General features: G+C 40.8%; 4 protein-coding genes across 4 annotated transcripts in view; 2 read left to right on the forward strand and 2 right to left on the reverse strand.

The window, feature by feature from the left end:
* The first annotated feature begins 4,900 nt into the window (after positions 1-4,900).
* tubgcp6 (tubulin, gamma complex associated protein 6) lies at positions 4,901-31,009 on the forward strand. The gene is made up of 25 exons (XM_023278568.3): positions 4,901-5,165; positions 5,595-6,400; positions 6,764-6,927; positions 8,047-8,260; positions 9,225-9,383; positions 9,774-9,895; positions 10,058-10,121; positions 10,224-10,333; positions 10,469-10,560; positions 12,548-12,687; positions 15,250-15,399; positions 15,751-15,832; positions 16,371-16,459; positions 16,699-16,814; positions 17,723-17,861; positions 17,969-18,067; positions 18,177-20,043; positions 20,953-21,114; positions 24,003-24,171; positions 24,956-25,097; positions 26,299-26,493; positions 27,097-27,229; positions 27,954-28,167; positions 29,599-29,792; positions 30,554-31,009. Exons 2-25 carry the CDS (start codon positions 5,615-5,617, stop codon positions 30,643-30,645), a joined length of 5,694 nt encoding a protein of 1,897 aa, XP_023134336.2. The 5' UTR covers positions 4,901-5,165; positions 5,595-5,614; the 3' UTR covers positions 30,646-31,009.
* A 2,152-nt stretch (positions 31,010-33,161) lies between these two features.
* appl2 (adaptor protein, phosphotyrosine interaction, PH domain and leucine zipper containing 2) lies at positions 33,162-48,689 on the reverse strand. The gene is made up of 21 exons (XM_023278569.3): positions 48,545-48,689; positions 46,446-46,544; positions 45,645-45,704; positions 44,897-44,968; positions 43,876-43,963; positions 43,638-43,679; positions 43,493-43,551; positions 42,897-43,043; positions 42,157-42,239; positions 41,734-41,886; positions 39,335-39,523; positions 39,201-39,243; positions 38,878-38,934; positions 38,072-38,166; positions 37,043-37,192; positions 36,771-36,823; positions 36,381-36,555; positions 35,331-35,367; positions 35,086-35,241; positions 34,933-34,980; positions 33,162-34,431 (listed from the first exon to the last, which is right to left on the reverse strand). The coding sequence occupies exons 1-21, from the start codon at positions 48,599-48,601 to the stop codon at positions 34,300-34,302; spliced, it is 1,995 nt and encodes a 664-aa protein (XP_023134337.1). The 5' UTR covers positions 48,602-48,689; the 3' UTR covers positions 33,162-34,299.
* A 5,967-nt stretch (positions 48,690-54,656) lies between these two features.
* On the forward strand, positions 54,657-67,070 carry LOC111574135 (overexpressed in colon carcinoma 1 protein homolog). The gene is made up of 6 exons (XM_023278566.3): positions 54,657-54,968; positions 59,782-59,806; positions 61,304-61,339; positions 62,224-62,303; positions 63,145-63,175; positions 63,307-67,070. The coding sequence occupies exons 1-5, from the start codon at positions 54,926-54,928 to the stop codon at positions 63,147-63,149; spliced, it is 189 nt and encodes a 62-aa protein (XP_023134334.1). The 5' UTR covers positions 54,657-54,925; the 3' UTR covers positions 63,150-63,175; positions 63,307-67,070.
* A 67,142-nt stretch (positions 67,071-134,212) lies between these two features.
* The window catches only part of nuak1b (NUAK family, SNF1-like kinase, 1b), a 19,965-nt gene continuing 9,998 nt past the window's right edge, over positions 134,213-144,179 (reverse strand). Inside the window, exons 3-7 of the mRNA XM_023277154.3 lie at positions 142,906-143,057; positions 141,676-141,741; positions 141,428-141,547; positions 139,578-139,710; positions 134,213-138,667 (exon numbers count right to left, since the gene is read on the reverse strand). Of these exons, the coding sequence (XP_023132922.2) occupies positions 137,574-138,667; positions 139,578-139,710; positions 141,428-141,547; positions 141,676-141,741; positions 142,906-143,057 (1,565 nt within the window). The 3' untranslated portion in view covers positions 134,213-137,573. The remainder of the gene's footprint in view (positions 138,668-139,577; positions 139,711-141,427; positions 141,548-141,675; positions 141,742-142,905; positions 143,058-144,179) is intronic.

Below are 144,179 nucleotides of genomic sequence, written 5' to 3' on the forward strand. Positions count from 1 at the left end.
AGTTCAGGATCCATCTGAACAGGAACACAGCAATATAATCTTGTTGTTCTGACATCATCAGCCAGATAGTTGGTCTTTTATCCCTATGTTATGTTTACCAAGCGTCTGTCTGTCTCAGGGTCATATTAGGGGACAGAGAGCATACGCAAGCTTGCATCCTCTATCTAGGAGAACCATGAGTCAAGGGTGACCATTTGGGATGACTCAGCATTTAGGCTGTCATAAACTAGAACCACCTCAGTCGTGAGAAAGTGAGTAATTTTTCCTTCACAATAATAAATATCACTGTACAATCTTAACCCGAACATTCATATTACTGAGGTAAATTTACATAAATCATGATATTCTAGAGTCTTAACTGGAATATTTCTAACATTAATCTTTTTGTATTGTGCTGATAAACAACAATAACCCGACTTTCAGATAATATTTGTTGTCTGTGATTGTGAGACTAAATTCCTCCACATTCTGGAACTGAACTGAATTTCCCAAAATGGAAACATGGGCAGAATTTAACACTCATATATCCATGGCAACGCTAAAATTTCTGTTTCTTACCAAAATTCACAACACAAGTAAAGATTTTAATGTAAAACTTCAGGGATGACTGCTAACCATAAGTATTCTGATCAATACTTCATGATCAATATCAGGACAGATGTTACAACTCCAGCTGTTGCATTAGACTGCAGTTATTCACAGAGAAATTAAAACATCACATTCCTCATAAAAACTAGATGGGACTTTTATTAAATAAAGTGTTGGTAAATAAACAGTGTAAAAAGTGCAAAGCAGCTCCATTAAATCAGGAGATGTGAGACTTCCACAGCATGGATCACCATCTGCTGTGTTGATTCATAGCTGAATGTCAGAATGAACTGAGATAGAAAAGCTGCTTTGAGCTGCAACATTACGGTCTGACAATCCAACACCATCACAGTTTTCATCTGGTTTGCTCCAACATGCTGTGAAGTTCAGTTTTTACCTGAATCAATACAGAGATTCTATTTCCAACCAAGACTGGAATACAAATTAGAATGTTATGAGGTTATTAATGCAACTAAATCCTTTCAGATGGAAGGATTTACTTCTAAGTTCTAATTCAAGTTTCAGTTGGAGCACATTGCATTCACAAAGAAAAACAGCGATACCTTCATAGCAACATTTAATAAACCTAAAGCTTCCCTGTTGGCACATTGGTGGAGTTTGTTACTGAGCATCTGAACCTTAAATCCAGTGAGACGACCATCTTCAGTCGAGGCCAGTCAGAGAACTTCAAGACCTTCCATCAGCTGGACCAGATGTGGCATCATCTCCCTCTGAACATCTGGATGACAGGAGAAAAGACAGAAATCAAACACAGATCACAGAAATACAATTTATTCACTTTCATCATTTTATAAAAGTAGCATGAACTTTATTAAAACTTGACAATATCAGTAATGAAAGGAAATGTTTTTATCCTGTGTTGAAGCTAAATTTAAAGTCAATTTTAATGACAGTTTATCCTGAGAGGAGTGAGAATGGAGCTTTTCTTTCCTTTTTAGAATATTCCCTCAAAATATTCAGTTTATTATTGGCTTTAGAAGCATTTTTCTTTACTTATTTATTTTTAGATACCTCAGATTGATACACTTTGCTGGTTTGCAGATAATTTCACGTAGAATGACAATAAAGATCTTCTATTCTAACATATTTCGCTAAAACAAGAACTGCAAACCTTCTCAACCATCTCTCAGGCTGCAAAATTCCAACTGCGACCAAGAATTATCTGATGTAGCTATTATAATAATCTTTACTGAACCAGCCCTTGAATTAATAAAAATCTGTATATGGATATGATTTTCTCTGATGAGACCACTATGGAAGCCGTAGTAACAATTAACTATCCTTTGAAGGGAAAGATTAGGTCTTCTTCAGGTGGATAAAAAAAAATGCTCTCCCTTAAAAAAAGAAAAAAAAATGCATACAATAAAGTAAATCTCTTCTGCACTGCACACATACTACACTTTTGTATAACTCTGGATGTCAGAGTAAAGGCAGACAGATCCACCGATCAGCCACAACATTCTGACCACTGACAGCTGAAGAGAACAACATCCATCATCTTGTTCTAATGTAACGTTCTGCTAGGAAATCTTGATGTTCATGTGGATGTTTGACATGTACCACCACCTAAACACTGCAGGACAAACAACCCCCTAGTCTCCATGGCAACAGCAGTCCTTGATGCCAGCTGCCACCTTCAGCAGCAAACTAAAACTGCTCAGGAGTGGTCCGAGGAACACGGCAGAGCTAAGCTGTTCACCTGGGTTCCACACTCCCCACATCCAGATCTGATTGAGCATCTGTGGGATGGTCCAGGATCAGCCTGGTCTAGGTAGGACCCACCCTGCAACCCACAGGATCCACAGAATCCACAGGACATCCCCAGAGGTTCTGATGAACCACTGGGTCAGAGGAGTTTTAGCAGCATAAAGGGACCAACACAGTATTAGTCAGGTGGTCAGAATGTTATACTGTTTTATTGTCATGCTGATTATATGATCAGTAAATGTTACCATCAGTTATAACGTCCACATTGATCAGGAAAAAAAAACAAACTATCAGTTCATTCAGAAACTGTGGGGTTAAACCTAAAAACACAGACCTCAACAGCAGTTTGTTTTAAAGCAGAACACCAGCTGGTTTTCACTAAAGAAGCTTTCAAAGCAACAATTAAATGACAGTTTTGTTCTAATAAGTTCACAGAGTCAGCCAAAATAATGTACACACATCAGGAAAAGAAAAACTTTTATAAATATTTCATTTGTATCAGTACTTCTATACATATAGATGCCTCTCTCTAAGTTTGATCAAATCACGATAACTCTGTGTCCTGTTGTACGATGTTTTCCCAACAGATGGCGCTACCCTCATGAATGGAGCATCAACAAGTGACGTCTACTACACAACAGAAATGTCTGGAAGCCAGTGGCCACCACTTTGAGCACCTCTTGTAATTGTAGAGGCCAAAGATAACTTTTATTAATCTGGTGATGTCTGAATAAATTTGGTATTGAAATATTTATGCAAGTTTTTCTTTTCCTGATGTGTGTAAACATTATTTTGGCTGACTCTGTATAATGGGTTTCTGACAGGTCACCAGGAAACATCTTTTTATAATAATGACAAACATAACTGCATTCTACAGAAGTGATTTTCCTCATGTGCAGGTAAAGATGTGTGAGGAGCTTAGAGATGACAGGAGCAGGAGTCATCCTCACTAATTCAGCTTCCACCTAGAAACAGAAAGACCACAAACAAACACACTGATATACTCTCAAACATTCAACCTCACAGCCTCAAAATATCTGTTTAGGAAGTGTTGTGTTTCTAAATTCTGCTGAAAGCATTGACAGACATTCTCTTACAAGGTTGTGTAAAAAGCAGCCTGTCCTCTGAGCTACTGAGAAATTTTCCTGAACAAAGTTTCTACGTGTAAATCAGCTCAACAGAAACTAAAGTCTCAGTCAGACATAACAGGTATCGCAAATAATAAAGAACTTTCTTTGTTAACTCAGACTTTCTGTTTCAACCTCACATAAAAAGGGGAGTTTAACTCATCAGGTGACTGAAAATGAACGGCTTGTGCAGTTCCAGATCAAAAAGTAGGATGTTTCAATTCATGTTTTACTACAAATACATGCAATAATAAATAAATACAATGGCTGGTTGTTAGTTTATTCACTATTAATGTCATTTTATATACTGGATTGAACTTGAGTAGTGGAAGAGAGAAGGAATTTAATGAAATTATGGAGATTCAGAGAGGTAATGTTGCGCAATGTTAAGCGCGGTTTAATTCAAACCAGCTCAATGTTAAACTTCAGTGCAGCTCAACGGGTTTCAATTAACCTTAAAGTAAAATAACGTTTTTAAAAGTTAAAATACACAGCAGAGAAATACAGGTTGAGAATGTCATTCTAATAATGACGGACAGCTGCTGCAGCAACTAACACAGGTGTTCAGCGGTAAGTTAGCCACCTGTGTTAATTAGCCCGCTAGCTAACTTAGCCGCTTAGCTAGCTAACGCGTCCGGACCAACTGCTCAAACACGACAAAACAAAACTCTTCACAAGTCGCTGACTTAACGTACAACAAAATAACGCTACAGGTTAGAAGTATTTATCTTCTTACCGTGTTTTACTCCAAAAAATAAGGTCAACAGCAGCCAGAGATGCTGCCAAACGTGCCGACCATAGATATACATAGACTAGATACGCTAGCGCGCTGTCTTCTGTATTATCTATGGTCTGACCAATCGCTGCTCTCTGGCTCCGCCCTCTGAGAATCTTGTTGTCGTTTGGCTCCACACTTGCTGATAACCACTTCCGGTCTCAGAAAATGAAAAAACGGATCTATTTTCGTTTGATCATGAAAAGGAAAAACGCCTTGTATTTCAATTTTAATTTTTGTATTTTAAAACGAAAATCAAATAATCATTCGTTTTTTGTTTTTCAATACCCGTTTCAGAAGGGAAAATCCAATTACCAGATCCGTACACGGACCGTCCAGAGTAGGCATGTACCTATTACCGTGGTATAAGTCTTGTCATTCGATAGTCATTAAGACATACCATTTTTTTAAAATATTCAATTTGAAATTAATACCTATCGTAAATGCATTCACTATGTCATTAAATCATTTAAAACGGGAACAAACCGCACGAAGCTGGTATTTACGTCTTTCCCATGTCACTTGAACGCATCAAGACGCGGGTGACAAATGACAGTTTCCCCATTCTGTGATTGACCACCATTATTGACCAATCAGCATATCGGCTTCAACTACATTAGCCAATCACTGGAGACCGAACAATCATTTGTCCAATCACATCGGAGAGGGCAGATTCTAATTTTGTTGTAGTCCCGCGTCTAATGATGGAAGATGAATGAAACGGTTAGCTTGTTTTTGGCTAGCAAGTAGACATCACTGCACATTAACTGGCACTACTGTGCTGAAACACCGGCCGAGAGAGAGACTGTTGGAGCTGCACAGATGATCCACCTACCGGGTTCGGCATGTTCGCTACATAAGCTGGACAGCAGACTGTAGAATGCTAATAACAAACGTTAGCATGCAGTGGAAGTCGCTTTGGATGGATGCAAGGTTGAAACTCTCAGGTGAATGAACTGATAACACATCATCGTAAGAGAGTAGACAATTTCGAGCAGCATGGTTTTAGCTCGTCGTCAAATTGAGAGTGCTGAATATGTATCCGGTTTGGCATAGCAAACATTAGCTAGCATTGCTAACTGTGTAGCTAGTTACCATTAGCTGTTTGTGGTGCATTTTTTGTCTGGTTTAGCTTCTGTTTATCAAAGCTAGTACGCCATGATAGGTGGAACCTGCTATAGAAATTTTGTTGTAACTGAAAGATTGTGTGGTGTGTATATATTTGTGTGTATTATACCAAGTCTAGCAAACCTTTTGCCATATTCTTTACAATGGTAGCTGTGTAAGCTAGTTTTGACTTTCGTCCTAAATAATTAAATATCCATTCTGAGTTTCTAATTTAAAGAATAAAACATCTTCTTGTTTCACTCATGCAGGCTGAGGCAACAGTGTCGCCATGTACCAGAGCAATAACAACCCCATGAAGTCTAGCTGCAACAGCAGCAGCATCACTGAGCTGCTGAGCGCCCTGTGTGACTGCAGCCTGTCTGGGGTGTCCTGGAAGCGCCGAGCTCTGGGAGGAGTTTCCAGAGAAAGTTTCCGCAGATCTCTCAAGAAGCGTGCCTACGGAGCCCTGCTGTCAAAACTATTTCAAGATGGCACCAAAGGGTCTTCCTCAGGACCGAGTGCCACAGCTAATACACCACCCAGAAACAAAGTCCTGATGATAAGTTTTGACTTGCGGGTGGCTGGCTGCCGAGAGGAGGCCGAGAGACTGGAGGAGCAGCTGGAGATGCTGCCGGAGGGAGCATCCTCTGGTCTGAAGGAAGTAGACGCAATACTCGAGCTCCTGGTGCATCTGGCTGGTTCGGCACCTCCACCCCCAACCTCTTTCAGCAGAGACTACATGAGGCAAGAGAGACCTGTGCTGAGGAGGCCGCGGCCCTGGAGCTACCAGAGTGAGGACTTGCAGAGGCTAGAAGCCCAGGCATGGGGTCTCATGTGTGGGGAGGAATGGGGGACTTTGGAGAGTCTGTATGGAACTCAGAGATTGATGGATGCGCCGCCGGGCACAGGACTGCTAGCTTTAAGGACTAAATTGGAAACGGAAGAAAGATTTGAGAAGGAGACCAGGCTGACACTGTTTGGAGCACTGCAACACACTCGCACCTCAGACATAGACATCAGACTGGACCTGCCTCCTATACCCAGTAATATTGATGTAACTGGGTTGGCTATCAGGGTAAGTGACTATAGCTTATTCTAGTGTCTAAACAGATGCATGCTGTTTAGTTTGAGCTGTTTTGTCACACGGTCAAGGAAGTCTACACCCAGTTTAGAGTTTGATTGAAATAATTTATCTTCACTGAACACCTTTGCACTTGACAGACTGCAAAAAGAAAAACAAAAAAAACGCCTATTACTTCCCGCACTGCCTCTAGGCACCAAGATGCTATCACACTTGAACTTGTTTCATGGCATGATGCTTGTGTTGTATCTACTCTCAGATGTACATCGCTTTGGATACATGCGTCTGCTAAAAGAAAGTGTAGAATTGTATTTATTTCACTGTTTATGTATGCTGTCTTATTGGTGTTCTGTGCAGGTCCCCCACTGTTTAGATCAGTCTGAGGATGAGGGCTTCCAGTCAGCCTCCAACCTAACCCCAGACTCTCAGTCAGAGCCCAGCTCCATCCCAGACATTGATATCTGGGAGGCTCTCCGCACATTTGAACCTGGAAGACGTCGCTGCTGGGAGTCTGTTGGCTGGTAAGTCACTTGTCAGTTTGATCATAGGCATGATAAATAGTTTTTTAATCTGAAAAAACTCTCAGTTACTTGACAGAATTATTTGACCAATGACTAATTCCATTGCAAGTCACATTGACAATAAAGATACTCTATTGTATTCCATTTCATTTAATGTGACAAATTAAAGGAAAAGGCTGAACCCTTGAGCCATACAGCGGGGAGATCTGGTGGCTCTGTTATGCTGTAGGAGGCATTTTGCTGGCATGTTTTGGGTCCACTTGTCCCCTTATTGTGAAGGGTCAACAGACGCCAAAGTACTTCTGAATGATCACCTTTGTCGTATGATGTATCATTCTATCCTGATGGGAGTCGTCTCTATCAGGATGACAAAGCTCACATTCATTTGAAAGGAGGGGTCACTGAATGGGTGGATGAGTGTGAAAATAATGTAAATCATTTGTTACGACCTTCACGGTCACCAAATCTCAACCCAATCGAACACCTATGAGACAGTTTGGACTGGCATGTTAGACAGCGCTCTCTAGCACCATCCATCATCAGATCACCAAATAATAGAATATTTTTTGGAAGAATGGTGTTGCATTTCTTAGGGAGTGTTCCAGAGAGTTGGATATATAATGCAAAGAACCAATTAGGCTGTTCTGGCTCCATGCGGTGGCACGTCATCTATCTAAGATGCTTTATGCTGTTTTTTTTTTTTGCTGTTTTGTTTTTTTAATTGGTCAGCCATTTGTATTTTTAATTAATTGGTAAGTCTAAAAATGTCAGAAAATGCCAAAAAAGTAATCTTCACAACATCTAAGAGTTAAAGGTGCTGTCTTCACCTTCTTTGTTGTCATCAAACCAACCATCCAAAGCCCATTCATGACAACCTAAAACAAAAAATCACTCATTTTAAAGAGTTACAGCAGTGGATGTTTGGCCTTTAAGTTTAATCAATGGCTTCTATGCTATAAATTATCAGAGCTGTGGGAGACAGAATTTTAATTGATAGGCTACTAAATTAAATAAAGGGCCTATGAGGCAAAGCAAAAGATGCTATAAACTGCAGATTCAATGAGGTGTCCTCTTACAGTTTGTTGTGTTTTCAGTTCTGCTCTCTGTTTCTCCCACCAGCCCACCAGGGAAAAGGGAATCTTTCTATCTCACAGAGGGAGGCAGGGAGGCCTTTGACCAGCTCTATCGGCTGTGGGAGGGGGAGATGAGGGTGGTGAGTACAAGTACACCCTCTCCTGCCCTTCCACTGCCCCTGGACTCTCAGAAGCAACTGGTGTCTGACCTCCTCAACATGCTGATTGGAGTGGCCTCCGCTACCTTCCCTCTCAACCAGGTGCAGTTCATTATTCATTTATTAGCCTCTAAAATCCAGTAAAATGCAACTGATTTGCTGTTTTAGTGCTCTGTTTTAGTGCTCTGTCAGACTGAAGTGATAAAAGAGAATAAAAGCACAGTGACAGCATATAATTAGGAAAAACACAGAGAGAGAGAGATTAGAATCAATGGACAATTTGTGCATGAGTGATATAAACAAACCCAGCTGACTTATAAAAGCATATTCCCACAAAACTACAAAAAGAAAAAAGACAAAAGATGACAATGTCAAGTCAGTTGCTTGATATAATGATCAAGGATATTCCTGAGGCTGCAAGCAAAACCACAGGAGAGCTCTTCTGTTGGTTTGCTGCTCCCCATTAAGTTCTTATTCCTCCAGAAGATTATAGTTATTTTTACAACATAAATTGCTTCTTAATTCTCTTGTTTACTCCCTTGGCCCCTTGTCTTTTCTCTCTTCCAGACATTTACCTTTAACATACAGTCTGTTACAGGAGATGGATGCAATATCATAAACAATATAATGCACTATAATGTAATCTAATACAAGAGTTTAGCAGCAAGTGATGTTAAAACTTTGCTCCGCAGATCAGAGAGGTGTTGTGCTTTGAATGCGTCTGTGTTTGGGGTGACGCTAAATTGCAAAATGTTGTTTGTGTCATTTTTGTCCTCCCAGAAGAGCACTGTCTAGAAACACTATATCCAATTCTCATAAAACATCCGTGAGAAAGACCAAACGGCACACTCCTGATTATGTAAGACAGTCTAATATAATAACAGCACCGACACTGCCTTCAGAAATCACCATGGAGGTGACTCTCCGACAGCCTCGACAAAATTCAATATTAGAAGCTTTGCAAAGACAGTCTTTGCTGCAGGGCTATTTTATTGGATTTTATTAGACTGTACAGTTAGTTGTTGTGTTTTGTCTACGGTCTGTAACTATGTGCTTTCCTTCACAGAGCGTTCAGTTTGACGTCAGGCCTGGCGTGTGCGTGTCAGGAGCCTCTCCAGAGAGCGTGTCTCGTCTCTTGGGGGAATTGGCCCAGTATGGCACCTACTACTTGAGACTTAGCTGCTTTTCTCTGCAGAGTGCCGACAAGAAGGGCCTAGTATTCCAGGTGTGCTTGTATAAAAATCATTGATACCTCCACAATGAGATATTTTGCCTCAATTCTCCACTTGTTGTCTGCACTAGTACACTCGTTACTAGTGTTGTGCTAGTCAATTCAAAATGCTTTTAACTCTCCCTCAGTTGGCAATTTGAAACAAGCAAATACACGGTTCCTGCACATGTATGGCAGAACAACCTTTAAATTCAAGTGTAATAGTGAAAGAAAAGAGTTGGAATACATGAGGTTAAATGAAAGAGCATAATTCCTAGCAGGTCTACAATATGTGGCACAACAAAGGCACAAAAAGGTGCAAGTGCATTTATTCATCTATACTCAGGAGAAATTGACCAGTTCAGCAGCTTTACATCAGCTAAAAAAAACTTTTTCTCCTCCAAGGCATTTACCGGTGGACTGAGAAAATATCTGCACTACTACAGGGCTTGTGTTCTGAGCACTCCGCCCACACTCAGCCTGTTGACAATTGGCTTCCTCTTCCGCAAAGTGGGCCGCCAACTCAGGTGAGGTCAAAGCCCTCTTTTTTTATATTGCTGCCTAGTGTTAATTTCACACTTTTGAACCTCAACCTCACCCAGTCGGCAATGCAGCCGTGTTCTGAAAGCATCGACCTTGATGCAAATATCATCAGATCAAAAAATATCTCCGCTTTCGTTTAATCTAAGGTACCTGTCGGAACTTTGCTGTGTAGATGGGCCTTTGGGTGCAGGCCAGGCTACCTTTCCTGTGGTGAGTGCTCTTTTATCTGCAACCGGCAATATGTCATCTATCATGGCGGGTGTTTAGCCTATCAGATGTGGTGTCAGCTCAGTGCCATGCGGTTCTCCTCAGGGTGTTAAACTGCTGTCCTACCTATACAATGAAGCCCAGAATAACTGCAGCAACGAGAACTATCCCGTGCTACTGTCGCTGCTGAAAAGCAGCTGTGAACCTTATACGAGGTCAGTCGCTGTTCTCGTACACAGTTTTGTCCCAAAAACAAACCCAAGGACATAAATTCATTAATATGCAGAACTTGATTGATCTTCCTAAGAGCATCAGCGCCGTGTCTGTGTTTTTCTCTGTTCTTCACTTAGGTTTGTGTCAGACTGGGTGTACAGCGGCGTGTTTCGAGATGTTTATGGAGAATTCATGATCCAAGTCAACGAGGAATACCTCAGCTTCAGAGGTGAGACGACACACACGCGCGCACACACACACACACACACACGCGTTGTCACATAAACACTCGGTTTCAGTCAGCAGGTTCTAAAAATGAAAAGGCTGCCAGGCAGATTGTCTAGCAGAAAAAAATAGATTTCATTACAGCCTTTATTGCCTAGTTGGGTTTGTCCTTGTGTCTATAAAGGATGTCATGAAGTTATTGGATGATAATCAGTGGGAAACAGAATCAGCAACCCCAGCTGTGGGTGGACCAGAGCCATCTTCGCTCAGTAAGCCACAGGGACAAACACAAATAAATAACGGTCCCTTATTCTTTCAGTTGATACACCATGCTGGTCAAAAACAAAATATTTTCTGAAATGTTTGTTTTTCTTTCTTTTTTTTCTCTTGCAATTACCCTTGACAAATCAGAGCTTGCTGAATTAGTCTTTTTTAGTCCAATTAATGGCTTGATTTCTTGAGGAGAACAGAAGAGAGGAGTAGAGACTGGAGGAGATGGGGCTTGGAGGGCAGATTAGATCCGTCTGTACTCTACAGGAACTGCCTGCTGACGTAGTGTGTGTTCGTTATGCGACTTTGCTCATGCGGCTTTTCAATGCCATGTCCTACTTCACATCTTTGTCAGTTTATCCTTATTACCACATCTAGGATTATGTATTATGTCAATAGTTTGACTTGAAAATGCAGTGTTGCTCAATTTCTATTCATTAATGTGAGGGAATAACAATTAGGGCTGCAATGAAAAATTCGTTTTATAGTTGATTAGACTGCTAAATAATCAACTAAAAAACATAAAAGACAGTTTAAAAAAAAGAGGGGAAAAAAGCTCATCATCAATATACTACATAGAGTAAAAAGTGATGTCATTAAATATCATATAATAATAAAATCCCCACAGCACATTTTCACATTAAAGAACCTAAAACCATCAAATATTTGGTATTTTTTGTTGAAAGGTGATCAAAATAATTGCAGCTGACTTTTCTTTTGAGCATCTAATTGTTCCTATATTAATAATAGTGTATTGTATTAACAGTTGCTCCTGGGGAGAAAAAGATAATCAACAACTCTACTGTTGAACTGGTAGATAATTAAATTTGTTTCTTAGTCAAAAAATGCTAAATGTTTAATGTCACCACCTTCAAATATCCAGATTTTTTTGTTTGTTTGTTTTTCTTCATCATCTCTAATAGTAAACTGAATATCTCTGTTTTTTATATTTGACAGATCAGACAAAACTCTGTTTGAAAATCACCTTTAGCTCAGGCAAAATATTTCAGTATTTTCGTATATTTTACACACAGAATGATTAATTTAGTCTTGCATCTGCGAATTTCTGGAAGAAACGAACGATCTTCGTGAAACCCTATTCCCCAAACAATTATGCACACTGCAACTTTGTCATTTTGACAGTGCTCCATAAATATAGTCTTAAATAAATCATTGTAGTCTGTCAAAATATTGTATGTCATGCAACACCCCATTCAAGGTCAGACCACCACCTCGACTTTGTCTGGCTAACAGGTTCATTTGCTCATCGGCTACACCTCATCAACTCCTTCAGCGAACCTCTGCACTTCTCGCTCTGCTTTTTGGAGGACACACAAATGTCATTGTTCTCCTCGAACTCCGCCGGCTAAGGAAGCAATCAGGAGCTAAGCTTTCTTGGCAAGCCACAGGCTTTCTATAAAGAGCTCTGGAAGCTCGGTGCATTCATGTTCTCTTATGCTTTTTGCTTAGGATCACTGAGCTAAGCGCTAACAATTTCCAAGTGTTAATTCAAGCGGCCAGAGTTTTGCCATGCCCCGTAAGTCATACTAATAAGGAAAAATTTTAGGCCCAACACAGGCTGTGTGTTACTCCACTACTACTACTTTTAGGTGTTTCTGTTGTGAGAGTGATGTACTATTATCAGAGACATAATGGACCACTAAAACTACTTGCTCGGTATTATAGGACAACCTGTAATAGGCATCTTTGAATTTCTGCAGACAAACACTTCTGGGTTCAAGGCTACACTCTGATCTCAAAGGATGTGGAGGATTGTGTGCCAGTCTTCCTGAGACACATTGCAAATGACGTGTACGTCTGTGGAAAGACCATCAACCTCCTCAAAATCTGCTGCCCACAGGTTTGTTTTGCACATTTAACACATCCATTTATGTTAATATACGGGGGGGTTATGCTACCGAATGTTATGTAAAAATACCAGTACATACAATTTAAATGGTTTCTTTGTTCAGGGGGAAAATTAATTTTGACTGTTGTTTGGAGTGAATACATTAAACATGTAAAATAATCCTTAAAATGACCCAATCTTTCTAATTTTCTTGCTGTTAACGGTGATTCAGTTTACCGTATTTGCTTGGACATGCACAGAATGATTGGCTCGAACATCCACAAAATCCACTTGCACTCCACATTTATCCACCTGCCACAACACGAATTCTGTTCATGATTTGGAAATCTATACTGCTTGCAAACAGCGGGACAAATAATCAATACTGCGACATATGGGGACACTGTCTCCTCTAAAACATCATCAATGCACTGTCATCACTATTGTGATAGATTCTCTTTTGGTACTCAGACAGTATTTTCACCCAGTGAACTCTCCACTTTGAACTGTCCACTGTGATTCCTGCTTTGTAAAATATGAATATAGCCATTGTAGATGTCTATTTTCTTTTTTGGTGTCGGAGCTATGATGAAAGAGAAGTTGATTATTCATTTAGCTGATTGGCAGAAAAATAGTCTGCAGCCATTTTGGCTGCTCATTATTTGTTAGTCATTTTTCATGCCAACAGTTTGCTTGTTCCAGTTTCTAAAATGTAAGAAAAGTGTGCTTTTCTTTGGTTTGTGTCACTGTAAACTGAATATTTTTTGAGTTTGAACGGTTGGTCAGACAAATAAGACATTTCAAGATGTTACATGTTTATTCAAAATTTTATGGTGGGCCCTGTCTGAGTCCTCTGAAATTTTTTAGACCAAATGAATGATTAAATTAATTGCAAAAATAACTGAGTGTGCTTGATAAATAAATGAATAGCACGTACCTGATGATATTAGGGCTGCAACATTTTTTACTGATTGTTGATTAACTTTGATTACTAATTTTTTCCACCTTAATTAGTCAGTGAATTGTTGGCTTGCTTTTGTTGACAAATAGTGCAAACCCCAAAGATATTCAGTTATTTATCACATACAACAAAGGAAGACAGCAAATTGTAACTTTTGAAAAGAAGAAACCATCATTTTTTTGGTGAAATAAACTGTATTGATTAACTGATTGTCAATTTTTTTGTAGATCTTAATTTTCTTTTAATAGACAAATTGAATATTTGATTCAGATGTAGGTATTCACTAAAGGTGGCCAGTATATCATTACGAGTTACCACCTAACAAGTATGTCAAGCTGAAAGCTTAAGTGTTATCTTAATATGAGAATGGAACCTTCACTTGGATTAAAGCATAGAAATTTGTTAGTAATCTAATTGTATTCAGCTTTTTCACTTCCCTCTGACCTGCCTACTGATTCACAAGAATGTAATGTTTTTTTTGTCCTGACCTGCCTGACCTAAACCACAGGGCCTTTGCTTCTGACTAATTGGCATTCAGTAGCTACACTTTTTCTCTCTTTGCTATTTTCCATTTGTGTTAGGTTCTTTCATTCCTGAGCAAACAGCAGGATGGCTATGAACATGTTAGAAACTATGGATTAAAGAGGCAAAATGGAAGTGATGGTCACTTGTGTGTTTGCCAGTGGCTTTTTGATGTAGCTCATGATCGCACATCTTTTATTAAAAACACATTTTTATCTTCTAAATTAAATACTAAATGCAATGCAATTATAATTTATTTGTCAAAATTAAATATGTGTATGTAAAACTACCAAACTTAATAAAATTGAAAATACTTAATTCAACAATCAATACACATTTGTACACGTACAACAGTACAAGAATGATTTCATGGGGAATTTTAGTTTTTATAGTGTAGCACGATAAAACATAATTGCATGATAAAATCGGACTCGCATAAGAGGCCCACTCAGTGTGATTTAGATAAATGTTTTCCCATAAAAGGTTTCCATATTTTGTAAAGTGTCTTCATGCACAATCAATTTAATGCTATCCAATTACTCATTTCTGCAGTCCGGGGTCTTCTGATTTCCATTTCAGTTTTTCATGTTTTTGACGGTAATTAATACAATTTCTGAAAGCTTAATGGTGAATTATTCCCATGGATCTGTGATACTGTATTTAATACATTTTGTCATAAACTATATACATATGAAAGACCAACAATGATGTTGGAATGTGTCTTCTTCTAAAGAGCTGCAGAGGGATGAGAGTTTAGTTACATATGTGTAATTTCAACGGTGGGATATAAAGCTGATGTGGAAAATTTACCTGAATTGACTGATACCTTGAATTCAAATTAGATGCAACCCCATCTCTGCAGAGGTCATTTTAATAGCTTCTAATTCATATTTATACTGAGATCTTTCTTTCATCTCATCTTAGAAGGAAAAATTTGTTACAGCTGATAGCATATATTTAGTTTTAAAAGAGACTTTGAGGTTAGAAAACAGGATATCACCAAAATCCATCAGATGAGTCGTCTGAATTACCACTTGAAACAATGAGCCTCCTTTTATAGTACTAACTATCTCTTCGCTGTGTGTCCACAGCACTACATCTGCTGGTCGGAGCTGCCGGCACCCCGCATCGCTGTCACCTTCTCCCTCCAGGAGGTGGAGGAGATTGAGAGGGACTGTGCAGTGTACCGGGGACGCATGGAGAGGATTGCTAAGCACAGCGCCATCAGCAGGGAGGAGCAAGTAATGACACACATGCATTCTGTTGTCAAGCAGTAGCAACTTAGATTCCTGTGAGCTTCGGTTAAATTTCAACCAAGCCTTCTTTAAGTGACCTGCCGCAAGATAAATTATTTCACAAGTATTGTTCTTCAAGGTAAAATTTTTATCTAAGTGTATTATGCGATTGATTGTTTTAGCACTGCCCCCTCAAGTGCCGGGAATTTCAGCAGAAAGTCATTAAAATGATGCAGCTGAAGTCTGGGGCTTGTCCTTGATGTAGTGGCCTATGTGCTGGTGGGGGAGGACTGGTGAGCTACATCGCAGGGGGGATAGATCTTTGTTAATGATGATTTCTTGTCTGTCTATTGTTAGGTCCTGCGAACAGAGCAAGCACGCCAGGAGCTGATCAATCAGGTCAGAGAGTCAGCAGTCAAAACCCTGGAGAGCATCCGTGGTTAGTCTTACAATGACACGCACACACACACATGCTGTGAGTACAATTTTATATAGTGCTTTGATGTATGTGCACAGCCTCATCCTGCTCAGTATACCGTTAACAAATGGCTCATCTCTAAGTATAACCTACACTACGCTTGTTGACTCCCGACTACAAGAGCTTCCTCCGGCTCCCTTCGCTCCCCTCAGGAGAGCGGCAGAGATGCACTGGAGCAATCGCAGTGAGGGATGCTTTGAATAGTTTCCAGTACTACGAGCTGTGAAATCTAATCATCACTCGCACAGTTTAGCAAACTCCTCACATCATTTATTTCTTCAGAAGATGTGTGGCAAAGTTGGGAAGGGGGTGGTGGCTGGGCGGGGGAATGTCTGGCCCGACGCTGTATGTGTGTCTTGGTATAGGCGTATTCGAAGGTGTTTGTGCGGGGCAGATGGTGATGTTGCTTTGTGTGTGTGAGGGGGAGACGGAGATGCTATGCACTTTCCTGTGTGTGGAGGAGTAAACGGCTCACCGTTATCTCCCTCGCCTCCTGTAGGGCGCCAGGTGTCGCAACGTCTGGCTGAGGAGGCCAAGAAGAGGGAGCGTTTTGAGGAACTGAAACAGCACCTGGAGCAGGAGCAAGAGGTAGTAAAGCGTGAGAGAGAGGGTAAAAAAAAATAAAAAATAGATGAGTGTGAATAGGAGGCACAGAGTTAAACTGTACTTGTCAGAAAGTAATATATGTGCATGTGGGAGGAAGAAAAGTTAGAAAGAGATAAAATTATGCAAACAAAATTTAGTCATACATTTCAGCTGCACCATATTCAGTCTCATTTTCTGAGTCAAAAGCGATGATGTATGTATGTGTGTGTGTGTGGCACCAGTGGCGAAGCGCGGCCAAGAAAAAGCAGGAGGAAGATGACTTCAGCTTTGCCAGAGAGCTGAGGGACAGAGAAAAAAGACTACAAGCCCTGGAGGAGCAGCTGGAGCAGAGAGCCAGGTCTGACTGCCATTTACAGCCGCTACTGGAGATGTCTTTTTAATGATTGATTAATCTCTGTTAAGATTTTATTTGATGTCGAATATATTAACCGACTACGTGCAAACCTGATGGGAATTCAGTTCATTCCGTCTGACATATTCCAGTGGCTTTCCATACAGTTGGAGTAACGGTGTGATGCCGCAGCATGAGCAAATGTCATCAGAGGCTGTAACGCAAATAGCAAGCTGTTATTTTAGCTTGACGACGTGTTGGAGATCAGAGTGTGCCAACACTGGAAAAAAAAAAAAAAAAAACACCTGGCATCTGCAGCTTTTCATCCAACCAGTTCACACCCTATACTTCTCCTCCCATACCATAACCAACATTCAGGATTACATTACCTGATATGTTTTGGATAGGCTAGGGAAAAAACTCCATTTGACTTTTATCAAGCAAAACATAGGTTTCGTGTTTTACAGGCCTTGCTGATTAATTGATTATAGATTTTTAAAGGGGCTAATAACGGGTTTCGGTAATTGCTCAGTAAAGCACACAGGCATATGCTAACCATTACACTTATCAGTCTCTCCGAGGCACAAGAAGGAGGAACACTGATTGCTGGATGATTTGCACTCAGATTTAAGTATAAATTATTCAATACTCCAATAAGACCTACTATTTATAGTATCGTGTGGAATATCAAGAGTTATCTGCAAAAATTACATCAGCTGTGTGCAAGCTTCATGTTTATGAATGAAGTTCAGTCGTAATATGAAGCAAACTTCAGCAAAGCTATTTGGCATAGAAAAGGACCAACCCATGAGCATGATACTTTCTTCAACACGCATTTCCTGTAGGTTGCTCTGGATAAAACTCTCAGGTAAATTATTTGCTCGTGCATTGTGTTCCTACTTATCAAATGGTAGGAGGGAGCTGATTGCTCAGTACAGCCGTCTGTCAGAAGAAGCAGCTCGCAGAGAGAGGCGGGCCATGTGGAGAGTGCAGCGAATGAGACTCGATGAAGCCCGTGCTCAGTTCTTCATGCACGACAGGCAGAAAACTCAGGTTTGTGTATATGCACAATCACAGAATAAAAAGATAAGTGACTGAAGACAATGCGTTTTTCTTAAAGTGAGGTATTTTAAATGAAAGCTTTTGTGCATTCTTTCTAGGCAATACTGGAGAAATATCCTTTGGGCCTGGAGAGACCTCCAGAGGAAGTATTGCCACCTCTTCCCTCAGTCCAACAGACTGCAGCAAAACCAACACTGGTATAAAAACACACTGCTCCTTGAAAATTAGTCACATTTTTTTTTCTACTTCATGCTTTCTTGAAATATGTCCTTGACACATCCTCAAATTAGTCGCCTCTTTTGACAGGAGTGTCCTACTAAGGAGCTGTCTGAGCAGCAGCCAGCAGAGATTCAAGAAGTTGAAGCTCTATCACCACCACATGATCCGTCTCTTCCAAATGTCGCTCCCCTTACAGCAGACCCTGCCCTCATCTCTGAGCACATCGACATCAATGACTTTCTCCCCAAGTCACCGCAGCCTGACGGTCAGCTGGTGGATTTGGCCCTACAGGAGATCAGCTCTGACCTACCTCAAGCCTGTCCGACAGCACAGCTAGTAGACTATGACTTCAGTGCCCCCTTTAGTCCGCTTGAGGGTATCACTGGCCAACCCTCAGTCCAGCCCAGACCTCGCTGGGGGCCTGCAGTTCAGCCTGACTCGATCCAGAACCACCCCTCTTTCTCTCACATTCCCATAGGAGAGAATATGTCTCAAGTCCAGGAGAGCGTCCCTAAAGTCAACCCCTTTGGCCAAGCCTCTAAATCCAGCTTTGCTCTGGGCCAGTACACCCCAGAGGAGCCCCAAAATACAAGAGCAAACAAACAACCCTCACAGGCTTCAGTGCAGCAAGTAGATGGAAACGGCTCAGCGTCGGACAGTAAAGACAAGGAAGCTGCATCTGCACTAGCACCGGACGCTAAAGGTGCTAGTGCAGAGGTAAATGAAGACGAGAGTAAAACTGCCGAAGCTAGAAAAGATGGTGTGATTGATAATGCTTCCTCCACCACAGCAGCACAAAGTGAGAAGGATCCAGGTGATCAAAAAGCTCTGACAAATATTTCAGACTGTGGTGTGGTGGAACCACTAGAGACAAACACTCAAGACCGCGGCTCAGAAGCTCACAATAAAGCCAGTGAAAATATTTCTTTGCCAGGCGTTTTGAGTTCCATCTCCAGTGGCCATCTGAAGGCTGAAGAGCTGGTTTCAGGTGAATGTGCCAATCAGCCCTCACCCAGCATCCATGGACATTCCTCAGATGCTCACATAAAAGTGGGACAATATGTGTCAGAGGTACCTGCTCCACTTTCCTCTCCAAGCATGCACGGTCATGCCTCAGATTCACACATCAAGATTGGACAACGTGTTTCAGAGGTCGCTGCTCCTCTGCCTTCCTCCAGTGTTCACGGCCATTCTTCTAATGCTCATATTAAAATTGGGGAAAATGTGTCAGAATTTGTCCTTCCTGTTCCTTCCCCAAACATCCACGGCCATGTCTCACATGCCCACATCAGAGTCGGGGAACTTGTTCCAGATGTAGCTGCACCTCTGCCCTCTCCCAGCGTTCATGGTCACAGTTCAGATGCTCATATAAAAGTTGGGGAAAATGTCTCAGACTTTCTTGAACCGCTTCCTGCTCCCAGCATGCACGGCCACACCTCTGACGCGAATATCAAAGTGGGCGAGTTTGTGTCCAACATTCCTGAAGCCAGACCTCGTTGGAGTAAACATGGGCACTCCTCAGACTGCACCCTTCAGCCCGGCTGTGTGGTGTCTGGAGCAGAACCATTATTGTCTCCTTTGCCTGGAAGCTCTTACGGTCACTCCTCAGACTCAACATTAGGTGTTGGATGTGTAGTTTCAGGAGATGAGCCCAAGCGTTCTCCGCTGCCTGGCAGTGCCCATGGTCATTCTTCAGACTCAAATTTAGGCATCGGATGTGTCGTCTCCAAAAGTGAGCCACTTCCATCGCCGCTGCCAGGCAGCACCTACGGCCACTCCTCTGATTCGACGCTGGGGGTGGGCTGTGTGGTGTTGGGGACGGAGCCGCAGCCTTCTACATTACCGGGCAGCGCTTACGGCCACTCATCGGATTCTTCACTCGGTGTTGGGTGTGTGGTGAAGGGCAAAGTCAGTGGAAATCAGCAGAAAACTAAAGACAATGAAGACGGCAAAGGTACTAAATCATCCAAAGTTAAACACATACACATTCTGCGGCTGTGAGCCCACATATGCTGTCTCCAGAAAGACCATGTGAGGTGTTATGATATTTGGTGGATATGTAATGTGAATCTCTAAACTATGTTGCTTACTTTTACATTATTTTTATTGCATCAACTCAAGACACAACAGAACATTACAAACATGGGGTAGATGATCTTGCTGACAAGTAGAAATAAATGACAAAATAAAATAGCTAAATTGAAGAAGATGAGGTAGAAGATCAGAATGCTTTTACTCTTTTTACTTTCCTGTCTTTGATTGGAGATAAATTAATTAATTTTCCTGTCTTGTATAAGATTCGAAGGTTGTGTTTGTATCCAAGGAGACCTGTCTTGTTTGTTTTTGCTAATATAAGCAACGGTAAATGAAAATTGCATTGCAAAAAGCACAGTGCAGTAGATTCAGGGTCCATAATATTAAGGTTAAGTCCCTTATAAAGTTATAACTCCTTCAAAAGAGTTGGATAGATTATTTGTGCATAAGATGAGGAGTTTTAGAATTTATCATTTACACTATATGTTCTGTTTGAATTCTTTCCATTTTTCTTTTGTATCCTCTCTATTTTCGTCTTGTTGCAGTAGAGCTTTGTACATCTCCAATATAATACCCCTTTTACAATGTATTCACTCTAATATTTCCATACACAGCATAGCGTAATCACTGTTTTATTGTACCGCTGGAATTTGTGTCGCCTGACTTTTTCTTTGCATTAAAAAGTCTTAAAAAAAAAAAAAAAAAAAAAAAAAAAAAAACTTGTTTAAAGGCTCAGACAGATAACGACCTCTGCTTTTTGCTCTCAGCCTAAATTAAGATGTCACTGCTCTTTCTTTCTTTGAAGTAATTGCTCTACATCTCTCCACAGGTTCTAAGTCAGCGAGCCTCAGTGAGCAGCTGGCTGAGGGCGTGGGGTCCTGGGCTGCCAGCTTGGGGTTGTCCCCTGGGGAAACGTCTGAGCAGGAATACCTCTTGGCTCTGTCTGCCCAGTACCAGGTGGAGCACTATGAAGACTGCTACAGCCTAATGGGTTAGTTGAAAATATATGACTGGCTCAAAATGAATGATTCCCTTGGGAAAAGTAATGTTCAAGACATGAATATTTTTGTACATTCTATCAGGGGAGTTTGGGCAGTAAGGTCTTGATCCTACATATAATGGTGTCAAACTGGAGTGTAAAATATTATAGATAAAGTCTGGTTTTCAGTTGACAAAAACAGAAATTAACAGTTTCACTTCATAACCAGGGGCCAAGCTGAAATAATTTTATTCTTTATATGGAAATTATTGTCAACATTTTCCACTACAGACAATCATTTGTTCCTCATGTCAGTCAGACCGTTCTTTTTAAAAGAAAAAAACTGTAACTTGCATCCACAGGCACATATATAAGTGGCTAGTGTTAGCATAATGATGATAAAAGAAGCACAAAGCGATCCAAAAATTGCCTAGAGGGACTTTTCACATTTTAACTCCATAGGAGAGGATGTAGAGTTGTGTATAATAACAATAAACTTTAATACAGAAATGTATTGACAAAACAGAACAAACAAGTTTCATGATTTTTTTTTTTTAAAGTCAGTTGGTCAATTGTATCACAAACAACACTGGAAAGACTAAAGCAGGGAGTGTGTGTTTTCATGATGATGATTAATGAAGTCGTCTGACTAGTCAAAGCTGTATTTATAGCTGTATTTTAAAAATTCACATTTGCTAATTGCAGAGCACAAAAAAACAGAAATAAGTATTGTATTTTCATCACAATTCTCCTGCTCATATTTTTTACTGTAATATTTGTGTCATTATTTAACTAAAGAAACAAAAAGGAACAAAAAATATTAATTCTGCTAACATTTGTCTTTTTTTGTGACCAGAAATTAGATGAGACTGCAGCACTTCCAACAAGCTGACCTGCTCTGGTAGAAATTAAAATGGAAGCAGCCTTCATTAGGTGGAGAAAAATCAAATACGCCCTGTTCGTGTTTTAATATGCAGTAAAACATTAGGTCAAATTACAGAGAAATAAAAAATGTTACAGCTTGGATTTGCAGGGCTCACTTTATGTAAATTAAAGCAAACATTTTTTACATGTTCGGGAGGATTGCACTCCCAGAGGCTGTTAAATATTTACTCCATCTGCAAGCAAAGGACTTGCATGAAAATCGGTAATATTTCCTAAAAGTCTGGTTTGTGTGTGGGTGGGGTGCATCGTGGCTTGTTGAAGGAATATCCTGTCTTTTTCACTCTTGTATTTGGAGTTCAGTCGTGCTGCTATTATTCATGCCCGTTTCCAGGGTCTCTCACGGAATCAATCAGAATCTACTCAGCCGCGTAAATCTTCCACACCACTGATCAAAGCCAGGAGCCATAATTATTTAGAGTGACTGTAAATATAGGGGTGGACAAAATAGCTGGAACAACTTGCAGCACACGGTTAATTAATGAAGTCACCCTGAAGTAAAGACTTGAAGCTTTAATGTTTTATTTTGGTTGATTGTGTCAGAGGGGTGTTGATTCAACTCTAACTTTAAGGCTTTTGTCTTATAACTGCAACTTTTTATTTTTTTTGAGGAATTTTTCAACTGATTACTTTATAAAGAGGTTAGAAAATAGTAAAAAAAAAAAAAAAAATCCATCCATCTATTATCTGTACACCGCTTAATCCTCATTAGGGTTACAGGAGGCTGGAGTCTATCCCAGCTGACTTAGGGTGAAGGCAGGGGACATATGACAGGGCTACATATAGAGACAAACAATCACATTCACACCTACAGACAATTTAAAATTACCAATTAACCTCAGCATGTTTTTGGACAGTGGGTGTCAAGTCCACCTCTCTTTCCCTCCAAAGGACACGAAGACAACTCAATTCAAATTTCCAACTCAAACTTTTATTTTCCTTTTAGTTGGTCGGTCATGATATTTCAATAGGTTGTAAACCTTTAAAGACAGAGAAACAACATTCATACCATCAAACACAGAACCAAAAAGTTGACATATTACCCACTTAACCATTTGAATGAATCAATCACTTAAACCTTTTTAAAGCAAATAAAGAATAATCAACATTTTAGTAACGTTTAGTAAAGTTTTAACATTTAACAGAACATATATATTTTCTATATTTTACTTTACTTAAACTCAAAATGAAACATCTTAATTCAAACTCATTTGACATAAAAATGGAGTAAATGCTGCAGGCTTTCATTAACCAATCACACAGTGAGCAGTTAACATAAACTTGGCCATATCAAGAAACATTTCAAACCACCAAGAAAGCAAATAAACATTTCACCAACCATTGGCGTCTTTGGACTGAATCCATGAGTGGACTTGGATCTTCTTTGTTCTTTCCTCGTGTCTCTCTTCTGAAGATTGTTTGTCTGACTGACTGAGCTTCCCCGAGTCCTTCCCAGGTGCTCTAAATCAGTGATCACTGATCAGGTGTCAAGCACCAGGTGTCAGGTACCTCTTTGCTGCTACCAGTGCATTCTGGGAAGTGTAGTATTTAGGTCCCATGTCCTGAGATTCAGCTCAACAGTGGGAAGAAGCCGGAAAACCCGGAGAAAACCCACCCACGCACAACATGCAAACCCCATGCAGAAAGATCCCAGGCCGGGACACAAAACTGGGATATTGTAGCTGCAAGGCGAAAGCGCTAACAACCGAACCACTGGGCAGCCCATAGTAAAAAAATTTTAAAAAGTGGATATTACAGTTTCCCAAAGCCCACCTTCACATAGACAGATGAATAGATGGACAGACGGATAGATGGATACTTTATTAATCCCGAGGGAAATTCACGTCTGGTTTTGTCTGACAGTCTTTTTCTTCCTGACACTCTGTAAAACAGCAACGTTTTTGCACTTATAACAGCGATATTTCCTCACCATCATTCCTGTCATCTCTCTCTCACAGCCTCATCCCCTGAGTGTCAGCTGCTGAAGCAGGTAACACGGGGCCCCTGGGGTCTTCCTATGGACCCCACACTTCGCAGAGCCACCGACACCACAGCTGTCCAACTCAGCGAGATGGTTTCCCTGCCAGTTCTGATAAAACACTCCGTCACTGCCCCGCTCATCACACAGTGAGTGTCTGTCTGTCTGTAAAAAACAGCTCTGTTTGGTGTTAGATTGGAGTAAATAACATCTTTGCACCCAGCACATCACTAGTTACCGTTTTAAAGTATGAGTTCTGAGTTTCTTATTTTACATATGAAGGCAAACACTATGTTTAAGATAAATGCAGGTGTGAATTTTCACTGATCTCGTGCCATTTTTCTGCTACTTCGCACCGCTTCAGCTGCAGTTAAGTGCATATTGTGCACTGCAGGAATAATTAGAATTTTTATTACCTTACATCTCTGTAGGATCATTTTTCTGTTTAAAATTCCATCAGAACTCCAGACAAGCTTGTCAGTTTTCACCTACAATGTTTCTGCATACTGTGCAGTTTAGCCTTTGTGTGTGAAGAAATGGCTTCCTCATCCCTTTTCACACAAAGATGGGGTGCAGTATATTTAGCATCGGAATTCATAGCTCATAATTTTTATTAACACATTTTTACCCCATGCTTGTACGACGCAGCGGAGCTGAACAGGAATTTTTACTTTTTCAAAGAAATTCTTCTCTTTTCAGTCAAAGATAACCTTTCCAAATGACAGTGTTGTATAAATGTGAATTGCCTGAGGATTATTTAAGGTAACGGAGGAAGTTGTCCATAAAGTGGGCAAAAACTAAAACCTGAGCTTTCTCCAGAGCTGATGTCTCTCATCTGTGCGACATACAAAATTTGCAAGTCAGCACTGACTCCGGTGCCAAACGTTTTCTGTCCTCATCTCGGTCATTCTCTCCTCCACCGTCCGCCTCCAGTGTATCTCTGGTGAACAAGGCAGTGGTGGACTACTTCTTTGTGGAGTTAGGGGTGGAGAGACACTTTGAGGCACTGCGGCATTTCCTGTTGATGGAGGACGGCGAGTTCGCGCAGTCCCTCAGCGACCTGCTCTTTGAAAAGGTGACGCTCTTTTGCTTTTTCTGTTGCTGTCATCCCTACGTATATTTAAAATAGGACGATATCTGGCATTTTTGTTCAGTTTGTTGCATTCTAGGAGAGGACGATAAAGGACATCTTGGAACAAGGCCAAATGTCTTGATCTTTTGTTGAGTACAATACATTCTATACTTTTTTCCTTGAGGTGATCAGCACTACAGATTTAAGTGGAAACGTATTAATTCAGTGATGAATAATACCCTATATTTAGATGTTCATTAAAGCTTGAGTACATAGAGTTAGCAATAGTTTAAAAAAATGTTTAAGAGACACTTGTAGGCTTGTTGTGTCATTATCACTAAAGCTCCTTTTGTGAAGGTTCATATTTTCTCTTGCAACATGTAATTTAGCATCCTTGAGACTAAGTATTGCAGTTGTACCCAATCTCAAGTTTCTGTAATCAGCATTTTTAGATTAGTAATGGATTAAATGACCATGCGCTATGCTTGCTGTGTCAAACTAACAGCAGATTATTACCCGACTCCACAGTCGCCCTCACCCCTAAGAAGCATTTCAACACTTTTTTAACTTGTTTTGCTTCATGGCCTGCAACTTTAGTGTTTATTATTAGTCGGAGCAGGCAGTTATTTTCAACAAAAAAGCTCTAAAATGCCACTTCACGCCAGCTGCTCAGCACCAAACGGCACACAGACCCAGCTAGAAACCAGTTGGTGAACATAATGGAGCACTTAGCAGTTAAAGAGCCAGATATTTCCTTGAGGAGTCAGTGGAGAACTGAACAGAACTAAAGGGAGAGATGCTTAACCTTGTAAGCATTTTATATCTAATTTCTCTGCGGGCTTGTTTTTTTTTTTTAGCACATGATGCATCAGTGCCAGACTTCTAGACTACTTATGTCAAGCCCGCGCTTCCTGTCGTCAAGTAACAAGCAACAGCCTTTGCGACGCGTCGACACTGTTCTGCAGAAACGTTCACATACGTCTGTCTCTTGAGGCCATTGAGACAGACGGTTTTATTTATCCAAGCAGGCACTAATTTCACCGATTAGCACACCTTCAACACTAAAGGAAGCTAATCTTATAATCACCTACCTGTCACATTTTCCTGCAATGAAAACCTGCCAACGTATAAGCCTCAGCAGCATATTTATGTGACGAAGTTTGACCTTCTGCATGTTTATTTGATGAATGTGTCCTCCGTCTAGCTGGGCAGTGGCCAAACACCAGGCGAGCTGTTGACCCCTCTGGTGCTGAACTCCATCCTCAGTAAGGCCCTGCAGTACAGCCTACATGGAGACACCCCTTTAGCCGGTAACTTCACCTTCGCCCTTCGCTTCCTCCCTGAGACCTTCCACCCACACGCCCCGGACTCTCTCAACTGTTTGGAGCTGCGCTACAAGGTGAGGCTGAGTGTTTTAACGGAGTGAGTAACCTCGCCTGGGTGTGCTTGTCTCAGCATGAATGGCAGCTTGAATGTGACAGCCTGTCATGTTTTGACAAACTGCTTTAGGTGTGGAAAATGAGCTTATCACGCACTTAAATGGTTCAACCTCACAGACTGATTGGAGTTGTATCTTTTGGGTGACATGCACAGTGACTAATGCCGCACATATTGTCCTCAGCTTTTGTTCTGCTCCCTCCTCTATATCACAACTGTTTCCGTTACTGCCGAGTTTCCATCTTGTACCTTTCCTGATTCTTATCTCTATCTCTTGCTACACATATCTTGCTTCTCCTGCTTTCCCTCAATATTTCTTTTCCCTGTTCTTCTTCCACCTTCATCTCTCACTAAAATTTCCTTCACAATCCTCTCACCTCCTTTGTCAATGTCTCTGTCTTCACACCTTTTTTCCCTCTCCTCTCGCATCCCCATCACTCTCTCTACCTGTTTTTCTCAACTCTCCTTCCACTTCCCCTTCCTTCACACTCGCTCGCTCTGACAAGCTGCTCTTTCTTATTGGTGTTTTTTTTCCCTTTCTTTTTACCTTCATGTCATCTCCCAGGTGGACTGGCCGTTGAATATCATCATCACAGACAGCTGCATGAACAAGTACAACCGTCTGTTTTCGTTCCTGCTGCAGCTCAAACACATGGTGTGGAGCCTCCGCGATGTCTGGTTTCACCTCAAGAGAACAGGTGAGAAGATGGGAGCTGCTGATTCAGCCTCAGCTCGGACTCTGCCTCACCCCCGAGAAGGAAGAGTTAACATTCATCCTGTTGTGCCTCAACTGTTTATAAAATATTCATCTGAGGGGATGTTGGAATTCTTTTATGTTTTATTTATACAAAGCACATCTCAGACCAGTGGGGCGATTGTAAAACAGTGTGCTTCACTGGGTTAGATAGTATTGATCTGCCAAAGCCTGTGTACAGACTACATAAATGGATGGATCCTGATGGGGAAAAAAAAGTATTCACTTACTAGAGGGATGTAAACTTCAGCAGGTGTATTATTTATATCACTGATCACATGGGGCGGATATAGATGATGACTTAATACAGGAATACAGAATGCATTTTTGACAAAAAGCAGAATGGACACAACTATAAGCAAAAACAGAAAAATGCATGAGAACACAATCAACCAAGAACTGTCTGCATAATAATTACAGCTTCAGCTATCAGTTACTGTTGTTGCTGAGCTACATATATAGATTTTTTAAAATTTAAAGCCGAGTAAGAGTTAGAGGTTTCCAGAGCCTAAAGTGAGCTTAAATGTATTTAAGAGGAAGAAAAGATCCCAGAGGGGGTTTTTTTCCCACAGTAAAACAAGCAGCAACCCACACATAAGAGTCAAGTGTTTATTGTCGATCCTTGCAGCACTGAGCATGAATTCTTTCCATCTTTGTGTGTCCCTCAGCACTGGTGAAAGGCGCAGGTCGCTCGGTGCAGTTCCGTCAGCTGCAGTTGTACAGACATGAGATGCAGCATTTTGTCAAAGTGATCCAGGGATACATCGCCAATCAGATACTACAAGTGTCCTGGAGCGAATTCACCGCCAAGCTGGCTGCTGCCAGCGACCTGGATGCCATCCACCGCACACATGCAGACTACCTCAACAGAGCCATCTTCAGGTGAGCGCTGGAAGTGCAGATGTACAATTTAAGGTACAACTGCAGTATTTATTGCCGTATAATACTTGCTCCTGTCTCTATGCATAAATTAGGTGCTATATGATATTTTTCAATAGGACAAGACATGACAATTGGGAACTATAAAAGAAGCCTTTGTTTCCCTGTGAACACAATGCATTTTAATCAAACGTTTTTTAGGGTGTCATACGAACACTGCTCCGTGTATTTAGTGTTTTCAGCTTTCAGCCTGAGGACACATTTTGTCATCATTTAAAAATTTATGTGGCATATTTGAGCCTAATTTTATGTTAGTGTTCAGCACCTCTTGATGCAGTTTGTTAGTCTTAATTAAAATGCATTAAATCAAAACTCTGTGATTGATCTGTGCCTGCAAATAGTAACTCAAACTGTCAAATCAGGGTATTGTGCAGTAACAAAATGTTAAATTAAACTATAGTCTTTAGACCCAGGTGTTTCACATAAAACTGACCTAAAACCTGAGGTGTGTGGCTCACTTTGTCTCATCTTAAGCAAAGTGAAACTGGACATGGACAAATCTGATCCAGTTAAACATTTCCTTTTGTCTCACAGCTCTTCTCAGGTTTGTGTTTTATTTGTTACATTTCAGATAATATAGTCAGGGGTCAGTTTATGATTAGTGATAAAGCTGAAACTATAAGATGATTAAATTAAACTCCAAGCTTTTGGTAACGATTAAGTGTGTAAGTAATTTTTTAAGCCCAAACGCTTAAAGTTCTCTGGTTGGAGTTCACCAGTTGGGAATAATTCTTATTTTTTCTCAGCCTTCATCAATCAATCAGCACCAATGGATTTTCTGACTCTGACACTCAGTCCAAAACTCTATATTCAATTCTCACTTTTTAGAGTCATACAAAGTTGTGCATGTTTTCTTCTGATTAATTGTTTGACTAATTAAGGGCTTCAACCAGTGAGTACAATAAGATGATGACAGTTAACTGCAGCACCACTACATACAGATTTTTGGAAACCCAGATCTTTTGCATACTGAAGGGCTCAAAAGTAAGCGTTGTCTTAAGTATTGTGCAAATTATTATGAATTTTTATGGAGATACCAAAAATCTCATTTTAACCATCACAAATTCGGGCCGCAACAACACAAAAGGCAGCAAAATTAAGCTGAGTCATAAAATTTCTTCAGGCTCTGTACCGGCACAGCAAGTTGAAGTGGCACACTTTGCTCCCATAATTTCATATGAAATTAATTCAACCTCCTCGTAACAAGTTAATTAAAATTCCAACCGGATCAGAGGCTAACTTTTGAACCTGATGAATGATTTAATCTCATTAGGAGAGGTTGTCAGTATCACACTCTTGTGTGTATAATTTCAGCCTGTCTGAAAAGTCACTTAAAAGTTTCTTGTCATGTTTCTTAAACTTTGCATTCCTCAGAGGTCTGCTGACAGAGAAAGCGGCACCGGTCATGAATATCATCCATAGCATCTTCAGCCTGATCCTCAAGTTTCGGGCCCAGCTGATCGCACAGCCCTGGGACAGCCAGCAGGGGGAGGCAGTGCACCCTAGCTTTATTGCCATGCAGCAGTCATACAATACCTTCAAGTATTACTCTCACTTCCTTTTCAAAGGTAAGGCCAAATAATATGGTTTTACATCTCTTTGAATGAAAATTTAGCCTGTTTTTGTGCATTCACTGACACTGATAATGTTTTAAGCAGATCATCACAGTGAAACAGTCCTGAACCCTTTATGTACTCAGCAATTAGATAACAATGATTTAGTTGTTGCTGTTTTTAACAATTATAAAAGCACTGAATGTGGTTTAAAGTACTCACTTGACATTCAGTTAGTAAGTGAAAAACCAATGCTAATAATGAAAGAAACTGGAGTAAAAATGAGGGGGCACGACAAAGTGTCTGATACTGTGGGAAATTCCAAAGCAACCTTTTTTACTGTCATGAGTGAATAGATAAGAACAGGATTCTGAGCTGAGAGCTTCATCATTAACTCAGATGAACCAAACATTACATGAAAATGATCTGATTACACATTAGAGGTAGTGGAAAAATGCTAAAGCACAAGGCTTAAAGTTTAGGTCAAATTAGATTTTGGTCTTAGAGGACATAAAAACAATGACCCAAATTTGCTTTTGAGGACTTTACACATGACGCGTCACAAACAAGACTCATCTAGATCGATAGTGTGTTGTGTAAAAATAGAGCCTTTGTAGTATTGAACAGTGTAGCATTATTTTAGCTTGAGTCAAAAAAAAGAAGTCCTTAGATCTTTTACATAAAAGGTAAAAAAGTGCATTCAGGTATTTCAGTGTTTTCTTTATTGGAATGAGATTAAAGCATTGAAAAAATTCTCTTTTTTTTTCTTCCTTCAGTGGTGACCAAGCTGGTGAACAGAGGTTATCAACCTCATTTAGAGGATTTCCTGCTTCGCATTAACTTCAACAACTACTACAAAGACTCCTGAGCTGTGTGCTGGTGTGTAAATTCTTCTGTCCTTCATTTTGGTGTTCAGAATACTTTTAAACCCCACCTGTACTGTATATGAGGACATGGATGTGACACTGAAAACTGTTTAGGCATTCAACCTGTATCAAGGTGCAGGATTTAAACTACATGTCTGTGTGCTTGGATCATTAGATTTTGCCTCTATTATAAATGTGTATGCTGCCAGTGTGTGCGATAGAGATGAAACTATTGCCTATTGTAATGCATCCCATGTCCAGGTGTGCCTACAGCTGTGTAGCTTTTAAGAGAATCGCAATTAAATGTCAGTGTAATGTAAATACAAAAGCAAAATGCTTTGTTTATAATAAATTCTCTATGCTCTAGTACTGATTTTAAAGCTCTTTTGTGATGTAAAGAAAACACATTTACTTGAGTAAGAAAAATTACTTATATTTATTAAAGATTGCATGTTAACATTGGTTTTAGAAAACTAGGACAAATTAAGTGCAAAGCCTTGTGGGTAGCGAATTCTGGCAACTTCTGCCATTTGCAAAAAGAAACGAGGGAGAAAGAGAAAATGCAGTCCTTGCTATATTATGGAAATGCATTTTCGACACCATGAGTACCCAGATTTTTCCTGACGCTGCATTACTTATAAAGCAAAAATATATCAAGACTATGCAGCACAGCTGTAATGTGTAATGGGCTGCAGCAGTCCACATACAGTAAGAGGATTTAGTTTAACTGTGAACTTGAATCAAATCTTCTCACCAACTGAACCATCAGTCAGACAAAACACAGGCCTGTGTACATTACCCAACTAGGAAAAAAACCTTCTGTAGACCGATGCACTAAGCACATTTGTACGCATTACTGTAGTTTTATTAATGGTGTGATTGAAGTCACTCATCACCTGAGGAGGGAGGATATAGGATGAATAAAATTTTCTATACAGCATCAACAGAAAGTTTGACATTTAGGGAAATGCACGTATTTACTCTCTGGCAGAATGTCAGTGAAGTTAGTTTTACATGTTTATTCTGGTGGCTGCTGGGGGCACAGTCACATCTGGGAAACCTGCCATTTTAATACAGCAGCGTCTGACATGTTGCACGGATTACAGTTGGCGTCGCAGTGCGAGAGTCACTCTCCTGGTGCTCTAGTGAGTTTGAATACGTCTCTGACTTCTTTATGCCTTGCAGACTTGGCACTTCAACAACGTTCTTAGGTCAGCTGACAGATGATCCTCATTATGTATTCATAACTGCATCAATAACTGCCATAAATACCCACACCTCTAGTCTGTCACATATTATGTGAAAATGCTGACAGTTTTCAATTAGCTACTGTAGTTGCTCCAAGCATGCCATCCTTTACGCAGCATTTGTGTCTAGTGTCAATATTTAGCTGCTAATTAGCCCTCTGTAAGAAATGTGTGTGGTGCAACACACTTTAATTTAGGTATGCATAAATTATCTCGTATTTATGAGATAATACTCTGTTGCAAACAACTCAGAACCAAAAATCTCCAACCTAATTTGCGGAAAAAGTATGATGGAAAGGCTTCTGAGGTGAGAGCTCTGCGTGGGAAGCTTGGGCCAATTTCATAAAGTGGATGCTCTGACATCAGTCAGATGGCAGCATCCCTGATAAGTCAACATTACTTAGCCTGTGTGGAACATGTAACGGTACTTGTAAGGCTGTTGCGTGTAATATTCTTACTAAACTGATGTAAAATGTGTGTGACAAACTGTCATTTATTCAATGTATCCAATGAGACTCAACTGACAAACATTCATGTGCTGCTGCCTGCCATAGAAAGCTGAATTTCTTGCTGTCAGCCATGTTGATCGTCTGCATTTGACATCGTTAACGTATGGAACATTTCCAGCTCAGAGTTCACAAGTTCAGCTTGGAAATTTTCAGACTTCTGAGCTGAATCAAGCGCAGCTTTAATCTGTCATTAACCTGTGTTTAACAGTGAGGTGGTGTTTTTATACTTCCTTGTTGGTAGTAAGCTTTAGTTAGCTTTTCTGACTTCCTGTAAGAAAGTAAAGAGGTGCATTTCCCCAAAAATGAGCTATTCCTTTTAATAATCATATGTGGTGTCACAAGCAATCCCACAGCAGTAGGACAGGCAGTCCTCAGTGAAATAGCCGCACTTTGTCCTCATTTTAACGTGTTTCTGCCTCTGACATACTGATGTAGAGTAAGAAAAAGCAAGCTAACAAGCCAACGCACTGGTCAACACAATGTAACGCTCAACGTCAAGTCAGTTTCTTTGACCTCCTCTGTACAAAACATGTCACACTGACACAATACATGGGCTTCCACTGTCCATTGAGATTAGTGTTGCAACTCAAATGGGTAGAAACGGAACAAACCTGCACTGCGATGCAGACGGAAGGAAGAATTTCACAGATCATTTTCCCATTGCTTGGATTAGGATTCATATGTATGAGCGAGGAGCAAAATTGCTTTTCCATGAGTGCATGATACCCCAACTGTGGTCTGCCTTCATGCGTTACTGTGATATTTTAGTTGTTTTTTTTTTTTTTAGTATTACAGCTCAGTGCTCAAGAGTAGAGGCTTTAATCTTCTGCAAAGGGAACAAGAGAGAACGGCATTATTTAACCATGCACCGCAGCAGACCTAGCATATTGACTCTGATTAAACATTGAATAGACACTCGGAGATCATATTTACAAAGGCTTTTAAGAGAAGGAGCGCGAAGTAGGTTTTGGGCGGCTCAATGAGGACCTGACATACAGATAATTTCAAGACTTGTTTTGTACAGTTGATAGAGAATAATGTCAAGCATAACAGTAATTCAGTTTAGAAGGAATGCTAAAGATAGCCAGGATGCCGAGATAGTGGCCGGAGTGCAGAGAGAACACTCAGACTAACTGTGTTCACTGCTTTAAGACACAAATGATCCTCCAGGATAAGAATATTAGTACACTCTCCAGTAACTGCTCTGGAAAAAGAACCCGACATCGTCTTAAACTACGTTTTAAGTCCTTCATTGTGTTAAAATCCTTCAAATTTCTCCATTTGTGCATTCTGTACACATCAGCGGTTATTATTAAAACAGATATAAACCTTGGAAGTGCAATTAACTTTTTTTGTACATGAATAATCAAGAAATAAACACCAAAGTAGTTGCATATGAGCCGTACGTACAAGTCAAACAAAGTAAAGGTTTAAACTCTCCAAACACAAACACTTCAAACTATGTAAACCTAAAATAAATGTAAACCTAAACTGAAGCGAATGATTCACCGCCTTCTGTTAGATGGTTGGGGATATTAGAAAACAATGAAACACAACCAGTACCAATGTAATGTCCCTTTTGATGTGCGTGCCACCTACAGTGGTGTAAAAACAATGACAAAACTCCAAATCCAAAGACCCATGCTACAAGTGTGAGCATGGAAAAGCATATCTAATGAAGTGCCAGCCAACCCACTGTCAACGTCTTATGCTTTTAGCACAGCAAAAGAGATGGAATAGTAGTAACACAGGGGCAGTGGAAGTGAACTACACTGTCTAATATCGGTGTTACAGTACCAGAGTTAGGGCTAGGGGTCTTCATCCAGGGAAACTCTTCCCTCCTGGGCAAAAGTGAGACTGTGGTCCTATTTTTGCGTTTCTTTTTTGGTCATAAATGGACCTAGGCCTCAGACTCCAGATCTTCTTGTCCTGCTCCGTCGGTTGTGTCGCCGGTCTCGGGCTCCAGGAGCAGGAACTTGCCATCGTTGGTCAAAGGCATGTTCTTCATTAGCTGGGCCAGGGCCTCTGGGTCCTTGTAAAAATGAAAAACAGACTGTTGAGTCCCAGCTGAATAAGAATTTGAATTAGTTTGTGTGTAAATTCCTCAAGCTGTAGCAATAAATTCTGATCATACCTGCTTTGTCACCATTATGCAATTAGTGCTAGGGAAGGTAAAGTGTTCCCTCCAGTGGGTGTGTTCCTACTTATCTTGGTTAACATCTCAAAATTAGAACCTTTTCTGTTGTTGTCACTAAAAACTACTGTGATTTAGTGTTGTGAAACCAAAATGTAACAAAATAATGTAACAAAACTTCATATAAAGAAGCAACATTGACATAATATTACAGCAATTGACAGAAAAGGTTTCAGTCATATGGAGAAGAATTACTGCAAGAGATCACTTTGTCACTAAAAAAGTCGGCCATTCATTTCTTTGTGTTACACTTTTTCCTTTTGTTTCTAACTTTAAAAATAATCTTGTAAATCACAACACCTCATGTAAATACTCTTTTCATTGTTTTAATGGCGTTACCTTCTTGGCTTCTGTAATGTCCTTCGCCAAGTTTATGGTGTAACATATCTGTGAAGGAAGACAAAAAGATACAGGTGAACTTTCACGCTGTTCATCTCTTAACATGTTGACCCTCTTTGACAAAATATTAGTTGGTGATGTTGTTGCATCAACCTTTTCGCCTTCTGTGTTGCTTTCAAAGACGAATGCGCTAAACGAAGGCTCTCCCTCCTCGTCTCCGTCACTCCAGTCTCTGCCTTCAACTACAAATCCCATCAGCCTCCCGTTCTCTTGGTGCGCTGCAAACTGACACACTTCTCCAAGCTGGAACTGAGACATAAAGGATGTTGAGGAAAGAAATGTTTTTTAAGTGTGTCAGGAGTCAAACTACAGACACCGTGACCTTTTGCGATACTTACACTTAATCTCGTAACTTGAGTCTGTGGGTCAATCAACCTGTTCAAAAGACAAAATTGAAACTTTTTGTTTCTGGGACAATCACAGACAAAGTGACTTCTCCTTTGTGTTTGAGTGGCTGTGTCTCAACATTTTGTTTGAGGATATCGCTTCCACAAGGTGACATTTCTTGCATATGTGAAAATCAATCATGGGTTACACAGCACCTCGACATCCCACCCCATCACAAAATGAGTTCTTTGCTGCAGATGCTTTGATGAGGCTTCAGAAGGTTCTTGCTTCAAGGTCTTTTCCCTTTGTAGTCACTTCAGATAGTGATCTCCAGCACTGCTCGCCAACTTTTAGAGCAAGGACAAGCCCCAGAACAGTTGTTCTTTTTTTAAGAGTCTTATTCAGCTTAAGACACACACCCACACACACACACACACACATACACACACACACACAGAGTCATGCAAACATGCACTCAGACAACTTGGATGTTACAAGCCAAGCTTTGACAATACCATTTCTTGTGCACAAGGACACAGAATTTAGGTGAAGTCTGTAAATAAAACAGATTCAGCTGTAAGACATGTTTTCATGTGGTGGGGTAAAGGAATTCAGGACGATTGGAAAACACACTCTGGGGACATATGAGACTTACAGACTTACTAACAGTTAGCAGATAGATTGTGAGAATGTTAGTGTTTAAACAATTGGAAGATCGTACAAATATCATATTTGTTGTCGTAACTGTTTTCTCCCAGGCAAAAGGACCAAAAAATACCTGAGAAATTGCAAACAGCATTGCGACATTATCATTTTTTCCCCCTTTTTGTCACAAGACTATCAAATGTAACTTATTTTACACCTGCACTACTGTCAAGAGCCCAGTAAAACAATGTGCCACCATTACTGAACATCAGCATTCATGCTAGAAAACACTAATTGAAGCATTTGTTTCAGTATTTTCTATCTATATTGACAGGAAATGTCTAAATGAGATGTCTTTGTCTGTCCTCTGAATTGACATTTATGTAAAATATCATAAAAAACATGATAAATTCTACCTGATGCTACTGCTGGTCACCATGAGGTGGGACTCTGTGGTCCTAAAGATGTTGTGGATGGCTCGGGCAGCCAGCACCTGCCTCATGGCCTCGTAGATCACCTCCTGATTGTTGCCACAGCGAACCGCCATGGAGCCCAGGAAGCGTACAGCGAAGACCTGCTGCAGGAGGGAATCTGCAGAAACATATAAACATCATCCACACACAAACATGTCAGCGGCATAAAGGCACAAGGACGGTAAACAAACAAACAAAAGAAAAGCACACAATAACATCCATCCAGGAGAGCAAACTCAAGGTCCACAGACACAAAAGAGCTTCGATTGAAGTTGGAAAGTGCTGGAGACAAAATGGACCATTAAGAGGCATTTGGAACAGGAAAACGGTTACCGTCGCTCTCTGTTGAACAGTCATCCTCCGTCTCTCCAAATGGATTTGTGCGTCTGTCAGGATGGGAACACAAACACACCAGCAAAAAAACAATTAAACCCCTGCGATGAGCTGTTAAGAAGCATTCCGCTTCCTGGAAATTATATAATAACCACAATGAGGCCAACGTTTCGGAAATTAGCATCATCAGCCATCAGTACATCGTCTGTCTGTCTCTTGAAAATACATCAACAAGCACCCACACAAACTTCCTGCCTCAGTTGTACCCTCACCTCCCCCCGGCTCTGTTCTGGTCCTGAAACTCCGAGGCAGGCAGCATGATGTCAAACTGAATTGGCGTCCCGGGGGCTATCAGGTCCTCTGGCTCCGGAGCAGCACCACTTTTCTGAGAACCAGTAGTGTGTACACCTCCTGGCTTTGCTCTTCAGGAATTAGAAACACAGAAGAAGGTATGTTTTGAGAAATAAAACAATTAAATCCCCCCAAAAAACACAGCTCAATAGTGGAAAGATTTCCATTTTTTCAAATATGTATGTCTTAAAAACAAAACTTCAAACAGTGATCCTGGCTAGCAGTTAAAAGGCTCATTTTCAACCCCAACGTGAGTGATGAGGACCAGAATCTACAATCCTCAAGAGTGAATTTGGTATCAAAAAAGACAGACTGAAACTGGCAAGTACTTAATGGCTTGGCTGAACGTTAGAGTGTATATTTGGTCTCCAATCACTTACACTGGAATTGTTTTAAGATGGTCTTGAAAAGTAGTAGCACGCTGATTGGAATGTATTTTACCAGTTAGCCAAACATAAGCCAGTGATACAGAAAAGTGAGACTCCTACAGAGACAACTACACTCACGCAAAGCTTCATCTGAGTAAAACATTCATGTCCAACACACATGTATTAACAATAGTGAGTGACAGGCCACTGAGGGTACCTCCAAAGTCAGGAAACGAGCTCTCAGGCTAAATGATAAATTATTTTACATTGCCTGCAGCTAAATCTACACACATTTACAGCTGCTGATGATGATTTAGCTTTAGGGAATATGTTGTTCTTCCTTCCATCCTGACACAAAATGACTTCAGCTGTATTGTTCACAGCACTGCAGTAGCATTTAAACAACTAGTATTTCACAATTAAGACTAAGGGAATGAGGCAAAATAATGCCAAAAACATATCACATACAATATTGGTCAGCAGTGGAAATGACTTAATATGATAAAAGTATTTAATTATAAACTTCAGTAGACTACTAGCATGCTGTGGTGAATGAACTTTAACACCAGGAACAGGCCTGACCTGTCAGGGTTGGGCGAGCCTTCTTGTCTCTTCTCAAAGCTGGTGATGGGGGTGACTGCTTGGATGGCGGTTTGGTTTAGTCGGATGGCCACAGCCTGTTTTTAAGAAATGGAGATAATGCAGCACATCTTTATCAGCAGGTGATTTAGGTCATTCAGAAATGCTCAAGCCTATAAATATTCCATAAATATAACCCACCAAATCTCTACAGTATCTCAACCTCATGTTTGCTCTGTGTACCAAAAGCGGCAGCATCAGTCACTCAAAAACTGCTAAAGGTTTCCTGGTTTTAGTCCATCTCACTATTTCTGGGCCCGTGTGTATATTAAGTGCAGGATTTGGGGGAACTAACAGAATAATGTTCATCAATATATTGTTTATGGCTACCTCTCCCTCTGTTTCTGAGGTATGCCATTAAATACAGGCCAAAAATGTGCTATTGCAGAACATTAAGAAGCCACAGTGAATTTGACTTTTGTTCTTATGGATATAAAATGTCATAAATTGACAATTTTATCCCATTACACATTTGTGTAAAAATGTTGTCGCAATTTTCGCATTCACTCCTGAGTTATGGTCAAAAACAGATTTTTTGAGGTCTTTGAGAATGTGAGAGAATGAGAGCAATTATGTATACAGTTATATCTGCTTCCATCTGAAGAACAAGCAGAACTTTTTCATAAAGTCTGACTAATCCACTCACGGTAATACGTGAGACGGTGTAAATAACTTAGAGTTTTGTCCTTAGATGTCTGGTTTAGTCGATGTCTAGTGTGCATCTGTGTGGGTGTGGAAGAAGCCTTTACCTCTGGGTTGTCAGTCAGGTAGATCTGTCTGGAGATGTTGTTCACAGTGCAAATCCACTGAGAAAGAAACACAGACATCAACTTTAGGACTTCCTCTAGCTCCGGCACGAGCAGCCTGAAATCATTTGACTGATACCAGCTGTGACAGGCCAGTCAGATGTGTCCAAGCACAAAACCAAATATTAAAACCACACAAATGAGTCTTGACAGCTCCTCCATTGTTCTATGGCAGACACTTGCAGCAGCAGATATCTTTGTGATGTAGATGAAAAGCAATAAAGCAGATCAAACACGGCTGTTTTAACTGCCTCTCACACACTTACTTCTTCATACTCCTTTTTGCTCTCAGCTTGTAGAATCATTGACCTGGGGGCATGTATAACAACAGAGGGAATTCAATTAAATACAATGTTTGTGTATTAGTCTCACTGTTAGAAATGGATGAAAGTGCACATACGTTTTTCCTGAGGGGGAAGTTATCTGAAAACAGTAGCGTCTGTCCTCACACTCCACAGCCATGACGGAGCTGTTGTCCAGGTCCAGCACCATGCCCCCCGCAACGGCCCCTCGCGGCTGGCACATTAGGTTCCCTCCCTGGGTGAAGAAGTAAAGTCGGTCCCAGGCTGTGGTCACCAGGCCTGTTTTACTGGAGGAGAAGAGAAAAATTATGTGGATCAAGGCCATAAATATACCATTCAAGCTGTAAGTATTTGGACATTTACACAGTTTTTGTGCTCCAGGCTTCTGTGCTTCAGTATATTCAATTTGAAATGAAACCCTAGTTACTACATTAATATATATACTACTGTTCAAAAGTCTGGGGTCTCCCAGACAATTTCATGTTTTCCATGAAAACTCACACTTACATTCATGTGCTAACATAAATTGCACAAGGGTTTTCTAATCATCAATTAGCCTTTTAACACCATTAGTTAACACAATGTAGCATTAGAACACAGGAGTTATGGTTGCTGGAAATGTTCCTCTGTACCCCTATGGAGATATTCCATTCAGCCGTTTACAGCTAGAATATTCATTTACCACATTAACAATGTCTAGACTGAATTTCTGATTAATATAATGTTACTGACACTGAAAAAAACTGTTTAATGTTCTTCTTTCAAAAATAAGGACAATTCTAAGTGACCCCAAACTTTTGAACATTAGTGTACACACGCATATATATAAAGTCTTGAGGCATCTGCAAAAATCTAAATATGTGAGCATCTGCAAAGCAGACAACAGCTTAGAGCTTAGTACAACTGAGTAAGTACTGCATATGCAAGCAGCACAAGACAAGAGCTGATGTGGTCTTTTGAAACAGGTGCAAAAACTGGTACCACTATAGTAGTAAGTATGGCTGCACTTGCACAAATCTTGAAAGATGAATCAAATACATACAATCATTTCGGAACTAGTTTACTTTCTGCAGGATGATTTACCTCAATGTGTCCACAGAAGAAGATGTTGTGACTGACCAGCTACTAATTATAACTCACATATATTTCACATTTTCACAGATTTGGAAGTTTTCAGCCCCTACCTGCATCACCTCTCGCTGAGCACATTATTAGGAAGCACATTTATGTAAATTCCACAGAGAGAAGAATACTCTCAAACCGTCAATCAGCTTCACGCTTACTCAGTTGACTAATTAATAATGAAATTAATTAAAGCAGTCTTTACTTATCTCTTAAAGCAGCACTTACAAAGGGTAATTAATAAGCCTGAAATTTATCTGGTTTGGTCCACAAAAAAAGAAAGAAATATTACATTCAGCTTGTGTTTACAAAAGTCATTATTTGGCTTATGCAAATGTAACGCAGTGTATTGTTAAAGAACCTGACCAAATAATGCTTGTGTTGTATAAAAACTGATTCACCACATTACTTACTTATTTTTCTTAACTTTTCAACCAAAAATATTTTCTGCCGGATTTGTCGTCTATCGCTTTTCCGTTTTGGTGTTTGAGTTCCAGGCTTGTTTTGGTCGTAAATATGTTTTGACTATAAATGTTCTATGAGCAAACATAAATAAGCTACAATGCAATCTAACTCTGAGTCACTTCCTTTCAAAAGTGAGCTACGTGTGTGTGACTCATTTGAATTGCTCATCTGCCAGCCTTCTTCTCGTACGTTCTGTTCACCAAATATTCACAAATAAAATGTCTTTGATAAATATTGGAGTGTAGGGCTCCCGCTGCCCTGCGTGACTCAGACACTGAATATTGAGAAACCATTTCAAAAAGCAAATGTTCTCTGGCTTCAGCTCCATTTGACAAGCATTTGAGGCTGCTGGCAGTGTGTGTCATTAAACAGAATGGCATTCTGAGGAAACCTTTTCTCTGGTGTCACAGACATTTGTCAAAGACCTTGGATGTATATGAGGGAGAGACAGAGTTTGACAGCTCTGACATTTTACTAAATCACAATGGGAGCTACGCTGCAGTTTTATCCCCTGAAGCCATTAAAGGAGTTTCCCCTCTCATACATCTACTCTACAATAAGCTGACAGTGCACACTGTCAACATGTTACCTGACCCACCTTGTCTGCTGTGACAGACTTATTGTTTACTGTGTTCATGCTTCTTTCGCGCAACTTTGGCAAGAGAAGCAAAATCCTTTTTCTGTTGTATTCGGCTGTTTAGACATTCAAAATCTGTGTCCAAGTTCCACCATGTATTGCATCACATTTTATTTCTGGATAAAATCTGAAATGATTCAAAACCCGTTTCTCGGCTGTTCAGATCATTTTTCACCAAGACACCCTTTAATATACAGTCTGGCAGACACGCTGCATAAGTAGCAGGTAACCTTGGATTTCAGATAGGGCCATAATGGGTGTAATTAGTCTTACTTTCTAATGTTGAGGTAGCCAGCCTTCTGGATGAGCGTGCGATTGACAGGCTCACAGTCCTTATCTGGCATATAGACGGTGTCTTCCACTGACAGAAGCTCCCTCTGGGACACACGCATGCCCTCCGCCTCGGAGTCCAGCTGGGCCTGGATGCTAGACAGAAAAATGTTTTAGCACAGGCAAAATTAACTGAAGCTGACTTTCAGAAAATAAATTGCCCAAAGTAGCTAAATAAAGGAGTTTCAGAAAACTTTAAATAACCAGGCTCTGTTGTGTAAAATCACAAAAAGGCAAAACAAAAATATGGAATATTGTGAAAAAGCAATACATTTAGGATCACCACAGTAGAATTACTTCTTTTTAGGTTTATTACAAAGTTGTGGTTCATCACATGAAAACTAATGTTATTCAGATTCTCTTTACCTTTGTGTCATGTTGGACACAGAGGAGAGAAAACTGTCCATCTTCTTTGACACCAGCTCAATGCCTTTCTTGAAGAAGCTGGTCTGAAAGAAAAGAGGTAACAGTCAGTTGCTTACATGATATTTGATTTCTGTAGCTGGTCACAGCTATTCATATCCTCTCCACTTTATTTTTGTCAAATAATCATTTTATAGGTAAAATGTCAGAAAATAGTGAAACACATTTTGGACTGACAACAGTGATAATATAGTAGCTAGTTTATGTGACCAACAATCCAAAACCCAAATATTTTCTGTTTGCTTTAATATCTAAAAGCAAAAAGTATCACCTCCTAACATTTGAGAACGTGGGACAGGAGACTGTTTAGTATTATTCTTTAAAAATTCTACATAAAACATAATCCAATCATAAAGGTAAATGCTGATTCATTTTCTTTTGAGCAACAATTCAAATTATGAACTTGTAATTGCAACTCTTGACAGATGTTTACAATCTCAGGACTTTAGTCTTGGTGAACATATTACACAATAATAACTGTCCTTTGTGAAATAATAGTAATAATAACAGCTTTATTTCTATACCATTTTTCATACAAGAAAATGTAGCACAAAGTGTTTTACACTCAAAGATAAAAAGCCGCCACCCAAACCCAGTTCCAATGAGGAAATTGCTTCTTATTTTAGAATACTGATATGATGATGAGGTCTCGCCCAGTTTATAGGTTACTCATTGCTTAGTACCTGTGCCTGAGTGTAGCCCAGCATAGGCTCAAGCATAGCTACTCTCTTGCGATACTGCAGGGCGTTGAGGGCGCAGTAATACTGCAGGGAGGCCTGGTGCTGCTTCCTTCTGGTGTATGCCACCTCCTTCACCAAGTCTGCCTTCAGCTGTCCAGACAGGAAAGGGTCACACACGCAAATAAATTATATATATATACAAACATCTCCTGCATCAACTCACCATCCAGGTCTGCAAACACCTCATACATATGCAAACACTTGTTCTCCTCACACACACATACAAATAAGCAGCAAAGCTGAATAATCTTGTACGTCCCAGAAGACATGCCGACATGTTCAATAGACACCAAACAGCAAATGAATCTCATCTATGCTGTCATTCTAATGCACATTGTTGGTATAGCTGTGCTACTGCAGCGAAGCCTGGCAGCACAAGATTATTTAATTTAATATATTTGTATTTCAAATGCTTAAAAAACACTCCCACAGCATTAACAACAATATTACTGCACTGTAAGGCTTTTTACAGCGTGTGATCAATGAGGGAAAAAAAGCTCCATCAGTGCAGCTGAGAAAGCACTTTGCAGTTACTCTACCTTCTCATTCTCCTTCTTCTTTGGCAACCGGCTGTACTTGACCATAGCTGCCTCATGCTCTGCACAGCACAAGAGGCAGGACATTAGTATCAGACAGTTAGTACTGCATGTAATCTTCTCTGAAACTGGTTATCTGTTTACTTACCATCAGTGGCGATGCCAAATATTTCCTTCAGTGTGCTTATTTCTGCAAAATTACACAATGAGCAAATTTTGTTACAATGTCTAGAACAGATCCTGAAACATATACTACTGCTTCTGTATTTCTTTCCATGTTTAAACTCTTTACTTCAGCATTCAAAGTATGTTTACTGACAAGACTCTCTTTAGATATGATGAAAATGATTATGACAACAAAATATATTATCTGTCTGTGTGGCTACCTGTGAGGTCTTTCTCTCGGAACTGGATCAAGGGGAAAACCATGCTGTCAGCCATCTGGTTGGCTAACTCAGAGTGGAGCGAGTTCAGCTGGACCATACAAAACACATTACACATATCAAGCGCTGCACAAGGACTCAGACAGAAGATGAACCCATGCCAAGCATCTTGAGGGATTTCAGTTTATTCTAATATTGACTGTAACGTTTCCTGCCAGCAAGACAGAAAATAACATTTTCAGTGAAATTGCGGCATAACTGCAGACAATGCCTCCCCTACATCATAATAAACCCATGCTGTGGAAGAGCGCATTTCGTGAAGGGAATAATAAAACAAACTCTGATATTGGAAACAGGGCCGCATATCGCACAAACGAGAAAATCCTGCTATTATTCCTTGTCCTTATCGACAAGCCACACACCAGCATCTAACGAGCTGACATCCAGTTGAATCTGAATGATTTAGCAAGTGCCAAAGTTCAGGAGATTAGGTGCAGTAGTAGGACTAATTCTCCCTGTGAAATGAGCTCTCCTCTGTGCACGATGAGGTAAAAGGTCAAGAAAACAATCAGCCTGTGTCCTCTAAGCATGTGTGTGTGTCCTGAGTGCTGACTGGGCAGCGTCATGGACCCCCGTGGCTGAGAGCGACAGGCCCATCTGTTTTGTTTCCATACGTGACGCTGCACAACCCTCCTTCATCTACCTATCCATCCACCTGCTGCTGCTTCCCTACAGTCATCCATCCGGTGCGATACACATCATATCCACCTCACCAATCCCCTCTTAGACAATCAACTCCACTCTTACGGGGATGATAGTCCTCAGGTCTTTTCATTGAGGTCATTTTCTCCAGCGCTCTAGGGGAGCACAGGTGCGCTATCCTTTGTAACGTGATAAAGAACCACTAGAACTACTGACTCTGCGGTACTTTATCATCTCTCTCCTCTGCTGTGCACGCACACACACCATGCGGAAACACGCACTTAAAAGAAAACAACAAATAAACTGAAAGCACAGGCCTTACCTCCCCCACGGTTTTGGCAAAGTTCTGCAGCGTGGTGATTACCTCTTCATCACCTTTTCCAAGGGCAAAATTCTGGACAGGTAAAAAAAAAAGGGATGAAGGCAAGTTTAAGCCATGAAACTGCATAATGTGGCATAGAAGTAGCCTATACGAATGGGTAAGAAGTTAAAACAAGCCCTGTTCTGCCAGGATTTGCAGCATGCCACGTTCATGGAATAACGCCAAATATGCTAATGTTCCCAGACCTCAGAGTTTAAACCCTCATTTAAGGGAGCTCAAAGAAAGTGCAGCAGTTGTAGGTCATTGCAGATTTTTCTTCTATCCAACATTGACGCTGCAATCCAGGATGTGTTCCAACAAAGTCAGCTGATGCACATATCTTTTTTTTTCTGCATGGTTTAGTAGACCTGCAACGTGTAACTAGTCTATTTTTTTACTTCTTGTTGGCTACATAAAATGACACTCCTTGACAGATTAACAACAGAGAAGCACCTCTTCTTTGAGCTTTTTTTTCATGCAAAGCAATCCACATACAAAAATAACACATGCAAACAAAAGTTCAGGTGAAAACATGAACATTAACAGGGGAGTCTCTACAGATCATCCTAGAAAGTACTCAGAGAAATGTTATCTTTTAATGCAATCATACATTAAATTGTAACATAACATTAGCAGAGTTACTCTCTATTTTACCCACACACACTAAGAGAACTCTGGTGGGATTAAGTCACATTAACCGTCCACTTACTTTCTTCTCATACTCCAGAAGTTGCCGTGAGAGTTGCTCTGTGGCCAATCCCATCTCACTCTGTGGTGGAACAGATAGAAGGAAGAAGAAATATTAACAGACTGGATTACAAGGGATTTGTCGCTAGCTTCTACATGTGTTATTCGCTCTTGAGTCCTTGCATATCATAAAGGGATAAAAGGAAGCAAAGGGATAACAGGTGACTCAAGGTGCAAATGAAAATTCTCTTGAAAAAGCACAAGATGACGGGTCAAATAAATACCAAATGTAGCAAGAAACTAAAAAACTTGCCAAGCCATGTTAATATAAATTGTGTGTACTTGCAGCAGAACAGTGAATGCACGATGCTCTGTTAAACATTATCTGCACACTAGGCTTATTGAAGAAATTCACTAAAATGTTTGAGGTGCGATTTGACACCATTTTGGGTGGGAAAAAAAGGATTTTCAGTGTACCAGCTGCACTACTGATGATTTTGTTACACGAAGGTCAAAAATGAACTTCTTTACACAAAAGTTTCCCACCTATTTCTTATAAGAGACCAACTGTCCATGTAAAGTTTCGCATATATTTTCAATTCCAAACAACACACTGCTGCTGTTCAGTGATGCAACTGCTCAACACTGAAACAACTTCAGTCATGCAAATGAAATTAGGACTCCTGTTCAGATACAAAAAAAGTAAAATAAATCCTCCTCCTCAGCTTATTCTGTGTGAGAATATGTTTGTGTGTTTCACAGTGGCACACAGGGAAGAGAGCAGAAAGTGAATGTGCGTGTTTGTTTGTGTTTTGTTTAGTACCTGAGCTCCAAACACCCGCTGCATCGATTGTAGCAGCTGGTTGGTGTAGTCAGTAAGCATCCCCGCATCTTCCTCAAACACGCTGAGCAAAGAGCGAGTCTGTGGGACAAAACATTCACACGCACTCTTTAGATGCACATTTGGAACTACACCTCAAATAATTAGGCTACTAACTGAGTGACAAAACCGAATAATTCTGAGAACGGATCACAATACCTCTTCAAGCAAAAATGTACAAACAGTCTTGGATTCTCAAACGTGAGGATCTACTGCTTTCATTTGTCATATGAATAAGTAACTTGAACATCTGGTTAGTAAAAGCAAGCAATTTCAAGGCAGCATTTTGGGTACTGGAGAAATGTAATGAGTGTTTTTAACAGTCTTCTTACCTTTGCAAAAGTTCAAAGAAAAACAGATAATCTAATATAACCTGCTGATTGATCAACAGTGGAAATCATCATTGGAACTAATCATAAATACTGGTGTTTGAGTGATTACCAATCAGATGTGTGTATTACATTCAGACAATTCAGGGTGAGCCTGAGCAATTAGGACTAAAACATCTGATTACAATTTTTCTAACAGATAGTCAAGCTTCACCTCAATACTAACTTTGAAAAGCATTATCACGAGACCACATGAAAAGTGTGACCATCACACCAGGAAGACTGAGTGAAATTGTAAAACCACTGACACGACAGTTTAAACTCTGGGCCAGACACACAGCATTATTTATATCCTAATTTACAGCTTCGGCAATTTGCTAATTGCATTGTTTCAATATGACAAATTACAATTTAAAACTGATTAACTGTTCAGCCCATATTCAAGTCTGCACGTTGTACTTGTTATGTCAAATGTTCCTTATTCATTTTGTTGAACAACACTTTGGATGGAACTTGTCATCAGAACAAGGACATTGCTGGAAGATGAAAGAGGACACAAGTCACCGAGTGGAAGAAATGAGGGAAGCTGCAGTAGGCATAGGCATACTGAGGAGCAGCTTTGAAGTGAAACTAAAGGCATCATGATTTTACTGCAGGCTGACTATGCAAACTGAGAAAATCCTGTCTGGGTGAAGTTTGTTTCCATAAACAGGTGCAGCAAGGCAGGGCAGATCCAGCAAAGAGGAACACACCCATCGGGTAAAGTCTGTTTACAATTGACTCCAGTTGGCTTTCAGCCACAGAAGGACTGAGAGCCATTTTACACCAAAAACTAATCATCAGGAATATCATCAACCTTGGCTGAGTTTACATTTTACTCAAAAGATGCCAGGCCTGTTTCTCATTAAGAGAAATTGCATTTTGAAGGACAAAAACATAAATAAAGAAATCCATGCCCTCCAGCATGGATTGCACTCAAGCAGAACCATCAAAGAGGTCAGCCCTGTTAGGAGGAGGACTGATGCAACAGACAGCAGCAAACAGGCTGCATCAGATAACAGCAAAAACTATCCTGGACTTAACATCACCATGACTAATATTCATGCACGACACATAGGACTTGGTGACCAACTTTGACACTGCATGTAAAACCTGTAAGCATCAAGCATATGCATATTTCAAAGTGACACTGCCCTGTTGCAGGCTATTGACTAATTCCTGGGGAGTCTGATAATGGAAACCCCTCCCACATTTTGTGAATCAGGCCCAGTTCGGCTCCAGAACAGGGTTCAGCCCAAAATCGAACTACATACGACAGTGGAAAATAAAATGGTTGCAGAACGGCTGATTGTGGTTGAGCTACATGGTTGTGGCTAATTCCTGTTTGTGTACACCTGAAAATCGCCTGTGACACTGGGAGGGAAGCCCTGTGACGGCCAGTAGCTTTGCAAACACAACAAAGACACTCAAACGCAGATAATAATGACACGCTGCATAAACTAAAACACTGTTTACAGCTGGGAGGCGCAGCCACAGCTGACAGAGGATTACATTCCCATCACAATGTGTCAATTGAGAGCTGTCATCGACCAGTGGAAACAGCCTACATCGGGAATAGGATACTGTCTGGGCTAGCAAGCTAACTTCAGCGCACGTAACGTCTTTAATTAGACAGTTGTGTCTCCAGACGGGACAAAACACATACAGGCCTACCTGAGGACTGTCCTGTAAAGCGTCCTCCAGGAGCAGTTTGTGATGTACGGCCGGCATCTTGTTAGCAGTGTAGGAGAAGGGAATGGGGGCTTGAATTATTTAGAGCGTGGACTCGGTTTCCCAGAAGTCTGTGCGCGGGTGAGAGGACCACCTCGGAGGCTGGAGGCGGGCCCAGTGTGACCTCATCAACGGCCGGTAGGAGCGTCCAGAGCACTTTAACTCTGAGGTGGCCATTTCTATCATTTTCTTTAAAATTTAATTTGAATATTTTCTGAAAGTCTGAGTTTCTTACAGAAAATGTAATATGCTAACTACTGACTTGCAGTAAAGTAGAGATGCCGGCAAGCTAGGTCTATCTTTTTATCATTTTAGTATCAACAGTGACATCGTGTGGTCAGATGAGGAATTGCAACGTTTCATGTAATTGATCACATAGAGATATGGTTGTTTTTTGTAACACAGTGATCTGGTAATTATTTTTTGAGGAACGGATACAAACCATAGGTGGGAAGTGCTTACATTTAAGTCCTGAAACTGATCAGCTTTCATTTTGTTTTGCTTCTGTCATAATTGGCAAATTATAGGCAAAGCATGAGATGTGCTGAGTATGTCGGAGCTACTGGCTTTATAATTATGCCTGGTGTGTTCTCCACATAGAGCTATGTTGGCCAAATCTATTCTCAAATGCCACTTTTATACCTTGTTGTTTTCATGTAAAGTAATTTTAAATTAATTTATACCCAGCACCATTTCAATCCCCATAGAAGCACTTGTTTACATCTAGGTGACCAACACACCTAAAATACTGTTTACTGGGAAAAAACAAACATATCTCTCAGAAAAACTATCTGACATTACTATACATGCAGGCATGCTATGTGATTTGTTTAATGTTATTGTATTTCAACTGTCTTTGCATTACATTTTTGTCTAAAGTGCATTGTAATATTGATTTTGTAGCTAAGTCTCCATTTGAATGTACTTCTAATATAGAAAATAACATTGATTTAAATCTCCTCTTTTATTATTTGGCAGGTCCAGTTTCCTACGTGACTTACACTTCAACGTTTTTTTGTAAGTCCATATAGATATTGATTGATAAATGATAGGTTTGTGTCTAAAAGTAAAATAATATGTTGACACCAGATTACAGATGTTAACTTGTATCTTTGGAAATGACCTAATAAATCAGAAAATGTTTTATTTACTTATATGTTTAAGGAAAGATCATATTTAAGGGTTGATATTTGTCTAATGGATATATAAATTGATTTTGACTTTGGACCAGGTAAACTGTAAAAGTGTCTTTGAAATTAAATGCAAGGATTAGGCCTGCATTGTATAGTAGTTATATACTATTGTTTCAATCATATTTTTTTGCCAGCTTTTTATATATTTTGAATTTTTTTAATGTCACATGTGTTCTACTACAGTACATCACAGATCTCTACTTTCAGCTACTTCTGGAGCAAAACCTAATCTCTACACTAAAGATGACCTATCATGTTCTTGAAACCTCTATTAAACTGGCGGCTGGGGTGAGAATGCTCAGGAAACTGAACTCTATTATGAACAATGTTCCTCACCCACTACTCAATCTGGAGGTGTTCCAGCAAATCACCTTCAGCCGCAGACTCATCTTCCCTCAGTGCAGGTCTGAGCGCAGCAGGAAGTCCTTCCTACTAGCTGCAATCAGGCTTTTCAATTCACAATAATTAAATTTTTTTTTAAACTTATGAGTTAAATGGTGTGCTTCTGTTTTATCTTTTATAATTTTTCTAACTTATACACTATTTATACGGTCATACTGATGTCTATTGTGTGTTGGTGTTCTGTCGGGTTTGCAGGTTGTCTGTGTGTTAACATGCTTCTGTTACAAGTAATTTCCTGTAAAGGATTAATAAGGTATTATTGTATTCTAAACACTAAAGTGTGAGTGGTTTGGAGCCTAGTGACACAGAGAAAGCAATAAAATAAAGTCTCCATCTGCTCCTTAGTCTGACATTTTACATAAAATTAATAGAAAATGAGTAGAAATACTGTAAGTCCATCTGCAGTGTAATCCATTGGTAAGTACTGTATCTTATTGTTTGGAAGAGAACTTTGTAAGGTTTGTACTTAAGAGTTCATTGTGAGCAGATAAAACACAAGATCTAAATGGAAAGTGTCTATATTTTACTTGAAGACATTATTGATGTGAATAATAGTCTGATTGGCTTGTTAAGATGTTCATATCTTGTTGTGTAGTGTCTTGTGGTGTGATAATGTAGGCAAGCCATGACAAGCAGCGTCTCATCATCAAGCTCCCAGGCATCCTGAGCCAAGGCACATTCTTTCCTTCCCAGTGGACTTGCATTGTTTAATTGGTCAAGTTGTGGCTCTAAATCAGACAAGGCATTTCATCTCCAACTTTGATAATTAATTATGTTTGCTGGCGTTGCTAGGTCTAGTCTATAAAAAGACACACTTAATGCATTCTAACTAACCTGGATTAGATTTGAATTGCCGCCTTGTATTCCCCCAAAAGCCAGTCAAGTTACAGTTTACATCTATATCTGTCGAGACATATAATACATGTAGTGAAGACTTTGAACTGTTTTAATTTCAACGAGAGAAACAAAAACTGGAGATTCCAGAGTTTATATGTTGGCCGTTTAACCTGATTCTGATAAAACACAAAATTATAAACTTCACTGCAGAAAATGTTTTAAATATGAATGTTGCTATAAAGAAGCTACAGATTGTAAAACATGGATTCTTCACACATCCTGATGTCAGCAGCACAGAAGATTTTTCTGCAATCACAATAGCTTTATAGTGGACATCCAAGATTAATATCAACGATTCATGATCAGACCAAATTTGAAATATGCCTACAATCTCTTTTTTCATTTATTAATTCATGCTGTTGAATATTAATGTTTCTGGACAACATTGTAAAATCAGTGAAGCTTACTTTTTACTATTTGGATAGAGACTGCCATCACTTCATCAGTCTCTTCTATGAAAAAAATGTGACCACCAAATTTTAATAATTTCATATTTGAGTCCAAGTGAATGCTTGTGCCAGATATAATGAAATTCCCTCCAGGCGCTCTGAGTATATTCCATTCACAAGAATGAGTCAGCCGCGAGGTCAGTGTAGGCTTTGACATCAGATGATCCATATCTAATCAGTTGATCCTAGACTACAAGTGAATGTTTGAGGCAAAAAGCTTGTGACGGGGACACTACATTCCTTTACCCTTTTGTTGTTGTTGTTTTTACAAGTAACTTGTTGTTCACCTACAATTTCCACTTTCAAGAGTTAATGCACTGCATGTGATCAAAACCTTTTGTTAAATAAAACATGTCATCCGATCCATTAACTGAAGAGTGTATAGCTTCACCAGCAGCTCTACCATGCAAGTGCCAACATGCTCGCAAAAACAATGCTAATATGCTAAGGATTAGAAGGTATCATTTTTATCACACTGGCTAAGTTACTTTAACATTTTAGATGCTTACATTTGCCAAATGATTACATTTCATCCTAACGAAGATATGAGCATGTGTTTTATATTTCATGGCAACCCATTAAAGAATTGTTTACGTGTTTCATTAACAACACAAATGTGACCGTCGTGATGGTATTGGAGTAAAAGTCAAGGTATCACTTAAACCCTTGGGATTCATACTTGGGGGGGCGTGAATACCTTTTCAGCTGTTAAGCCATTCTTGCTACTAAGATTTACTTTTAATCTGAGGACCCACTGCTGTTATTCTTAATCTTCTACTGCAAAACGCTTTGGCTCAGTGTTTGTTGATTTGAATGTGCTATATAAGTAACAGCACCTTGACTAGACTTGACTTTGACCCCTCTCTCTCAGCCTCTTGCCTTTCTGGCAAGCACCTAATCCCTTAGACTAACATGTATGAATCACTTGATACATTCACAGCAGCTTTTGGTCTACCAGATGCGAATAAGACTGCAATGGAAGCTGTTCTCATCCACAACCAAGGCAGTGAGTTACAGATGATTGTTTGGTGGCTTAGCATCCCTCCACAATAAATGCCTAATGAGTGCTCAGTCTTCTCGCCACAACTCATCCCAAGCCAGGAGAATATGTTGGTGGACAACACTGCAGGATTTGGACCTGGACCCCAGCCAAATCCCATCTTACACCTGCAGCTAACTCTGAGATTGTGAAGGTGACAGAGTGCTACAGGAACTTTGTGTGATACACAGAAGAAGGCACGTTTCCATTAGCACCTACTCGACTCGACTCGGTTTAGGTGGTTTTCCATTACAATTGAGTACCACCTCATCATGGGTGGAGTCGTCAAAGCACGGCGGCCCAGAAGTCCCTTAACGTAATTTGTGTGCGACACAAACACAATGCAACAATGGAGAACATCGAGGCGATGGTACACCTGCTACTTGGTCTATGGCTTTTTGTCAGATTCAAAATAAGAGAGTCAGAAAAAGCTTTAGGTGGCGAATCGAAACACTCAGGAGACACACAGGAGAGTTTGGGAGGAGAGACTCTGGCTAAAGACTGTATAGCCTGGGTTGTCACAGTGGGCAAACTGGTCCACTAACACCAACACTGCTGCATCCAATACAGTCACCAACCAAAGCTTGGGCGCACATCCAGATGGACACACACTACCATTCAAAAGTTTAGGGTCACTCAGACAATTTCAGGTTTTCCATGAAAACTCACACTTTTATTCATGTGCTAACATAATTGCACAAGGGTTTCCTAATCATCAATTAGCCTTTCAACACCATTAGCTAACACAATGTAGCATTAGAACACAGGAGTGATGGTTGCTGGAAATGTTCCTCTGTACCCCTATGGAGATATTCCATTAAAAAGCAGCCATTTTTAACTAGAATAGTCATTTACCACATTAACAATGTCTAGACTGTATATCTGATGGACATCAAACTTTTGAACTGTAGTGTATGTAGGGAGTGCCATTGCATTCCTTATGGTGGGGTTCAATGTCCATTTTAAGTGGCCAGAGGCGGTCACCGTAAGACTACTTAGAACCTGTGTGGTCAAAGATATCCTCACTTCTCTATTTGCCAGGTAGGGAATCTGGTCCATAGTTTTCTTCAGCTGAGTTTGCACAGTACAGGCTTGTTGTTTTCACCTGTTTCTAATCAGAGTGGCATTACTATTCTAATTCTGTGTGTAAAGTAAATAAACAGTTAAGTGAAAAACAATATTTCCCAACTTTAAGCAGCATCAAACTGTATGTAGTTTCATGCAGCTATTTAAAACTGATTTTTCTCTACATAAAGCACTTTGTACTCATTAAAGTCTGCATAGGAACCTGTGGAAATGATAATTAGCCTGTCTAGCACAAACAATTACCAATGTCACTTTTGTTTGGAAGCTTTGTCAGAAGCAGGATTTTTCACTGAAAACTTCTCATTACAATCGTAAAAAATCGTGACTCTCTGCCACACAGACATCTTAACATCATAAGATAACACTACCAGCTGAATGTGTGAATTGGTTTCACTGCTAGAGTGCTAATTTAATGCGTCTTGCCATCTTAACTCCACTCTTATGACTATTGTAATTTAATGTCGTGATTGAAATGAGGGAAAGAGATGAATAGAAAATCACTGAAGACCACAAACAGCCCTTTAAATGACTCTTGTGCTTTCACGTGTAGTCTATCCAAGACTTTTCCAGCGTTTCACCGATTGGTGATTGTCAGAGAAGTAAACTCTGGCCGTAAGTGTGCATGTATGTGTCCCCCACGCCTAGAGAAAGCATGAATAACGATCCTCTATGTTTTAACAGAAAAAAGCAATTTGGGAATCTTACAGAATGTCACACAAACAGGCTGATATATTGATGCCCTTAAATATATTCCATTTTTTTTCGCACCTTTATATAAAAAGGAGGCTCCCCATTGGACGAGTCTCACTCCACCCTCCGCCTCCTTTCCCCTGGTTTCCTGGGCAACCATGGGGAGGAAAGGGAGGAGGAAAAGAGCAAATCCTATGAAGGCAAAGCATCTTTTACTGTCTCTCTCTCTCTCTCTCTCTCTCTCTCTCTCTCTCTCTCTCTCTCTCTCTCTCATTCTCCCTCTGTGTGTATAAAAGCCTCTCTCTCCATGCTTTCACTTCACTCTGAGCTCTCCATTGCTTTGCAGAGAGGACAGACGTGAAGACAGTGGAGGGGGATACGACCGAAGGAGATCCCTGGGAGACATTTCTTTGACCTTCCCCCTCTTTCGTTCTCTCTTTCCCTCTCTCTTCCCTCCCTTACTTTTTCCTCTGTTCCCAATGTGTGTTGGGTTCCCCTTCCTTCCTCTCTGTCCTTCTACTTATTAAGTGTCTCCGCTCTGCTTGGACGGTGGCTGCATCGATGCAAAATGGGTTGTGGCAATTCCTCAGCCACCAGCACCTCAGGAGGGGGTAAGTGTTTCAGGAATCTCTGGCTGTGTGTGTAATAATGGGTGAGTGTGTGGGAGCGGGTGAGAGAAAGAGTTGTCACTGTATCAGCATCAAGGGGAGAAGGTGTTTTGAATATAAATGAAGCGTGTCAGGGTTACCCTTGCATTCGAGTGTATATCCGTGTGTTTGTGTGTGTGTGTGTGTGTGTGTGTGTGTGTGTGTGTGTGTGTGTGTGTGTGTGTGTACATTATCAGTGTGTATATGCGTAGGAGGAGGGCTCCCAGTTGCCTGATTTCATTCATAAAATGAATCGACACCTGTATATCATAATATCTGTGTCTCGAAATGACTATAAATATTTTGGTGTGGATCAGTGTGTGTGTGTGTGTGTGTGTGTGTGTGTGTGTGTATGTGTGTGTGTGGTGGGCTCCTAAAGCCATGGGTGGTTAATCGATCATGAGGGGTCTCCCATATTTTCATGTAAGGCACCAGAGTAGCTTGAGGAATGTACCACTTTGATCACGACACTGCCACTGTATCGTTAGTCACTTGTGTGTTTTTTCGGGGGCTTTTAAGCCCATGTATTTCTTTCTGTTGCTGTGTTTGCTCTGGTTTCCAAGGGTTTCTGGGAATGAGAGAGAAGCATTTTCAATGACATTCAAGCACCTTTGTCTCCCCACTTGACTGATGCAGGTAGTGGCCTATAAGCAGGCAGCACTGAATACCTAATCAATGGTCAGGTTTCATTCATAAAGACTGGAAGATGCATTTCAATCGAGAAATTTCTGTATTGTGTGGTTTTACAGACGCTCATCCAGATGTTCCGATTTTTTGTGGCCTTTCCTCAAGTAACACATCGCTCCCAGTTGATTTAAGCTGAGACAATACATGTTCTAAATTATACTGAGTAACTCTCCGGGCACCACAGTCAAACTGAGGTAATAATTAGATTGAAGTATCTGCAGGATTACCTAACCACCATTGCCCATTAAAGCAGTATGTGTGTGTGTGTGTTTGTGCTTGAGTAAATGTATGTATGTGTGTGTGTGTGTGTATGTGTGTGTGTGTGTGTGTGTGTGTGTGTGTGTGTGTGTGTGCTTGCAGGTACTTAATCAGTGCTTTGCCAGGCATGTTAACAGAAACACAGCCAGCTGGGAATTGCAACCCGGTGCTGTTTTTTGATTTAAATGTGATCTTCTGTACTTTGCGGTTACACTGGCTGCAAACAGCATTGAAGTAGGTGCTTGAGTTTGCTTTAAGCGTGGCTTGTTTGTCCACGAAGGACAGCAGCTGTGTTTAATTCTGTGCAGCAGGCCTTATCCATTTTTCTGCTCCTTCTTAGAGGTCAGTGTTCAGCAATGTCAAGGACATGTGACATCTTGTCAATCTAACAAATGTGGACGACTGGCTGCACTCATTTGTCCATACCAGCTGACACCAGGCCAGAGTCACAGGACACTGTTTTCTTCACTGTCATGTTGCTTTCAGATAAATATAGACGCACTTCATGCTCTTATTTCATGCTATTCTTATCTAAAATCAATAGTTGTGCTATGAAACTTGTATTTTTTTGTTAACTTTTTTTGTTAGCTTTACCTTCCCTATTATTTTTTTTTAATGTATAATACACTTAATACAAGGTTTATACCACACAATAATATAGTTATAAGCAGACAACTACATGTCCCCGTCTCAAAGGATACACTTATGAGTGTGCCTGGAAGCCTCTGACTTTGCCATGATAATAGATGTTCAAATTAGTCTTTGGAAATTGTGGTTTTGTCTTTGTTTTAGAATTATTATTATTACAAATGCATAACCACAAGAATTCTAAATACACAATCAAAAAGGAAATAAGAATTAGATCCCTATTCGTTATGCATCAACATTAATTTTTATTGTTCCTCTAAGATAAGGATATCTATCTACCTATCTATCTATCTATCTATCTATCTATCTATCTATCTATCTATCTATCTATCTAGCTATCTATCTATCTATCTATCTATCTATCTATCTATCTATCTATCTATCTATCTATCTATCTATCTATCTATCTATCTATCTAATTTCTTTGAACTTGCTTGATTGCTTCCAAGAGATAAAAAAACAAACAAACATAACCTTAGCCGAGGTCATTCAGGAAACCTCAGAGTCAAGTCATACAAGTACATTCCAGTTCAAAGCTTTGGTCTAAACAAGCTCAAATGACCACACTCTATGTCACATTACTCATCCCTAGTCTTATGCACCCAGATGTGCTTCCTTGGATATGAATGAGCTTTTGTCAGACCACTGAATAGGCCCCTGTGTCAAGTCAGCAGACTCAAAGATGCACCGTGACAGCCCTTTCCCTCTACCAGGAGAAAATTTGCTGTCGTTGTGTGTCATGTAGATTCTCCAGTTTTCGCTTCATAGCACGTGATTTTTGTAGTGTTCTTTTCAAGGTACATTTGTGCACTGATACGGTGAAGTGTGACATGGAGAAAAAAACACGATTGAAGTGCAGAAGTGAGGAATTTGTTCCTCTGTTGTTGTCAGTGTGATACTGTACTTTCAAGAAGGAAGTTAGATTATCCTCCAGCTGAATGTATTATGATCTCATTACGATTCAAATCAAGCTCTGTAGACTGCCTGCGGTTCAGCAAAGAAGGAGCTGTTGTTGGTCCATAAAAGAGTCAAACAGCACTGGGATGAGCACAATGGGGTCTCTTTGGAATCGAGGCATCTTAGACTATGCCTTAAGTCATTTTAACTGTAGGTCCTCTCTTACCCATCAGATCAAGTTTAAAATGTAAGAATTCAACCGTGTAGGGGAGTATAAGTGGTGTATTGTATGTACTGAAAACCACCACTGAATATATTGCAATCTTCAGTACTTTAATAAAGTCAAAGTGGCAAAACTGCAAAAATATCACACTGAATTACAAATGCTGCTCACAGAGTTTTTAGGGTAATCGTATCGTATCATTGTTTGTGTTTCGGTCTGTTTGTATGATTGTTCTTGTTGAGAACGGTGTGTTTTGAAAGCCATTAGAATCAGGCATGTCACACTAAAAGATGTGAGATGTTGCACAGGTTTATGCTGCATACATGCCTCAGTGACAATAGACACTACATTATTAGAACACAAATTGGAGTGATAATACAAAAGGTTATTCTGTTCATTTGGGAGAATTGGTCATGACTTTGGTAATAATCAAGAGGCACAAGCGCATTTCTGAAATGTTTGAGGTGGTGTGTAACCATAATCTGTAGAAAAAACATGAAAAGAATGCCCATACACTGCAAATTTTGTTCAAATAGTTTTTTATTCTATGTACCAATAACACATTTTGACCATAAATAGTCTTCTAAGAGTAAACAGAACAATTTGTAGAAGTCAATTTGTGGTCTAAACTTTTATGAGCTAAACTAATTACTTTCCATGGTATTTTATTCTTAATGTGGGTTATCTTAATATGGAAAATACTAACCACAAATATCTGATAAAATTTAGGGAGTAACATGTATCTCCTTTTGAGATGTAGTGGACAAAAATTAAAAAAATAAAAAAATAAAATGAAGCTACTCATATGAGGTTAAGTTTGTTTACAATCTTTATGCTAAGCTAAGCTAACTGACTGCTGGGTGTAGTTTCATATTTAATGGAAAGATCTTCTTGTCTACATCTACAGAAAGCAAATAAATATATGTTCAAATCTCCGCACATGAATCTTGTATCCAAAGGCATTTATTTTGGCATGAAAGTGCAAAGAAATTATATTGCCAAACACAAAAATACAATTTGTCCAAATAATTGGCCAGTACACAATAACAGTGAAATAAAGATTAATAAAACCTAAACATCAATCTAAGAATTCTATATGTACAGTATATCACAACTGTGTGTGTGAGTAGTTGTGTGTCTCCATCATTCATTGTCCCTCAGGTACATTTCATGCTTGTTTGAACCTCATGTGTCATTGTTCTAGTTAAGACCAGGAGGGTTCACTTTTACACCTCTAAAGTACAGCTAGGAGGATCCACATCTTTACAATTATAACTCCAACTAATCAAAAGAGCCAGTAAACTAACAAGTTTTTTTTAGTTAAACGGGATAAGATGTCTGTTAATGTCTTTGTTCTGGCATACAACCACAGAGCATTTATTTAATAACACTACACTAATACTGAGCAGGGTCTCAGTGTCAGTTCTTTGTGGCATGAATTCCGCAAAATGCTTTAAACATTCCTCTAAGATGTTGCATCATACAATTTCTGCAGATTTGTTATCTGCATCCCAAGGGTGTTGTACTAGATAAAGATCTGGTGACTGGAGAGGGATTTATGAAGACCACTGAAACACAAGCCATGCTGATGAACCCACTTTGAGATGACTTTCATTTTGTGACATGCTTGGTTGTCATGCTGGAAACAGCCATAACAACACGGTAAACTGGGACCATAAAGATATGCACACGCTCAGCAACATTACACAGATAGACTGTGACATTCAAACCATGACTGACTGGGATAAAAATGGACCAAACTGTGCCAAGAAAATGTTCCCAACACCTCCACCACCAGCAGCCTGGACTTCGACATGAGGCAGGTTACATCCATAGATCCATGCATTGCACTGACTGGCTGAGTACATACCTGCATAGTTAGACAGGTGTACTTATATTCCTAATAAAGTGCTTTTTCAGTGTGTAGTTCATATCCTACTAAAAAATTGTTGTGTGACACTGATTGGAACCCCACAGGGATTAATTATTAGTGAAGCAACATGCCTTCTTCATTTCTTTTTATAATGAAAGTGATTTAAATTTTGTCTCTCTGTATGTTCTCAGGGCCAGCAGAAGCCTCCAAAGATGTGTAAGTACATAAGTCATTTTCTGATTACTTTAAGTATTAATGAGGGTCATTATCTGTGGCCTCCAGGTTTTGTACATTCGCATTACATAGTATACTTAGAAAGTGACATTGCACAGAATTTAGATTCACACTGACACTGCACTTTTTGTATTTGATAGTAAAAGCTCATTAAAAAAAGCACATGTAGATATTATGAGAATATAATTGGGATTAATGGGATTTGCACTTTTAGTTTGCTTTAGATTTTTGTAACATTCGCAGTTTAGACTGAAAGAGTTGCTATTAAGTTGAATGATACTTCCAGTGACTTAGTGAAGTATTTTTGGTATAATGAAAAAGACAGTAAATTGATACTCATAGGTAGTTTAGTTAAAAAAAACAAACAAAAAAACAAGAAAACGTTGATCAGTTTTCTTTTCCCTCACGTGTGATATTGATTGATACTGTAGAACTCTTTTCTTCATGACTTGCAAGACAAATTTGATTTGGAAAGATGCATATCTGCATATGTGTAAACACACTGTATAAGGAGAAACAAGAGTGTTGTAATGATATTCAGAAACACTACTGAAAAACACCAAAGTCACTGTAAAAAAAAATAAACTGACAGTGAAAAAATGGGTAGATATTTTTGTTTGATTTAGTGACACGATTCTTTTGGTTAAAAAAATATTTCCTCTGGCTTTAAAAATGTGTCAGTTTCAGACCTTTATGTTTTTCTCTGAAGTGTCACACAGAGGATGGTTTGTCCTTTGCCATCTGCAAATAGCAGTTATCAAAGCGTAGGGAGGGGCGGCATTTCTGAAGCATTTCCTGGAAACTGTGTGTGTGTGTGTGTATACTATGTCTTAGCATGTGTGTGTGTGTGTGTGTGTGTGTGTGTGTGTGCTCCTGATAACCATCTGAGCACCCAGCACAGGACCCGTGAGAGCTGACAGTAGAGCACTGACTCACTGAAGCTAATCACAGCTTCCTACGACTGTACAGCACAGCAAAATATCACACACACACACACACGCACACACGCACGCACGCACGCACACACATTGAGCGAGAGAGTTTACTAGTATTTGCAAAACACAAGATTAAAGGATTAATGCACCCTCGAAATGGAATACATGCCACTGTTTTGCTTGCACTGCTGGAAAAGTATCTAGACACAGTGAATACAGTGGTTCAGCTTCATGTCAGCTTCATGTCAGCCCTGAACAACAAACAGCAGCAAACCAGAAACCAGCTGGAAACTGGTTGTTCAGTAGTCTAGCTGAAGATTGAAATGAAAATTGCAAATATAACTTGCCTCATCATCAGTTGTTCCCATCAGGGTAATATGAGTATTACCCACAAGGCTAAAGCAGCAAACCACAAATGTTGTACAGCTTAGCAAAAGCTGCAGTCCACTGTTCCTTGCTTCTTATTATTGCATGTTTGTGACTTTTTTCTGTCCCCTGTGCTGCTATAAGAACTGACCTGACCTGTGCTTCTTTTCTCAATCAGGACAGAAGATCCTTCAGCAGAAGATGAGAAAAGAAGGTATTTTATCAATGTTTTCTAAATTATTTGCCACTATTATTAGTCAGATTTCACGGTGCTCTTGATTGCGTTCTATTAAGTGCAGTACATTCACTATTTTGTAGTATACAGATTATGAAATGCGAATAGTAACGCTTTTTTCCATGGAAGGCATTTCGACATGTCACAATAGGAAAAGCTCAGGTGTAAGCAATAAAATGAATTTTGGCAAAATTCCATTTAGCTGGCTGTCAACTTACTGGGACACCGCTAATAATATTAGAAACACTTTTCTTTTTATGACTGGTATAAAAAAAGTGTCTAATAAATAAATAAATCTTAGAGATAGTTACTCTGAATCACCATTACTAGTATATTATTGTTTAAAAGTGTTGTAGTTGATAATGACTGGTAATAAAGCAGTCTAATTATCTGTTCTAAAACTCCATCATTCCTTTAATACCAGTTTTATCCCACAGAAGGTTGCAGAGTGCTCTATCGTAGCTGGCATTGGGCATAAGGCAGGATTCACCATGAACAGGTTGCCAGTCATTCGCAAGACTGACACAAAGAGAAAGAAAAAATTTAACTTCTGAACCTTGAATTATCACACCCCAGTTCTTATTTGATAGGAGATTTGCCTGTCTTTGTGTCTCAAACATCTTAATGTAATGATGCAATGACTGTTTTAAATGCAAATCACAAAGATAAAATAAAAAAAGCAAAGCTCACAGAATTATCTTGTTATAATACAAAGCCTATTATGGTAAGGAAAAAAAGGTGTGATATCGTTCAAAGCAGCTACTACACTATAGTCTACCAAAACACAAATCAGTCCTCGCCATGGTTTTAAAATGCTGCCTGGTTCTTCAGATCTCCTCTCCTGTCCTCTCCTCTCCTCTCAGGAACTATGGTGGTGTATATGTAGGTCTACCAGCAGACCTGACCACTGTGGCTGCTAGTCAGTCCAAGTCTACACACAAAGGTAAACATCTACAACACTGTATACGGAACATATTACATGAATGTTAATGATGTAGTTAGTGCAGCAAACTGTAGGCTGTGATAAGATGGAAGCTCAGAGGTTGACGGACGTCTTAGAGGGAAGTATCTCAGGATATGCAGAGGAATAATCCCTGGTGGTTAAGCCACCCTCCTGTGAAACCGCATCGCCTGCAGCATCCTCGGTTTAATCTGACCTTTATTTTTTACTTAGTATTAATAGAGAAGCACCCCCTTTGCTATACCTACAGGGGTACTCATATCTGGAAAGACAAATGTATATATAGTTCACAGCATTCAATATGACCAATAAATGGATTTTTAATTAATATGTGCTTTATAAAGTGCAGTTAATTTACATTTCCAAGTGTTGCATGTTTAATGTCATCCACAACAGCCTAATTCATTTTCTCTGTTTACAAAGTGTGCAGTGAAACTGACTTGATTCATTTAAGTAACTGCCTGATGGAAAAATGTGTCGTAAGCTGTAATGTCACCAGCATTAAGACTTGATAGTAAACAGACTTTGCACTGGTGTGTCGATGTCCTGAAGGCTTTCTTCTTGTTTGCTCGCCCTGGTGATCACTGAGGTTAAATATAATAATGAACTGATTTGTTTTCGTATCTTCTGGCACGAAAAGTATTGGCTCTTTCTTTCACTGCAGTCTAGCAGTTCAAACTGCTCGGTGGAGTGTGTGGGTCTTTTTGAACATGGTGTTGACAGTGACACAGAAACGCCAGAAAAGAACAAAGAAAAAATTATCAAATAATTGGCCCTATAAATATCTGGGCACTGAGTCAGTTTTTTTCTCTCCGTTTTGCAGACTAGCAGCTACTGAAGGGACCACAACACAGGTACTTGTAGAAAAAATCAGAGAAGCCACTCACTCAGATTGTAACATCTCTTGCTCTGTTTTGTCTTCAAATGAATAGAAGTTGGTGTAAAGCCTCACATGGAAGCTGTTGACTCTGTTTTTTGTTTGCAGGACAAAAACAGGATCCTGCATATTCATTCACCTATAGACACTCACATTACAAGCAGAGAGCATGTAAGCGCCCTGATTCTGGCTCACCAGGCTTTAACACTGAGGGAAGATGTGGACAGCTTGCAAGGGCTCCGAGGACGCTGCCTCATGAAGTCATGGGTTGCACAGTGACGCAGGGATGCGCAGTGGAGGTCTGCATATTGCATCCATCATCACTCTTCACGTTTCAAAAAAGAAGAAGAAAAAAAAGTCCTAGACAGGCACCCACTCTGGGACTGGCAGCTGTGGGCGGAGGCAGCGGGCATTGTGACAGCCATCTTGGCTTCTTGGTCACATCGCTGGAACATTCTCTTTCTCAGGAGGAGACAGAACATCCGGCCAACTTACTGACTGACTGTGTGGGACTCGCACTCACTCCCAGTCGCCCTCTGCAATAATAATCACTGCTCAGTTTTTTTTTTTCTCTAAAACGCCATCAATGATTCATTGTGTGGCGAAGACAGAGCGTTAGAGAGACAGAGATAAGTCAGAGTTACACAGACAGCAGCAAACACATTCCTAATGCATGACTGAATATCTCAGAGTTATTGAAAATAACATTGATTGCAATCAGGGACCTGCTGCTGCTGCTGCTGCTGCTGCAACAGAAAAGACTGCAATGACACTGATTTTTAACAGTGGCTCTACAAATAATAGTGATGAGGCAAGTCAGGAGGGTTTTAAGTGATGTTCCTAAATGTCCTGGGTGCACCAACCGGGTCGTACCTGGTGTTGTCACTTAACTTGTGCCCCAGACTGATTATGTAACATCAGCATATGAGTCACGATACTTAAAGGAGCTCTCTCTTTCTGTCTGCCTCGTTCCCTCTCACTCTTTTTTATCTGGGTGGCTCTCTCTGCAGCATTGTTGTTGTTTTCCCCCTGAAGAGCTCTGATTATAGTGCTTCTGGGTCATTCACACAGCTCACAGTCTTTCTCATGGTTTCTAGAAGCAGAACAGTCACACGGTTTGTTCATATCTCACAACATATATGTAACATGTATCAGCAAAAAAACCCGTCTGAACATTATATACATTTACAAAAAAAGCAGCATCCTAAGAAGAAAAACAGAAATGGTGAGTTGGCTTTCACTCTGTGTTTTCTTCTGACAGTTTATTGACATTTCTTGGTAGCAACTGCATTTATTTTGTAAGAGTCTGTTTTTTTTTACATTCTGCATCAAACTCAGCTGTGAATGTTGCTTTTCTTAATCCTTAAAGGAAAATGCTAGTGTTAATGTGTATTTTTCTTGCTGCTAACAAATCCCATAAAAAGACGAAAACCAACAGATTTTTAGTCTAACAACAACAACAAAAAAATCACATCACAGAACAACTTGCTTTGTGTTTTTTAAGCATTTTGTCACATCTCATATCCGTCCTCAGTGGATGAGCTGCTCAGCTGTCATGGAGATAATTTGGTTGTTGTCATTTGACTGAGGTATCAAATTTTGGCTGCCAGATGAAAGATGATTTTACTTAATCTGCTATTTTCTAAGTTCAAGATAGACTTTCAAGCTCAGCAGTGCTAGTGTCAGTACTTTTTGATTCCCCTACCCTGACTGTGGCATTCAGCTCAAACACACTGAGGATGTATGTTTTTCTGTATGAATTAAGTATATTAATCTTTTACAAATATATATAGCTCCACTTACTTTCCTGAAGCACCTGGGCACTGCAGTTTTTTAGCAAGCAGTGTTTAATCAAGCTTTTATTTGGGACTATTTTCAGCTGCAGATTATTACACATTAAGTCCTCTTGTGAATATTTACAGCAGAAGGATGTGGAATTACCAAAATAAACTACAGTGCCCATGTTCCTTGTAGTTATGAAACATGTCACCTGGTGCAACTGTGTGTTTCATCGGTGTACTTTAATTAGATTCTAAGATTTTGGAGATCTGCATCACAGAGTAATCAGCTCTAAGACTCTGGCTGCACAGTCAACACTGTATGAGAAGGATTTACTCAGTGTTGGCTTTGGTCTTTACAGAGGGTTTACTGGCTTTAGAAAAACACAGAAAATCACCAGCCTTATCGACGACAAAAAAAAACCCTCACCAAACACCACAATGTCCCCAGAAAAGAAAAAACACATCACAACTGGGCGGGCTTTTAGGGGCCAACTTCATTTGTCAGCCAGGCTCTTGACAGTTCTCTCCACTAATGAATGTACAGCATCCTCCAGTCATCAGGACCTGGAGGAGGGTGGAAATAGGCCAACTTTAAACACTTGAGATTCAAGAGATGTTCTGTCCGCGCTACACAAAACGCTTTATACGCCTGAGTGTGTAGCTGCGACTGCCTCGACTGACCAGTCTCATAAAAACAGGGACTTACTTCACCATGCCTGAACACAAGCTTACTGTTTACTGTTTTGTCTGTTTTCTTGCGGGTGCGCTTCACAATGACGCCCACTAGCTGCCAAGCCGTGTCGCTTGTTTTCAGTCCCACTGATACCAAGGGATTTCATGTGGTGTCTTTTAATTGAAAGCCATTTGTTCAGCTCGCGTTGTTGCAGCTTTTAACACTGTTCACCTGTGCTAGAGGTAGAATGTACTGCGGATACAAAGAGCTGTTTTATGTACGGTGTAGTTTACAGCATATTATGAAAGGAGCTGCAGTGTGCCTACAGCGCTACAGCACCCATTTGATCAGTATCCCACCTGAGACACTGTCTCTTTGCTGTCCCTGTTCCTTGATGTCTGCATAGTCCTCCTCACTGCTGCTTCAGCTTCCCCACATCAGTCCCTACCAGAGGCTTGTGGCTTTTACAGCATGTTGTGTTGCCTGTCTCTCCCTCTTTTATCAGCCTCACGTTGCCCTTTATAGTTGTTCCTCCTGTATATGATGAATGTCATTGCCTTTGCCCTATTCAGTTAGCTTAGCAGGGACAAGGGGGCAGAATGTGGATGAATAAAACCGTCTGATGTCCTCTACATTAAAATGCTGCTGTAGCTGCTGCAGCACGGCATGTTGCTTGAATGTAGTAAAGGTAGGCTGTGCTCAGAGAAGCAACACATGTTGTTAAGGAGTAGTTTCACATTTTGGGGAGTGAAAAATGCCTTCTTACAGAGGGTGAGATGAGAAGAGTAATCCCTCTTAATGTCTGTATACTAAGCATTTATGAAAAGATTTGAAACAGCTAGTGGGGATGGGTCCAAAAGTATACAAAAAAATGTAGAAACACCTACCAATACATGTAAAGCTTACTACTAATAATGACACCTTGTTGTTAAAATAAGAGCATTTCTCCAAAATGTAATACTATTCCGTTTATGTTTTTAAAATATAAGGTCCTTCAGGTTTTGAGGCAAATGATGCTGAACTTTATGGAAACCACTTGAGGTCAAAGTCGCTGTGAAATGTTTTATTTATTTAGACACTAGAAAAGACCTGGGGCAGTCATTAAAAAAGCCACCAGTGTCTCTTTATGCTGTTGACCACTGTGTAATTTTCCACTTAGACAGATGATGAGATGATGAAGCTGTTTGATGGTGTCTCATGTTTAAAATTGCATTTTACTGTATATTTCTCTTTATTATGTCTGTCTTTCACAAGTACAGAGTTTAAATCACATATTGGCTTCTTGTCACTTGTTCCCATACACTCATTAATTCATAAATAATGCTGACATGATGGGAAAAAAACAGGACTGCCTCTGTGCAACTCATACATGATCACCTGACTCAATCATTTATGATTAAAGACTTTTATATTATCAACGCACAGCTGTGGTTATTGATTGTGGTCTTTGCTGAAATATATCTACCTTTTGTAATCAATAGGCTTGAAACTTGAGGGATTAAATGTGTTTTTAGTAATTGTTATAGACAGACTGCCTGACAAAATCAAGTGAGGATAGCTGAGAAAGAACATTTGTCATTATTGAACTGAGGGCCTTTGTGCAGTCTGCCTGCAACGCAATCAATCACAGCTCCATCTCAGTAATTGACTGTGTTGGGAGTGCAGGGACGAACGGGAAGGAGGAGCAGGTCGAGTTAACGGTCTCCTCTCCTGTTGCACAGAAACGCTCTGAGCCTCTCCAATGATCCCACATCATATTATGCTGTAGGTACAGTAGCTAAGGACATGGAAAACATGCCATACTGAATAAAATGAAAAGAAAATTAAACAAGTTTCACTAATAAGCCACCAAGGGACTGAGATCTGTCTGAAAAAGACATATAGCACCATATCCAGCCTATATATCCACATACAGCATCATAATAAAGATAGATCATATATTCTGCAGATGTTTCAGCTGAAATCATTTCAATGCACAAGCCCTGTTAATGGCTGTTTTAGCCAATTTACAAAAATCTAAAATCTTTCTTACTCCTAGTGGTATCTAGCCATGCAGATTTTAATTTAATAAGCCCAGGTTTTGATATATTGCGTCTGTCATTCATATTTCTACCTTCCCTCTGCCTAGTTTCCTGTGGAATTACATCCATATTGAACAAGTCTACAGCACACCATTTTTCATGTGCAAGGCTAATTTCCATTGCAAACACAGGAAGAGAGGCGTCATATATCTGCCAAAGAGGACAGCAAGGCTGTGAAAGTCAGGACGGTAGATGAGCATGAAGCATGTTGAACTGGATCCATGCAGGAGGAGTGCAGAGTTTGCATCCTATCACTGAATGTTTGCCTTTTCAGTGGCTGTAACCATGGTGTATTAAAACCAAAACAAAGTACAACCTAGTTGCCATGCACCAGTATTTGTGGGAAACAAGAATTTTGTTGGAATAAGATGTAAAAAAAATATATATAAATAAATAAATAAATAAATAAATAAATAAATAAAAAAATCTGTGTTTTGACAGAATTGTGGCACATAAATGACAACAGTCAGATAGTACAGCAGTGTAACATTTTATGGCTGCTTTTTCTTTACTCTTACTTTGTGAAACTGCCAGACTGGAAATTGGTTTGTCAGTATGTTTTTACAATCACATCATTCACAAAGGATAGATGAATTTATATTTATGTTTTTTTTATGTTATTGTTAGCTGTATGTTGTACATTCTTAATACAGATGCTGTAACAAGCAAACACTGAGGAATTTATTTGTAATTTAATTATGTATCATCCCCCTCCACCAAAACTGGTTCAGACTAATCTAAAAGTAATATTTCAGAGATCTGCGATATCTCAGAACCTAGATACCTAAAATCACCATCTACATAGAAGTAGGTGAGAAAATGTGTCTGGTAATTTGAGTGATCGTTGTAAGTGTAAATTTCAGAAGGACTGCAGGGGACATACCCTCCTCAACATTTAGCACAAACATTTGGAGCCCCCAATAAAAAACATGACAGAAACACATTTACTCATAGAAGCAACGCCTCCAGCACAGGTCTTTTTTCTTCAACATGTCAAACACAGATACATGTAAATTGTTCCAAGTTGTCAGAAAGTTTTGAACATGGGAAGTAACGTTGCAGGAATACGTACGAGCTATGGAAGTCCAGGTGATTGAAAATGAGTTAAACTGAACGAACCTGTCATTGATGTCAACCGGTGCTTGAATTTTGGGTTTCCCTATACATATGTATACATTTCAGCACAAGTTGATTTAAAAAAAAAAAAAAAAAAACACAAAATGGTGCATTAAAATACCAGAATGCAGGAAATGAGGTGTCTGATGCCCAAATCTACACCAATGGCAATCATGGCTATGAAGTCATTTCTGTGTGGTGGTATAGCTCACAGAGACACACACAACTTCCTACTGTGCAGCCTCATTGATTTTTATGTATTTATGAATGTTCCAGGGCCGTGAATGGAAATGATTCAATAAAAGGTTTCCATTAATGCATATTGCCACATAAACTGTTATGTAATGAAGTTTTGCAGATTGAGCCATTCCCTCTCCACAGCATGTCTCAATGCAGTGCAATAAGTAAAGTTTCCACAACATGGCCCTCCTTTCTCTGGTGAAGTGATTCTGTACAGTGTGCTATGCATCTGGCACAGATAGAGATCTCACTGTGAGTGAACTGTGAGAGGTACGTGATCATGAACATGTCCTTAATCATATCATATGTGCATCTGGCCGACTGCGATATCGCAGCTGTTCTTCCTCCAGATGAAATTTAGTAAACACTGGTGTTTCACCTGCTCTGCTCCTCTCTGTTGTTGTCTCTGCATCACCTCAATCTAAATTCACTCATCCAAACGTATGAGTGATGAGAAAACATGAATAATCTGACTCATTTTACCTGGACTAATTCTATACTACACATATAAAGACCTGTTTTTGACAAGATTCAGTTTTTTCATTATACTAAAAATCAATATACTTTGCAATTGTGGTCCAGCAGGAAATAATTTTTTCAAAAAGCACTTTCTTTGATACGTACTAGTCAAATTGCAACTTTGGTTTCTCAGATACAACATTAGAGACATTAAAGATTTTTTGGAGTTATTCCAGCAGCAGCCATTTAAATATATTGCAACACTCCATTTTCTTTGTGCATAGAAGGACAGTAGTAGACAGCAGCAGCATTGAAAGCACACTCAAAACTCAAGTGTTGTGTTCAGTATGCATACTGGATTTTTTTGTTTTGAGTATTCTAGTATTGCCACTTTACCAGTACAAATGCAGCACATACTTATCTTGTTCTCATGGCCACTGAGAGGCTCCACTGCACCGGCCATGCAACGATCTAGGTTCATTTGAATGTCATTCCAATCATTAGGCCAATCTCATTTGGGATTAATACAGTATAATATCACAATGTAAAAGTCAGACATCTTCTATTAACACATACACAAAGACGCCCCCCCCCCCCCACACACACACACACACACACAAGAAAAACAATTGCATAGTCCTCAAAAGAAAAGGACCACATATAGTAAATAGAACCACCATATTATTGTAATACACATTAGACACGTCTGTTTTCTTCAATCAGGTTTATAAACCATCCGGTTTGAAACAGCGTTCCTCATTTACCTCATATTTCTCCATTAACTCAAACCTATTCCACTGCACAAAAGGAATACAGCACTACATGCATTAAAACCAAAGCAAGAAAATTAAGAAAACATTTGATGGGATGGAAAGCAGTTTTGCATCATGCATTATTTGTGTGTTGTATTCCAGTGTTGGCATAGTGGTAGAGGAAAAAGTACTGCCTTCATTAGGTTTTACCTGCAAGTCCACTTATCACCAGTAGATGCCCCTGCAGCCCAGTTAAAGCTTCAAGCCTGGAACCAGCAACACAGATCCGAGACACTTAAACGCCACATTATCTCAGTATCTTTCCTTCTATGTTATCCGTGAAAAATGAGAAGCATGTCCTCCTCACTCCCTCATTACCTCTGCAGCTGCTTTAAGGTCCACACAGTGATAAAACAGTTAAAGCCAGCCAGCAGCTCTAACAATCTTCTTCATTTGAGTGGTGAGGCCAGAGAGTTGCACTAATCTTTGGCGCCAGAGCTGCTAATCTAGCCCAATAAGTAAAACAGGGTGCTAATCACTGTTTTGGTGGAAAAAGAAACCGTGACAGCTTTTCTATGGCAATCAGACCATTTAGAGGCCCCTGTGAGCTTACCCTGATGAGTTTACTGCCGTTGTCAGGCTCAATCATGGACACTGCTTTATGGTTCGCACAATAATAAGCCTGGAACCTTAAAATGTGGGGTTTCTGTGCCCAGGATTCCTGGTAATGAGTTGTGTGGCCTTTTAATCTTATGCTGAGAAAATAAGGGAAAGAAGGACTACCGTAGATGCAAAATGATACATACAGCTGACTTCATTAGCTGGTATTTCAGATCTACTTGCCTGATGCTCTCATTTATTGCTAAAAATTGGTTTGAAGAGTCGAGGACATAAAAGCCTCTCTACCTCACTGACAACGACATTCACTGTTACTTTGTGAAATTCAATTTGCTTGTTGAAAATGATTCAAATCATTCAAATATTGTTTAGATTTACAGTGGTGCTTGACAGTCCATGAACCCTTGTGAACTGGCTATATTTTAGCATAAATTTGACATAAAAACATCATCAAATTTTAGACAAGTTCTGAAAGTCAATAAAGAGAACCCAGTTAAATAAATGAGACAAAAACATTATACTTGCTCATTTATTTATTTATTGAGGGAAATGTTCCAATATTAAATATCTGTGAGTAGCAAAAGCATGAGAACCTCCAGGATTAGCCATTAATTTGAGGGTGAAATTACAGTCGAGTGTCAGGGATGACGATCAAGTGTGAGTGAGCGCCCTGTTTGATTGGAAGAACAGGGATCTGTCAAAGTCTGATCTTCACAACACATGATTGTGGAAGTGCTTCATGGCATGAAGAAAACATTTCGGGGGACCTCAGGAAAATCACTTGTCTGGCTGGAAAAAGTTACAAAACCATCTCTAAAGAGTTTGCACTCTACCAACCCACAGTCACACAAACTGTGTACAAATGGGGAATTTTCAAAACCACCGTTTCCCTCCCCAACAGCGATCAACCAGCAAAGATCCCTCCAAGAGTAAAGCGTGGAAAAATCTGCAAAGTCACAAAAAAAAAAAAAAACCCAGGGTACCTTCTGAGCAACTCAAGGCCTTTCTCACATTAGACTGTGTTGACGTTCATATGTTCAATATCAGGAGGACATTGAACAACAAAGGAGTGTTCGTGTGGTTCATTTACTATTTACATGGCAGCGTTGCAGAGAAAACCACTGCTTCCCAAACAGAACACTGCTGCAAATCAAAACTAAACATGTTTTGTGATGAATGAGACCAAACTATTGAACCAATCCCAGCTAACTTACAGTGAAGGCAGGGGACACCCTGGACAGGTCACCAGTCTGTCACAGGGACACATATAGAGACAAACAATCACACTCACATTCACACCTACAGACAATTTAGAGTTGCCAGTTAACCTCAGCATGTTTTTGATCTGTGGGAGGAAGCCAGAGAACCCGCAGAAAACGCAGACATGCACAGGGAGAACATGCAAACTCCACAAAAAAGATCCCAGACACAGGCCAGGATGCAAACCAGGGATCTTTTATCTGTAAGGTGATCAGTGCTAACCACTGATCCACCGTGCAGTCCAAGACCAAACTAGAACAAACTACAAGTGTCATGTTTGGAGAAAGGAAAACACCACATCCTAACATAAGAACCTTATCTGTGGAACATGGTGGTGGCAGTATCATGGGAACAATAAAGTCAGAGTAATACCAGCAAATTGTGAAATAAAAAGTCAGGACATCTGTCCATAAACTGAATCTCAAGAGAAAGTAGGTCATGCACCAAAGATATAACCTTGAACAAACAAATCCTTCTACCAAAGAATGGTTTAAGAAGAATAAAGTAAAGTCTGAATTCAATCCAATAGAAATGTCATGGAAGGGTTTCTAGCAAGCAGTTCATGTGAGGAAATTCACCAACACCCCAGAATTACAACAGTTCTGTATGTAGGAATGGACTGCTCTAATTTGCTAACAGCTGAAGCTGCACAAGGGGGTCATACCAGATACTGGAGGAGTTCATATACATTTGACACAGAATGTAATATTTAACAATTTTCCTCAAAAACTAAAAGGCCAGATTTTTGTGTCTTTTGTTTAATGGGGTTCAATTTAGGTACTTTTAGGGGTTAAATGAACATCTGATGATGTTTATGTCATATTTATGCACCGATGTAGAAAATTGCTGAAATTTAACAAACCTTTTGAGCACCATTGTAACAACTGAGACTGAAAATGTAATTCCCAGTGGATGTGTGTTGGAGGCTTAAATTTTCCACATCATATTGGTGTAAGTTCGTCAACTGGACCACAGTTGGCATCTATTTGCATCATTACAAAAACACATCAACGGTTCTTGTCTAAAACTAACATTTAGCGTAAAGTGTGATAACAGCGCCCAGTTGTCAAACTCTGCACAATCAAGGTCACTGAAGAAGGATAACCAAGACACATTTGTGAGTGGGAGGGACTTTAGGTTTGAAAAAAGTACAAACTTTCAAGTGGGGAAAAAAAATTAACTTAACATGACTGTATAGTTTGTGGTATAGTTGAAATTCTAATAAAAAAAAAAAATCTGAGAATGTCTAGACTTTACTTCCCCAAATTATATTAGAGAACGGAAGATTCGGAGCCAGTACCTCAGTATTTATTTTTGAAAATCCTGGCAATACCCCTGCCAAAGATCTGCTTCTCTCCCTCTGGATATCACAGAATGACTGCTTCCTTACATCATGACAGACATGTTAAATTAACGTGACTGATGAGGTTAATAAATATCATGCATTTCTCCCTTATGCAATCTTGCTCCGAAACAAAGCGGTGATGTAAGAGCCAGTGATCCTCCTGCCCTGTGTCCATGGCCTGTCCCGCTCAGACATCACAGAGCGTAGCAAATGAACAGTACAGTGCTGCTTGTGTTCTCAAAGCATGTCAGACTCAATGTCAAGGCCTCCTTCCTCAGCAAACTCTCAACTGTCACTCACATTTAAGGCCGAGTACTTGAAAGACTCGCAGGACACACGATACAGTCGTCCCATTGAACTGAATTTGACATGTAATGCCAGGTCAGTTAGTTCAATAAATGCTCTCAGACTCGGCACCGTGGCCTCCCACTTGGCCCGGACCAAAATGTGGCACCCCAAGACCTGAAGGCCGGGGAGGGAGGCAGGGTGGGAGGAGGAGGAGGAGGAGGGAGGGGAGCCCTGCCGGTTGTGTCGGCTCCGCTTTACTTTTGACTTCGCTGTGCATGTGCTTCCAATTACAGACAAAGGAGAGGCGGTCCTGTGCAGCATGTGGTTCCATTTAGAGCAGGTGAAACAATGTAGGAAAATAGATCCGTCATCCGTCGCATTCCAGAGGCCAGTGAGAAAGAGCGCTAAATCATAGCAAAGCTAATCCTGAGAGGAACGGGTGGAGTAAAGGCAGCTGAGGGTCCTGGAGCCATCTTCAGCAGGGGCCTGCTCGCATCGGTCAAAATGTCCAGCACTTCAAAGCGTTATGACAACGTGATTGAAACATTCCCATCCTCTCTTCCCGTTCACATTATTTTTGGATTTTTACCGTTTTTCCCTCAGACCCCTGATTTGCAGCTGTGTTAGCGGCATGGCGCTATGGACGAAACTGTCAGCAGGGACAGTACTTCAGTCAATGCAGACATTCAAGACCCTCTCAGGATGAACTGTAATAGCATGACACTTCATTTAGGCTATGACTGAGTGAAACCTACAGTTCAGATTTGTCTTAGTCTTGTTCATATTGGCGATGAACATGAAGCTTTTTTCCTTGACTTCGTATCACTCAGGGATGTGAGTGTTCCTGCCTTATGTGAGCAAATATTTAAAATTTGGAATAAAACTGATTATTGCTTTAACCACTGAATTGTTTGCAGGTTATTGTATGTCTGCTAATAGTTAAAATGCACAAATCATCTTTAATGTCCACTACCCCATAATCTTCAGTTTACACTGAGAGAAAACAGGGATGAGCAGAAAATTCTCACACCAGAAAAACTGAAAATTGAATGACTACATAAATAATTAATCATTTCAGTATTATTTATTAGAGCTGAGAGTTTGATGCCAGGCAACACAGTGGAGCCAGTGTTGTGTTGGAGAGAAGGAACGTTATTGATGCTCTGTAGCAGCTGATTTTATCAGAGCTGTCTCTCTGTCCTTCACGTGAGCTCTCTGTTGGGGCTTAGACGGCTCGCCTCTTTTCACCATGTGGTTATAGTCCGTTCATGCAGCCACTCTACTCTTTTGGAAAGAATGTAGGTTAATATAGCAAGTGGGATCTGGACATCTCGCTCTCATTTGCCTTTTATAGCCCATAGGAGTAAAGGCATTGCATGTGCTCCAAGCTGTAAATCAGTGGATGTTTGGCGTCCCACTATTTTACAGGAGGGAGGCTGTAGGCCTCAGTTAGGCCACGGACCAGCAGCACCCAGTAAAGCTCTCACGTGCAGAATGAAAGGAGGAGAGATGAAAGAAAATGAGACGTATTTTTAGCTTGGGTATAAGCCCAGTGAGTGTCAACTGGACTCTGGGCTAACAAGGGCGTATTTGGGTGATTACTTCACAGCTCACACAGTTTCAGAGGGATACCTTTCTTTGTGTGCTTCTGCCACTACCCACATTATGGGAAATAATAAAAAAAGAAAATGTACAGATTCCAGAGTGGCGCTAGGAAAGCCATGCCAAAACTACTCCAATCACACAGTTGAAAAATGTGGCAGCTGATTTTCCATCATTCATCTCACGCTCTTAGATTACACAGTCTGGGCCTGGTCTGGGCCAGGTTTTCAAAAACAGAAATTAAAGTTGGCATTAATGCCGTCCTCCATTTTCATTCTAGGCTAATGAGCAGGGTTTTTGAAATCTATAAATCTTTTTCAATACCCACAAATCTGGCACAAATCCTGAATTCATCTGTGCTGTTTAAAAGAAATGACCAAAAAAAGTGTATTTACAGGTTCTGCCTTGAAATGTGTTTTTATAAGGTCATAAAGTCTATGCAGGCTGATTGCTGATTGCAGTTAATATCAGGAAAGAGAAGATTTCAATCTATTAGGTTTAACCTCCTGGATTGATTGTATCATCTTTCATTCTGCCGCCCACAGTCCATCACTGCATGCCACTGCTCTTCCTCTGTCCAGATCTAGGCTACACAAATTCTCATGTTCTGTCCTACTTTCTCTCTGTTTAAAGGTTGGTTCACTCGGTTCACAAAGATGGATGTCTATTAACTCACTTCTAGTTACGACCAGCCAAGTTAATGGTTTGGGTTTTATGTGTTTTGAAATATGAACTGAAATTTCTTTAGCCAACCCCAAACAGTAAATTGAAGGGAACTGTGTGTGTGTTATATCAAAAAATCCAGCATCGTTTTTTTTTTGTCAAAGTAGGGAGATTTTGTTGCGATAGGTTTCTACATTAAACATGTACAAAAAAAGCAAACTTTAGCCACTCACAGTAAAGGAACAGAAGTAATGCACAGCTTTGGTTGTGAAACAGCTGGGGAAAAAATTTTCATCTTGATCAAAATTTGAAAAAGGAGCTGTTGCCTGACCTTTTTAGGCCTTCATATAGAGTTGTGTGCTGAGTTGATAACTAGGGCAACAACTGTGGGATAATCAGAGTCATTTAGATACCAGAAAGTACCAAAACTCACAAATGAAAAATGAACAGAAACACAAAAAACAACAAATAGAATAAAGACAGACAGACGTACCAACTCCAATAAAAACATACTGTACATGAATTATTCTATTTTAAAATACATGAAATGCAGAAAAAAAGGTTTATTCACTGAGCACAGCTATCCAGATCAGGTGTGAATAAGATGTTTACATGTCACATACAGTAGGACTGCAACTAATGCTTCCTTTGTTTAGTAACTAATCTATAATTGATGCTTATTCAAACTACATCATGCCTCATTTACCATAAACGATAACCTTCACGACACAAAACTAATTTATCCAACAAAAACAAAAGCAACCTTGACACCACTGTTAAGACCCTTTGACCCGTCTAGTTGCCAACAGATTCAAAAAGCCCAATCGATGTTGACCGTGATTGAACATCTTGCTTTGTCCAAACATTTTTTTAGTTGTAGCTTTTATTATTACTGCCTTTCTCATCTTGCTTTGTATAGCAGTGCAAGATGTTTCAAATTTAGATGGAGCTGAAACATGGAGCTGTTCTATGTCTGCCAGGCTTGTGCTATCTGCTCTACACTGGTTCTAGCAATGTGTCTACCAAACGCTCCACACTCTGGTTAGAGATCTTGAGCTCATGAGTTTAGTGCGTACAGGCAGGCAGGTAGAGCATCCAGTCTTTACTGCAGACCAAACACAATCAGTCCATTAGATTTTTTGATTACTGCTGGGATGTGAAGAGATGGTGCACTCATTGACAGTGACTCCCAGCCGTGCAAAAGTTTAAACCATCGTCTTTACTTCGCCTTACTCATGCTCTGAAAATACAGAAACCCAAGCACATTAGCATGATGTGGCTGCACACTGCAGACCGTTGGGAGACTACTGAATGACTCGTGCTACAAACATCCACGTTTACTCTTGATCTTGGGTGAAACATGAAGTATCTGTCTGCACTGTAGCTCTCAAAACACACTCACTGACAAAGTTCTGCATAACTGATACTCTAGCAGGCTACCTGTGGTTATACTTATTAGTGACTTGTCATGTGAAGCACTGTTTCGCACGATATGCTCTCCCATAGGTCTAAAAAATTACAGTTGCAAATTCAAATGAGCACACTGTGTATCAGATGACAAGTGAATGAACCAATAATAACCCTCACAATAAGTTTGGAATGTGGGGGGTATCCAATATCCATTAATATGTCCACAATTATTATAGGTACCACAGAGACTTTTAAACAAATATGGCTCATAGAATACTTTGCATACTCTAACTTTAAAAAAATAATGGGGAAAAAAATGGAATTTACAGTTGCTTAGAGTCCAAGACGTCTTCGGTTTACTGGTTTTATCAAGCCAACAGCTGAAGAGCCTGAAGATATTCATATTAATTTCATATGAAATATACACTTGAGAAGGTGAAACCAGAAAAGTTTTGCTTGTTTTTTGTTTTTTTTTTTGCTTTAAAAATGGCTGAAAGCATTGATTAGCAAAAGTGTTGCAAATTCATTTTTTAAATAACTGACTAATGACAAACTATCTTGTTTTTTTTAATTCTTCCAGATTGTTCCTGATGTTATATCCAGATTCCTTATAATTAGGATAAAGTTACGCAACATATAACCACAATACTCCAAAAACCTGACATAAACACATAATTCCCACACATTTAAACACACTGTTTTCAGCCTCGTGACCTTCAGAAAGCCATTGGAAGCCCTCAGAGCTTTTCATAGTGGACGGACACCATGCAGCTGGCCAGCACAGGAAGTCCTCCAAACAAATGACCTTTAATTATTGCAACAGAGCAGCGTACCCTTTATTCTCCGGACTCTAACCTTTCCCTCCACGGGCCTCAGTTGTCCAGAGAGGGGCTGAGAGGGAGACATGAACCCCATTAAAGAAGCTAATGAACAGTGCGCTACAATCTGATAGCAGGTGAACCCGTAATCAGACCAGAGCTTGCAGCCTGCGGGTATAATTCCCACTCACCCAACAATTAACCCAGCAATAAATCATTCCACAGCTGCACCATCACATGGGGTCCATTGCCCTCTGCAACCCCTCGCTCTGAGATAGGGGTCGATGAGAGAGGGGATAGCACCCAGAGGTTGGGGTTACAGATGGAGCGTTTGAAGTCTGAGATGTTATGGTTGGTGTAGGAGGGAAGGGCCCCCCTAGAGAGGCTGTTTAGGGTTTGGGATGAGAGACTTGAACAGTGTTTTAGATTAGGCTTCTAATCCCTCTAATGAAGGCCAACTTTAGTGCTCCATTGTTGTGTAAACCGTGGCGCTTGTAATGCCCGTGCAGCAGTGACAGAACCAGCTCCTTGTCTTTCATCAGCGCAGCAGTTCCACACACAAGCAGCTGTTAATCAAGTCAAGCCGATGGTGGAGAATGCTGGCGGTGTGTGTGAACATACACATGCATGCACGCAATTAGCTCACACTGTGTAAAAGTGTGTCTGCGCACACTTGTGGGCGTGTGCACGTGCAATTGTAAGCGTTTAATCTGCTCTTTGTTAACGGAAATGGCGGCGCACTAAATTTGGAAACAGTTTGATTATGCTTTTGTTCCGTGGAGAAAATCATTTAGCCAGTCACAGCTGTACAACGGTAAGTGTTCACTTCCTATTTCCTGAACGCAGCTTTGATGTGTGTTTAACTGCTATCACATGTACATTCTCTTGTGGAGATGTGATGATTAGGCTACTACATCAGTCTGGTGTTTACTTCATGGATGATTTCCAATCAAATTTTTGTTTGAGCATTGTACATAAAATGCTTCCTGCATTTACAAAGACAGAAAAGGTAATATTGCAGATCTAAATATATGCATACATTAGACTCTATCTTTATTTTCAGATTGTAATTGCTTTGGAACACTAGTTAAACTTACAGTATTAAAAGGCTAATCAGATCGTCAAAAGCTTTACTGTTACTTTAGCAATTTCAGCACAAAACAGCAGGCAAAGTTAATGACTAGCTGGTGAACATAGCAGCTAAGAGCCAGATATTTCCCTCAGGAGTTGGTGAAGTGCAAAACACAACTAAATATTAAGCTACATTCATCAGGTCACTGGAAGTGTGACTCAAAATAAATGAAAATGCAGCTCTGTCTGCTTGAAGTATAAATAAGCAGCATAATTTGCAATATCGGCTTGAAAGGTGATAACATGAGAAATGCAGCGTTCACACCTTGTTTCTGCTGCACAAAGTGAATGTTTCGCTCAAGTTGGTAGCTTTCAAAGTAAATCAAGGAAGAAAAACGGGAAACAGTTGACAACAAAATCATTTCACTTAGCCAGTTTTTGGCATGCACTTTTGTGTGGTCGCACACAGTCACAAAAAAAGAAGAAAAAAAAGCAGTAGTCAGTGTTGCATAAGTATACCTGGAATGGTATACCGTTTCATCCCCCAGAGGAAGAGAAAAACAACACTCCTACACACATGTACACGACAGAGAGACAGCGAGGCCTCTCTCTCTAATTATGCTATTCCAGGAGCCATAATGACCACTCTCTCCCTCGTTCACTCTCACTCTATAAAAACCCTCTAGTACATGTCTATATAGCATGATGTTCTCTATCAGAGAGTCAGAGAGGGCCGACGCTCACCCACAGCGGCTTGTGCCAAACCACTACTGTCCTCCCCACATCCTCTCACCTCACTCCTCCTCCTCCTCTTGCCACCCATCACTTCCTTTGAGTAGAACCCACAGTCTATACAAACACAATTGCCTGGCAACTGACTTTTCTCTTTTGCGCTGTAGGCCATTAAGCCTGCCCCAGTCGCGCTTGGTATCGATGTAAAAGGATAAAAAGAGGAATTCAAAACAAATGAGCGTTGCTGACAGATGGGGCGTTTTGGCTTTGTTCAGAGACAAAAGCTTTCTTTCTGCACTGTGTTCTGCAGCGGAGGTGGCGGCTGCAGACTTTAAGGAGGTTATGTAAGAGCCTAGATGCCAATCTGGCATGAGTGTTAGTTGTGGCACTCAGAGCTGCTTAGGACCTGTCAGCATGTAGGGAAGTGTGCCATCATATATGTACATTACGCAACCTCTGGTTTATTTTTAACATGAGCTGTGCATTTAATGTTTTTCTAAAAATGTCATAGGTTCAAGTATGGATGGGCTTACTAGCCTGTTCTTCTGAAAGGGCTACAGCAGGAGGGGTGGTGATAAATCAGGCTTAGCTTTTACCAGTTTCAAAAGTAATCATATTGTGATCATTGTGTTTGGTAACAGTGAAACACAGGTCCTTGCTGAACACAAGTTTTGTCTTGCAAAGAAAAGTAAATTAATTAGGCTTTAACTACCCTTTTCCAGAGATTTCAAATGTTTCAAAGTTCATTCCTAAGTGTTTGTAGGGTCAGGAATTAGCTTTGATGCACATCAATTTGATTATCTTTAAAGTAATGTTTAATGCATTGGCCATGTCTGTATACATGGTGCAATCCAAAAGTCCAACACTGACCTTTTACCAAACACTGTACCTGATTCAAATTTGGGTTCCATCTCCTTTAACCTCTTGATGCCTGAATTTATTTACAATTAAATAAAAAACTTTTTTGTGTGTTTTTGCTTTCCAGCTGATGCTAAAATAAATGGAGACTGTTCATTTATATATTACACATAGAACAGATATACAATAATAATCCCACTCTGACCAGTCCTATGAGAAACCAGTGCTTGCAAAAGGTTCCGAAGTACGTATTGAACATGCACAAACCGGCGTTGGGGGAATGGATACGCTATCTTGCCTGCAGTCTGAATGAAAGTGGCAAGTTGCGAATTCGCGACAATAGGCGTCAAGGGATTAAATTAGCAATCTTGTGCAGCGATACACTGCTCCTAGCGCTCCTGCCACACTTAACACCCACTAGAGCCAAAAGTGATGAGTAGCGTGTATAGGGAGGAACATTTGTGTCGGTGCAGCCAAAAAACATAGCAAATGCTGTCACGATGGATCACCCAATTGCCATCGCAGCACAGTTCAGGTCAGTATCCACAGCCTGAGCCCGTGGGATGAAGTCACAGTGCACAACCCCATGACATCTCCAAGGCCGAACATGCTCTTTGCGAACTCCTGACCTGATGCACCTTCTTGCTGTTTGATCTCTGGGTCATTGCCATCGACCCAACATTTGTCAGCAGTGATGATCTTTGACATGAGGGTTGAATCCCTCTGGGCCTGCTGACAGAGATCCTTAAAGACTTTAACATGGTGCTGCTTCTGCAAGTCCACGGTGAAACTGCAAATGCACACCATCACGTGCCACACAAACACAATGACACAGGTACTGATGTTACACAACATAACACAGAATCCTGAATCCCGTAGTTACTGCTTGCATCTGTGCATGTCACACTCTGTTCATACACAACCTGTACAGAATCGGACCTGTCTGACCTCATCTCATATAGATCAGTATCAGAAAATAGTAATACTGTCATTTAACTAACTCTGGTACTTCAATACAATCCTGTATAGTTTAAAATGTTCTTTATTTGAATGCATGCATTTTTGTATGTATTTTTTTTTCTACTGACCCAAATTGTTTTGTCTGTTGTCAGGACAACAGGAAAACCTCATAGCAGACCCTTGAATGTCCTTTCACTTCATTACACTGAATATTAGGCCGCCATCCTTTTCTGTGAGTTACGTTATCGATGTGTTGTAATTGGTGGCGGATTGTGGTGAGTTGCATAACTTCACGCAAAGATTTTCATATTGTCTGGAAATGAATGGAAACATATGGATGCAGGAAGCTTTGGACAAACTCATGATGTTGCGTAAGTGTTACTTTTAATGAATATGGGATGATACGGGAAAAACAACAGGAATTATCATTTCGGCAACTCAAGTATTTCTGAGTCACAGTTTTGCGGTGTGTCCACTGTGGTCGACTCATTATGGCCTCAGCACAGCTTCGATGTCAGCGGTCCTGTTTGTGTGGAGTTTTAGGAGGCCCTGAAGATTAGACTCGGTGTTTACAGTCGGCAGGGTCGCAGAGGACGGGTACTGTGGTCGTATCCTCACAACAAGAGCCCCATGCGCCTACGGCATCTCAGGGAGAAGAGCCTTTCACTGCAGCGGTATTGAATAAGCTCTGACAGGGCCTGTAATCAGCAGGCATATATGAGATGTGTTTGAGACAAGCGGCTAGACAGTCGGCCCCTGATACGTAACCAACTTGACTCCGGGGGTCACACAGACATATAACACGCACGAAACCTGGATTGCTGGCTGCGACTGTGGTCTAATTGGGAAAGGACAGAGTTAAAAATAGCATGCGGTGATGCTGGTATCTCATAATGACATCCTGGCCTGAGATCCGCGAGCTGTGCGCTTCACTGCAAATCTGACATCACCACGAGGGAAATTTCGGGGAGAAAAAAAGCGCCCTGCCAGTCGAGAGGCATTTGGTGCTAAGTATGGGGTGGTTTTTGAACGCACCATTTGCATTCTTTTTCAGAAGCGAGGACACAATGTTCCAGTAGAACCATTACCACACCCTGCTGAGAGAAAGCAGAGGACAGACAACAGCTGCATGTCCTCACATACCTGTAGCCCCCCCCATCAGCAGATCAAGAAAAGAGTACACAGGTGGCAAACATTCGTTTCATCTGTCAGAAGTGCTGCTTTTGTGGGGCCTTTCACAAATCTCTTACATCAGTCTTCAATTTGACACAATGCAAACACATAAGAATCTCAGTCTTTGAAAAAATTGTGGCGAAAAAAACAATTGAAACTAAAATGATTTTTTAAGGGAATCCTATAGTTGAATAAATAAACTAAAATACATCAAAAGAAATGCCAATTTTGCTGTGATTTTGTTGCAGATGTTTGCTATTGCTTAGTCTAATTTGTAATTCAGTCGCTACATGATGATACCTGTTGTTATAGTTTGTATATTTACTTACACATAAAGAGAGGAGAAACTTAGTGGAAAATCTAAATATGATTATATTAAAATACACCAACAGAAGTGCTATTCTGCTTTCCGAATCTCCAAAAACACTACTGTTCGCATTCTTTTCTCTGTGCTGAAGTGCTGCCTGGCCTTTGACCTGACCGTAATGGCTGGAGGTCAACAGGTTTACAGACAGGTTGGGAACTGCTTATATAACCTCACAGCTGCTGTTTGAGTTTATTGTGTGTGTGCGGGTCGACGGTGAGAGACAGGCAAACGGAGAATGTGTGAGAAGGCTGAGAAAGCAAAATGCCCAATGTGACTAAGACTAAGTGTAACTGTGTGCGTGCAAGTGTCGCTCTGAGTTATAACTGCTCGTGCTTCTGTGTGAGTGTGTGTGTGTTTGTGTGTGTGTGTGTGTGTACAGTCCTCTGACAGACTCACCCTGTCATTACCACCCTCGACTGCTGATTACTGGCACTGCATGGCCTGTGGAGGTGCACCTGGGAAGCTGCTCACACCTGTCCCGGCCCCGCTCAGGTCTTAAACTGATTTAAGGGCTCCTGTTTGCTCCCCAGTCCAAGGTGCACTCGGCAGGCTACTCATTTCCATGTTTTATAATGTTTTTACACTTGTGAATCAGCATGTGAGAATGCTTTACTCTTGTCTGAAGGCTCTTATGTAATGTGCAACATGTAATACCTCCTGGTGTACATGACCTACACTTGTCAGGACATGTTGCTCCAGGTTACAGTCTGTGTATCTGCATGTGGATGTGTACGGGTGTAATGGATGATAGCCATCATCACCTCTAATCCACTGTTCTGAGAGTGACGACTGTGGTTGAAGTTGGGTGATTACATGCTCTAATGTTGGCAGGGTGTTACATTACACAGCCACATTTTAATGACGCATTATATTGTCTACAACCTACAGAGTGCACATGTAAAGCTGAATACAGAATAATAACGCAGTGCAGTATTGCTTAGTCTAAACTGTGTCTGTTTGTTTTGTTGCTAATTTAAAAATGTCCTAACATGCTAAATTAGGACACTGAACAGCCTAAGCATTATATTCAATTAACATCAGCATATTGGCATTGTCACTGTGAGCACATGCTGACAAAAGGGTTTATCTGAAAGGACGACTGCTACTAAGGTTGAGGATTGTCAGCAGCAGTTTTGCCTGCAGAGGGCTGTACCAGTAACAGCAGGAATAGCAGTTTATCATGTTTCATTTTTAAATTTTTTTTTTTAATGGTCCTTTTATTGTCTCACATCAATTTCATGACTTTGATTTGGTTTTATCTCTGTGTAGTGCTCTAAGTTTTAGGAATAGTACAATACAAAAACAACATTTCAATGACAGATTAGTTATCAGTTATTTATTTACATATTCAAATGAGCACTCTGATACTTATAAATGCTACTGTATTTCCCTGTTCATTTTGCTGCCGCAAAATAAAAAAAAACAAGAAAAGCACTCCACCAAGGCTGCTATCATTTCTGACGGGTGAAATCTTGAAAAAAAACTCATGGCAGAAATCCCGGTAGAATGTGGCCATTTAATATAGATGTACCCACAAACAAAATGACCTTGCGCTGAGCACAGCAGTGTGTTATACATGCGCACATTATGTACGGAAACCGAATCGCGTGACCTAAATATGTAACAGGCGGTGGGAATTGATGGGACTCAGAAACACCCTGTTACGGGGGGAAGCCAGAGAACCCAAGCGCAGACTCACAGAAACTGACAGACAAATGAATAACTGAAAGAGATTTATTTCAACAAATAACTAACCAATACAGAAACACAGAACTGAACTGGGGGGAAAGAACCAAACCAAACCTACTAAACTCTAACAGCAAACTCTATGAATATAAAAACGGAAATCTACAAACTGAACCGACTTAACAAAACTAAGCTAAAGAGGGACACTCACAAAATGGGGAAACTGATAACCGAGGGGAAAACAGGCTGGGGAAAATCCATGAACAGACAACTGAACACAACCGAGTCCAAGAGGGGGGAAATCCAGGAGGGGAAAAGCAGCAGAGTCCATGGGGATGAGGCAGTCTGGAAATTGCAGGCTTGGTGGGGAACAGTATCTACGAGGGTAACAGGATCGATGGTCCGACGGGGAATGAGTGACTGAGCAGAGTTTAAATAGGGAGCAGGTGATATTGAGGGCAGGTGAGCTGATTACTGCAACGTGATTCACCTGCAATAATCAGCTGAGTGCAGGCAGGTGAGCAGGGAGAGCAAGACACAAGGATGAGAGACAAGAGGGAGAGAGATGACATAGAGGGAGCCAAAGGGACAGGTCAAAACAGATTGCAGAAAATCAAGGAGGAAGAAAGAAAGAGGGAGAAAGAGGGAGAAGGAACAGGAGCAGGAGCGGAATCCTAACACACCCCCACAATTTAATCAATTGTTTCTTGTATCATTTACGATGGATAAGTCCCAATAAGTCTGCAACAGTCGATTTGTAGTAGGATCACAATCATGTCAGGCAGCTGACATAACGTTCACTTGTTGTCATAGTTACAGTGATGCCATACCGCTGTCTCGCAATGATATAGAAATCTTTAACAAATCCATGGATCTAGACTATAAGCCACATAACTGCCCAAATCTAATTAGGTGGTCCTTTGTCATTTCTGATCTTCCCTGAAAATTCCATTAAAATCCGTTGGTCCGCTTTTGAATAATGTTGCTAATAGACAGACAGACAGACACATGGATAGACAGACAAACACATGTACGCCGACCGTCATATAACTCCACCGTTCCCTGGTGGAGTAAAAATGAAAAAAGAAATCTTTAATGCACTTGCACTGTTTCAGTTTCTCTCCTACTCCTTCACAGGTAGCTGCCTACTAGTGAAGAGTATCCATTCCTACATGTCAGTTTGCAAGTGTAGCTCAGCTTGCTGACAGCCTTTACCTTGTGGACGTGTTTACATTATATCAAAAATGTGGGTGAAAAAGACAAGAACATCACAGTGAAATGCAAATTGTGCCTGGGCGACAAGTTGCAAAGATTTCACCTCTGATGGCAAATCTTAGGTAGGAGGAGAACAGTGCCTGTGCTACAGTTTTGAAAAACTGCAACAACTTACTTTAAGTTTGGCTAAAGCTGTCACTCCAAGGAAATGTAGCAAGTTTTTTGTTAGTTATGTGGTATACTGGGTACTACCAACATTATATGTAGAGTTTTTTCCCCCCAGTGTAAAGGGGTGTTCATTTTTTAAAATGAAAAAATACTCTGATGACTTAGATTACTGAATAGGTAACGCTGTAACATAAGTTACTTTTATTGACAGTAATCTTGTAATGCAAATTAAAGCCAACACCGTTCTTTAATTATAAAAAACAAAACAAAACAATGTAAACATTTTTAAGAGTTCTTGTCACCTGAACAAAATTAGGAAGCGTGATGTGACACGAAAATATAGCAACAATCTTTTTAAATCTCATGGAAACTGTTGTATTGAATATTCATGTGGCACTAAGTTGCAGCTTCAAAGTCTGCAGGCAACAGCTAACATAAGCCAGCGTGTACAAGTCAAAAGGACACCACTCTCCTGTCTTCTGCTGACATCTAAAAGCAGTGCATGTCAGTCGTTTTTGACATAGTGCTGGAAAAGGTCAGAGGTCAATACCATGAGAGGAAACCCTTTAAGTCTGCACCTCTGTGTGACAAAACAGTAGACGATACCCGAGGCTTTTCTTTGAAAGGTTAGACATTCACACTCCTGTCTGTGTTTTTCCTCTGCAGAGCTGATTAGCGTTAAGCTTGAGGAAGGGTGTGGATCATTTTATTCTTCTCCCTCTTATTTTATCGTCCTCTCAATCTCCTTGCTGCTGGCCTCACTCGTGAGCTGAGCACGTTGTAGACAGAACATAAGCTGCCTCCTCGTTCGCAAACGTGTGGGGGTTGAATTGGCTCTCACTTTGAGAATGAAACTTCTACCTTCTACTTCTTTCTTTCTTCATTTAAGGCTTTTGGTGACGGCTTGTTCCTGGGAAGGACTCGTGGTGATTTATGTCCTCTTCTGCAAAGACAAAGGCAGCACAGAGACCGAGAGGTGAAAGGCTGCTCCTTGTACATTCACAGAGGTATGCAACACCGCAGCCCCCTACAGCCCCCACCACTTGGTTAGTCCTGTTCTCCAAAGCGGCCTGCTCCATATATCATCTGTGCACCACCTCGAAAGTAGGTCAATAAAAGAGAGTTTGGACTGCAGTTCTCAGACAGTAAAGGAGGACAAAGTCTCAGCGGCAGTTGAGTGTTTAACGTGCCAGTGAGCATGACCTGGTCTGCTGTGGCACTAATGTTTTCTAGGCCATCCTCCGCATGAAGGAAGACGGAAACATACTTCATTTGGAGAAGTTTTTATCGAGTGCTTGTTCACAGTATCTGACTGTAAACTGTGAAACCCAGCAGAACCATAAAATCAGCCACAAAAGAAGTCTCAGTTTATTGTATAGTTGCAGTAAATTAAATTGTGTTTTGTTTTTGCATTTTAGCGACTAAACCACTTTCACATTTGCTTCCACACTTCTGGTATTGCACAGAACTTTACGCTAACTTAAAGTAACCAGCATGGACACAAGAAAACAGAAGGTAATTGACATAAAGACAACAATGTGACATAAAGTGGATCCAGTGGAGTATACGGTTTCCACATAATGGAATTTTGTGGTTACTTTCATTAAGATTTAAAGATATATGTCTGTGTAAGACATTTAGATGACTTCAGCACAGCTTACATGCTCCTTAAAGACCCTTGTTTTGTATCGACCTCTTTATTTTGCAGGGAGAACTGGTGTGCATCGTCAACTACCCAACCCAACCTGCAGTTCAAAACCGAGACTTTAGACTTGAAATTCGAAACCATGTCAGCTTTTAGTCCCAAAGATAAAGGTGACAGACATGACTTTGACATGACTCCTGTTTGAACTGACATACTTATGTCTTCACTCCCCCTAAGGACTTGACTTGATTTCAGAGGCTTTGAGGTTGAACAGTTTTTCCGAACACTGCTGCAGACCCTGAGTACTTTATTATTCGTCTTGTGTATTGAACAGCTTTGAAGGTAAAGTACTCAATTACCACATCATTTCAGTGTCTGACTTTTAGAGACATGAAACACATGGCACTTTGAGAGTTGAGAGAGGGCATCTTGGGATACATTTTTAAGATCCCCTCCAGGAAATGTTTTTTTTTTTACCTATAGTCTACAAAGTGCTATTTCATACTAAGCATAACATATGAGAAATAAGCAGTTAATGCCATGACTGAGCTTTTCCATGATCACCTTAAAACCACATATTCAGACTTCCATGATTTCAAACATCGCAGGGTGGTGCTTTCTGTATCATTGTTGTTCTCTAAAATCACATGCATGGCTCAATGAATCCTGTATTGAAACTTGTCATTGTGTAGTCAGAGTAGTTTAACAGTGTTTGAGCAGAGTCCCAGGTGAGCAGGTATGCTTGAGCCATAGCTAGTGAGGAGGGTACATGGAGAAAGAGGTGAAGACTTCATAAATCTGCAAATTCTAAAGAACGCAACAGTGTAGAGTTACATCTAAGTCATTTTAAGGCAGGAAGGGATTATTTTCATGGAAAAAACTTATGTAACACAGAGATGAGTTTTTAGGAATTGAATCAATGACCACAGAGCAACTTTAAGGGTCATTAGATGATTACAGGGTAGGAATCAAGGAAAAAAACTGTGTGTCAGTAAGAGCAAAATCATTCTTCAGCCAGCAATGTCATTAGGAGTCTCAAAAAGAAACTGTTTGCATTTCAAGCTTCATGCATGTCATTTTAAGATGCAACATGATTAAGGGGAGGGTTAAGGTCAGGAGGGAGGAGTCATTCATCAAGTCTACACGACGTAAAATAACACTTGAAATCACCTGAGGTGACTTGTCATGTTATTTATATGCTATTTCATGATACCAGGCTGTGTTATAATAACAATGTATGACATGATGATGTGAAAGTAATATGACAATATGGAAGCGGCTGCTCATAATGATGATCTGATACAATCACCAGAATCTGAAACTCTTCTTGACTTCAGAGAGTCTCATCGCTTTCAGCTTTCAGTTTATTTGGCCGAGCCGTACCTTAACTGTCTTAATCAACTCTCACCCTTATCCTGGCATCGTTTTCAGCTACAACAGGCAAATTATTTCAGGAAAAAATTATGAAACAGTCCATATGGTCTACCTACTCTGGACCAAAGCACCCAAGGTACCAAACATTGCCCCCAGAACAAAAACAGAGGTAAAAAAAAAAGCGCTAATATAACTACTGAATGTGTAAAAAGGCCACACATTCATAATATCAACTTAAAAGTGATGATCTGTCATGGTTGTATTCAAAACTTGTTTCTGCTGCCTACAAGTGGCTCAGATTAGTGTTCACCAACTGCAAGATTTGCGGTTCAATCCTCAGGTCCTCCATGTTCTGAAGTGTCCCTGGGCAAGACACTGAACCTGAGATTGCTCCTGATGACAGGTGAGCACTTTGTATGGTCTTTGAGTGAATGAGAGACACGCTGCAAAGCACTTTGTAGAACCTAGGTTAAGTTAAAGGGTGCTACATACATGCAGACCATTTACCAAGTTGCCAAAAAAAAAAGCTACAGATTTAACAACAGCATTGATCAAAGCAGTGAAACTATACACACCTACAGCACAGCTAGACAGACTTTTAAATACACAAGTTTACTACAGGTAGGATCCAGATGAGGAGAGCTCAGTTTGGCCTTGTTGACTCTGTTTCATGCAGCTCAGTTCAAAGCTCTCCAGCCTCTCCAGAGGAATGCACCATGAGCTCTCACATGTCTGAAAGTCCACAGGATCAGATGCCTCGAAAGAGAGGAATTAAAACAAAAAATGAAAGGATGAAAGAGGGAAGAACATTAGAACATCATGGGGAAGCTGAGACACACGTAGACATCACACACGCAGACACACTTCCGCCCATGCATTCCTGTTAAATGAAGGCCGAGCAGGAGTGTTCAGCCTCACCCAGGGAGAGCCGTGAGTCTGTTGTTCTTTGGCAGCAGTTAGAAGAAGCACGAGTAGATGGATCTGCTTTTACTAAAATAAGGAATATATCAAATTACTGTGCCACCCCCACTCGCTCCTGGCTCCGTTTGGTGAGTCTGCCTCGACATAATAGCATTCAGTGGAACTGATTTAATAAAGAGAGAAAGAAGAAGAACAAAGACCAAAATGACACGAAGAGGAAGCTGCAAATGAACATCGTAAAAAAAAAAAAAAAATCACCCGTGTGGAAGTTAAGGGTTGTAAGATGACCAGAAAACTCACAGTTTTGAGTATTAGCTGTGTTTCATGCACATCTTTGTACCCCACACTGTGATGACAGGGTGAAAAGTTAAGCTTTTGTAAACACCATCTTCATTGTTGATTGCTGCTTCTTAATGCAGCGTGGAGGAAATGAGGAAAGGATGGAGTGGTGGAGGTATTAGGGGAGGGGAGGGCAGGTCTTTTTGGGGTTTGTTTTTAAAAATGCACATCATCTTCCATCTGGGCCTCATTGAACAGAGAAACCCGAGTATCATCCCAGTTATGCAACCTGGTTAAACCAGCTCAGACCTCCTTGCAGGAGAATCACCAGAAACATCTTTATATGAGGCGATCATCCAGGAGGTCACACTTCACGGAATCACCGCAACTTTTTTCAGGATGGGTGAGAGATTTAGTGTCCTGGTTGGCTCTGTGGGTGAGCTGAAGGTTAACAGCAAAAAGTTATGAGTCTAGAACGTGTGGACATGGGTACAAGGTCTTAAATTTTGGGTCAAGGGCTGATGTTTATGAGTCAGAGAAAGTGTTTAGTGTCTAGAGACCAAAGTCCAAGCCAGGAGACTACAGCGGGATCCCTCTCCACAGGCCCTAGGAAACGGCAGAAGAGGTAGTTGTGTTTTTGGGATCTGAAATGAGTTCTTCCTTAGCAGCAGTGGGTTTATTGTTCTAGCGAAAGGGGAGAGGATTGATGCCTATAGGTAGCAGGGGAGAAAGCCGTGTGCGGCCAGCGTGTCTGGAATGCATTACATATTCGTCTCCCAGTCGAAAAATACCTCACCTCACAACATCGCACTCCCCATGTGGTCCGGCTCGCTACACGGGCTTCATGTTACAGAGGGATCAAGGAATCGCACGCTAACAGGCATTGGAACAACCGCCGTCCAATTCCGACCTTAGAAGAGTTGAAATGGTGGGAAATATTTGTGAGGCCAAAGGAATTTTGTTTTCTTATGACTGTAGAGTCTTCATAGTTAGAAAAAGCCATCACCCACTGTTATTGCAAGTATTTAAACTCAAAGAGTCAATAAGCACAGCATGCAAAATAACTGCAGTTCAAGGTGAATACGTCAGATCATTAAAAAGAGATGATAAAAACAACAAATGGTCACAATGAATAATTCTAAAATTTGGTGTATTTGAGTCGTTACTCAGACAACAGAAATATCTAACAATAGTAGAAATCTGCAAACTCTTATACATATTTCTTTCCATATCTGCATGCGTATATACAATTAGAGTAAATATGACCCATCTGTATAATTTCATGTCTTACTCAGCTGTGTGTTTATTACTTTTACTCACTGCTTTATTTCCAACACAGACATTGAATTTCTTTGTGCATTTTGTTTTTAAAATGAAAAATCTTACAAGATCCTTAAAACCTCCTAATTACATCGATGGTAACACACACTTCTCTCATGCCACAAAACAATTTCCATAATTTATTTTTATGCTCATTGTGGTCATTATCGTCATTATGTGAAACCCCCACATGATGGTTAAACAGCTGCCACCATTTTCTCAGTGGGAAATAACTCTTTAGCAAGAAAACAGCCATCCAACAAAATTTAAGACTTCTGTGAGGAAACAGGTGGCAAAACAGCAATAAATTAATAAACTGGGCTAAACAAATAGGGTGCTAGGACCAGTTCTGCAGAGAGCAAAGTCAAAGGAACAATAAACAGAGAAATAGAACAGTGCAAGACGTAGTTCAGCATTTTGGGAAACATGCTTTTTTGCTTTCCGTTTAAGGGTGTAATCAGTAAACAAGTATCCATCTCCTGTCTGTTCATAACGTAGGAGACAAAGCAGGGAGGTGATTATCCTAGCTTAGCCTAAAGGTTAGCTCACTAATTAATACATTATATATAATCTTTATTTTTTCATCCGTGCTTAAACAGAAATGTAATAATCATAAAACGTGCAACAACAGCTGGATGCAGTGACTTCCTGGGAACTTGTTGTCATAGTGAAATTGCCAGTTTACCATCAGGATGCTCTGCATGGGAGCAGTGGGCAGTAAGATGATATTTGTTGTCAAGAAATAGTGAGACAAACCGGCTGTTTCCCATCCATACAACTTTTATGCTAAGCTAAGCTAACTGCAACCTGGTTCTAGATCCATAATAAACAAAGATATTGTACACATACTACTCAGCTGCTGCTGAACATACACTTTCTTGCTAAAATATTTAAAAAAAAAAAAAAAAAAGAAAACTCATATCAAAAAAAGTTCCTAAAAAGTTGTTGACTCTTTAAAACTCCCCGAAGAGATGGCACGTGTCAGCACTGGGTGATAAAATGCATTTAAGACAAAAGGCAGATAGATGCTTCAGATTTATCTTCGCTGTTATCTTACAGCACTCACCCACACATATATCTTATATTAGCCTGTGCACAGTTCCAACGGTTTGAGATAGAGATGTGCAAAGAAGCAGCTGTATGCCAGCTGTGAACAGCCCCGTGATAAGGAAAGAGGATGTTTCAGAAAGCTACCTGGCTGAGGGCAGCCTCCATCTCTCTTGGCATTTCTGGAATCCCTTTGTACACAAGCACTTCATCTCAAGCCAATAAAGTTACCCTGTTGCTTCTTTTTGCCTTTCCAAGTTGATCTTATGGCAGCCCATCCGAAACTATCGGGGTGAAAAACATCCAGCTGCAAAGGTTGGTGATCTCAGTTGAGCCTTTAAACGGTTCATCACACAACCTTTGTTGCCCTAATTCCACTACTTGCACATGCTGCCCAGTACATAGTATTCGTCTGGGTCCAGTGACTCTGTACAGTAAGTTTCGCCAAAACTGCATTTATAAGAATACTCTGGCACACACACACACACACACACACACACACACACATGCACACACACTTAGGCTGAGCCCCATCTGTGTAATGTATAGGCTCATTCTAATCCAAACACCCTCTCGGTGGCTCAATCAGTGCTCATACTGAGTGCCAATCCATTCTTCAAAACATGGGGCCCAACATGATCTAAAGGCTACCAGCCTCTTTTGATTTATTATTGTGGGAGTGATCAAGCCTAAACACACACTCACTCAAACACACACACATATACACGCACACACACACACACACACACACTCACAATAACGACGGTTTTGAATGCAGCTGCACATACGCCACGTCAAAGGAGGCCTCAAATGAATTGGTCAATTGTTGGTAATCATGAGATCTATATTTTCCCCAAAGCACCAACAATCTGGCTCGCATTAGGCTGTCCTGGAGTAGAAAGAGCCCTGAATTCAGAAGGCCATACCTTAGGACTAAAATGGCTGCACCGTCCACATGTTCCCTGGAAGTCTGTCAAACAAAAGACAAAAGCCCTTTCTGTTGTCCCCTCTTTTTGAATTGACTGTGCCATGTTAGGGAGACTATCTGAAGAGCATCCAGATGTCCGAGGACTCAAGTCAGAGCGGCCCGCCATCAACTAGGCATCGAGCTATTATTGCACAGCTTTGGAAATTGCTCCGTTATTAAAGCTCCGGGCTTATTTTGGGCTTCAGCACAACTCCACGTCTTTGCCACAACAGAGCAGAGTGAGTGCGTGAGAGTGAGGGACTGCAGACTACATCAAAAGAACAATGGAGGGTTTTCAGCCTTGAAAGTTTAGAGTCCACTAATGGAGGAAAATTAAAAGGTGGACAACAGGTGAAGCATTTCAGTGACAGATGAAGAGAAGTTACATCTGAACATATAAAACTTTTTTTTTTTTGATTTAAAGAGTTTCCTTTCATGTCGGTGGTGTTCCATTCAGTCACTGTATAACACTGTCCCCCTGTGAGTGTGACGTTGTGTCTGCAGCCGAGACCTCCTGCATTCTTCCCCAGTGTCATGTTGCGGGTCCTGTCTCAGCAGGGAACCCATTGGAGCTCCTAAAGGGCTTTTAATTGGCTTTAATTGCCCCAGTGTTGTGGCTTAATGAGGCGTGCTTTCAGCCGTGCTCTGCTCTCACCAGCAGACAGATCTGGGACTGTATCAAGCACATTTACATGTCAAAATATGGACATTCAAGAGCTCAAGCTGTGCTGCGATTCGTGCTCAAGAGGTGTTAAAAATTTGTTACTCAACAGATGAGTAACAAGCTATTGTCTGATATACTGAGCATAATGAGGAATTATTTAAAATTAATCACAACCAGTGGTATAATCAAATGCTTCTTACACATGAATGCCTTCTTTCAACTTTTTTTGGATAAAACCTCTTCAGGAAAGAAATCAAGAAGATTTAGATATTAGTGTGTCATATCATAGAGCAGAGATCCTCAACATGGGACCTTCCAAATGAGTCACAAGATCAGTCGGATTGGCTTAAGATAACTAACAGAACAGAGAAAATAAAAAGGAACAGAAAACTATTTTTTTGATAATTTATCCCGGGGGTGTCAAATATGGGGCCCGCAGGCCAAGAGGTGGCCCTCCAGGGGGTCCAATCTGGCCCTCAAATTAATTAATTCAAAGTAATTTCTTTAAAGCTAAAAATTTTAAATAATTTCTAGACCCTGACAAGTTGTTTTGATCATAAAGTAAAATACCAGATTGCTCATTGTTCTTTTGTCATTTTGTTTCTCATTTTTGTAATATTTTTTGCCTTGTTTTTTGTCTGACTTTCATGTCATGTTTTTGTCATTTTGTGTTTCCTTTTCGTCTCGCTTGTGGTTTTTGTCTTATTTTCTTATTTTTGTCATTTTATGTTTTGCTTTATTCATTGTTTTGCATGTCACTTTGTGTTTTTTTTGTCTTGTTTTTGTCATTTATCCATTTTTTTGTTGCTTTGTAACTTGTCTAATTTTTTGGTTTTATTTCATGTCGTTTGTCTTATTTTTTTGACATTTTGTGTCTCATTTTCACAATATTTTGTCTTGTTTTTGTTGATTTTTTTGTCTTTTTCTATCTGACTTCTGTCATTTTGATCATATAGAAAAAGCTGGTCTGGCCCACTTGAGATCAAACTGGGCTGAACTAAAATGAGTTTGACACCCCTGATCTATCCTATAAAACATCTACTTGAAAGATGGACGGAAAACTTTATCCAGGTCATTCATGGTCCCCAGGTGATGCATCCTCAAGATTTAGAGATCCCAGACTCAGGAAAATTACTGCCTTATACTGCTGTTAGATTGACTGAAGACAAGATATCTGTCCAGTCCTCTAAAAGTATTGATATAAAGTAATATAAGAGGGAAAAACAATTTTAGAACTGCTCACCATCCACAGCATGTTTTTAAAGTTGTCACTCGCTCAGAGGTTTGGAATCACTGCTGCAGACCTGCAGTATGCACATTTCCTTCTTTGCCATATGATTGAAAGAACATTTTGTTCCCTGTGTTTGAAAAGTATGTGCATTTTTTAAATCACACATCTCCGATCTGCTTTGGATCTGCAGAGCCTGTGTTTGGCCGATGCCTTAACCTGCACACTGGAAAAGTTTCTAAACCCAAACACATGTGGAGATATCATACCAACATGACATCCAGGGTCACCGCCATGAACATAGACCATAACAATATGACAGTGTGCTGGCAGTAATACACAACAGGACTCACACACGTTGACAACAATGTTTGATACAGAGTCAGTCGCTGAAACATTCAAACAAACCTCTCAGGTCTTATTAAACCATAGAAACCACATATTTTCCTGGGTTTTCGAGGGCACAGCTGTCTATTTCTGAGCCAGAGTTGGAGCACAACCTAGTTAATGGTGGTTTGACCACAAAATGCAGCAAAAATCCTCCCCCCAGCCTGATCTTTCTCCACTTTTCACCTAAAGCAGTGTCAGCACATCTCAACCACCCTAAATCTCTCTGTCCCACCTTCTCATTCCCAGCTGCCCAGGTATCACTCAACACATCCCGACTTTATCCCCCACCTTCAATTTGGCTTTATTGCCGACCTGGAATGCCTGGTATGTCCACAGGCACACCCATCCTCTCCATCCACACACACATACACACAATCAACAATGCAAGTACATGCCTGGACTTGTGCTTATGGTTTTCCACAGCAAAGCGTGTTCCCGTAGCAGGCCTGGCACCGGTACATGCAGACATGGTCAGATATGGTTTAACCAAACCTCCGTCAAGGCACCAGCTCCAGGGCCTTGTCTGCATGTCTGTCGCTGGGAGCAGGTGGTGCTTGCAAGCCAAGCTACAATCTGAGATTTCACCTCCGCTCACCCCACCCCTGAACTCACCCGGAGACCTCTCCTTTGTGTCGGGTGGCACCGAGGAATCGTGTTGCCTTTTTGAAATATTCATGCAGCGCCAGTCTTGATGAAAAGACGCATTCTTCTTGCTCCCACCTTTTCTGCTGAGGAAGTGTTGAAGTGGGCCTGCCATGGGGCAGAAACAGATCCAGCCTGTGGATGCTGGGAAAGTGTGTCAAGAACTGAGAGTCAAATATCCCAAAGAGAGAGAATTGGAATGGACGCATACCTTTAGATGCATAGATGCCCACGCAGGCTCGCACACAATGCAGAGAAAAGCATTTTTCTTCATGTACACGTGCACACGTATTCAGGCTTTGCTTGTGGGAAATGATGGATGATGTGCATGAAATTCTCCTACACTTTGCAGACCTTTACCTCTCCTACATCACCTCACAGTGGGAATAGGTGGAGGTCCTCTTACATTTTAACTGTCTCATGGGAAGCATTAAAAAAGGGGTCTAACATGTGGTGCACATAACGACTCAGCTCGGAAGTTTACTGTCCTAATAATATGGCTAAACAAATGCCAAGTCAAACAAGGCTCGCTGGCCCTCCTCCTGTTTTGAAAGACAAACAAACGGCGCATACTGGCTCTCATCTGTTGATTGTTCAGTGGAAAGAGGGTAAACACAGTGTAAAACTCAGAAAATGTAGCTCATGATTCTGGGAAGGATTTACTTCTAGCTCATTCTCTCATGTATAGACAAATGTTTCAACGAATTATACAGGATGTGTGTGAGAGTTCATTCTGGGACACTTGGACTCTGTTGTAAATAACAAGATCAGGATGTAGTGGAGTTCAGGTTTTGATGATTTTAATAGTAAACTCAAGCAAAGTAGCTTTCAAAGTGAGAAATAACATAAATGTAAGGACTCAAGATGATGAATGATGATGAACAGAAACTGATTCCGAGCTGGAAGCTGACAGGACCTGAGGGTGGTGTCAGAGAGATCTCTGAGGAGCTGCTGGAAGATAAATGCTGCTAGCAAAAACCTGAGGCTTTGTGCGTGTCTCTGTCCAGATTCATTAGTCACCACAAAAATCCTTGTAAGCAGACACTTTCTTTGTTGCACAGCTTCATTTCAGCCCGTCTGAGTGTTTGTTAATACATGTGCGCATTCTTGTTCGAGCCGACAGTGTCCTTGCAGCGCTTCAGCTGCGTTGGGAGGTGCTCGGTATGCTTCTCTGTGCACCGTTGACTCTGAAAAGCACCACTTCAGTGGAACAAGCCTAGCCTGTCATTAGCGAGCATGGCATGGGCATGCTGTTTAACCATTAGCTGAAGAGTGGAGCTACAGCAGCTACGGGCTTTTCCAAGAACAGCACTGCAGTGCCACGAGGACAGAGAGGAGGAGAAAGGCCTGCTGCAGGGACTTCTGTATGGGAGAGGTGTACACTATGTTAGTGCGCAACAGATTTTACACTCATTTTGCTTTCATATGGGAAGTTTGACGCTTGCCTCACAAAAAACGGTCAGACCGTAATTCCTTTATACTCCATAACCATTCCTCGCTCTCTCCGTTCTCCCCATTTTCAAACCACACACTCCACATTGATTGACGGCCTGTAGGACCCTGGTCTCCTCGAGCAGCCGTTCAACATGTTTCACAGGGTTGTGGGCGACGTGGCGAATACGGACGAACGCACTAGTGACGCAGACTGGCCAGGGGAACTGTGGAGTCGGTGTCTCTGAATTACAGAGTACAACTGAAGGCACGCTGCTGCAGCTAAACCACCTCATTAGGTCGTGGTGACTGCATTTAGCCGGCATTTCCCCCCTCACACATCCAGAGAGGCCGCATCAGACATGGTGATTAACTGCAGAGTAAACACGTCCATCTCAGAGGTCTCAGGTCTCTGCCATGCAGCACGGATAGCAACACGGTAACAACCAACCAAGGAACACGGCGGCCCCCCCATAAGCAGTAAACCCAAGGCTTAAAGGATTTATAACATTTCACCAACGCTGGGTGGCAAATCATTAGATTATAGCATGTTGTCAGTTTGAGTTCACTTGCAGTTAAGCATGATGTTGCTTCAAGTGTTTTGAGCTGTTGCCTCCAGTAAGCGAACTCATTCTTTGTCAGTGCTCAGGGGAATGTTGTTTTTGACCTATCTTGACAATTACCCTGGAACTCGGGAGAAACAACAAGAATGCAGCTATGTAAATTTTAAAGAACGAACGTCTCTGGGAAATAATGACAAGTGACTTAGACACACAGGTCCCAAAGCAAATAAGCATGAAGGTATAGTGCAACATTTTCCTCCTCTGGAAAAAAAAAAGAATTGAGAGTTCTTTCAGTCCGTCATCAGAGGTCGACTTGGCCAACAGGGCAGAATACCACAGCAGAAAAGCATGCAAGGGCTGCATTAATTATTGCAATATCTGCAGCAAAGCAGGGCTAATTTGCTGCACACTTCATTTGGTTTTACTACCCCTTGTCTCGTGGGGTGTTGTAACAGAGTTTACCCTTGTCTGGGGAAGTTTTTACCCATTTACTGATGTCTCTAGTCAGTGGTTTGATTTTTCTTGGGGCAATGAGAAGCCTTTGCCAAGACTTCGCTGTTGCTGGGTGGAGAGAAAAAATGAGAAGGAAGAAAAGCTGAGATCACTTTTTTTCATTTCATGCGTGTTTACTGTACTGTAAATGCTACACTCTCAAAGCTAGGCTTAATCGTATAGAGCTTGCAAGTGCAGAATGCAATTTAGTGTGTCTTGTGCTTCTGCATCCCACAGAACACTCTGCTGAAATCCAGTATATTTCCTACAGTGTTACCTCCTCTAGGGAACCTCTGTGTGTGGGTGGTTCCGGAGAAAACATGTCTTTGTGGTGTCAAGGTCATGCTCAGGTCATGGATGCTGCGAAGAGAGGAGACAGAGGTGTTGGGAAAGAGCTCGGCGCTGCAGGCTATGCGACCAACCTCTGGAGCTGCAACTCAGCTTTGCACAGACAGCTGTAGACACCCTGTCTGGATGAACAGCTGGCCAGGATGTCTGGGAGAAGAGGAGGGGGAGAAAGAGATACCAAGATCCAGTGGAAGAGGAAGGTAAACGATGGATGGACATTAAAAAAGAGAGAAATGGGAATGTGGAACAGGAAAGGGAGAGGAAGAAGAGGTAGACAGAGGTGACAAAAAGTAACAGACTGGATATCGTACATCCAGAAGCTCCAGAGAGGGGCCTCTCTGTGGGAAAAGAGAGGTGGAGGGTCATAAATCTGGCTGGGCCTGGCTGTCCTGGTTGCACACTGGGTTTGTTCAGGTGGCCCTCTCCATCAGCCTCCTCCTGCTGCCGCTGCTGCCTGCTCAGTGGGCTAAAAAAGCCCCGCCGAAAGAGAAATGTGTCGGAAGGGAAGGAAAAGAAGCACTTCACGGTTTTATGGTTTCCTTGTCTCTGCAGGCACGCTCACAGACTGAGTGACATGGGCTCAGAGGCGTGACCTGTGAGCAGAAGTTTGGACGACAAAGAGAGTTATGGGGTTGAACTTTGGGCTGTGAACTTTTTAAACCATCATTTTTTTTCGAGAGACGTTGTGTGGATACCGCCTAACCACAGATACGTTAATGCTTCATAGTCGTGCCTACAGACTAGGAAAGATTTGGAGATATGAGCACAGTTAGTCTATTATTGGGGCAATATTAATGTCCTATTCATGCTTTGATAGATACAAGGTTTGAAAAAATAAAAATATTAGAGTTGTAATAGAAACTAATTTTTAAAAGTGCTCAATTTATTACCTTTTAAACTGTGTTTTTCTTACAGGTTTAGGTAAAAATGTGATTCTATGCTCCTTGTTGTATATTTACACAAAGCAATACACATACATGTACAGGTACAAATTAATAGACGCTCTGTGCAAAATCAAGTAGAGAAAAAATAGCATTGAATATTAACACCAAAAATAGGTTTTAAAAGTTTTTTTTTCCCCGAAAAACATGCATTGGTCTGCATAAAACTAAACTGGAGAACAAAAATAAATTGAACATTCACATAAAAACTAAATGTTTGAACTTGGTAACAAGTTCACATTCTTCAAATGCTTCTGTTCGCCACAAACGCCTATAGACTACAAACCTGTTATTTTGAACATTTTCAGGTACGACCTCTGAAGGTTCTCACTGTAACTGGATTCAGTTTAATTGTACGTTTATGTTTGCAACCATAAATCAGTGTCTTTTGGACTTTTGGAGTTGGAACTCATTCTGTTAGTATGTAATCCACTGTGTCCTACATGAATATGACCCATTATTTCACCATAATACACTATTATATCTCTTCCAGCCAGCATAGAGATTCAAACCTGCAACCACCAGCCAGAAGCTGGATACTCATGAAGCTGGTGGGTCTGCTGAGTTCAAGTAGGGATTTTTCAGCACACACCACTGGAACCAGAAAATGGCCTCTTCATGGCTGGTGTCCAGAGATGCTGGCCTAGTGGGCAGACTGACAGTGGGAGACGATACAGAGAACAAGAGGCGAGGGGGGAACAGAAAATGGAGAAAACAGACACTTTGCTCACGCACACATGCACACACACAGTTTGTTTTACATTCACAAAAAAATATGCTGCAAAGCTAGGGACACGCACAAAAAACATGAAACATATCAGAAAACATGCAACATAATGCGAGCAGAGCGCCTCATACTTTTCCACTTTGTCTCACGTGCTGGTGAGAAAGCGAGCGAGTTGGCCGAGTAGACAGGCCCCATTTTTCTCTTTTCCTGCGGCCCAAGTGTGTGACTGGGGATTTATTTTCGCAGCTCTCTGGAGGGAGGTCACTGTTCTGCTGAATTTGAAACATTTGAAGTATCCGAGGCCCCCCATCCCTGTTCCACATTAGAGAAATGGCCCATTCATTTGGACCTGTCAGAGTGCATAATGGTTCTCAGATCGTGTCTGCTTACTGCTCGTCAAACTGGGTCACACAAACACTCTGGCCCTTGATCTCATTATGTAATTTACCTCTCTCTCTCTTGCAAAGGTAAGATCTTCGCTGACAAAAAGTGCGAGTGATTCTCAAGATAAGACAAATGAAATTAGACAAATGGCCTCAAATGAGATATGGTCCAGCTTTGCATGTGGGAGAGGTTTCTCATGTCAGATGAACCTCTCTGTGGGTAGCAGAGGAGATTACCTTGACCTGGGCTGTTTGACGCATAGATGTCTGGACTTCCTTTGCCTCCTACAGGTAATATTTTACAGTTATGTCTATGAAAAGATCTGGCTAAAGCCGAAACGGAAGGTTTCCAGAAACTTCTGTCACTGCAGAACAAAGTCCTGGAGTTCAAAGTGAAACGTTACTCCAGCGACTATCCAAGAAGACAGCGATCACAGGAAATCCTGACCGCCAGAAAGTATTGGGCATTGACAGTTGGTGATAATTTGCCATCTACAGTGTCACTGCTGTGTTGAGTTATGAACATTAACTGCTGATAGGTCCTTTTGTCTGTAAAAGTCTTAATCTCGGTCGCACTGCCTCTCAGCTCATGTTACATTTAGTGGGTAAATGGGTGTTTTGAGTTGAAAATGGGCCCAATTTGAAACAGGCCCATTCATTTTGAGTCTGGTCCACTTAAAGTAATTGAATTTGACTCTAGAATTTTTCTGCAGCACTGACTGGCTAGCTGCTGCAGTATTCACTTCAAATTCAAACTGAAAAGAAGATAAGACTTTATCTACTTGTTTCTTCACTGGCTAACCCTGTTTCAAAGTCATGTGGTTAAACACAAGGGTACAAATAAACACATCTACACACATTTGTCTTAAAAAGAGACCAACAAACACTGAAGCCAGCTGCCCATGAGTGAAGTGTACCAATTTGGAGAGGGCTAGTTGTGAATTAGGTCAGATATTCTCAGCCTCCCACTTGCTTTCCCTCCCCTGCCTACAAGTTTTTGTTTGTGTGCTTACATGACCTCTAAAAGGCAGAGATGGGTCAGTCCGCAGCTACACCAGTTTCTATAATGAAAAAGAGGACAATTCTTTATTTAGCCACACTGTGAGGCTCTGGGGACGGCATGCTGGTTGGTCGACCCACCACTTTGGTCCAGACATATCTTGGAGTACTGACATTTATGTTCCCCAGCGATGAAGCCTCGAAGCTGGTGATCCCTAATTTGCACCCATTATCACGCCACCATGTAGCTGACATTTCTGTTTCAGAATATCAGAATAAAGTGTCTAGACAATTACTAAATATATTTTTTTCACATCTATATTTATGACGGCATTCTTGGAGTGCTAATATAAACTGTATATAGATGGGTCACACAGATGTTTCTAGACTGTACTACGACAGCACCCACATGTATCTCAGAGCAGCCACACCCTTAATTACTTTAAGCCTTGGCATGATTTAAACAGGTGTGTTGCATTTTTAAAAAATCACTCCTGTAGAGTTGTCATGAACTAGGAAATTTACAATAAAGACCAAAATGTGTTTTGGTTTTTTTCAGGCTGTAAACACGTTTATTTCTACTGTAAAGCTGGGCATTTTCTATTGTAATTTACTCACTTTTGTAGCTATCCTCAAGTGGTTATTTGAGGAACTGCAGCTTTTAGCACTTTCATATTGGCTTGAATTTCAGCCGTGGAAGCTGCCACTTGAGTGCTCATCAGGAAATGTTAGAAAACTAACATGATAAACTAAGATATTAAATATGGTAAACCTTAGAACTGATAATAATTTTAAAAAAATATACAGTTCATCAAAACTGGACTGATTCAGTTATTTGAAATCACTCCTTGGTCTTGCAGCAACTTATTTGTCTGATGTGATTCCAATCTATGACTCAGGATGATCTCTCAGATCCTCTGGCAGGGCCTTTTAGTATTTTGGGACAAAGATGTTTGGCGTGGTTTCTATTTGTGCTCTGAGTCACTTGAATGATGCTGATTTGAGAACAACTACAAATGTATATTTAAAGACCACCGCGTATTTTTACCTTGTTAACTTGTCAATAGTACTTTGTAATATGCTGGAAGACATATCATGAGCAAAAAAAGCAGCAAACACCATGGCAGAGCGCTTCCACGTGGAAAATGCAATGTAACCATGACGGCCTCAAAAACACAGATTCAGATTTCTGGTGTTTTACATGTAGCAAACCTAAAGAACCAGTAGTGTCATTTTACATTGTGAATCAGTTTCCAGGTCCTACATGAGTAGCTATACAGTGTTTGAGCAGAGTGTAGGTCGGCTCCAATCCATTCAGTGCAATGGATTGGAGGGGTTATTATTGAGGAAAAAAGTTCCAAATATTTATTTAGAGTTAGTATATGCTCATTTGAGTGATTGTATTTATGATTTAGATGTCATTTGCCAATATTTGGCAAAAACTTGATGTTACATCTTTAAAATATATTTCTTAGCAAGATTTTTTAAAAAACATGGTTGCAGTATTGTCATCAAGCGTATGTCAGTAGTAAAATTCAGCAAATTTACATTTAGTGTTGAGAAAGTGCACATTTCTAAAAACAACAAGCAGATTTTTGTTCATGAAGCATACCACTAAATTATCCTTAGATATGTATACAGTAAAAAACCTCCTGCACCGACAGAACCCATCATTTACCCCAAAGATGTGGTGAAAGAGTCCATTATGTTAAACTAACAGAGGTTTTGCCTCACTTGAAGTGGGGTAATTAACAGCACACTAAGTGCACTGGCCCTTTTTATTGAGCCTTGGCTAAGTTGAAACCCCTTTTACAGGAGTCAATGGTTCATCCCCAAGCTTTTTGGGGGTTGGCCAGACAACACAAGGCTACTGACAATGATGAATGGAGGTTTTGCACGCATACCGTCTCTCACATCCCATCTTCAGTGAAGAACACAGACTTGTTCACCTCCTCACTCTGTTCGCCTCCATACAGAGGCAACTTGTGTGCGTTTCACAGCCATTAAGTCAAATGCTAATGGCAGGAATTCACCAGTGGAGATGATAAAGTGGAAAGTCCTGGTACCATGAAGTGTGCAGGTGTGTTTGTGACCTTCTCTGCTTCTCTAAATCTGTGACCCTCTAAGCAGAATGTGTCTCAACACATGAGCTGTGTGAGTCACCTATTTACCTACAGCACTGTTTAGAACTGTGCCACTTGTTGCTTGTGCCGACATGTGGTTTGTGTCTGAGTTTATGTACAAGTGTAGCATGTGTTTGGGTTTAAGCTTGAATTCACAGCTGCTGAAGGTGCCTCACTTAGTGACATGCAGCTTTTTCACACACGGGGCCACTTGTTTTACTCATTAACACAACATTACTGCACATTAAAGCCCCACTTGTCAATGCACATGTATGTTTTTCTGTTCCCCCTGTATAAACACGGCCTCTCCAGCTGCCTGTAAAGAGGAAAGTCATGTATGCCCATGTCTAATCTCCCCCTTCTTGCACCCCCATCTTCCCCGGCCTAATTAATTTTCCCAGTCAGGTTGCTTGTACGCGGGGACAGACTATTTCACCACTGGTGTGATCGCAGGGCCTGGCCATCATAGTGTGGTGGCGAAAGACGTAGACTGAGAGTATGTAGGCTGAGCCGCGTACAGTAGATTGAGTAGTTGAGTGCAAGCTATGCAGGGTCGTTGGTGTGATTTACCTGTCAGAGGAACCAAACGCAGGTGTCAGAGTTAAGGAGGAAGCCGCAGGGGAAGTGCAGGACCAGCTGTGAGGGAGTTAGAAGAAGCTGGCGGCAGACAGCTACCACATAAACACCGCTCCATCACTGCCACCAAGACTGCAATCAAAGGCAGTATGGATGGCTCCTACACATGAGAGGCAATGCCAAACAGCTTCACATCAAAGATCGGATGACCTCATGTGGGTACACGGGTGGTAGCCAAATCAAGGACTCGGAGGAGAGTATAAGCCAAGGCGTCAAGGACACAGAGGGGTGGAGGTGGAGCACTGGAAGCTGGGAAATCAAAGAGCAACCATATGCTGGGGGAGCTGTGTGTGAACTTATCTGGTGAAGATGTTAGAATTTAGCTGGGAAAGGCTCCAGCTCCCCCCACCAACCCTACAGAGGATAAAGCAGTGTGTGGAAAATTGACAGATTATGTTAGAATTTGTTGTGTTTTTATTTTTGATTTGATCAATTAAGAATCAACACAACATATCATTCAAACAAAATTAGCAATGAAATGCTGAAAATGACTAGAATAGTAGAGTGCGTTTGCTCACTTTGGCACACAGTATATATGCATTTCTGTAAAATTTGCCATTTGACAAAACCCAATATTATGCTAGCTTTGAATAGGTCAGTCACAAAACTATACTTACCAGTAATCATAATCAAATAAAACAGAACCCACAATGTGAAGACAAGAAGTTTCCTTTAAATAATAATATTTTAGGGCTGTTTGTCTGTCTGCTTGGGTTATTGTTAGTTCAGGGTCGTGTGAGTGCAAGTACACAAGGATCCGCAGATTTGAGGAAATTGCAGCATTTCCCAAAGTCTGTATGGACTCCTCCAATGAGGTCTGTGTACAGGTCAAAATTTGTGTTTGCATGGACTGTCTGCTCTGCAGCTGCTCTACAAAGGCAAAAGTGTGCATGCTCAGCAGTGGAATGTATGTGCAGAATACATACATATGACCTACTGCACATGTATGTCATGTCCCCATGTCTGCTTGGCATCAGTGTGCGTACATGGAATACATAGATGCCGACTGAACATGTTAAGATCAGAGTCTTCCAAGAGGTGGACTAGAGGACTAGAAAGCAGTATGGTAACGACAATATGTCCATGGTATCTGGAGCTGTCCGTGTTCAAATTAGTATAATTAACAGTTTAGAAACAAGTGACCAGAAAGCGCTTAATGATGCCTTAAATACATTTACTCTTGACACTGTGTTCTGTAGTATCATCATCAATGAGTGCTTTGACATGCAGAGTAGCATTCTGGTTCTCATCAATATTCCACTACATGTAAACCTGGTTTCAGAAATCTGGACAAGCCCTTGTCACAGTTTTAAGATATATAGATATGGTGTCTGAAAGGCTCTGGGGGTAGCAACGGGGTTAATGGATAACATGTCCAGAAGTCAAAACACACCTTAGTGTAGGTGATCAATAATATATACAGTTTTGATTGCAGAGACAGACATTCCAATAACATTGCTCTATATCACAGTCAACTGTTATGTTTTAAATAATATGAAAACCAGAAGACTATTAATGTACATGTAAAGATATTTTGTTTGTCAAACTGTCTGTGCAATTTTAAAAACGGTGTCTGTTTTAGCATAGATCTATCTTCATACCCTGGAAAAAAGCTCTCAACCGTGTAAGAATGTCTTAATAATTTTAGTGTAAAAGTAGACTGGTTATGCAAATTAGCTCCAAGAACCCATTTTATTTCCACTCATGATACCACTGATAGCGGGTTCTGCCTGCCCTTCCTCCTGCATTGGCACAATGCATTTGCAGTGTGGAGACAAGTCTGGCAATGTGAGACCCGTGTGGGTCTGGCTTAAGGGTGCAGCCACCACAAACAATTCCCATTCCTAATTCTTAACAAACTCCACTTTCAATTGCTTCAGCATCTGTTTTTTTTCCAGACTTACACAGCCTAAACAAGGGAGGGGACTTGTATGGAAAAGAGATGAGATCAGTCTTTCCTTTTGTCGTCCCTTGGGTGTCACATCATAACATGATCTTTGGATACGAAACTGAAAATGCTCATGGATCCCGTTATACCCATCTGCTACTTCTGGAAGCCTTGGGGAGACATCTGAAAGACGGCCACACGATGCAACACGCAGACCCAACCACAGAAGAACAAGGGTGAGGAACTGGTACATTTGGAGGAGGATAAAACGTGCATCTAGAGGAAGGCAGTATATTAAAAAAAGGAAGACAGGGGTCACATATGCTTGTGGAAAAGGAAGAATGCTGCCCTGAAGATCACAAGCAGAGAAATAATTTATCACCGCTCCCTCTATCATTTCTTCTGGCAGAGACAGATGGCCTGGAGTCAGATTGGATCACTTCTGGTTTTCTTCGGGATTTTTGCCTGCTGTGTGTTTTGAGTATATGCACATGGACACATTCATTTATACTCACACACACACACACACACTTACACAGGAGGAGACCGGCAATTAGCAACGTCAGCTAAATGAACATCTGCCTTCGATAATGAACTGACTTCATTTGAACACATAATAATTGTAGAGACAGAACTCAATAGCATGAACTCATGCAAGGTAGTTAATCTTTCATCAAATCGATTAATGGGTATATTTAAAATGGTTTTCTTAGAATAAAGGATTTAGAGACCCTTTGTTTAAGATAAATTGTAATCCATCATCCTTAGTGCCGGAAAAATATTATTTTTCTGCCTGTTTCCAATTTCCTGCCAATGTTAAAAAGGCAACATTAACAATCAGCTTGCAGCTCTGTTGAAATGCTGTGGTTCAGCAATGGTGAGATGTAATTGAGGAACATTTTGCACATGGCCCACCTAGATGCTACATACAGGTTTCAACTTTCCAATTTCTTTTAATCACAGGCATGAAGTTGGCTGTCTAGGCCAGTTACTGTCTTCTGGAGTCAATTGTTTTTTTTACACTGAAAACAGAAACAGAGACTTGAATGAAACAGATTATAGTAACAGTCAGCTGATAGAAGAATCTCTCATACAGTCCATTATCTTCAATCTATCTTTTCACTACCTGCTATGGTAGGGAAAAATTTTAAGCGAATTTTTTAAAATACTTGGTTGATTTTTTGCAATTAAATCTGATTAAAATCTGAGGAGCACCTAAATGATATTGTATTCACAGACAGATAAAAATCCATACTGTCTTTAGATGCTACTTAATCAGCTAAAGTGCCATTGGACACAATGGGAACTGTGAGATCTGCGCCTCTGTGAAGAGAAATGGAAAGAACTCAAGTGTCTTTTGTGCTGCATAACACAGTTACAATTCCACCAGTCACTTAAAAAGAAAAAGTGAAAGCTGAATTTGTTTGATTATTTTTTATACAAACCTTAAAAATCTGAAATCAACATCTACAAAGTGCCCAGAGATCTTACCAATACTGCAAAAAGTGGCCCTACATATTAGTGGTATTCTACTACCCTAATACATACTTGTCTCCTATCTACTCTGTGTAAACTCACACGAGACAAGTAGACTAAAGTGATTTTCACAAAATATTGCAGTTTTAAGCTCAGATTAGGCTTTACATTTCCTTATAACTTGTGTAATTTGGAGATTTTCAGAAAAGGTAACATGTCTTTCAAATGGGCCAGAAGGTTTTGGAGTTCAGAGAGTTGACTTATCATTGTAAAGCTAATGCTGACTGCACTATGTAACAGCTATAGAATAATAACACTATCCATGTTTAGATCGGTTCCATGCAAGCCATTTCAGTTCCACGTCATTATGTCCGCCGATGGATTTGAAAACTCAAAAAAGTTGTTTGCTGCATATTTGAATAGTGCTATTTAGTATCATCTACTGGGAGTCACATATGATAATGCTAGTTTTGCTCAGCACCCATTAGGTAGCTGAACAGTGCTGAGTAAAATAAGGCTTCGGTACAAAGTGACTCAGGTGGGACTTAGAAGGGTCCAGCTGTGCAACTCACATCAGGGGACTTTACATCCTTCCTAATGACTCGCTGACCTCAGGTCTCCAGATGTGAGGTTCACTTACTGCTGGACTAATGCATAATGTCAATGTGCTCTGACTAACAGACATTTGCTAGATGAGCTTTAATGTTCAACAAATATAATGCTGACAAATGTTTCTTGCAGCAGACACAGGTGTAACTAATCCCACATACGTTTGGCTACATGAAGGTATTTTAGTGCCAGGACCCCGATACTGCACCCTGGCTCACTGGCATGCCTTACTAGCTTAATGGAATGCATTCATTATTAGTGTTATTAGTTACACATGTGCTTTTCCTGTCATAGCCAGTCAAAGTGTTTACTGTAGGAAGGTGTATATGGAAGATTAATAATGTCTGTACCTCATCCCTTTGTTCAAAGGCGCTCAAATATCAGATTTTGAAGAAACTAGACAAAGTTTTGAATCATCTAGCATATGCAGTGTTTAGAAAACCTGGCCTGTGTGTAGTGTTTGATGGAACAAAGGAGCAACTGGTATTGATCAGCGACACTTACCAACCCCTGCTGATATCCTTGAGGTTACGATTCAAGATGCCAGAAAATGTCATTTATTCCACTTCTAAATGCTGAGCTTGCTTCAATTAGTTGCCAGATAAAAGTTCAGAAAGTTACCTCTTATGTCACTGCCTTTAGTAAAGGCAAATGGAAAAACATCAACAAAGAAAAGAACTACTGCCTTCATCTATTTTTAATCCAATGAATGATCACAGACACTATGTCGTAAACACACACTCGTAAACATGTAAACCATACAGAGTAAAAACATTCACAGGGCCGGTTTCACCCACACAATCATAGCTAAAGCATGCAAACAAAGCAGACGCACCGCAGTAAGGGGACCCGCTTACGTAACTTAAATTAAACCAGAGAGGATGATGATGATGCCAAAGCACAAGAATGAGCTAATTGCTCATTTGTTGTATAACACGGGTTGAAACTGCAGCGCACCTGACTCGCTTCTTTGATGTTAATGAAACACTGCTGGCCAACTGGGTTCTTTACCCTGCAGAAGGGCACAGCCACCCTTTTGTGGAATGGAAACCAATGTTTTTTCAGGAGGATAGACAGACCTCTCACTCTCCATCTCTGCCTCTATTTATCTAATCCATCTATAAACACGTACACATTAAAAATGCATTTTCAGAATTGCGTGCTGTTTATGGAAAGTGGAACTGAACTGCATTTTAATGCCTGATAACCAACGCAGTGTGAAGATAGTCATGCTATGGATTTCCACAGCTCCTCCTTTCACAGGTGTTCTCCTCTCTCTCACTCATCTTGTCTGTCAACCTGCAGATGAATCACAGATTGGATGCACTGGACTTGAGCAGGATGTTTGGGAATGCTGGAAGGCCTTGTTTTCATCCTGTGTCCAACAAGTTATCTCGGCTTTGCGTGCATTTCGGTGATGGATTTGCCTACAGCGGATGCCAGCAGGAACTGAAGCGGGAAGAGTAAATATGAGTGGGAATGATGGGAAGGGGTGGAGACGGCGACTGGAAAAACACCACAGAATACAGTCTGGATCTGTGGGGAACAGATATTTCCAATTTGGAGATCGGATTGGTAAACAGGTCATTTGAGGACCTCAAACACCTGCACGCTCCAACGCTCATGTGAGCTTGAATTTTAAATATAAAAGAGGTTTAACCCGCACTCGTGATTCACAGCTCGGTTGCTTCGACATCATTCAACAGCTGTGATTTGAAGATGTTCATTCAGTCGAGCCCCATCACATCACACACACTCTTGGTTAAAGAGCGCACACATTAAAATAAAAGAAAGAGAAAGATTAGAGAGAATTTTCAACTCTGAAAATGAAAAAAAATTAAACGCTGTGCCCAAACCTCAGCCCCCTGACATGCACATTCATCAGCTGAATCAGTCGGAGTGTGAACGATAAGAGCCACCTCCTAGTGATGATGAATGGAGTGCAAGCAACCCTGAACTTTATAATTACAGTGATCATACATGGCTGTAATTCTCACTCGACACACTTAACACTTCTCGGCCTTGCTTGGCTGGCATAGACACGCCACACCAATAAATATGCATTCCTTCCCTTCCCTCTGCAAAGATTAAAGGGACGTTTTATGTGTGCAGTTCTCTGAAGCTGACGTGTCTGAGTCTGCTTTTATCAGCATACAGTATGTTTGTACAGTGAGATGTCAGATGAGTAGTCACTGAACAGTTGGCTCACAAAATACAACGTTTACAACTGAACAGGCTCAATATAGTATATTATACATTGTACATTATGATATAGTGAAGTGAAGTATAGTACATCACAGTATAGTATAATATAGTGTAGTGTAGTGTAGTGTAGTATAGTATAGTATAGTATAGTACAGTACAGTACAGTACAGTACAGTACAGTACAGTACAGTACAGTACAGTATAGTATAGTACAATATAATATAATATGCTATACTATACTATACTATACTATAGTATACTATAGTACAGTACAGTATAGTATAGTGGTATCACCTGATAAAAATTACAGACATTCAAAGACAAAGACATTTGAAGTACAGGTCAGAATCACTTTTTTTTCCCGGAAGAATTGAATCATTGCATTAAGTTACAGGAGCTGAATGAACATTTGACGAAATCATCCTGAAATGGCAATGGAGAAGTAGTCTACATGAGTTCATGTAGGGCTGTGGGATTATATCAGACAAACCATTTTATGTATAAATATATTTTAGGTGTAAGAATATATAAAATGTTCTTGTCTCTTTAAGAACTGCATGTGGTGTGAGTTCATGTTTAGTGAGCAGAAGGCAATTTTCCACTCTGATGTACAGTAAAGGTCTGTTCTGTTGACCACTCCTACAGAAAACTTGAAGAAAACTTGATTTTCAGCACTCACTAATTGTTTGGAAACATGCCCCCCTCCTCCCACATTATGTTCTTATCACTGACATCCCAGAAGCTTTCCAAAAACAAGCCAACATGCCAGCACACCTCGCTCCCTCCACTACCCACAATCCTTATCTGCAAAGTAAATAAGGGCTCCCATCCTGTCTGAAGGGGTTTTTGTCTCTTTCTACACTAAGCTTTCTCTGCCAGCCATCCTTAAAGACGGTCAGAGGGAAGGAGAGGGAGGCAGAAAAGGCAATGCATCTTCCACAGGTCAAACAGAAAATAACTATGAGTGTTCAGGATCATGGCCCTCATTTATTAAAATGCTGTCTAAGTGTTTTTTCCAGGAATTTTGGAGTATTTTTAAGAAAATGTCTTATGGGGATGTAGTCTGGGAAGTCTTGGATGTGTTTTCTAAGATTTTTGGAACAATTTATGAGAAAAGGCTGTGTATTGTGTTGTATGTCTAAAGTACTTTGACTGTTTGGCTTGAATTTGGCACAAAAATTGCTCTTAATGACTTGATGCCAACAGAAACCATCATCTCAGGCTAAACTGAGACTGATGTGGCATTCAGAGTTCCACTTCTCTCCTCATAGTTATTTTCATTTCAGTATAAACATATTAGTCGATGCTCAGTAGTGACTTTTCTCATTTTTTTGACATTTTCACAGACAGCTCACACAACGCAAACAGCTGACAAAACCCACTCTGAAGAAGTGTGAGTAAGGGCTCCCTTCTCCTCCAATGTGGAGGCCTTTTCTTAGCTTATTGACTTCCATCCCTTCCCCTTTATTTTCTTTCTAGGGATTGTGGAGGAGAAGCAAAACATGAATTCGGTTTGAGTTGCCAACTGGAGAAATGAACTGTAAACACTCGCATGCCTCTCATTTATTCACATTGTGAGTGGGGATGCCAGAAAACAATTCAATTAGTCCTTGGCAGAGGACAGGAAGACTGAGCAGAGTACAGGATAAACACACACACATTGGGACAGAGAGAGGGAGACAGGAGATAGATTAGGAGATATAAACAGTGACCGCGAAGGAAAATGTGCCATGGAAGCCACACTTCCACAGACAAGGACCACATAAACAGATTGGCCGCTAACATGTTGGCAGGAACGGCATCAGGCGATCAACTGTGGGAATCTAGTTGTAAACACCGTCTATCAGCAGCAGGACAGGAAGGATCAGCCAGCGGTGCCAGACATATTTGAGTGTATATATAAATGTATATGGGTGTGGCGGCATGAGTCTTTTTAAGATTAGAGCCCACAAGTGTTTATTTCTACTCTTCGTAAAAGTCGATATAAGAGTAATTGGTAACAGTGCAGAAGCTTGCTTTACACAACCTCAAAACCCACAGTCATAAAGTTGTGTGCATTTCTTCAAACAGAGATAGGTTACAATCATTAATTAATGGAGCGAGATGCTTGTGTTGCTGGTGTTTATTTCATCTGAGTGGCCTGTAATATCTGTTTTACTCTGTGTTTATAACGTCACCACTGTATGTTATGTCACCACATCTTAGTGAGCTGGGACCACCAATGCTCATAATTCAAAATGTGAGATCCACCATATATAAAGCCTGTGCAACTTTACATGCAAAGTGCCATATCTTCTTAAAAACCAATACCTCAAGAAACCTTTTCTGGTTGCACTTTTATGTGTCCAAACACGATGTTATTACTTGGTGCCATGGAAATAAGTGGAGGTAAAAATAGTCACGGTAAAAATAACGCATTCCTACCGAGTGACAGATTGACATTTGCCCATTTAGTTCAAATGTTGCTGTACTCCTGCGGCTTCAAGGAGAAATATTGGTGGGAGGCACGTTCCCAGAAAAAGGGCCCTTTGCTTTTTTTTTTTTGTCTGTGCGATGAAAAGGATAATTGCTCATCTGAGCTCACACAAGATGCCTCTCTCCCCTTTCCAACGGCAACATAAACTTCTTCTGCATTCTTGAGAGAAGAGTTATGTTGACCTCCTCTCCCTGTCCCGGGGTGTTTGTGTGTAAAGGAAAGACTGAGTGTGTGTGTGTGTGTTTATAAAGTCTATGCTCATGTGTGTACAGTATGAGTCTGTGTGTATGAAACGTGTTGGGTTCGGATGCTGGTTTTGAAAACCGAGGGGAGGATACAAGAGAGAGCTTTGCTGGAGTGGATGATTTGTGTGGGAGAAGAAGTTTGGTGGTGGAGATGGGGTTGGAGGGAGGAAGGGGGAGAGAATCGGGGGGGGGGGGGGGGATGCTTCAGTTGTGTTTGGACGTTTGTGAGTCAGACTTTAGCAATGAGGGAGTAACAGAGGCCATGAATGAGAGTGCTTGTTTATGTGGGTCAGTAGGCTCCCATTTAACCCCTTCGGCCTTTTTCTTTTTTTGCTTTGCCGCTCCACCCGTGGTCGTGCCTGGCTGAAAGACAAATCATGTGTGCGGAAAAGGAAGTCAAACACACCACCAGTGAGATGGAACCCTTTGTAGTGTGTCAGTGCAGAGGGCTCAATGCAAAAAAGCCCTGCAGTAATTACGATGTTTACACAGGGGATACGAGGCTTGTGTTTTGTCACACGTGCTGCGCAAAGCTGCTATCTCCGTCCCTCAGAAGGCAGAGGTTAATTGGAGGGAGATTGTCTTTCTGTAGCGGGGGCCATAATGCCGCCCGTAATGAAACTCTGTCCCTGCTGGAGTGAAAAACTGGATCAGGAGAGGAGCTCTAAGTTGTCGCTGACATTTCACTGGGAGCCAAATGTGTTGTAGGAAGCCTCGGTGCTCGACGTCGCAAGCACGCAAATTGCCTTTCCTGTTTATGCAGCTGCTTTATTCGGACAGAATTCCAGATAAAACAGAAATTTCAGGAAGCGAATTAGATGAAGAAAAATACCATGTCTGAGTACTGTATGTGCACCTGGAGGAACTCAATCAAAGCTCTGTGAGCGCTGACCCCTTGTGACAAACTCAAGATGGAAGAAAAGGGGCAGGTAATTGACTTGGCAGATTTGCAGTGATGCACACTGATTGTGTCGTAATGAGTAGATGCAAAGCTGAGATTTCACAACCGACCCACCGCCGTGTAATTTCACTGCTTCTATTTTTAACCGCTACTCCCATATTAAATTCTTTTAAAACTCCCTGGTAAAAGGTTGCTACATTGAAATGCAGACAAACCTTCCTCCACCAAGCCATTTACATGTTTTTTTCCCCTTCTTTTTTCTGGTTTTATATCTGTTTCTAATATTTCTGCCTCTAGAATAGTGGAGGTTAATTGAATTTCATTTGCGGTGCTCACAAAGGGGTCTACAAGGGACCTCTGTGACCTGCAATGAAAAGGTCAAGTGAGCAACAAAGGTCACCAAGCTAGATTCCTGCTGTCAGGCTAAACCACATATTGTTTAATGGGTTTTTAATATAAAATGCTGTACTGGGTGCACTGCAGTGGAAGTTCAGAATTAATTAAAAAGGGCTTTTACAGCAGACCATGCTGTAAACACAACACTAACATATTACTCCTTGAGCAATCATTTTCTTTTTTATACATCAAGCAGACAAACTAACCCTAAACATTCAACTGGAGTTGCGTTTCTAACAAACTGCAACTGTTATGTCCAATAGTTTCTTTGCTTTTAGGTCTCTTTTGGTTCCCACCAACTCCTAAGGGGAATATCTGGCTGTTTAGCTACTAAATGCTGCACTGTATTCACTAATCAGACACTAACTCTATTTGCTGCTGGCAGGTTATTCACAGGGCATTTACTGAAGCTATTTTCTTGTGAACAGCTGCTTGCTACAATTGCAAAACTAAGCCGACAAAATTGGTGAGACTTAACCAAAACATGAAGACCGGGGTCTGGAAAACTTAGCTGAATTAACTAAAAGAAGCTATTGTATGAGTGAAACATTGTTCATATAATCACAGGAGCTTGAAGACTTTTTGACGGCAACTTGTGCAGACTCTTTCCAGAGACAATATTTTGATCCTCTACAGATTACAACATCGACAGTTGTCTGAGGAACAATTTCTCCAACGCAAAGTAGTCCAAAGGAAAACTGGAGACTCTTCTGGAAAGACATATGAGTAGAATTTCTGATGAACCCATCGCAAATGAATTTCCACCAACTTACATCGTTTTGGGTGAAAGCAAGGATCTTAAAGAATGATATTTCAGAACCTGGGAAATAAAACCAAATCATTTGCATGACCTGATACCAGTAGAGGTGGTGAGAATGTGCTGTATATTATACACTTGTAACTTGGTTAGACTAAGCCTTGGCCTGATTCTTGTTGCTCAAGTCTTGTTGCTGCTTTTCTGGCATGTGGGTTTTAACTCTGTTCCGTAGTTCAGATGACCTGACCTTGAAACTGAAAGCTGCAAGGCCTGCAGAGTTTGAAGTTATTTTTCCTGGTCCAACATCAGAGTCTAAATAAACTTGTGGCGGCTGTAAGATGGATGAGCTTCAGTGGGACTCATCCAGAGTGATTCACCAGAGTTCAAACCGCAGCAAGTCTGGAAGTGGGAAAGAACAATGATATCTAAAGATCATCTGCTCGATCTCCGAGCACCCCTCCTGCCACACAGGTTGTGAGCAGGACATCTGTCCTCCGTAAACTCACCGGGACATCACTGTCTGAGTGTAGAATGTCTGGAATGTGCCCTTGTGGTCAGCAGATCTGTGAACCAGTCATTTTGACAGTATTACTTGCAGAATCTGGCAACAAAGACTTTTTGGTCCACCTCTCACCTTTGTGGGGCTCGCCTTGGACAAGGCTGGAGGTATTTCTACTTCAGGAGTTATGATTTTGACCTTTGGATCATCTAGTTGGGGACCACCCTTGTCCAAACATATCAGCTCTCATATTGTCCAAGGGGTTCATGTTTTGGTTTGTAACATCACATTGAGCGTATTTTGTGATAATGCGTTGACGTCAGCTGCTAGGAATGTCTGTCAGTTCACTAATCTTTCCCACCCTGCTCAGTACATTGTTCGCCGCTATTGTGTGTCATTAGCGTATGAAGGATTGGTGTTTTGAGAGAGAGATGAGTGGGAGGTGTTTGCACTGTCTTTGATGTTGTCAGGTACTGAATGTCTCAGTGCAAATGGTTTCAGTGGCCAGAGGAACGAGTTATAGCAGCTCCCTGGTAATCACACAATAAAAGCTTTGTTATGTATGGTGAGAGATCAAGAATGAAGTGTTATGTAAAGAAACGTAATGTGAAAAATGTTTTGGTTAAAGCAAAACATTTTGATAGCATTGTTTTCTTTCTTTCTTTTTTTTCCCAAAGAGTACATATCATTTTTTTTGCATAGACAACAGCTCAGAGTGTCTCTCATCAAAATTTGTATCCTAATTATTAATAAAATCTGCCAGATATGACACAGTATGAAACTTGGAGTGAGTTAGCATCACCTACATCTCTGGATCCAATCCGGTTTGTCAAGTTTTTGGCTTTGTGTTTGAGTTTCATGGCCTGCAAATTGCCATCTCATCTGTTGTTTTCAGCAAAATAGCTCTGATGAAGCTTTTGTATGCGACCTGCTGAGCTCCAGACAAGAGAGCAGACAAAGGTACCAAATGGTCGGTGAAGAAAGGCAAACTTTTTTTCACTCCAAAATTTGCTAACTGGAGCTAATAGATACATCAGATGAAAGTCAGATGAGCAGACCAATAACACTCTTGCTCCTACAGTGAATATAAAGCTATCACCAGCAGTCAGTTAGCTTTGCTTAGCACAAAGATTGGACACATCATCTCAGCAGCCTACACTGACCTCTCACAACATTAAAACCACCTGCCTACTACTGAACAGATCTCTGTCATGCTGCAATAACAGCTCCGATTCATTGAGCAGGTACGTGAAACCTATGACGGTGTCCTATGGTGTTTGGCACCAGGATGTTGGGTTAATGTTTGGGTCCTGTGGGTTGTGGTGCAAGGCCTCCATGGATCGAGGCTTGTTCTGTGGATGCTCGGTCAGATTGGATACTGATCAACACCTCGGATTCTTGGTATTGTTCCTCGAGCAATGTTTAGATGAATGGTATGCCATTCACAGGACCCAGAATTTCCCAACAGAGCATTGCTTTGTACCAAGTTAATGTTTTGGCTGATTGGTATATGTCCAAATGTCACAAAACATGCCTACTGCCACCAGAAGCTCACTATTTGCAATGTTCTCTTTCAAATCAATTTATCAAATGAATCCTGAGCAGTTTTCCAGGGGAGAAACAAACCAAAAAAAGTGAATAGGTGTATTTCCCAAAAGGTCAGACTTTATTTTGATATTCCTCATGTGGCCAAAGACACATCTCTGAACAAATGCTAACATTGCTCTGTGTCTTTGGGGTGTATAAATAGGTACAGTTGTTCAGCCATTTTAAACCTCCATACTCTTCAGCTTCCAAAACCAAGGACACTCAGCTTTTTCCCTTTTCTCTCCCTTACACGGAACTTCTCCCCCACTTATTCTCTCTCAGTTCATTCTTGCTATCTGCTCTACATTTTTTATCATCAGCCTCCACAAATGGATTTTCCTTTAACTATCACTTTCTCCTCCCCTCTCGTCTCCATCATTCCTTTCTCCTCCCACACAAATTTTTTCTTTTAATTTTACCCCATCGCCTCCACCCGCCCCCCGTTGCGTGCGATGAAGAGAGGTATACTCTTTCGTCAAGCCTGCACAAGTGGATAGAGGAGGGGGTCAGAATTAAGGAGGGAAGGGGTGGTGGTGGTGGTGGTGGAGGGCTGCTGGGACAGATCCATTTTCAAAGCACTATCTTTTCATTTGTTTTCCTTCTACATTTCATTGCTATTTAGGAGGAGGAAAAAAAGGGAGGGGGGAAAAGAAGAAAGGGAAACCATACACATGCTCACACATACTGAGAAATGGCCCAGATGGCCATCACTCATAAAGGGAATCTTTCAGGAACGACTCACCAGCCCATCCACCATGTTAAGACAAGACACCCCAGCAGTCAACCCCCACCCCAACAAACCACAGCTGCCAAAGGGAGATTTGTATCTGCCTGGGAGAAAAAGCACAGAGCTCTCATCCAAATGTCACCCTAAGTGAGCATCAAACGCGACTCACCTGTAGTCACATTGCATTTGCTTTTATTTGAAACCAAACCCTTCCCAAAAGAGCGGCACCTCCCCTCATTTTGGCAGGCAATGTAGGGTTTAATATCTGTCTAGATTGTTCCTCTCTTCCTAAATCAATCCAAGGAGCCTGTATTCATCCCCTTGAGGCTGCTTTTAATCCCCTCATCATGAGAAGAACCGCAAGATCTCCTTATAGTTGTCTCCAATCCCACAAGCATGCTTGGGACAAAAGCACATTTTCATTTATCTGGTGGAATCTCTTGTCAGTCGCATGCTATTGTAAATCACACGAGGAGGGAGGGATGGAAAAGAACAACCAGGGGTGTAAGGATGAGAAGGGAAAGGAAGAGGGTCGCTTCTCCGAGAGCGATTACCTCAGTGGTTAGCACTTCATTACCTTGTGTCTCATGTTGTTTTATGTGCGCCGCTGTGTCTTAGGTGGGCTGTAATGGGATAGCAAATGTCAGGCCACACGTACTCCTGGGAAGTTTTTTTTCCTCTTCCTTTTAAAGAGAGACAACGGTAGATGGACCACCCTGACAGGGATTAATGTGGATGGGGTCATGGGGTTGTACTACCAAGTTATCTGAATGTGGTGACGGTTCAGGGGGGTCAGATAAACAAATAATCCCTGGTGACATGTGGTTAAATGTACAGTAGCTGTTGTGAACAGATTATCAGCATACATTTCCAAACAATCTGCTGAAGCTTGACATTGACTGAATTTGTGATGCGATGACATGTCTGGATGATATGACTGCATATTTGAACAGAAATTGTCCATAGTATGTGATCTACATGTGTTTTTCCATTTATTTACATTTTGGAATTGCATTATTATTAGCTGATGTAATTGTTGTCATGTCTTTGAATCATGAATCAAATCATTTGAAATCATTGAAACATGAATGAAGAGGATATTATAGGTTTTTATATTACAGGACAATGTCTAGATAATGAACTGCCAATACATTTTCAGTTTTTAGGGATTTAACATTTTCAGTTTTTATATGATAGGTATACCTTTAAATAACAAAACATGTCATGTTTTTCAAAATACATATTTTTTTTAACAGTAGATACACAGTTAAATATTACAACATTTGTCTGGGAAGGTGAGGATCCTCTCAGGCAGGATCTGGGCAGTTGAGAGGGGCTTGCGATTGGAGGATGCTAGTAGACCTGGACCAAAAGCTTTGCTTCCCACCTGAGATCGCATCCACCAACGTGCGACCAGACTTAGTCCTATAGTCAGCATTATTTAGGCACATCTACATCATTGAACTCACAGTGCCATGGGAGAGCTCAGTAGAGGAGGCCTATGAGCGCAAGAAACTGAGATATATGGAGCTTGCCACTGATGCAAATCAGCGAGGCTGAAAGGTGAGGGTCCGACCAGTCGAAATAGCCTGCAGAGGCTTCGTAGCCACCTCGACATCCAGGCTTCTCTGGGAGATGGGAGTACGTGGGAAGGCTCACTAGCAGGCGATCAAGAACCTCTCCAGAGCTGCTGAAAAGGGAAGTCAGTGGCTGTGGATGAAGAGCAAGGACTCCACCTGGGCCTTCAAGTAAGTAGATGGCATCTAGGGAGTGAACCTGGGATGCTGGGATTCACTGCTGAACCCTCTGGAGGTGTTGTGGGCCTATCAGTGAAACACTGATAAAGGAGGGCGCCCACTTGATAACCCACAGGATGTCCTCAGTTGCTTGACTATCCCACAGAGTCTTCGGTGTCTCATGTATGCAAGAAGGGATATCAACATCTAGTCCTACACAACAGATGTTAGAAAACTTCTAATATTTTACAGTGAAGTCACCAACAATTTCTACAAAATTTTTAGTCTTTCAACTGTTAAGTAACAAAGTTTCCATTTGGTCATTACACTGCAAAGTCCTGACAACAAGCTGGAAGCACTTTTTAAAAAAATTTTATGGATTTATTTCTTAGTGTCTAGTATTGAACGGAAATTTTATTTTTGCATGGAATTCCAATGAGAATTTGGCTGCTGTGGTCAAATGGGTCCACTTTCTTCACGCAAATACACATGTTGTACCTGGGTGCAATGTGTCATTTTCCATTCTGTCACTGCTTTGAACAGCCAAAATCTCACACTTGCGTCAAGCCCCCCTTCGTGTGAACCAACCACTTGTGGAGAGCAGTAAAGGAAGAGGAAGCAGCAGAAGGAGTCCATACCCGCGCTCATATCAATCACTGTTAAGTCAGTCTGAAGATGGCCAGTCAGCTGACATAGATGGTGAGGCCAAGTGAAGAGTTGCAGACTGTGAGAAAAGCATGATAGTGATGTTATAATATGTTATGTTGGTGCTGCATCACTGCACACTAAGCAAAGATAACATATTATCTACTGTTTGCTCCTGCAGGTCCAGGAGAGTAATCGCTGGTGTGAGCTTTCAAATTGCTATATTTCTAGGATGAAACAATGCTTTAATTGGTGGTGAAGTGACAGCAGGACAGGACTGGATGGGAGTTTCCCTGGTAAATTTTTTGGGGCCATTTAAATTCACATGAAAACCAGATCGGCGAAAACGGCAGAGGGGAAACAACTGTGAATGGAAAGACAGAGGAAAAACATAGGGAGGGGAAAAAGAAAAAGAAAGTTTAATCACAGAAACACTGACCCATAAAGAAGGAGAAGCAGACACAAGTGGAAACCAGAGGAATGTAAGCCAGCTGGGGGATACATCCATCCATCCAGCTCTTTCTGCTGTATTTCTACTTAAAGCTATGGCTGAGCTGGATTGGGGTGGGGGTTGGTAAAAGAAATGACTCTGAAACAAAAGCCAAATTGAAGGATGGGCTAAAACCAGCAGTGCTAAAACCCTGTGGCCGTGGTATTGGGTCCCGGAGCAGCCAGGCCGCACATCTCTGAACTTTAGCCAAGAACGACTTTGCTTCCCAGCCCTCGCCTTGGCCTTTCGCGCTCTGGAGAGACACAACTCTCATCCAGAGTCGTTTTAATTACCTGCCTGGCCAGTTAGATGGACAGCTCAGCCATGGCGTCTGACGGGCTTCCTCCCAGTCTCCATTCTTCCCTCTGCACGGCCTAGACTCGGCCCCATCGTACTGCAGCTAAACCCACATCCTCTTATTAGGAGCCAAGACCAATTAGCTGCATCCATACTCACACTGCTGACTGTTCGCTTTTCATACTCGCCTGTGTACATCCTAATGCTAACAAGAACAAGATGTTTCTAGATGGGAATTCTTATCAGTAGCTCAAGGATCGACGTGATGCAGAGTTCACTGATTTACAATGAAAGGATTACATGCCATAGAAGCATTTCCTCCTCTTGGCTTCTGCAGAGGCAACGAGTGCATAAATACATGTTTTAAAAGACTTGGCTTTGTCCCGTTGTGTTATTTTTACACCCTCCTGTTCATGCCCTGATCACTGGGCCTGAGGGAAACCACTCCCTCGCTGAGTGAAATCTCACTGTCATTTCAAAGGCCCGGCTTCATTTCATTAAATATGATGTATGTAAGCTACACCTTGTGGATTCTGATTGTGGCTTGAGGGGGAAACATCTACATAGCAATGATTTAATGGAGTGACAAGCAGCAGTATTGTTTTAAATAGCTTTGTCCTATCGAAACATTGAGTGATAAAGGAAAGCTTGCATTACTGCCGACCGCATCTCCCTTATCGCTCAGCTCTTCACGCATGCCTATAATGCCCATATTGCATTGTAAGGCATCGTCTCTGCTTGTGGGAATCTTGCGGAATGAATGGGTCTGGCCAGTCCATTGATGTTATTGAGTGGCATACTGCAGTATGTCTCTCGACAAGGCCCAGCTCAAGCGGATCTCTGCAATCATGACCAACAGGTGGGCTTGGATGGCGTTCCCTTCACTGCAAACAATTTTGCTTTGAAACCCCTTAAGCTTGATCCAAGACAGGAAAAACTTCCCATTAGTGCTGCTTATTTTCTTTTCATGGACCACACACACACACACACACACACACACACACACACACACACACACATACACACACACACACCCAAAACTCGTAAGCGAGGTAGCATTGCATTGACTCTCATTCATTTCCTGTAGACTTAACAAAACTTCAACTATAACCTGCCTAACCCCAACCCTAGCCATTACCTTAAAGGACCAGCTCATTGTTTTGGGAGATCTGCTTTGTGGCAGCGAGTTTCTATTGTGAAGATTGATATTACTTTCATCATGTAAGGAGGCCGCAGCCAATTAGCTTAGCTTAGCATAACAACTGGAAATGGGGAAATGGGTCGCCAGGCTGAGCCAAAATGTAAACAAAATTTAATGACCTAAGTCTAAAAATGATATCCCACCATCAGAGTGAAATATCATTTTAGACATATTTTGTACAAATTAAAGTAACAAGACACAATATATTAGCTTTAGAGGTGCTATTAGGGAATAGGCCCAAATGTTTTTTCCATGTTTACAGGTGTTCTGCTAATCTAAGCTTTAACACACATGTTAGTGAAATCAATCTTCATATTCAACTTGATGCCAGAGATTGAATATGTATATTTTTTAATATGAAGAGATTGCCTCTAACCCCAGCCTCGCACAGTCAGATGATTCTCTAGCTCAGCGCTGTGTAGAGCAGTCTGACTGCGCTTCAATATCATTCCATTACATGGGTAAAAAAGCGTGTCCCTATGTCTTTAAACCAATCACAATCATCTTGGATGGGTCTAAGGATGTTTTATTGCAGCTGAAACTTTTATGGTGGTTGGAAAGTTGTGTTAAATGCTGCCAATAGCTTGCAATACCTGCAATCTACATCCAGCGAGTCAGACCTAGTTAGTCCTAAAACTTTATCTTCTCACCAGTGTTCAGTCCCCAAATAAGAGATGAATCCCCACTTTGTCACCGTTTGAACTGATTTCTTTTTCCAAAATTGAAAAGCTCATGCATAGAAGACAAACAAAGGTCAGTCATGCATAAAAGAACTTCAGTGGTAAAGGGCCGAGACAATTTCTCTTCTTGCTCCAGCTTTGTGTTTCTGCTGGAGGAAGAATGAGCTCCAGCTAGAGTGGGCTTAAAGTTGTAATCAGAGCTCTGAGCCATCCGCCCTGCGCTGGGACTCTGGAGTGGTTTGAGAGTGGGCCAGACATTCCTGAAGAGATCGCCGCCCAGACACCCAGCAGCAGCCAGTCAGCAACAAATTCCAGAATAGCAGCGCTGCCGCTAAAAATAGTCATCTGGACAGGAGAGAGGGATGGAGAGCTGGGTGTGTGGAGGGGGCTGCTGGATGTAGGATGAGTGATAGAGGAGTGGAAGCTGAACAGGAAAGGAGGGTGGTTTATTCCATTCCATATCCAGTCACAATGTTATCACAGCGGCGCAGAGGAAAAGGAGCCCTGCAGGGATGTGAGTTAGGAACCTGTGTGAGTGCTTTCCGAAAGAGTGGGAAAGAATGAAAGTGGACTTGTAAAAATGTGCACATGTGAGCACTGTTCCCTCTAAGCTGCGCGCGTGCGCAATTGTGCACTGCTGACACGGTCTCATGGTTCTCTTTATCATCTATTTTTTTGCCATTTTCGAGTTTTTTTTCAACTTGAGTCTTGACTCGACCGTTTTTCTCAGGAGGTTGGACTTCAGCCTTTGTGCTGGAGGGTTGAACCCTCAGTTCCAAGACTTTCCAAAGCCTCCACACCTCCCGAGTCCTCAGGACCTGAGCTTTCACACAGTCTGAGGGCTGAAATTTTCTAAGTCCCACAGTAGTTCTCTGTTAGATTTAACTTCCAGACAGTCTGACGACTGAAGTTTTTAAAGTTTCTCACTACTTCTCTGTTAGTTTGAACTTACTGGTTAACAGAAGCCTTAAAACTTGTGACCATGAGTCTTGATTTCACATTTAGACCATCCATCTGAGTTCTTCTCAGACTTTCACCTGTGGGTTTTTTAGAAATCCTCAACAAACTTTGATTCTCTTCACTGAACAGTAAAGTTTGTGGAGATCAGAAGGTAATATTAGTTTGATCAATGCCTTCAACTACTAGTAGACTTTATCTGGAAAGCAGTTTTCTGAAATGAGTTCTTAGTAAATCTATCCACAATCAAACCAAGAACATAGAAAGAGGAAATGTTTGAAGAAACAACTTGATGTTTTCATTTCAGACTAGAAAACGCTCCAAGACCTTTATCTGTTTTTGCTCTTTTTGATCGTTTTATTGTCTCTTCTGTTTAATTTGATCTTCTAAAGTCTAACTGGTGTCTTTTCAAATGTTTTGTCTTTAGTTTGATTCTTCTTAAACGTTTAGTTTTGCTCTTTTCTCACCTTTTATTCTTTTCTAATGTCTGATTTGATTTTCAAATGTTTTGTCTTTTTAATGTTTAATTGTTTTTTCAAATGTTTTATCGGCTTGTTTGAGTTTTTTTCTTTCCCAATATTTAATGTTTCGATTAAATCTTTAAGGTTTTTCTTTTTAAATGTTTTACCACCTTTTAATGTTTAATTTTCTTTTTAAATGCTTCATTGTATTTTCTGTGTAATTCCTATTTGAAGTTTTATTGTCTTAAAGATGTAATTTTCTAATTAAACATTTAATTTTTTAATTAAGTGTTTTTGTCTTTTTTGAGCTTTTTATTGGATAGGCGTAGTGAGAAACAGACAGGAAACTGGGGAAAATATGCAGTAAAGAGCCACAAGCAGGAATCGAACCCGGGCCACTGCGTTAGAGACCAGCCCCTGTACATGGGTCACCTGCTTAACCTGTTGAGCTACACAGGCACCTATGTTTTGTCTTTTTAAAGGTTTAATAATCCAATTAAATGTTTTGCATTTTTTAAAATGTTTGACATTCTTCTTGTTGAATTGTACTTTTAAACGTTTAATTCTGGAAAATATTTTATCTGTAATTTTGAATATTTGTATTATAAAAATTTTGTTTAATTTCATAATGACATGTATTGTATCTTGTCGAATGATCTCATTCGATATTTTGTCTGTTTAATAGAGTTAAACATTAAATTACATTAAATTATATTAAACAGACAAAATATCGAATGAGATCATTCGACAAGATACAATACATGTCATTATGAAATTAAACAAAATTTTTATAATACAAATATTCAAAATTACAGATAAAATATTTTCCAGAATTAAACGTTTAAAAGTACAATTCAACAAGAAGAATGTCAAACATTTTAAAAAATGCAAAACATTTAATTGGATTATTAAACCTTTAAAAAGACAAAACATTTAATTAAAAAATTAAATGTTTAATTAGAAAATTACATCTTAAAGACAATAAAACTTCAAATAGGAATTAAACAGAAAATACAATGAAGCATTTAAAAAGAAAACAACATTAAAAGGTATATGTATATATAATTTAATTGTATTTAATGTTTACCTCTATTAAACAGACAAAATAATGAATGAAATAATTCACCAAGATACAATACATATCACTGTGAAATGAAACAAAATTTTTAAAGTACAAATATTAAAAATTACGGATAAAATATTTTCCACAATTAAACATTTAAAAAATACAATTAAACAAGAAGAATATTAAACATTTTTAAAAATGCAAAACATTTAATTAGATTATTAAACCTTTAAAAAGACAAAACATTTAATTAAAAAATTAAATGTTTAATTAGAAAATTACATCTTAAATGTCTTAAATCTTTTTAATAATAAAACTTTTTAAAAGGTCTATTGTATTATTTTTTTCCTTTGATTTAATTGCTTTTTGTTATGTAGTTTATTTCTTTAATCTTCTTTTTCTGTCAAGATTTTAACCCCAACCTTAAAAATGAAATAAACCCTTAAATCATAATGAAAATACTTCTGTTGTCACAATCATGACGTAGTCAGTAATTCAGTTTATCAATTCAACTTTATTTGTTTAGCACCTTTTACACAGATGACAAAACTAAACAAGCAAAGAGAAAAAAACTATGATTAAAACTCAAAAACATTTTTTAAAAAAAGATTCAACATGGTAATAAAATCTGTTGTGTCCAGGGGATGGAGGGAGTTTATTGAAGTCTTCTTGGGCTCACATGGGAAATCATTTCCAATAGAAACTTGATATTCAGTCTAAGGAAACTGCAGAGCGACAGAAGAACCAACAATATCTCCTGTTTTCTCCTTTAATGAGTCGACTCTTCTTGTGCTTTCAGACCAAAGAACTACAGACTCTTCACAACCTGCTCAAACTCTTGGTACAGGACCTCACCACACAGGTAAAGAAGGTTTCTGTCTCATTTCTACTCTGAAGCTCACCTTCTCCTGCTCAAACTGCTGACAAATGTTTCTGCTGCTCTAAAGTCTGGTCTCCAGAACTTCCTAAAAACTCTCAAAGTCTCTTCTGCTGCAGGTTGCTTTGTAGAACTGTTGCAGAAAACCTCACTAAACCACATGGAGGGGTCTCAAGATAGTCGTCCAAATGAAACCATACAAAAACCAAACTAGTACAACCCAAACGCTAAAGTCTGCTGCAGCCTACCAGAGAACCTCTGAGAACAGAGAATCAGGACAGGAACTCTTACCTTCTGGACAACCAACACTGGTTCACAAACAAGAATACAGAATGTGTCTGACCAGAAACCTCTAAAGACTCACTACAGCCAAGATAAAGACACAACTCAGCTGCACCAAATCCACTAATCACTGCACACACTAGCACCATGTGCTAACTGTGGCTAAAGAACCACATTTACCAAGACAACTATCCAGTACAAAGCCCTAAAACACACCAAGAAACACATTAAAGATGATTTTACTGCTGGAAGCTGCAAGCCAACGCCTAAAGAACAAACTAAAGCAATGGCGCCAAACCCGGTTCTGTGGTGAAGAGAAGCAGAGGAAATGTTTGTCTGCAGCTAAATAAAGCAGGAAGATACTGAGCTGCTCAGGTGTTCCTGATAACACCAAGCAGCCACCTGGACAGCCAATAGGAACACAGCTTACTGGAAGTCCAGAGGGCGGGGTTAGTGAAGGAAATTTAGTTTAAAGTTGAAGCAGAAAGTTAACAAAGAAAGTTGAAAACCACCTTCTGATACCTGAAATCTCTGAGTTTTCACACAAAGAACACCTGAACATGTCAAACTGATTCCATAGTAGAACCATCATTGTAAAAACGTCATAGTATGGTGTGTTGCTCAAAAAACATTAGGACCCGGCTGTCAGGGGACAAACATGTAAGAAACATGAGAACAGAGAGAACCCAACCAGTAGGTCACAGTTTATCATCCCCCAGTCATCTCCTGAAGTCCATATGGTGAGAGACATCAGTATCTGGTTGTTAATTTACCAGAGGATGCTTATAATCATGCTGATGTGGTCTGTACTCTACAGTATTTTAGTGACTCAATAAATGCCTAAGTTGTTTTTTTTTAAATGCTTTTCAGTTTTTAATAAACATTTAAGAGCCTATATGTAATCAATAAGTGGCCTTTGCCTATCTTAAGAAAAATTCACTCAGAACTCTGATATGTTAACAGTACTAAATAAATCAATAAATACATGCATACACACAAAAATAAGTTAATACATTAACTGTGTTAAGATAAGATTTAGATTTTTAAAAAAGTTGTTTATGTTTTTGCAGAATCCAGTATTACTCACTGGTTGGTCACTACATTTTATTAGTTTGATTTCACTGTTTAAAATGATTCCACCTCTTTTCAGACAGAACCTGTGATAATAAAACAATACAAAATTTTTAGTTCCGTGTTAATAAAGCACTTAAAGCTTTAAGTATGGCTAAATGCTTTTTTCAAAATTAAATATATCACTCCTTAGGTGGTAGTGGCCCCAAGTTCAGTAAAGTTGGAAAGATATTCACAGATTCGGACTTCCAGCATCAATAACTCATTAGATATAGGTTGTCAAAACATAAACGGTGCCTCTTTCCCATTGTTGCAAGGCAGACAATGTGCTACAAGCCCAGTTTTATCAAAAGTAGCTGTCTTTCTAGCTACAGGAATAACATTGGTGTCTATGGAGTGAACAGGGTCCGTCTGCAATTTGCAAAACCGCTGCAACAGTAAAGAGAGACAAATATTCAATAACTTCACTCTTATACATTGTAGTGTCACTAAAATCACTGCAACCTTCAACTGGCTCCTGTTGACAAAGTGTTTTAACAGAAATGTAAATGCTGTAATTTGATTCTTTTAATGAACCATGTAACTTGAATGGATGTGATGCTGGTGTGACCACAGTGCACACGTCTGATGTTGCTCACAGTGGTCCAAGGGACGCTCAGGGAGTTTGTGTGTTTGCTCAGACTCATGAAAAATTACAGGGAACATTGCATGTTAGTGTGCGCAGACATTTGTGCTTCTGTGACCGTGATAAAGCATGGAAAGCGGCCTCTCAGACTGTTATTTCTAAAACAATGTGTCAGCTAACAGAGGGAACACATGCTCCACTGTACTCAGGACTTTCTTCAGGCCCGGCCCTCTGTTTATTTTTCCTGCAATGAACGGGCAGCTCAGTTTACAACAGCCACCCTAAACCTTCACTGTGGAACATCCTGCCTGCAACAGCAGTCAGACGCGCCAAGGCAGCACTGACCTTGCCAAATCCTCACCGCTTTTTGCTCAATTTGCAGAATATCCCCCTGCTTTCTTCATATGAAGCCATTTTTTTTCTGGAGACAAAAGCAGTTGTAAACTGATTTGGAGTGCATGTAAATTCTTCTGCTTTCATGTCCCAAATCCCTCTGCGTGTGACGGCTTTTATCCGTTGCGGCTCGATGGGGCTGCGAAGGGAGAAGCCTCTTTTCAAGTCGGTGCTTCAAGCTAAAATCAGAGAATAGCTTATATCCTCCAACATTATGCAGACTTCCATATCTGCAGGGCATAGAGCTGGGGTCATGCTAAAGGACCGGATGGGGTATTTGGGAGGGGTCTGGGGTGGTTTGGAGTGTGCAGTTGGGTATGCCGTCCCCCGCAATAAACCCTCACCCTCCACCTCCAGGGGCAAACAGGCTCACCTTCTGGAGATGGAGGGAGGAGGGTAAAGGAGGGAACAGTTCAGAGGGTCTAGCAGCTGGACTTTATTTAAGGGTCAAAAAGTGAACCAGAAATTGGTCTGAGGACATAAAAAAAATCCCTTTGAAACTCAGATCATATCAGTATCAGGGGTGCAGCCGTTGAGGTTTCAAAAGAAGTTTTCATTTTTTCTCTTCATACCACAGTGTGTTTTGGCCTTTGTATGTGACTGACAATTAATTACTGTAAGCATTCAAATTCTTGCATAATTGCTGTATTATTGTTTGTCCTTGCAGCATTACATCGCCTTTGACTTAGACAGCTGGAATTTGCATTGAGACAAAAAGTGGCCTGTGCTGGTTCCAAAGATAATTATCGTGCTCCTTTTGAGAAAACATCCCCCAAAAAATAATGACTTTAGACGATGATTGATGTAATTTTCTGTAGTTTACCGTCAGCGTGACAAAAATGAATATTGATGTAGGTGGGATTCATAAATAGAAGGCTTAACTGCTGCTTTTGTAGCTCAGACTAGCTTACAAAAGCCAATTTCAGACTTAGGGATAACAGTTTCGATGTGTGTTTGAGGAAACCTAAATCCTTTTATGCACTGTACTGTAGAAGTATTTGGTGTTGTCCTCCTTCAAGGCCTGCAGCTTGTATCTGGCCAGCACGAGCGGGGGGTGCTGTCCTGCTCATCAGTACCAAAACCCTGAAAGACTTGCAGAGCTTCCACCCATCCACCCACTCCTCCTTGCAAAATGTGGATCAAATTAACCCAGCAGCAGCAGCAGCAGCAGCAGCAGCAGCAGCAGCAGCAGCAGCAGCAGCAGCAGCAGCAGCAGCAGCAGCAGCAGCAGCAGCAGCAGCAGCAGCAGCAGCAGCAGCAGCAGCAGCAGCAGCAGCAGCAGCAGCAGCAGCAGCAGCAGCAGCAGCAGCAGCAGCAGCAGCAGCAGCAGCAGCAGCAGCAGCAGCAGCAGCAGCAGCAGCATTCTCCCTCGACAATCAACTGACTCTCTAAGTCCTAAAAACAGACACTTGTTTCTTCCCCGAGCCAGACATGAACTGTGTCCTCTGCTCCATGTTGTCTGCTGCTGTTTGTTTGACTCTGTCAGTTTTCTAATGACTAAAAAATTGCATTTCTCCAGAGAACAGAAAATACTCTTACAGTCTGCTTTTTAGGTAATTACCAGCAGGTGTTCTGGGACCAGAAAAGCAATACTATTCACTGAAGATGTAATATCAACACTTTTGTCACACAACTGCCCTGAGGATTTGTTTCATATTTGCTCTATTTTCCAGCTTGACTCAGGTGACTTGGTACCTATGTGTTGGTTTTGGCATGTTTTGTCTCATTAGGGTGTGAAGTTGTTTATCATACAACTGGCAGCCTGAGCTTAATTGGAGCCGGTCAGTGTCACAATTTCCTCAGTGGGGGTCCATCAGACTGTCCATCAGCTACTCTGAGCTCACTCCCAGAATAGCTGAGTCTATGTTCTTGAGGGCGAACACAGATGCTTTTCTTCTCAGTATGAGAACATTTATCTTCAGACCTGTGGTTGGGACAATGTGATGCCTGAACGCAACGAGCACACACCACATGCATACATATCCAGAACAGTGGATCCAACACCCCCCCATTTCCTGATTTGTAGCTTTGCCTTTGTGGTCAGCTGAATTCAATTTGATACAATGGCTTCCAACAGTAACCAGCTGGTGGACAAAGTATCAGGATTTCCACAATTCCAATGTCCATGTGGTTGTTATTTGTTCTGTTGATTGGTTTTCAAATGTCAAGGTCTTATCTAATAACAATCTGTAAAGGAGAAATAGATGAAAACAGGACAGAAAGTGAACAATTGCCAATTTGGCATTCTGCAGATGAACAAGTCGTTTCTTTTGGTTGTGATCATGATGGATAATGTATAATAACTCTCATCCCCACAAGTATGTTGTTTTGTTTCTGTCTTTGTCTCTGTGTTAACTCAAATGAACTGAATGTACTGCTGAAACTGACAGCCATCACCGTACAGCTGGCAACACAAGAGGACGCTTGCATTTGCCAAAGTGTGGCTAAAGATAGGTGACTCAAGCTCACACTAAAGTATGTGCATTAGTTTGCACATAGTTAGCGCCTGCTTTGTGCCTCAACAGAGCTGCTCAGTCCTACAGTACTTAATTTTTGTTAATCCAGGACTACTCCTCAGATAGGTCATCTGTTTCACAAGGCCAAAATGGCTACGCGATGGTAAAACAGAACCCAAGAAACATGAAACTTTAATTTAAACTATACCCTTCATGTAAAAATTTGCAATGATTGAATGTCTGAAATGAAGACGGCATTTCCAGTTAATAGGCAGAAATTTAGGTCCGACATTCAAAATAGAATATAATACATCTGGCCAGTCGCCATATGGCCTGATGAATCTGAATCTGGTTCTGTTAATGTCACTGACATCCTTGATAAACAAAACAACAGCATCGATTTGGCTACAGTAAATCTCTTGACCAATGGAAGAGCAGGAGGTGGGGGCTATAATGTGCACAAACCAATGTATGTGACCACTAATGAGCTAGACAGGCTTGTATGTGAGGAATGGATTAAAAATTGTGCCAAGAACCACATTTTGACATAAATATGATATATTTGGATGATAAGAACATGAAGGCACAGTGGCAAAATGGATTGTTCTGCAGAAGTGCTTTGAAATCCTCCCATGGGTGCTTTGAATTGTGTTTCCTTTGTAAAAGCTGGCTACTATTGGAATTCACTGTAAATTCAAGCTGACCAGAACCACTGTGCTATTTACCAGCCACCTTTCAAGCCTGCAGGGAATGACTTTTAAATGTTTGACTTTGGGTGGAGTGTCACTTTAACATCCATCAAGTTAATTTAACTTTAACTACAGCTGCTGAGACTGTGTGGAAACTTTGGCTAATTTCAGTACCCAAAAACTGGCCTGTTCTTGTTGGTAGTCCTGCTTTGGAAGGGCTGACTGTCTGCAGGCCAAGAGAGTTGAGCAAATCCTGTATCAAACTGTGTCAAGATGACCTTTTCTCTTTTAGCATCTTGACACCAACTAATTGCCCCAATAAATTTATTCTAATTGATTAAACATTAAAACAGGACACCACTTCTTACCTCCTTGATGCATCAGCGAGGGTTTTTGGGTCACACAGTCTTAATAAGGAACGGAAATTAGGACACCTCTCCAATTATAGCTTAACTTGTGTCCTACTGTAAGAAGAAAGCAGTGAAATATTTGTAGTTCTCTCCAAGTCTGACCTCTGGGAGAGCTTGTTTATCCTGTTCTACTTAAAGTTTATAATGTGAAGACCTTCCAATGTTAAGGAGAGCACCAGAAGTCAGACTTTAAGGTCTTAACTCTACATACACATCAAAAGGATGCCAGCTGTGTGTAAAAGAGCAATACTGGCCTGTTTTAATGGAATGGAGCATTTGCAATGCGGATATCATATAAATCAATACTTATCCCCTACAATATTGGACATATTTATGCCTGTTGATATTCCAATTTTTTCTTGCCTGCCTCAGAGGAATGTTGAAATTGCAATTTAATGTTAAATGTCTAAAGCCCTAGAATAAAAAAGCAATACAAGGCAGAAAAACAAACACATATAACTTTCAAGATCCATTTATTTGAGTTGTTACAGTACTACAGGGGCATTGGGTTGACCCAAATGACGAATTAAGACATTTTACAGGATTTTAGGAACTTTTATTGATTGTTACTCCTAAGAACACACACTCGACCACTGCCTTCACAATGAGATGATACCACTCTATTTCAGACAAGCCACGATGGTTTTGTGTGGTACGTATTGAACACAACACACAGTCCGAAGCAGGCCAAAGCATGAACACGGAGTACTTTGACAACAATTTTAAATGGCTTGATCAATAAATACAAGTATAAAAAACACATTGATAATAATTTTTCATTATCAAAAAAAAAAAGAATTTCATGAAAGATACCAAAGGCACGCAACTTAATAAACCTTGGCAGTCCAGGATCACCCGCAGACAAAAACATTAAAACTAAAATTGTGGCAATAGCCAGCAATAGTAATGAGCTGTAACGAAAATAATACTTAAATAACATAATAATACTAATTTATTATTATTGTCATAACATTATCCAGTCAAGTTTTCCTATGATTAGACTTTCTGCTAACTAACAGATATGCACCAGTTATTTCCAGTTTGGCAGAGTTAAAGTTTCATCATCAGATTATTTCATTGCTTTAGTTTTTTTTTCTCCTGGTGTTGTACCAGCATTTTGGTCCTCTCCTGCATTGGTAGAGGTGGAAATACTATTGTCAGACACTGAGACATTAGTAAGAACCCTTGCATTTTGCCAAATAAGACTTTAATTATCTGGAGGTTTTTTGCATTTTGGAAGCTGTCTGACCCACAGATGTACCAGAACAGCAGGAAATGAGATTAAACCAATTTCAGTCAGATTTGTCTGTTTTTGGAGAGAAATTCTAATACTTCAAGGAAGGAAGTATTTTTCTGCCATAACATAAAGCAATATAAAGTTTCTTATATTTTGGAAAATCAAAAACAGAAGCATAATAAAACAAAAATACTAACATAGTATAATTTTCTCACTGTAAATCCAGTTGACAATAAAATGCAATACAAAAGGCAATAAAATGCAATATAATATGCAGTGGGTCTTTCATTTGAATCAGTACCCAGGACCTTTCCTTCACACGAGCAGACCACTGAAAACATTCAACATGTGATCTTGTTCCTTGGGGTCATCTACTGCATGCTTTTCCATCTACATCATTTGATATTCTGGATGATGTCAGTCATCGTTCTCCAAGTTTTTGCTGCTTTCGAAAAGTGTAACGCACTTTCTAAGGCCATACAGAAGACACAAGTCACACACTGACCCTCAAGACAAGCTGTATCAACACCCTCCAGCATGTCAAATAGAAGAAAATAACAGAAGAAAAATAAAACAAATGCGAGGTAAAGCCAACATAGATATGATTTCATTCACCAATGGGGATTCCCGAGTTAAAGAAAAACCCAAAGGACTCTCATGAGTCCCTGATGTATACGTTCCCATGAATCATGTCAAAGCTTCATCCCATCTTTGGTATAACACAAAAACTTTCCGTCTACTCTTTCTACTCACTTTCTTTACTTTCACTAGTCTACATTACAAATCCTTCAAAAAACAAATCGAACACCTTGACCTTTCCTGTGTTTTACAGGAAAGTCCTCCGTGATCTCGGCACCGCTTCATGCATCACTGTCTTTCTCACACTTTTCTTCCCCCTCTAGATATAAATCTCTAAGCGCTACCTCCCTCTTAAGCTCAAATGAAAACAATAGCTGGCTAATTGTGCTTGGTTGACATAATGAACTAGTATTCACAGCTGGAGGGCTCAGCAACAACCGCAGATCCCACCTGTGCTGAGTGGGTCTGTGGCTGATAGAGATCTCGAGCACCAACACGTCTCCAGCCGCTGTCTGAGGAATTTGCTGTGTCATCAGCGAGCTAAAACAAACCACCTGACTTAGCTCTTTTGAAGAGCTACGGGTAAAATATTAACTAGTCCGACTATGGAAAACACCTAACATGTCTTTGGTAAAAGAAAAAAAAAATGCATCTCTCACTGAACAGCCAGTTTTATCAGGTAGCCTTGAAAATGTGAAACAACCAAGGTTAAGAGTGCCAGGCACATTCCACGACTGTGAGATGGTGTCTGCATCATCTCCCCTCTCTAGATGTCCCACTAGGTGAGCCCCTCCAGACCTCTTGTGCTGCCAGCAAAACTGTGTTCAGCCAAGCCACCTAAACTGCTGACAAACCAAACTATGGGCTTAAACACTGACAAAGAACACAAAGGAGGGTTTTTTTTCCCCCAGAGGTGGCCTGTAGATGCCAGTATATCTGTGTGTGATTGTACTTATGGAAGGAACAGGAGGGGAGAAGACGAGACTGTTTGATCTGAACTGCCTCAGTTTGACTTTTGAACCCCAACACAAGTAAAGTTAGTCAGCTGTGCTCTGAAGGCCCTGGGTCTCTCCACATTCACAAACAACATTAAAATAAGCACAACTGGTGACAGGTCGGCCTGGCTTTTCCCTCCACTTTAAGGAAATGACATACATAATTTTGTATTATGAATCAAAAAAGGCACTTCCTACATATTTCATAGTATCGTACACATATATAGGACATACGCTTTTATGAACGTATACTTGCCTGCGTGTTTTACATGCGCAGACACAGTTATATATGTTGAGTATATATATGTTTCTCATCACTGAGCAACATAATTATATATGTCAGTTCCACACAAAGAGTTGGAGACAAGGAGCTTTTGGACTCTTCCAGTAATAGCCAGCACCCACCAGTTTTGCACTTAAAACTAAAGCTACAAAATATTAATAAATAATCAGCAATGTTAGCTATTTTTGGAACAAGACCCTGGTTTGTTTGTTTTTTTTTTTTTTAAAGGAAGTAAAGATCACAAAAGCATGTGCTCTGTGTGAGTTTTAAGGTGCTTTTGTAAACTCATATTCAAAATGGGTGGTGCACAAAGAGAGCCAACCAGTTTCTGGTTTGCTGCGTTTGTGATTCTAACTTGCCTTCTTGCTGAATATGTAAACATGTTGAACACAGCAAAGTCTATGGGCGGGCCAAGAAAGCAGACTGGGTGGCATTCTCTCGTGCCAGCTTCGGCTCTCTCCCGTTCACACAACCTTAACTGAATTTTCTCTTTCCGCCAGAGAGGTGCACCTAAGTGTGTACATCTGTGTGTGCATGTGTGTGAGCATAGACATATCGTTTCCATCAAGATTTCAGCCCCTTTTTGAAAAGCCACCACCACCCAAAGGTGTATCCCGGTAACGCACCGGTCGTTAATGCTACACACAGACATCTGTACACACACATTCACACACACAGTCATGCTTAAATCCCTCTGCTTCTTCTCTCTCAGCCACCCGTCTGTTAGGTGAGGTTGCTGCTGATGTCCAGGGCTTGCTGGTACACCTGAGTCATGTCCTCCAGGTCCCCCAACAAGGAGAAGCTGCCATTGTCCCCTGGGGAGCCTTTCATTTTGGGGCCACGGCTGAACTTTGGTCCCTGCAGTGGTGGGGCTGCCTGGAAGCCCTTGAAGTTGGCGAGCTGCAGCAGGTTTTCGGCCGAGACACAAGCCCGGATGTTTGGGCGGAGGTGGGGGGTGGAAGGGTGCCACTCTGCGCCGCTGAGGGAGCTGGGCGACAGGGACAGGACGGAGCTGTCCTCCCCTACTATACTGGAGGGCCGACTCTGACTGCGGGACAGACCAGAGTCGGTTGAGGGAGGAGGCTCACCGAGGACGCTGGCCACTGCTGCTGCTGAGGGAGGCCCGCTGTAGGTGGAGTACTTGCCATTTCGCTTCAAGATGCCCTTTCTTCCCATCACTCTCTTGGGTGGGGAGCTTGCTAGCACAGACATACTGGCCCCCCCTAAAAGCTCGGAAGACTCACTGCGCTCTGGGGAAGAGTAGTACCCTGATTCCCGCTGTTGGTTGTTCTTCAAGATGCCTTTCTTGGGCAGAGAGGGCACCATCTTGGCTGGCGAGCCTCCTCCCAGAGTCGGCTCCTCTTCCTCTCGATCTGGGCTTGAGGCCTCCTCTCCCCCGTCAGCTTGTTGAGGCAGCGCTGTCTGACCCAGCTCCACCTCTTCCAGACTGGCCGACTGCTGCTCCTCAGTTACCCTGGTTTTCAGGATGCCCTTGGGTCTCTTCAGACCTGGCTTGTCCTCGGCTCCACAGTGGGTCTGTCCTGCCTCGACGTTTTCCTTCTTGGATTTTTTGGGCCTCTGGCGCCCCAGCTGGGGTATGGCTGCAGCTTTGGCCCCAGAACCACGTGGCTCAGTGCGGTTCTGCCAGTCGATGAAACGGGCCAGCATGGGCGAGCCTCCGTACTCGCGTTGGGTCTCGCAGTCACACACACTGTTCTTCCAGCCCCAGTTTACCCACCAGTGGTTAGCTATGTCCTCTACTGTAGCCCGGCGCTCAGGGTTCACCATCAGCATCCAGCGGATCAGTCCACGGGCATCTAGCAGAAAACAGAACCATCTGTAAGATGAGTCATGCTGCATGCAACTTGGCATAATAGTGCCAACAGTACAGACTATTACAGCCTTAAATGGAGAGGAGGAGTAAGTTCAACACATGTAGCAATATTTGAAGCTGTCTCGATTAAAAGTTGCCGGAACTGGCAATAATTGATACAATGATGTAATTGTTTATAATATGTTTTTTAACACAAGTTGCAATTATTCAATTTAGAGACTTTGAAAAACCGCTGCAGTCCCTTTATACCCTTAATGAAAGAATAAGTCACTAAATGTTTTAATTGATTATTTTTCCATTGTTCTATGTAAACCACAATGAATCAACAGTTAAATAACATGTCAACAGATGGCAATGACTAAAGCACCCTCACTGTCTTTGTAACATTCAGAACTGAATAATAAAGTGCATGAAAACAAAATAATTTTTCGATTTTCAGTGTTATTTTTCTATTCCAGATTGTATCATATTACTGAGGTCCTGAACCAGTTAAAACCTAAACATATTGAAGGGGTATATGTTAATATGTAAAAAAAAAAAAAAAAAAAAGTGAATAGTAAGACAGTTTTATAGCTTTGGTGATATTGAGTGTGTTTATACTATCCTGACAAAAATAGCAGCGAGTAAAGAAATATGTAGGTTCAACTACATGTGTACATACAGAGGACTCTGATCTATTTCCCATTCAGTTCAGTTTATGGACCAACATCTCAAAGAGTTTTATATTTTCTAGAATTGACACAAAAAGAGTTCTCCTTGTCTCTGTATGTGTTCCAGCTGAACTAGAATTGCCAAGTATAGTTTATGACACTGTTTTATAAAAGGCACTGGGATCAGACGTGTTTTCCTTAAAGCAAGAGTAAAGCAAACTAATGAGAAGAATCTGAAAGTACCTGAGGACTGAGTAGGCTCTTTGTACTCGCCATTGCTAATCTGGCGAATGAGGTTCTTATGGTCTCCCCCATCAAATGGCATAGTTCCATAGACCAGCGTGTACAGCAGCACCCCAAGAGCCCAGCTGTCCACCTGGAGAAAACAAAGAACTGGTCATAAACTTGTTCATTTCGTAATATGAAGAACATGTTCTGCTTTACAAATATGGCATGCACAATACATATGGTATATGTAGCAAGCACATAACACCAAAAAAAAACGGAGGTGTATTATGCAATGTAAATGGAGTCATCCAAGTCCTGTTTTGACTAGTGATCCATGTCATTAAAATTAATGTTGTGGAATGAGTTCAGCTCTGTTCAGCATCAGAGCAAAGCTTTAAGTGATGCTATGCAGTTTACTTTGACATAAATAGGCAGTCCAATCATTTTTTCACTCTAACACCATACAAGAACATCTCTGTTAAAGAGCTTGTGACACTGCTCCAAGTATCCTTCGAAGAAACAATGACACAATGCCAGCAACTCTGGTGCAAATGGCTTGCTTACACACAGAAAAATTGCCCCCACTCTCTCCTGCTCTGTCAGGCAGAAGCAAGGACTTTCTGACCACTAACTTAATGCAATGTGGCTTTCTAAGCAGTTACATAAGAGTTTGTGTCTGGGGCAGGAGGATGTGCAGAGCCATGGGGGGAAGTGGTGGGAGCGGAAGAGGGTAATGAGACCAGCAGAGATAGCAGAGTTGTGATAGTCTAAACTCCTGACAACTCGCTGGAGAGTCACTGATGACCTGTGTGTGTGTGTGTGTGTGTGTGTGTGTGTGTGTGTGTGTGTGTGTGTGTGTGTGTGTGTGTGTGTGTGTGTGTGTGTGTGTGTGTGTGAGAGAGAGAGAGAGACAGCGAGGGAGAGGGAATATGTGACAGAATAACTATGCGTTGACTGTAGTTCAGAGAGAGATGAGATGCTCTGAGGAATGTGCTACTGATGGTTGCAGCTTAAGCTTTGAGACATAGTCTAGGAAGAGGAAATCAGATAGGACCAGTTAGGGAGCTGGTGTACTTCCTTTAAGGCTCTGGACCCACGTCAAGAATGTCTCACTCCTCTGTTGCTATTGGCCCATTCCCGAGGGCGAGACAGGGCACGCACTATTGTTGTGTTCTATTTTTGTTGCCTGTGTTTGCTGTAATTTGTGGCCTCACCCCAACAGTGGTTCTGTAATTTCGATCGAAATCCGACTGCTGTAGTTTTTAGCACTCTCAAGTAAATTATAGTGAATCACGCTAAATTGAACGGTTGGACTTGAATATCTAAAAATGAAGCTTTTTTTCCCTCAGTTGCTTTCTTTCATGCAACTTATGCAGTTGTAGAGACAACACCCTACGGAATGACTCTGGACTTTCCAGATAAGAGGCTTTGGGGAGACATTTTCACTGTTTCTTTCACCAAAACTATTTGGTTAGATACTGACTTTAACCACTCCAGACTCATTCCAATCCCATCAAGCTGAAGGGAAAATGAGCAAACACTATCCTCCAGTTCTGCACTTCAAAGGATTCAAACCTTATAGGAAAAGGAGGACATTGGAGGGATGCAGACAGTATCTACACTGACCCACTGTGGGGCTGCAAGAGAAACCTCCCATTGACTGGGGACTAATCCCATTAAAGAGGCTGAAAATAAAGGCGATCGACCACTTTGTGAACGACATGACTGTGGGCGACATGATAATGATAATCACTGGTGAGATTTAATGATGAAAACTATATGAGGTGAGAGACCAAATTCACTTTCTAGGGAAGACAATAAGTTGCCAAACACACAGCTGGGGTTTTAGGTTTATTGAGCCTCACCTCTGGGCCACGGTACGGTCTCCCATTGACGATCTCTGGTGAAGCATAAAGCGGGCTGCCACAGAAGGTTTGCAGCAGCTTGTCCTTATGGTAGAGGTTGGACAGCCCAAAGTCAGCAATCTGTGGAAAGAGGGGTTTGTGTGAACTTTACACAAGCCACGTGATGGTTAATCCCTCATAAAAAGATCATTTGAGGTGAGGTATTATAGTCTGAGGGGTAACGCATCACAGATCAAGGGACAACTTACCTTAATATTACAGTTTTCATCCAGTAGCACATTTTCCAGTTTCAGATCCCTGTGCACCACTCCATTCTGAAAATGAATGAGAAAAAAAAACAACTATTGATGTATCTGTCAATTCATTATTCATGAGAGATGGATCCAAGCAATAAACAGTCCATTGTATTAAGAGATGATTTACTCTGACAAAGATAGCTTGTGGCTCTCGGGGGAAATCAAGGCAGCCTGTTGGTCTAGTATGTTTTAATTGGTCTTGTCCCCTCTAGAGTCTTTATGCTGACATCTGCTGTGATTTTCCCTTTTAAATCGACTCACACGTGTCACATAAACATGAGCCTGTAATTACCACCCTGTATGAATGTTGTTCTCACAATATCTTGGGATAAAAACAACTATGCTGTTAATGCACTGGTTTTTAAAAAAAAAAACGCAGGAATTAACATGTGGTATACAGGCAAACAGAAACCAGCTCAGATGTGGAGGAGTGACTTCACCCGTCACCCCCCAGCCTGCTTGCGCTGCTGTGCATAGCATCTCCCATTGGTTATTGTCTGGCATGGTGCTCATGTTCACATGACCGTGATTGGTGGATACAAGGGAGAAGTGGTTGCTCTCTTCTTGTGTCAGTGACTCACACCACTCCACCCGGCGGGAGGCTGCGCTTGGTGGTGATGATTCATCATTCATGGCTGTCTGGGACTCTCCTATCTGAGGACCATGACATCATCTCTATCTCCAGCTGGCAAAGAAGAGTACGACAAGAGGGGAGCCCGTCCAAATAAGCCCAGGGACCTTGGGGTTTTTGATGGGAGTCAGTGAGGTGTGGAACAGGGCTTGACATGGGTGTGGCCGGATTAATCTCTGGGGGAAAGCTGTGGGGGTATCTCGGGACATACATCAGTGCGTGTGGAAACCGATGAGCACAGAATTAATGTGGGGCTTGTTTGTTGCACAGCATTGTAATCGGAGCGTAAGCCTGAATTAAACTGGCCTGTGTTCCATCTTCACTCAGAAACAGATGACTCCCTAAGACCTGTGCGCCAAGAAAAGCATACTGTGTAGGGCCTGCAGATTAACTGGCTATATGGCTGACTGTGTAGACGGATGGTTAATGTTATAATACGCCTGGAAAACAAAGTCTGGATGTATGTGAGAGAGGCTTTGAGAAATTTCAAGTGACCAGAAAATGGATGTGTGTGTTTCTCTTTGTGGAAAGTATGGAATGGGGTTTCTCACCTTGTGGCAGTGGTGCACAGCAGAGACTATCTGTCTGAAGAAGTGTCGCGTCTCTCGCTCACTCAGGCGCCGACGCTCGCTGATGTAGTCATACAGCTCGCCCTTGCTGGCATACTCCATCACGATCACGATCTTGTCCTTGTTCTCAAACACTGACAAGTGATAAGGAAATAATTGGAATCCATTAATATCTCATTTCAGAAAAATGTATCTATATTAATGGCAACAGGAATGGGAGGACGAATTCTAAAGTCCTTTCAGGTTCATTCTATCATGTTACAAAAAATAAATAGCAATGGTTATGTAAATAGCAGAGTAAACTAGATTGCCCCCCTTTTAGTTTTGGAGCAGGAATCCAAATTCCAGAAGAGCACATGACAGCTCTACACTTCTCCCAGGGTTACATCACCCGAACCCCACCTCATGTGTCTGGCTCCTTCACAACATGGCAGGGAGGGGCTGTTAACTCAATCAAGCCCACTCCTCAGAGACCCGAGCAAGCAGAGCGAAAGTAGTGACAACAGACTAAAGACTAAGAACCAAACTGTGAAGAGAAAGATTTAGCTTCATGGACAGAGGGTCTGCTAGAGGGTGAAATGATGCCCTTGACATACCATGGTTCAATTTCACATCCTGTCTCCACTTTTCACAACAGTCTCACATATGTCTCACCACCAATCTGAGTGTGGGACTAGTGATTGACCACGCCATGCAATGCTTTACTTATAAGTGATTCACGACTCAACACAGATAAGAGCATCCTCTTTCATGGTGTAATTAACTTGCCTCTGTTGTATTTATGTATGTGAATCATAATGGAAACCAAGCAGTATGTCTCAGCAGTGACAATATACTGTGTCTTCTGTTAAAGAGCAGCCACTGACTTTATGCAACCAAAGCAAACCCAGAATAAGGATAGAAATCAATGCTGGGTAATTCAGCTGTAACCTGACTTTTAAAATCTACAGAAACATGAATAGAAATGTAGATTTGCTACACATCTGCTGACGGTTGAAAGAAATGCTATTACAGTTGTATTACTGTAAGACATTGCTATCCAAATGTAGTTCACCGAACATATCATTCTGTGTCAGTTTTTAGCCTTCTGCTGTATAATTTCAGCTTGGCAACATACCTCATACTCCTTGGCATGAAGAGAATGACAGTGGTTAGTTGGAGAGAGGAGGAGAGGGAAAAAAAAGACCATGGAGGCACTGAGGAGATGACAACAACACAGTCAGCCATGTTGCTACATATTGTGTGTGTTGATTTTC

This window comes from Amphiprion ocellaris, chromosome 3, assembly GCF_022539595.1.
Source record: "Amphiprion ocellaris isolate individual 3 ecotype Okinawa chromosome 3, ASM2253959v1, whole genome shotgun sequence".
Lineage (NCBI taxonomy): Eukaryota > Metazoa > Chordata > Actinopteri > Pomacentridae > Amphiprion > Amphiprion ocellaris.

Excerpts from the sequence above, each read along its gene's own strand:
- LOC111574135 (XM_023278566.3), top strand. The coding sequence starts at position 54,926 with ATGGGTTGTGGCAATTCCTCAGCCACCAGCACCTCAGGAGGGG. Across the intron at positions 59,807-61,303 it reads GCAGAAGCCTCCAAAGATGT|GACAGAAGATCCTTCAGCAG; the intron begins GTAAGTACATAA and ends TTTCTCAATCAG. Across the intron at positions 61,340-62,223 it reads GCAGAAGATGAGAAAAGAAG|GAACTATGGTGGTGTATATG; the intron begins GTATTTTATCAA and ends CTCTCCTCTCAG.
- appl2 (XM_023278569.3), bottom strand. The coding sequence starts at position 48,601 with ATGCCGGCCGTACATCACAAACTGCTCCTGGAGGACGCTTTACAGGAC. Across the intron at positions 36,824-37,042 it reads CAGAACAGAGCCGGGGGGAG|ACGCACAAATCCATTTGGAG; the intron begins GTGAGGGTACAA and ends CCATCCTGACAG. Across the intron at positions 35,242-35,330 it reads CTCAAGTTACGAGATTAAGT|TTCCAGCTTGGAGAAGTGTG; the intron begins GTAAGTATCGCA and ends TTTATGTCTCAG.
- tubgcp6 (XM_023278568.3), top strand. The coding sequence starts at position 5,615 with ATGTACCAGAGCAATAACAACCCCATGAAGTCTAGCTGCAACAGCAGC. Across the intron at positions 15,833-16,370 it reads AACCCTGGAGAGCATCCGTG|GGCGCCAGGTGTCGCAACGT; the intron begins GTTAGTCTTACA and ends CGCCTCCTGTAG. Across the intron at positions 27,230-27,953 it reads GTTTCACCTCAAGAGAACAG|CACTGGTGAAAGGCGCAGGT; the intron begins GTGAGAAGATGG and ends TGTGTCCCTCAG.